This window comes from Ranitomeya variabilis, chromosome 2 (genome assembly GCF_051348905.1).
Source record: "Ranitomeya variabilis isolate aRanVar5 chromosome 2, aRanVar5.hap1, whole genome shotgun sequence".
Classification (NCBI taxonomy): domain Eukaryota; kingdom Metazoa; phylum Chordata; class Amphibia; order Anura; family Dendrobatidae; genus Ranitomeya; species Ranitomeya variabilis.
Genome location: NC_135233.1, coordinates 244,641,657 through 244,785,835, shown reverse-complemented (window position 1 = coordinate 244,785,835; position 144,179 = coordinate 244,641,657). Strand labels below are relative to the sequence as shown.

The window sequence follows — 144,179 nt, the reverse complement described above, 5'->3', positions numbered from 1 at the left end:
GGGGGTGATGAGGAGACATTGCCCCTGTGCTGTGTGAGCAGAGCTGAGGATGATGAGCAGCCATGTTCCCCTGTGCTGTGTGAGCAGAGCTGAGGATGATGAGCAGCCATGTTCCCCTGTGCTGTGTGAGAAGTGCTGGGGGTGATGAGGAGACATTGCCCCTGTGCAGGAGGATGATGAGAGTGATGAGGAGCCATGTTCCCCTGTGAGGTGTGAGCAGAGCTAGGGGTGATGAGGAGCCATGTTCCCCTGTGCTGTGTGAGAAGAGCTGAGGATGATGAGCCATGTTCCCCTGTGCTGTGTGAGCAGAGCTGGGGGTGATGAGGAGCCATGTTCCCCTGTGCTGGGGATGTGGGGATGATGAGGAGCCATGTTCCCCTGTGCTTGGGATGATGAGGAGCCATGTTCCCCTGTGCTGTGTGAGCAGAGCTGGGGGTGATGAGGAGCCATGTTCCCCTGTGCTGGGGATGATGAGGAGCCATGTTCCCCTGTGCTTGGGATGATGAGGAGCCATGTTCCCCTGTGCTTGGGATGATGAGGAGCCATGTTCCCCTGTGCTGGGGGTGATAAGGAGCCATGTTCCCCTGAGCTGTGTGAGAAGAGCTGAGGATGATGAGGAGCCATGTTCCCCTGTGCTGTGTGAGCAGAGCTGGGGGTGATGAGGAGCCATGTTCCCCTGTGCTTGGGATGATGAGGAGCCATGTTCCCCTGTGCTGGGGGTGATAAGGAGCCATGTTCCCTTGAGCTGTGTGAGAAGAGCTGGGGGTGATGAGGAGCCATGTTCCCCTGTGCTTGGGATGACGAGGAGCCATGTTCCCCTGTGCTGTGTGAGCAGAGCTGGGGGTGATGAGGAGCCATGTTCCCCTGTGCTGGGGATGTGGGGATGATGAGGAGCCATGTTCCCCTGTGCTTGGGATGATGAGGAGCCATGTTCCCCTGTGCTGTGTGAGCAGAGCTGGGGGTGATGAGGAGCCATGTTCCCCTGTGCTGGGGATGATGAGGAGCCATGTTCCCCTGTGCTTGGGATGATGAGGAGCCATGTTCCCCTGTGCTTGGGATGATGAGGAGCCATGTTCCCCTGTGCTGGGGGTGATAAGGAGCCATGTTCCCCTGAGCTGTGTGAGAAGAGCTGAGGATGATGAGGAGCCATGTTCCCCTGTGCTGTGTGAGCAGAGCTGGGGGTGATGAGGAGCCATGTTCCCCGGTGCTTGGGATGACGAGGAGCCATGTTCCCCTGTGCTGTGTGAGCAGAGCTGGGGGTGATGAGGAGCCATGTTCCCCTGTGCTTGGGATGATGAGGAGCCATGTTCCCCTGTGCTGGGGGTGATAAGGAGCCATGTTCCCTTGAGCTGTGTGAGAAGAGCTGGGGGTGATGAGGAGCCATGTTCCCCTGTGCTTGGGATGACGAGGAGCCATGTTCCCCTGTGCTGTGTGAGCAGAGCTGGGGGTGATGAGGAGCCATGTTCCCCTGTGCTGCGGATGATGAGGAGCCATGTTCCTCTGTGCTTGGGATGATGAGGAGCCATGTTCCCCTGTGCTGGGGATGATGAGGAGCCATGTTCCCCTGTGCTTGGGATGATGAGGAGCCATGTTCCCCTGTGCTTGGGATGATGAGGAGCCATGTTCCCCTGTGCTTGGGATGATGAGGAGCCATGTTCCCCTGTGCTTGGGATGATGAGGAGCCATGTTCCCCTGTGCTTGGGATGATGAGGAGCCATGTTCCCCTGTGCTTGGGATGATGAGGAGCCATGTTCCCCTGTGCTTGGGATGATGAGGAGCCATGTTCCCCTGTGCTTGGGATGATGAGGAGCCATGTTCCCCTGTGCTTGGGATGATGAGGAGCCATGTTCCCCTGTGCTTGGGATGATGAGGAGCCATGTCCCCCTGTGCTGGGGGTGATGAGGAGCCATGTCCCCCTGTGCTTGGGATGATGAGGAGCCATGTTCCCCTGTGCTTGGGATGATGAGGAGCCATGTTCCCCTGTGCTTGGGATGATGAGGAGCCATGTTCCCCTGTGCTTTGGATGATGAGGAGCCATGTTCCCCTGTGCTGGGGGTGATGAGGAGCCATGTTCCCCTGTGCTGGGGGTGATGAGGGTGATGAGGAGCCATGTTCCCCTGTGATGGGGGTGATGAGGATGATGAGGAGCCATGTTCCCCTGTGCTGGGGGTGATGAGGAGCCATGTTCCCCTGTGCTGGGGGTGATGAGGAGCCATGTTCCCCTGTGCTGGGGGTGATGATGAGGATGATGAGGAGCCATGTTCCCCTGTGCTGGGGGTGATGAGGCTGATGAGGAGCCATGTTCCCCTGTGCTGGGGGTGATGAGGATGATGAGGAGCCATGTTCCCCTGTGCTGGGGGTGATGAGGATGATGAGGAGCCATGTTCCCCTGTGCTGGGGGTGATGAGGAGCCATGTTCCCCTGTGCTGGGGGTGATGAGGAGCCATGTTCCCCTGTGCTGGGGGTGATGAGGATGATGAGGAGCCATGTTCCCCTGTGCTGGGGGTGATGAGGATGATGAGGAGCCATGTTCCCCTGTGCTGGGGGTGATGAGGCTGATGAGGAGCCATGTTCCCCTGTGCTGGGGGTGATGAGGAGCCATGTTCCCCTGTGCTGGGGGTGATGAGGATGATGAGGAGCCATGTTCCCCTGTGCTGGGGGTGATGAGGATGATGAGGAGCCATGTTCCCCTGTGCTGGGGGTGATGAGGAGCCATGTTCCCCTGTGCTGGGGGTGATGAGGATGATGAGGAGCCATGTTCCCCTGTGCTGGGGGTGATGAGGATGATGAGGAGCCATGTTCCCCTGTGCAGGAGGATGCAGCAGCAGCAGCAGCAGCGCCGCCGGGTTCCTGTTTCCTGCTCTGTCTTCTGCCCTCCCCCCGTATCCCAGAAGCCAACGGAAGTCAACATGTCGAGTCTGCACAAGAGCAAGTAAGAGCTGCCGAAGAGGGGAGTCTTGGGCAGATCATGGGGGGCTGCAGGTGGGAGAGGAGGGGTGCATGCAAGGCTCGGGGCCGCCTGCCAGCAGGGGTGACTGGGGGCAGCTGCTGTCTCTGTGTGGGGGGATAGGAGGGCTCCATGCCTGTGCACCTGTATAGAAAGCTCCTGCTTTGTATCATGCATTGTGTGCTTCTAGAACAGATACAGGCTGGATGCATCTAGTGCTGCATGTGTGATCTCTGGGGGTGCGGAGACCCCATTTCAGTGTGACAGCTCTTTTCCTGTAGAGGGGTCATAATTGCTCTTCATGGGCCAACCCCTTTAAAAGGGAACTTCCTGGATGTTTTTGCTTTTTTTTTCTTTTAAATATGGAAGCAGTGGTGTAAATGTGTTAGGCTACGTTCACATTTGCGGTAGGCGCCGCAGCGTCGCCGCATGCGTCATGCGCCCCTATATTTAACATGGGGGCGCATGGACATGCGTCGCACTTGCGTTGTGCGTCCCTGCGGCGCCCGCGTCCTGCAGCAAGTTGCATTTTTGCTGCGTCCAAAATCAATGAAAAAAAGGACGCATGCGGCGCAAAACGCAGCGTTGTGCATGCGTTTTGCTGCATTTTTGTTTGCGTTGTGCGTTGCGGCGCCGACGCTGCGGCGCACAACGCAAATGTGAACGTAGCCTTAGTGCTTGTCCCCCCCATAAAAAGATGAGACGTTATTTGTAATGATCCAGTGTGCCAATCTTCAGGAATCTTGCATAGAAACCATATGCAAATAATGCAAAAAGTGCACTGTGGGCGTGTCAATGCTCTTAAAAGACAATACTGCTGCAGTGACACACCCCCAGTGCACGTCCAGCCCGATTTGCATGTGACGTCTATACTAGATTTCTCAATATTGGTCCGTTGGATTGCTATACAGAAGGTGTATTGTTATTGGGGACAAAAAGCTCCTCCACAGCAATATTCCTCCTGCCAGGTGTAAAGACGCCCTGACGGGCCCCTTTAAGCATTTCACCTTGTCATCCAGTCACTGGGGATAGGTTTCTCTTTTTTAAGCAGTGATCAGACCCCAACTGGAAAATCCATAGTGCTTTTATGTTACAGTGGGTGAATTTGCTGTTTTAGTACACAGTCTTAAAGGGGTTGTCCAAGATTAGGAAAACATGACTGCTTTACTCCAAAAACAGAGTCATCCCTGTCTACAGGGGCATTGCAAAGGCGGCGCCATTACAGTGATCAGGACAGGGCTGCAATCCCATACACAGCCTGTAGACAGGTGTGGCGCTGGTTTTGGAGTAAAGGAGCCATATGTTTCTAATCTTGGACAGATCCCTTTAAATGAAGGGATAATGTATGGGGAGATGTGTCATGTTATTAACCTTTGCCAGTATCTCCTTGTTCTGTGAGCGTGTGCCAGGCAGGACGGACGGTGCGTGATCAGCTGATGTTTTTCTGTTTGCAGAATTGCGGAGTTCCAGAGCCTTGTCAGTGAGCCCCGCATTAACCTGTCTGTGCTGCGGGAGCTGTGCTTCAACGGTAAGACGTCCCCCGTCACCCATCCTCCTGCCCGCACTTAGTGGACTTTGTTTTCTGCTTTCTTTTCTCTTTTTTTTTTTTTCCACCAACATCAGACTTGGAAGATAATTAACTATTTCCTTAAAACTAGAAGCACTAACATTTTTCTATTACCCCTTTCTAGAAAATTTGGGTGATTAAAGGGACCCTGACTCCTCTTACTTGTAAATGTGGAGGCGAGAGGCACTGGTTCCCTCCAGGATGTGTGTACGTCCTTGGCCTGGCGATGCAACGTCATCAGCGCCTCTTACCCCCTGAAATCAGAGGACCCCTTTGGCAATATGGCTGCCGTTACAACTTTTTAGACTGTGTGATTTTGCAGAATTTCTGCTTCCACCCTATAACATTATGCAGGCAGGTGTAAATCTGCGTGACAATGGTGGCCGTATTGGCTATTAACTGGAACCTAAAGCTTCATTTTAAAGGGGGTTATCCAGGGTTGCAATTTTTTTTTTTTTTTAAATAGCGCCTCTCTTGTCCTTGGACTGTGTCTGGTATTGCAACTTTGCCCTATTTCAGTGAATGAGACCAATGGGCAATACCAGACACGTCCAAGAGTCAAGAGAGGTGCTGTTTCTAGTGGAACAAAAAATACAGACCCTTTAATGTAACATTGGACATCTCCTTTAAATAGTCAAAATGATGGCCCATATTTATCGTTTTAAAGGGGTTGTCTCATAAACTCTCCAAAGTCAGACATACTTTTTTTGGTAGAGGAGGATGCGAGTCCTCGATCATTGGGGCCAGCGCTGTTTAATAGTAAGGCAAGCGTCATGGGCTCCATATGTGAGATCTGTCCATAGAGAAATTCCCCTATAAACAGTCGGGACGGATGTGCTGACTTCCATCATCTAATGCTTCTTCTCCTCTTTGACAGGCATACCATTTGAAGGAGGGATTCGGTGCCTCTGCTGGAAAGTATGTACCCCCCACCCCTCAATAGAATGAAATGCTATCTGCACACTGATTTTTTTTTTTAAGGCGTTCAAAAACAATGCATTATCTAGTGGTAACCGCTTCAGGAAACTCTCTTCTCCTTTGGGAAGTTTTTGGAGGAGTTTTTCACTTCCTAAATAGGTTTTGAAGATTTATTTAAAGGGCCACTGTCACCCCCTCCAGCCGTTCTAAACTAAAAGAGCCACCTTGTGCAGCAGTAATGCTGCAGTCTAACAAGGTGGCTCTTTTAGTTTTTGATTCAGTTATTACCTCAATAAAGCGTTTTAAAAATTGGCCACAAATACCAGATTTTGTACCTGGAGGCGGTCCGAATCGTCCTCTATGAATCTCCCAACCGCCGTCACTCTTCTCTTCTGCGGCGCTGGTCGCTTCCCCCTGAGCGCTGTTTCTTCTTAAATCCGGCGCCTGCGCTGTGCGTGCCTGCCTGGGGCCTGCGCAGTCTTCATTGTCAGTCACAGGTCAGATGCAGGGTGCCTGACTGCGCAGGTGCGGGCAGTGCGGCCACCCTGTTCCTGAATCCCCGCCCCGCACTGTGTTATTCATTATGCACAGTGCGGGGCTGGGGTTCCTGGGCATGCGCACTGTGCTGTTTAGACGCTCCCCCAGCTCAGACGCTCCCCCAGCTCAGACGCTCCCCCAGCTCAGACGCTCCCCCAGCTCAGACGCTCCCCCAGCTCAGATGCTCCCCAGCTCAGACGCTCCCCCAGCTCCCCCGCCTTCCCAGGAACCCCAGCCCCGCACTGTGCATAATGAATAACACAGTGCGGGGCGGGGATTCAGCAACAGGGTGGCCGCAGGACGTCCCTCTGATCGGCTTCCCCTTACAGCCGTCTATATTTGTGGGATGCACATCACATGACGTCATACGGCGGATTTCCGCCCGCTGTGCATCCCACAATGACGGCCTTCAGGTACTGCCGATGTGGGCCGCCACTGCGCATGCGCCGTCTTGCCGATCACACTTCCGGTGTGCGGCAGTCATAAGCACAGGAGACGGAGTAAAGGGTCTACCCTGTTGAGAAAGCCACTCCGCGAAACGCGCGTCCAGGGCCGCCGGGTGAAGGGCAGACTGCTCCCCTATACATGTTATAATGGGTAAGTGTGCAATTTACATTATGCATATGCATATGCTGTGAGGATGGGCTGTGGACTTAGCGCTTGATAGGAGTTGTGGTTATTGTATATTATACATAGATTATTATAGCGTCCCAGCTCACTTATACCTTGCTTGTATTAATTGCACCCACGCCCTTATATGGGATGTACTTTGCAGTGTGCACCTGACCCGGCTACCTTCAGATCTCCCTTCTAAATCCTTTGCGATATTATGCATTTGATATGTTAAATGATAAACTTGATGTGAATTTGTTAATGGTTTAATAAAGGTTAAATTTTGGTTTTAAAATAATGATTTGGACTTATTTACTCCTTGTTCTTTGTACTATATTTATCTGGAGTTGTCCTGTACATTGGACCTATTTGAAGTGTCCAGGGAGGGTTCTTTTCCCTCAGCGACAAGTGTATTGTGTGGCTTATGGTTACATTTATATAGGGTGGCCGCACTGCCCGCACAGGCGCAGTCAGGCACCCGGCATCTGAGCTGTGACTGACAATGAAGACTGCGCAGGCCCCAGGCAGGCACGCACAGCGCAGGCGCCGGATTTAAGAAGAAACAGCGCTCAGGGGGCGGCGACCAGCGCCGCAGAAGAGAAGAGTAACGGCAGTTGGGAGATTCATAGAGGACGATTCGGACCGCCTCCAGGTACAAAATCTGGTATTTGTGGCCAATTTTTAAAACGCTTTATTGAGGTAATAATTGAATCAAAAACTAAAAGAGCCACCTTGTTAGACTGCAGCATTACTGCTGCACAAGGTGGCTCTTTTAGTTTAGAACGGCTGGAGGGGGTGACAGTGGCCCTTTAAAGGGAACCTGCATGTATAGGGTTAATCTGCAGGTTTAACTGCGGCTGCTGGGAGAAAATGAACTTACTTTCTCCTGGGTGCTGACGACTTTCAGTCATAGGGGCGTGCACAAAGCGGCTGCAGTCACTGCTCAGTATCCGGTGCACAGCGGCTGTATGCATGCCCGCCACTGATCGACAGCCAGCTTTACAGTATATCTGTGTAGCTGCTCCGTGCACATCCCTATGACTGAAAGCCGGCGGCTACTGGGAAGAAATTAGTTCCATTTTCTCCTGGCAGCCATACTTTCAGTACTGCATCCTGCAGATTAACCCCATATCTGAAGGTACATATGATTTACCAAGGTGACAGGTTCCCTTTATGGGTTTTTTGCAGCCTTTGATTGGACAGTGTCTAATTTGGAGCAGGTTCCATCAGGAGACCCTTTCTACAAGTGTCAGGCACTTTCTTTTCTTCCACTGGACTTTTTTTGCAAACCTGAAGCGGAAAAAAATTGCTGAAAAGACTGAATATATGAACAACAAAGTGGAAAGTAAAATACAGTCTTTCAAGCGATTTTCAGTTGTTTTTTTCGGCGTATTTCAGAATAGATTCACCCCAATAGATTTTGTAGAAAAGAACTCCCGGTATATTCACACAGCAACACATGGGCGGATCTGCGCCAAATCCACGTTAAAACTCACTTAAATGTTCTTTGTCATGGATTTTGGAGTGGCTCCGCATCAAAACCATTGACAATAAACTCTGAGTGAACGTAGCCCAAGATTGATGACACAAGTTGCTTAAACAATGTCTCCTAACGGTTCTTGTTTCAGATCTTACTCAACTATCTCCCAACGGATCGGCTGTCATGGGATTCAGTGCTACAGAAACAAAGGTCAGGAGGCGTCTTCTGTGTTATTTGCCACACCCAATATGGTCCACCACCTCTGTCCGACTATGTGAGACTATTAGGCTGCGGTCACACTATCAGTATTTGGTCAGTATTTTACCTCAGTATTTGTAAGCCAAAACCAGGAGAGGAACAAATAGAGGAAAAGCTATAATAGAAACATATGCACCACATCTGCATTTATCACCCACTCCTGGTTTTGGCTTACAAATACTGATGTAAAATACTGACCAAATACTGCTAGTGTGACGGCAGCCTTAAAGGAAAAGTTGGGGTTATTTTTTCATGACTGGTTCAAAAGAAAAACGGTGTGTAGAAAATAATCAGATTCACACTCTGCTTTAGAGAACATCTTAATCCCTTCCTGATGTGTGATGTACAAGGACATGGCACATTGGGTGTTGGAAAATGGAGCGGGCTCAAGACATGCGCCCGCTCTGTGCACAATGGATGCTGCCTGTGCTATACAGCTGGCACCTCCCTCTTAATGGCAGTGACCAGAGCGATCCAAAAGCAGCATGCAAGAGGAGTGATCACGTGACGTGATTGTCCCAGCGCCCTTCACGAACCCCTGCGATCCGATTGCGCAGCTGAAGGGTCGCAAGGGCAGCCAGGATCTACTAAAGGTCCCTGTTGCCACCATCTTTGTACTCTCATCAAGCATAGCCACAGGTTTCATTGCAGGTTCATTACCCCCTCGAGGACTTTGGGGGGGGGGGAATGTTTTTAAAAACATAAAAGTTTGAATAGCTGCACTTTACAAAAAAAAAAAAAAAATGTGTTATCAATAACGGAATTGATTCTTTTTTTTTAATATATATATTTTCTTCTAATTTTTCAGAACATTGTATAGTAAAATTAATTCTATCACGCGAAATTAAAACTAGTCTCGGGGGAAAAAAAAACAAGCCCCCATATCACTGTCTCCTGGAAAAAGTAATGACTCTTGGATGAAAGGGGGGGAAATAACGATAACGTTGATATTGAAAAAAAAAAAACCTAATCAATCATATTAAGGGTCTGCTATATATCACCTATCTGTCTTCTAGGGATACGTACGCCCACTTCTTAAAGGAAATGATCATTCAACCAGGAATAGCCAAAGCCAAACTCGGACTGTCCAGAGAAGATGTCACTTTGGAAGACCACGTAAGTTGTCAATGATTTAAAGTGGATGTCTGGATTGAAAAACACATTTTACAATTCCACATGAAAACCTTTTTATTTGAGATCTCCATAATCGAGAGCAGCAACAAAGATGGACTCTCTCTCTCTCTCTCTCTCTCTCTCTCTCTCTCTGGAAGATCTGACACCCCCATCCATGACATAGATCTCTACTAAAAACCTGTAATACATTATTTCTCCTATGGGGGCGCTGCAGGGAAATTGAACACTTGCTGCCAGGTTATTCTGCAACTGATGTCTTGGGGTTCCAGCTGCTAGAAAATACATCTTATGGCCGGGGGGGACCTACTAATCAAAAGGAATTGTTGGAGAAGTGAACTTTTCTAAAATATATGTAATCTGGCAAATTCCTGTTATATACTTACCCTAAATATTATTTTATTTTTTTATAGCCCCTTAACCCAAATCCAGATAGTCGGTGGAACACTTACTTCAAAGATAACGAGGTGCTGCTGCAGATAGACAAGGATGTGAGGTAAGCAACATGGCCTCTGCTTTCCTGCGAAAAACAGCGCGCAGGTTGTGTGTGCAATTACAACTCATTCATTTTCACTTCAATGGAGCTGCAATACCAGACATGACCTATATGAAGTGAGGGCACTATTTTTTTTTTGTTTTTTTTTGTTTTTTCTTATGGTATAAAGCAGGCATGTATTTTTTTCCCGTTTTATTTTCTGTAGCTATACAGGGCTTATATTTGAGCACTACATTATCTGTTTCAGGCGGCTGTGCCCGGACTTCTCATTTTTCCTGAATCCCACGGAGTACCCCTGCCAGCTAATAATGGATCCAGAGAACGAGTACGAGACCCTGAGGAAGAGGGTAGAACAGACCACCCTAAAGTCCCAGACTGTAGCGAAGAACAGGAGTGGCCTGACTAATGTAAGGAGCGATCCCGTCTATCCGACCAGTCAGTCTCCATTGTGATCGGCGCCTTGCACCCTGCGTTTGGTGAAGTTACAATGTATACATAACTATCTACCCTACAGTGTAGCTTCATTAACCCCTTCCTGATATAGGATGCACTATTAAAATCTTTGTTGGGTCCGTTTGGTGCGGACTCAGGATCTGAGCCTGCACCATATGTGGGAGACGCCGGCTGTCTAACAGCAGAGACCTGACTGAGCTAGTTCCGAATGCTTACAGTATAATCAGAGCACTATAAAAAGAGCTGCAAAAAAGCTCTAAAAACAAAAATTGAATAAAAAGTCCAAATTTTTGCACACATCATGGCTCTGATGCATCCGTTTAACCATTTAAATGCTGCTGTCAATTTCTTAACACCGACATTTAAATGGACTGGCTGTCGTTTTGCGTTCTTGTATCAGCTCCCATCGGCCACCTGCAATGGAGAGCATCCCTTTCCCTGTATACTGCAACAGTGTAGTATTTCACTGTATACTGTAAGAGATCAAACAATTGTAGGGTCAGGGGCCCCTAGGGGCGACTAAAAAAATGTAAAAGTTTAAAGGGAAAGAAATAAAACTAGAAGTATTTCGTATCGCCGCGTTTCTAAAAGTTCAGTCTATGGATGAATACTGTAAGGAAAAAACAAACGAAACACCAAATTTGCCCTTATTAATCGCTTCAACTCCCCCCAAAATAAATAAATGAAAAATGTATAAAAATGTTGTAAGTCACCCAAAATTAGATTGGAAAAAAACAGCAGCTTTCCATGTAAAAAAAAGAAAAAAAGAACTCTCACTCCTCTCCGTTAATGTAAAAATAAAAACATTACGAGTGTCAGAAAATGTTGACAAAAAGAGTATTTTTTTTCCAAAATTGCCCAATTTCTTTTTTTTTACTACTTAAAGGAAGCAAAGCAAACAACAAACATAGATGCAAGTTTGTCTCACTGTAATGGAAAAATAAAAAAAGGTTATGGCTCTTGGAAGAAAGGGAGGAATAAAGTGAAAGCATAAAACACAATTTGACTGTCAGAAGGGTATAAAAACGAACTAAATCTACTGGGATGGTTGTATAGGTCCTAATACAACGATGAAAATAACTCCTATCTTGTAGTAATCGGTTGTGCCAGTGCTGAGAAATCAAGCTGTAAAGCCACATGGAAATTAAACAGGAAGTGCACTGATACCTGGACACACCCCCCCCAAGTTCACTTCCTGGCTAATTTGCATGTGGCTTTAAAGCTTGATTTCTCAGTTCTGGTACATCCGATTACTACAACACAGATGTCATTTTTATTGTTGTATTAAGACGTATACACCCATACCATTTATTTCAGTACAAAAATTGTCATAACAGATCCCCTTTAAAACAGCATCTACACTGGCAGTGCACACACTATGGCAGGCCACTGAATGGTTCTGTGTCAAGCCTGTGATGATGGGCCTATTGGTCTACGCTGAATATTGCTCACACTCTGTATACTCAGAAGGTTTTTTTGTCTTGCACCAGGTGAGTTCTCCACTGAAAGCATCAGCTTCTCATTCGCTGAGTGACATCGAGCCTTTACCCAGTGGCTGTGAGGCACATTGGGAGGTGGTGGAGCGAATCCTATTCATTTATGCCAAGCTGAATCCTGGCATAGCCTATGTACAAGGCATGAACGAAATAGTCGGACCCATCTATTACACATTTGCCACAAACCCTAACGGTGCCTGGAGAGGTGAGGCCAGAGCTAAAGTCACCCCGCCCTATTAATCTTGTAAGGTGCCCAATTTGGGGGTTGGTTCCAGGGCCAAGGGTCACGATGTAATGCTTGCTGTCATGTACTCCCGTAACCAGAGCATGCCGAAGCTGACACCTTCTTCTGCTTCACTAATCTGATGGCTGAAATTCGGGACAATTTCATCAAGAGTCTAGATGATTCCCAGTGTGGAATAACAGCAAAGATGGAGCGTGTTTATTCCACCCTGAAGGAGGAGGATGTAGAGCTCTACCTCAGGCTGGTGAGTAGATCACAGAATTTTCTCACCTTCGATCCTTCATGATCACCTGTGCTCTGTGGGAAAACTTGGCAGCAGGTGTTCAATTTTCCTGTAGTGCCTCCACAGGTTCACCGAAGCATTACACCATTCCTATTGAACTTAATGTTTTGTCTGTAGTAAATGGATATGCTAGGGCACCAAGAGCAAAAGAGGCTTTTTAATAAATCCCTTAGACTCTGGGGGTCCTAAATTGGATACTGACAGTGGCTTAGCGTGGAGTTGCAAGGAGGGCACAGAGTCGGTTGCCACGGGTAAAAAAAAATCTTCCAAACACAACGCCCTGTCTCTCTCTTTTATGGGCTATGCCTAAAAGACGTAAGCATCCTGGCGCCTTTAGGGGCCATCATTACTTTTTAAATTGGGCCCTAATGGGGCATTAATGTTTTTATAAAAGGGGCACTCAAGAGACATTATTTGTTTCAAGGGGGCAGTCAGAGGCCGTTATTACTGGGCTCAGGGGAACAATACTTACCTTGCTGCGGGCGCTGACAGCTTGTTCTGCGCCACTGCCAACTGCCAAATCTTGTTGTAATTCAGCTGATGGGACCTGCATCGCTCCAGATTCTTTTAGAAGCAATTCCAGTAATCCTATTAGAAAATTCCTGACAAAGCCATTCTTTGATATCTGTGAAGTGGTTCCTTAACGCTTTCTTTCACTATGCCATTTGCATGTGCACTATACTGAGGCCAGCTAACTGGGGTTCGGAAAACATGGCTTGTTATTTCCTAAAACGGCGCCACACCTGTGAAGAGGTTGTGTTTAGTATTGCTGCCTAGCGTTATTGAAGTGACTGGGTCTCAGCTGTAATACCAGACATAACCTGTGAACAGGTGTGGTGCTGCTGTGCCTTGATGAAATCATATACCTCTTTGTTTTTGGGTCACCTATCGCCATTATCTACTTACAGCAAGAACAGAACATCAAGCCTCAGTTCTTCGCCTTCCGCTGGTTGACATTACTCCTATCCCAGGAATTTGTGCTGCCCGATGTCATACGGATTTGGGATTCGCTTTTTGCAGATGAGAACAGATTTGACTTCCTCCTCAAGGTCTCATGTGCGATGCTGATGTAAGTAGTGTGACCCCACTGATGTAAGTATTGTGACCCCACTCCTTTCTAGTGGGGATGAAAAGGCCCCGTTCTGACAGATGGATTCATGCCAATCTAAAAATAATCACCCATCTTATGAAAAGGGAATATCTTATTCCAACTGGATGCCCCCTTTAATGGGCATTTTCTACCCACATGATAGCGTCTCTCCCCTTACTCCATCTTCGTTCATTAAGGGGTGGGGGGGTTCCCATTATCTTGTTCATGTCAACCCTGTCTTGGGTAATCGAGTCACCCTAGCAAAGTTGTAGAGCCTAGTCAGAAGTTTCTTTTATGACATAGCCCATGTATGGTCGAACAAATCCTGTACATTATATTTAGAAATAATTGTAATTAATTAAATTAATGAACAAAAAATGATGCCTTAGTGCAAAAATTAAAAGAAAAAAGCCATTCAAAATACCAAATAAATAAGTTGAGTGGTAACATATAGTTACCCACAAGTGTCTCTTAAAAATTTTTAAAAAAAAGTGACTAGGTATGTAGCTGTCATTAGCTGGGACCACCCCCAATCCTGAGAAAGGGGCTCTGAAGGACCCATTGCATGACCTCCACTTTGTTCATTCTCTGTGGGATTGCTGGAGATAGATCTTATACTACTGCTCTCAACTATCTAAAGAAGCCCTCTCAGGAATACTTGAGAGCCCCAATCTGAGGATCAGTGTGTTCCCCAACTGATCTGCAAGTTATCATTGAATAATTGACATTCATTGATCTGCATACCGTTTTAAGGCCAAAAATGACTCAAAAAGCCAACCTCTGCGTAACCCTCCAGAATCTGGCTCCAAGAACGTGTAGTTCCTCTCCTGGGAGTTATCCTTCTGATGGCTCTTTCATCTGACTTGTACTTTAATTCTGCTGCAGATTAATCCGTGACCAGTTATTAGAAGGAGACTTCACCGTAAATATGAGGCTGCTCCAGGTGAGATCATCACATAAGGGAACGGTAAATTAAAATTAAAATGCAAAATATCATAAGGGTCGTATGAGATCTTATCCATGTTTGTTCACATCAACCTAGGATTACCCGCTCTCAGATGGGGATGTTCTTCCTATCTTGAAGAAAGCCAAGGAACTTCAAGACTCCAAATAAGACCCTGCATTACAGTGACTGTTCTCTTGGATCCTTCCAGCATGCCCACCTTCTGGACAAGAGCTGATGCTAGAGGTCCGCCACTTTCTTCCCGTGTTACATGGACATGAGTCTTGCCGTGTACACTCCTACCTGGAGCCGTGTGGACATTGATAACACAACGAGCATTATGCCGGGATTTCCTGGCGCTCATTCGTGCCTATGTTGTGGCCTCCTGGTGACCAATTGATGCACTAAAGACGTATATGACACTGACGGAGCTTTCCGCATACCTGTATCAGTATTTGTCAGGTGATGGAAGACTGTTATTGAGGACGCTAGTAGCACCAGCCTAACCAGGGAAGCCCGCAGTGTGACAGAGCTGCCTCTCGGCTTAGGCCCTGGTGCCTGAGACACCCAATAGTTACACAAGTGTTTAGTAATGTCATATTGCCGAGAAATGAAACTGATTTTATATTTTGTTTGCCAATCAATTAGTTTTTGTTTTTGGGAGTTTTATTATTTTTTATTTTTGTCCTCCAATCTCATTTTTATTTCAAAGCTTTTTCCATTTCAAGAGAGCCTTTTTTTTTTTTTTTTTTTTTACTTGGAGTAAACGCCGCTGTTCTCCTGAATCCGGCGCTATTTTTCTTTTGATCCTGCTCCTCCATTTCTGAGATACAGCCTCTTCTTCCCTTTATATAACTCTAGTCTTGTTTTCCAAGTGGGGTCGGTCCTCACGCTCACGTATAAAAGTTATAGACCACACCCACTTGTGTAAAAAGGCTAGAGTTACACTCTGTGAAGAGGGGGGCCATATCTTAGGAACGAAAAGTCGCAGAAACAAATGAAAAACAGTGCTGGATTCAGGAGAATATCAGCATTTAGCCAGGGTAAAAAAAATAAATATCTATGACGAGGAACATCCTTATGAATGTCTTAGCATGGCCATTGATGGACTTTCCTAGTAATATGCTCCCAATGTCCTATTATTGGGTGTTACATCCCTTTGATCTCCTTTCTTAGAATACAAGGGAAGCTCCATGCCTCTTCTCTCTCCTTCAGCTCTATTGTTTACTCACGACAGAGGGCTGTTTGGCAACCATCATGGCTACCATTACTAGCCTAACCTATTGAGGCTCCTAAATGACCCTGAATCACTTTTATATCATATTGCCTTTGTTGTAACCATTTGCCATGCAGGAGTCCAGAAAGCTGAGTGGTAAAGATGATGTTTCTGAGGGGAGGGGGGGGGGGGGGGGTCCGTCATCTGAAACACCCAGCGATCAGCAGAAGGCTGTGCTCTTAAATATTGCACTGACCACTGGACGCAACATTTAATATTACATGCCTCCATTCTGGGTAGTGCATAGTGTGGAGCAGGACCACTGATCGCTCCAGGGTGGGATCCTGACTCGTAAGCCGCCTCTTTGATGTCCGCCTAAGGGGCAATTTGCTCAGGTTTGGAGACACATCAGTCAGGGCGGGTATTGCGATAAGAGCGTGGTCCGTTTTTCACGGATTTGTGAAACAAGACTTGTTTGGTTTTGTTTTATGGGAACAATTAAGTGTGATATTACAAAAACCTATATTAGTGGGTACAAATTTCACTGGAGGACTAGTGCGTCCTGTTTTGTAATGGAAACCATGGCGTAGATGTGCGCAGAACCTTCGCCAGTCAGCAGCTATAAAATGGATCTGGAAACCACCACCTCTGAACTTTGGTTATGCTGCCTTCTTGTCTCATGCTGGAAAATAGAGGCATAATTTTCCTTCTTCTGTCTCTATAAATGAGGTAGGCACAGATAGTACTATCTTCCCCTTGTAAATGAGGTACACAAATATTTGTCTCCCCCCTATAAATTTAAGCAGGCACGGATAGTCCTGTTTTCCTTGGTAAATTAGCTAGATGCGAATACTTGTGCCTCCCCCTATAAACTAAGGATGCACCAATCCACACCAAAAATTGTCTCCCACCTCTAAATGCATTAGGCACAGATAGTACTGTCTTCCTCTGTTAGGGTACTGTCACACAGTACCATTTTGATCGCTACGACGGCACGATCCGTGACGTCGCAGCGATCGTATGATTATCGCTCCAGCGTCGTAGACTGCGGTCACACGTTGCAATCACGGCGCTGGAGCGATGCCGAAGTCCCCGGTAACCAGGGTAAACATCGGGTAACTAAGCGCAGGGCCGCGCTTAGTAATCCGATGTTTACCGTGGTTACCAGCGTAAACGTAAAAAAAACAAACAGTACATACTTACATTCCGGTGTCTGTCCCCGGCGTTCTGCTTCTCTCCACTGTGTAAGCGCCATAGCCGGAAAGCACAGCGGTGACGTCACCGCGTCACCGCTGTGCTCGCTTTCCGGCCGGCAGACGCTCACAGAGTGGAGAGAAGCTGAGACGCTGGAGGACAGACACCGGAATGTAAGTATGTACTGTTTGTTTTTTTACGTTTACGCTGGTAACCACGGTAAACATCGGGTTACTAAGCGCGGCCCTGCGCTTAGTTACCCGATGTTTACCCTGGTTACAAGCGCGAACACATCGCTGGATCGCTGTCACACACAACGATCCAGCGATGTCAGCGGGTGATCAAGCGACGAAAGAAAGTTCCACACGATCTGCTACGACGTACGATTCTCAGCAGGATCCCTGATCGCTGCTGCGTGTCAGACACTGCGATATCGTAACGATATCGCTAGAACGTCACGAATCGTACCGTCGTAGCGATCAAAATGGTACTGTGTGACAGTACCCTAAGTGAGGAACACAAATATTTGTGAATTCCTTCCTAAATGTGGCAGTCAGATAGTGCTTTCTACCTCTACAAATGAGGTTCACACAGATTCTTTTCAACAGAAAGTATTTTTTTTTGTGTTAGTTTCCTAATGGCTGACCATGCATGATCCCAATGGGTATCCAGTAGTGATGAGCAAACGTGCGTAGATAAGGCGTTATACGAGAACGCTCGTGTGCTAACGGAGTGTGTTCGGTGTGCTCAAAAACTATGTTAGTCTCCACGGCTGTTCGACAGCCACAACACATGCAGGGATTGCCTATCAGCCGCGGGGACATATGTTTCGAGCACATTGAAGACACTCGGTCAGCACCCGAGCATGCTCAGATAACACCTTATCCGAGCATGTTCGCTCATCATTAGAACCCAGTGATACTAGTACTCCAGCCAACGTAGTGGAGCACTATTGACCTACTGGGTAAAAGTGACATTCATTTGCAGTTTTCATGCCCGTTTTGCCATTCTTTGCTCATCAATAAATTAGAATATCAGGGTAGAGGCATCTATGTTACATGAGTTGTTAGGCCATTAAATATCGGCACCACAATCAAGCACATAACTGATTAATGTAGATTGAGGACTACGACTCCTGCCCTCTTCTGGAATTCATAAGGAAATCTGTGCTATGGGACCTTTATTTATATCTGGAATTATGTTTTGATTTGATTTTTTTTATATATTAATATTTGTCTCTGTGATTTTTGTCCTTATTCTGTGTATATATTTGGTCCATGGCGTGGACTGTGGTGCCGAGACATAAAATGTACGATGTGATGATGGGCGCCAATAAATTTATTTCTGTTCTCTCGTCTATGTTATTTTTGCTGCCGAAAATAATGATTCTGTCTTCACGTTCTGCTTGTTCGTCGGCTGATCACTGCCATGTTTACGTGGAGATGGAAAAGACAAATGTAGGGAGAAAAAGTGACACTAATGGAGAAGTTATAATAATAAGACCACGAGTAGAGGTTGTTGTTTTATGGCCATTGTGTGACTGAAAACTGCCTTAGTATACAGATATGCCAAGAATTGTCACCATTTATCAATACTACCAAAAAACAGGCCTGGTTCCCCATAGCAACCAAGAGCTGACACCATTTATCAACACTGTCGAACAGAAAAACAGGCCTCGTTCCCCATAGCAACCAAGAACTGACACCATTCATCAACACTGTCGAACAGAAAAACAGGCCTGGTTCCCCATAACAACCAAGAGCTGACACTATTTATCAACACTGTCGAACAGAAAAACAGGCCTGGTTCCCCATAACAACCAAGAGCTGACACTATTTATCAACACTGTCCAACAACAAAAAACAGGCCTCGTTCCCCATAGCAACCCAGAGCTGATATTATCAACACTGTCCAACAGAAAAACAGGCCCCGTTCCCCATAGCAACCAAGAACTGGCACCATTTATCAACAGTGTCCAACAAAAAAAAACAGGCCTCGTTCCCCATAGCAACCAAGAACTGGCACCATTTATCAACACCATCGAACAGAAAAACAGGCCTCATTCCCCATAGCAACCAAGAATTAACACCATTTATCAACACCATCGAACAGAAAAACAGGCCTCGTTCCCCATAACAACCAAGAACTGATGCCATTTATCAACAATGTCAAACAGAAAAACAGGCCTCGTTCCCATAGCAACCAAGAACTGATGCCATTTATCAACAATGTCGAACAGAAAAACAGGCCTCGTTCCCATAGCAACCAAGAACTGACGCCATTTATCAACACCATCGAACAAAAAAAGGGCCTCGTTACCCATAGCAAACAAAAACTGATGCCATTTATCAACACTGTCGAACAGAAAATCAGGCCTTGTTCCCCATAGCAACCAAGAGCTAACACCATTTATCAACACCTGTCCAACAGAAAAACAGGCCTCGTTCCCCATAGCAACCAAGAGCTGCCGCCATTTATCAACACTAATAGCTAGGCCTTGCGACCCATATCAACCAATCACAGCTCAGCTTTATTTCTGAAACTGCTCTGGAAAATGTAAGCTGCGTTGTGATAGGATGTTATGGGCAACAACACTTCTAGTCTTCATACACTATATACATTATATGTTAAAATGAATAATGTTCTATAAAATTACAACTCATCACCTCATACAGTTATGTTGATGGAAAAATAAAATTATTCCTCATGGAATGGATTGGGGATAATAAATGAAAAATCATCTGGACATGTAGGAGTTAAAAGGAATCCTAACTACAAGACACTTTGTATCTGATTGTTAGAAGTTTCCATGTGTTGGGTGTAAGGTAACAATTTGGCAGTAGGAGCTGCTACTCTGTCTCCCTCTTCTGCTCTCATTTGATTAATGCAGTTGTAAAAAAAAACTACAAGTCCCATCGTGCCCTGGGGTTTATCCGGTTAGTGGGGAGGGGGGATCCGGTCACAGGGCTGCGGGCTGCCTCGTCTTCCTGCCTGTCCTTGGGCCGCTGCTGGTGGGGATGCTCCATGTTCGTGCAGGAGGAGAAGATCTTCGCGGGCCGGGTGCTCAGGCTCCATGTCTGCACCATGGAGGGGGCCGAGTGGCTGGAGGAGGTGACGGAGGACATGACACTGGAGAGGCTGAAGGAGAGGTGCCTGAAACATGTAAGGATGGAGGGGCTGCCATATACAGGGGGCAGCACTGATCATCTGTATGAGGGGCTGTCATATACAGAGGGCAGCACTGATCATCTGTATGAGGGGCTGCCATATACAGGGGGCAGCACTGATCATCTGTATGAGGGGCTGTCATATACAGGGGGCAGCACTGATCATCTGTATGAGGGGCTGCCATATACAGGGGGCAGCACTGATCATCTGTATGAGGGGCTGCCATATACAGAGGGCAGCACTGATCATCTGTATGAGGGGCTGTCATATACAGGGGCAGCACTGATCATCTGTATGATGGGGCTGTCATATACAGGGGCAGCACTGATCATCTGTATGAGGGGCTGCCATATACAGGGGGCAGCACTGATCATCTGTATGAGGGGCTGTCATACAGGGGCAGCACTGATCATCTGTATGAGGGGCTGCCATATACAGGGGGCAGCACTGATCATCTGTATGAGGGGCTGTCATATACAGAGGGCAGCACTGATCATCTGTATGAGGGGCTGCCATATACAGGGGGCAGCACTGATCATCTGTATGAGGGGCTGTCATATACAGGGGGCAGCACTGATCATGTGTATGAGGGGCTGTCATATACAGGGGGCAGCACTGATCATCTGTATGAGGGGCTGTCATATACAGGGGGCAGCACTGATCATCTGTATGAGGGGCTGTCATATACAGGGGGCAGCACTGATCATCTGTATGAGGGGCTGTCATATACAGGGGGCAGCACTGATCATCTGTATGAGGGGCTGTCATATACAGGGGGCAGCACTGATCATCTGTATGAGGGGCTGTCATATACAGGGGCAGCACTGATCATCTGTATGAGGGGCTGTCATATACAGGGGGCAGCACTGATCATCTGTATGAGGGGCTGTCATATACAGAGGGCAGCACTGATCATCTGTATGAGGGGCTGTCATATACAGGGGGCAGCACTGATCATCTGTATGAGGGGCTGTCATATACGGGGCAGCACTGATCATCTGTATGAGGGGCTGTCATACGGGGCAGCACTGATCATCTGTATGAGGGGCTGTCATATACAGGGGGCAGCACTGATCATCTGTATGAGGGGCTGTCATATACAGGGGGCAGCACTGATCATCTGTATGAGGGGCTGTCATATACAGAGGGCAGCACTGATCATCTGTATGAGGGGCTGTCATATACAGGGGCAGCACTGATCATCTGTATGAGGGGCTGTCATATACAGGGGGCAGCACTGATCATCTGTATGAGGGGCTGTCATATACAGGGGGCAGCACTGATCATCTGTATGAGGGGCTGTCATATACAGGGGGCAGCACTGATCATCTGTATGAGGGGCTGTCATATACAGGGGGCAGCACTGATCATCTGTATGAGGGTCTGTCATATACAGGGGGCAGCACTGATCATCTGTATGAGGGGCTGCCATATACAGGGGGCAGCACTGATCATCTGTATGAGGGGCTGTCATATACAGGGGGCAGCACTGATCATCTGTATGAGGGGCTGTCATATACAGGGGGCAGCACTGATCATCTGTATGAGGGGCTGTCATATACAGGGGGCAGCACTGATCATCTTTATGAGGGGCTGCCATATACAGGGGGCAGCACTGATCATCTGTATGAGGGGCTGCCATATACAGGGGGCAGCACTGATCATCTGTATGAGGGGCTGTCATATACAGGGGGCAGCACTGATCATCTGTATGAGGGGCTGTCATATACAGGGGCAGCACTGATCATCTGTATGAGGGGCTGTCATATACGGGGCAGCACTGATCATCTGTATGAGGGGCTGTCATATACAGGGGGCAGCACTGATCATCTGTATGAGGGGCTGTCATATACAGGGGGCAGCACTGATCATCTGTATGAGGGGCTGTCATATACAGGGGGCAGCACTGATCATCTGTATGAGGGGCTGTCATATACAGGGGGCAGCACTGATCATCTGTATACTGTATGAGGGGCTGCCATATACAGGGGGCAGCACTGATCATCTGTATGAGGGGCTGTCATATACAGGGGGCAGCACTGATCATCTGTATGCTGTATGAGGGGCTGTCATACAGGGGGCAGCACTGATCATTTGTATACTGTATGTGGGGCCCTATATTATGCATATGCTCAGTGCTACGGAAGCTGGGAGAGGTCACTTCTTAGAGGACCGATTGCTAACACTTGGTTATCAGTGATTTTTTTAGTCGCTGATTTGATTTTGATGCCATTCATCAGTTTTTTTTGGTCACGGTGAAGTATAAATCCCCTTTTGGATCGTGTGTGTTCCCAGTGTTAGCGGGAGGGGGTTGTGTTACTACAAGTATGAAATATGCATGCGGATACATTAACCAGATGCATCTACAGAAACTGCTGTGCCTGGGATACATGAACCGAGCCTTTTAATTTGTCCCTATGGATTTTCAGATTTGGATTGGGTGGGGTTTTATTTTATTTGATACTTTCTGACACCTCAATGACTTGTCCTAGGGGTTAGTACATGGGCATGTATGATTTTTGGACCTATCACCTTTGGTTTCGGGGTCCTCTAATTAGAACCCCATTGATCAGACTTATATGGCAAATGCTTTGAGATTCATGATGGGGGGGGGAACCTTTTTAGTGATTATTCCTATTAATTTTCCAGTGTATTTTACAGATGCCTCTTGGTTTCCAAGATCTCTGCTTGCTGTCTTTCATTGGGAACCTTCAGTGGTTATGTGGATTACAATCTGTCCCGGTCACGCGATGGACGTACGGGTTCCCGGCACGTGACGACACTCCTGTCTGACAACTGGACGGATGGTCAATCTAGCAGAAGTTCGCAGTGAAACTCTATGAATGACTGACAGCAAGCGGAGTTACTGAAAATAGTAAAGAATGAATATAGAAAGTACACGGGAGGCTGTGTCTTTAATCTGGCATCATAATTTATTTTTTTTAAGGGTCCTATGACTAATATGGCAGCATTACTATGCACATCATGTGGTGCCAGAACCCTGTAATTTGGGTGAATTTCCAGTTTTCTTTTTACTTGTAGTTTTTCTTTAAATTAACTAAATTCTGAAAAGTGCAAAAAAAAAAAAAAAACAGTGGTATGCACAGCATGGAGCCCTGAGATGTGTGTGTGGCCCCTTTATTAACCCTTTATATTACCCGGCCCTGGGCTTCCTCTAATGTTGGATCTGCTGAGCAGCTCCTAATAATAAACCATGTTATTCATAGAGCCGGAGCTGCCCATTCGTGCTGACCCCTGCCAGCCATCACTTCTCCTCTGGTTACTCACTACGTGGTCTGTAGGCCGCATCTCTTATCATATGCATGTAGCATGGGACCCTACCGTAATGTCATTTAAAGGGACGTTTCTATATGGGAAAGTCATGACTTATAACTGAGCTGTGCTACTACTTGATAGGTGGTCCTCTTCTGGTACCCTCACTCATCCTGAGGATTAAGCCCTGGTCTTGCTCTTTGTCCTGCTCCGCCATGCTGTATTACCCTGCATAGTTGGTGGCTGTTTGGGATTGTTGCAGACCCCTATGGAACCCTCAGTGATCCAGAAATGGAGTGGAGCGGATGTAAGAAGGCTCAACCACCACTCTATTTATTGCCTATAGGTCTGCCGAGTCCTGCGCTGTTTTTTCCAGAAGGCCCATGGACAATGAATGGAGTGGAGGTGGAGCATGCGCAGCCCCGCTCCATTCCTGCCCCTTCTTGAGATCACCAGAGGTCCTTGCGATAAGTCAGTGATGGATCTGTCTGGTATCCAAGGACGTATAGGGGGCAATCCTCGATGGACAGGGTCCGGCCTGACCCCCTTATATCCAGGATCGGACTAAGCAGCAGTTTAGTGATACAGGCAGTAATCAGTGGTAGCTGTGGGAGCTGATGTCATGTTTGGCACCAGGAGGAGCGATGTGAGTAACAGACTGCGGCTGTACTGTATAAAGCCTCCCCGCAGCAAGAGATAACCAGGGGACTAATAGGGGGTCCTAAAAATACAAGTCTATGAGCTGACCTCTACTGTCAGGCTGATGAAATGACACCTCGCTCAGTCTGCCATTACGTCCTCAGTGTCTGAGGTCGGAATACCCTTGTATATATTATTTGGTATTCATACCAGTTGGTGTCTCCTCTTTATGCCCGCAGTGTGCCCATGGCAGCCTGGAAGACCCCAAGAGCCTCACCCATCACAAGCTGGTGCACGCCTCTTCCGAGAGAGTTCTGTCTGATACCAAGACGGTGGCAGAGGAGAATATCCAGGACAGAGGTGTCTCAGGGCCGCGGGGGGCACTGCGGAGGGCTGGGGGTGTCCCTGCTGTGGTCAGTAGTGTACTCATATATGCTTTCTCCCACCAGATGTCTTGTTGTTAGTCAAAAAGAGGGCCCCTCCCCCACCACCAAAGATGTCCGACGTATCGGCGGAGGAGAAGGTGGGTGAGAACTGCACGAACCGACTGTTTTAGCCAAATCCTAAAGGAGCACGCTTGCCTAAAGTTTACCCTAGGATGGAAAACCCCTTTAATAAATGTGTATGCATTGAGCGCCCCCTACTGGTAGCAGCTAGAAATTATTTTCTTAAACTGCACTTTTAGGAATCTTTTGACATCCTACATTTTTATTGTAGGGGTCCAGGTATTGAGTCCCCTTTCCTTTGATCGGTGCTCTCATTTGAGACTGAAGACTGGCTCAATAGAAAGTCTATGAGTTTGTCTCCTGTCTTGGAGGAAGGCAGCGTTGAGCCAAGTAATTTTGCTCCGGTGATCAGTGGGGCTCAGACATCCATCGATCAAACGTTCTCATGTGTCAAAAGTTTAGTGAACGTGCAGTCACCGCTTACCCTCAGAGAACCTGGAGCATCGTAAAGCTGGACCTCGAATGTTACCATGTGGATGGAGATAGACGTTATATGGGTGTTCAGGGATTGGGAAAAGTAAGGCAGAAAATAAGAAGTCGCATCTGCAGCACTGTCTGTTTACTTCTTTGCAGCTGTCACCTGTCATCTACTTGCATGACCGCTGCAGCCAATCACTGGTCTCTCTGGCCCTGTGCCATACATTGCTGGGGCCAGTGATGGCCTGTGCTGCCACAGGTATGTAAATGAAGGGCCGGTGGTTTCTGCATGGAAGTAAATGGAGACCAGCTATTTACTTACTACCTCTATACTTATTTTTTGATGGCCAATCCTGGAACGCCCCCATTAAAGGGTTTTCCAGGATATATTAATGATTGATCTGAGTGGATTTGTAGTCGCCTAGAGCTTCCCCTACATAGCTGTGGTGTACTATTTACGTCCAGGGGCTGTGGCACCAGATATCAGCTGATTGGTTTGTGTCAGACCCCCAACTTACTGATGATGACCTAATTCATATCAGTCTTTAGAGACTCCCCTTTAAGTAGAAAACTAAATAAATGTATATCTCTGATGCCAACTGACTTGTACTTTGCAGCGTAAGCAGGATCAAAAGGCTCCAGACAAGGAGGCCATTCTCAAGGCCACTGCTGGCCTACCAGCCCGGACTGCAGACCGGACCGTGGCTCATCACAACATGAGAGATGTGAGTACCGTTCGCCTCCAGGGGATTGGAAGACCGGCCCTCCCACTTATGGGGGTGTACTCACACCATGGTAAATCTTCCCGCACACTTTGGAAATCTCCGTAAGCTCCGGTAGAGGAGTGCGTTTTGCTGAGCGACTCTCTTTTCATTCTCCGTCCTACCTAATAAGGGTCCGGGTCTGCATGTTATCCCCCTCCTCATCTTCCCCGCAGACTTTTCACATTCGCTTTTTCTCCTACAGTTTCAGACGGAGCTTCGGAAGATTCTGGTGTCTCTTATTGAAGTTGCACAGAAGTTGCTAGCACTGAACCCTGATGCAGTCGAGCTCTTTAAAAAGGCAAATGGCAAGTATGGGTTAACACTAGAGAGGGTGGGAATAGTTTTGCAGGACCCTGTCGAGCAGCCGCACCAGTAGTCTGTGGCCCTGAACGAACCGCCTCCTACCAGTCGGCATCTACGGCGCTTCTTTAGATCAGCTGGTGTCACATGTTCTTCCCGCTGAAACAATGACGTCACACCAGGCCAACTGATCAAAACATGAGTGGGGGGTGCCATCAGGTAAGTGGTGGTCCGCAGGGCTCCTGTCCAGCAGCCACAGATTGATGACCTGGCTGCCAGACCGGGCCCTGCAAATCGATTTTTACCATCTGTAGGTGACATTGGGGAACCGTTTCTTGGATTGACGTATTTTCCTGCAGCTGCCCTGATACATTATTCTGCAGGCCTGCCTGACCTCCGCTGTGCTTTTCTTTGACTTCAGCCATGCTAGATGAGGATGAGGAGGATCGAGTGGATGAGATGGCATTACGGCAGCTCACAGAGATGGGATTCCCTGAGAGCCGAGCAGTGAAGGCCCTCCGGTTAAATCAGTAGGTACTTCTGCAATCGAGTCTTGTCGCCCTTGGAAAATGCGGCTGCAGAGGAAGTTTCTGTGACAGCCATAAAAATCTATATCTGTACCGCTATCTTTTTCCCAGTATATTAATGTTACCTGTGATGCTTTAATCTTGCAGCATGTCGGTCACGCAGGCCATGGAGTGGTTGATTGAACACGCCGATGATCCATCGGCAGATACACCGCTCCCCAATGAGAACGTGTCGGACGTGGCCGGGGCTTCAGCATCAACGGATTCAAGGTCAAGCGAAGGAGCCACCGCAGAGGACCCTAAAGATGAACTTACAGAAATCTTTAAGAAAATCCGGAGGAAAAGAGAATTTCGCCCTGACCCCCGTGTAAGTGGAATGCAGAATTTTGCAGGTGTGAGCAGAGTGCGCCCAATGTTTCCCCTTGGTTATATTCACTGTCCTTATTAAGTCCGGAGTTTTCCCAGTACATACACTAAATATAAGACACCTGTGCAGCACAAGCCGTATGGACCGTGACATATGGGCGGGGGTCTCGGGGGACTGGTCTCTGGATACCCGCAGCCAGTTCACGTATGGACTGTATTTTCATGGCAGTCTCAATTCCATCTTAAAGGGGCTTTTTTTTGTTTCAAAAGAAAAACTCTCCGGCTGTAGTCTGCAGTTTGTTCCCCACTCCCCGTCCGCAGGCCCGGTGCTGAGTTTCTGCTGTCGCTCTTGGTGTCTGCAGCACTAATGCCAAGTCGACAGCACTGCAGCTCAGAGCCACTGAGCTCAACGATTGGCTGCAGCGCTGCAAACAATTCCTGTGAGGGAGCCGTCAGTGTGCCGTCAACTTGGGCAGAGTCACTGAGCTCACGGATTAGTTGCAGTGCTGTTGATGTGATGCCAGAGCTGCAGTCCATGACGGACATAGGGAGCAGTGGTGGAGACTCAGCGCTGGACCTGGGGAGGGTGAGTAAATAACTTTGTTGGTTTGTGTTTTGTTTTTTGTTTTTTTTTAAAGCCTTTTCCAAAACCAGAAATCCACTTTAATGTAATGTGAAGAGGACTTTACATTACACTTTACAGAGCCTTAAGTTTAACTTTTTTTTTTTTTAATTGACTTTTTTTTTTCCCCATTCATGCAATTCTTATCTAACCTCCAACAATGCACCACTCTCCGTTCACGCAGAATTTGGCTCCAGAGTGTTGAGAAAATGTTCATGTACAGCGTAGCTCTCGGATGATCCCAGTTGGAGTAACTTAACTTTTGCATTCTAGGCTGTTATAGCTTTGATGGAAATGGGCTTTGATGAGAAAGAAGTGATTGATGCCCTACGAGTGAACAACAATCAGCAGGACGCAGCGGTGAGTATCACGACTGCCACCCCCAGAGGTGCCCCTGCGAGTTTATTATAAGGCGGTGTACAACCTTCGGGAATTCCCTCCACTCATTAGCTAACTCTATATATTGACACCCCCAAGTGACAACTGTCCAGTCAGTTCTTGTCAATCTGACATGAGACTATTTTTGTGTCCAGATTATCGGGATTTCTGGACCATAATAAGCACCAGATTAAAGGATTTGGTCAGTGATCGTAACGTGATTGTGATTATGGTCACTGTGTAAAGTATGAGAAGCCTCGTAGAATGGATATGTGCTGGAATCCTGAACACCATGATCACCCAGCCGCTTCTTATTTCAGTGCGAGTGGCTGCTGGGAGACAAGAAACCTTCACCAGAGGATTTGGACAAAGGAATCGACACCTCCAGTCCTTTATTCCAAGCCATCCTTGACAACCCTGTCGTACAACTAGGTCTAACCAACCCTAAAACTCTACTAGGTAAGTGCTTTAGATGTCCAGACAATGGACTGATTTTCTCTAAGAGGCCCCTGTGATCATCTGTGGTTAGGGGAGAGGAGTGACTGCTTATTGCACCTGCAGCGCCCCCTCAGGAGGAAAGAAGAATTACTCTCTCACCTAGCCATCCGTGCAGAAAAAAAGAATTCCAAAACAGCTGACTATAGATAGATGTCTCTTCCAGGAGACTCCCAGTTTCAGTAATATGCTTAGTCATGTTGTAATGGTGGCTACAGTTAGATTCAGAAATATTTGGACATTGACATGTTTTGGAATTTTAGCTTTTTACCAAAATACATGCAAGATACAGTTATATAATCAATATAAACTGCAGACTCTCTGCTTTAATTTCAGGGTATTCACATTCTAATTGGAGTAAGGGTTTAGGAATTACAGCTCTTTAACATGTGGCAGCCTCTTTTTAATGGAACCAAGTAATTGGACAATTATCGCAAAAGCTCTTTAATGAACTGCATGGGCTATTCCCTCATTAATCCATCTTCAATTAAGCAGGTAAAAGGTGTGGAGCTGATTCAACGTGTCATTTGCATTTGGAATCTGTTGCTGTGAACCCACAACATGCGGTCAAAGGAAGAGAAACAGACCATCATTATTAGGCTGAAAAAAAAAACACAAACCCATCGGAGGGAGCAGAAATGTTATGAGTGACCAAGTCAACAGTTTGGTACATTGTGCAAAAAAAAAAAAAAAAAGAGTTCCCAGGTGAGCTTGGGAACTCAAAAAGGCCTGGACATCCACAAAATACAACAGTGGTGGATGATCGCAGAATCCTTTTCATGGTAAAGAAAAACCTCTTCCCAATATCCACCCAAGTGAAGAACACTCTCCAGGGAGTCGGTGTTTCAGTATCTACATCTACCATAACGAAGACTTCTACATGAGAGCAAATACAGAGGGTTCACCACAAGGTGCAAACCATTAATCAGCCATAAAAATAGAAAGGCCAGATTAGACTTTGCCAGAAAATATCTAACGTTGTCGCCCAGTTCTGGAAAGCAAAACGAAGATCAACCTGTACCAGAAAGATAAGGAGAAAGTATGGAGAAGGCTAGGAACGACGCATGATCCTCAGCACACCCTCTGTAACACATGGTGGAGGCGGTGTGATGGCGCGGGCATGCATGGCTCCCAATGGCATCTGGTCACTGGTATTTATTGATGATTTGACTGAAGACAGAAGCAGCCGGATGAATCCTGTGTGTACAGTGCGATACTTTCTGCTCAGATTCTACCAATTGCAGTAAGGACGATTGGACGACGCTTCACAGGACAGATGGACAATGACCCAAACACCGCGAAAGCAAAGAAGTGGAATATTCACCAGATTTCAGCCCCATCGAGCTGCATTTCACAGGCTGAAGACAAAAAGGGGTATTCCCGTCTCCAAGATCCTCTCCCAATTTGTAGTACATGTAATAGTAATATTAGCAAATACCTCCAATTAGAGAATAAAAAAACTATACTAGATTTCTATGTCTTTCCTCATGTGCAGGGCAATGCAGGACCTTAGGTATCCATGCTCACAAGCAATTGGATAACTGTCACTTCATCAGTGGAAGTAACCATGGATACCTAAGGTCCTACCACATGAGGAAAAAGCAATAGCGAATGAAAAAACAAACTATACAACATTTCTAATTGGAGATACTTGCTAATATTACTATAACACCTGCTACATAGTGGGAGAGGATCTTGGAGATGGGAATACCCCTTTAAGGCAGAAAGACCCACAAACAAGCAACAGCTGAAGTCACTGCAGTAAAGGCGGCAAAGCATCAAGAAAGGAGGAAACCCAGCGTCTGGTGACGTCCATGGCTTCCAGACTTCAGGCCATCATTACCTGCAAAGGATTCTCTATAAAGTATTAAAAGTGAACATTTTATTTATGGGAAAGTTAATTTGTCCAATTACTTTTGAGCCCCTGAAAAGAGGAGGGTTTGTAGGAAAATGGCTGCAATTCCTAAATGTTTCACATCTCAGTTGTTTCATTTAATATCCAAAATAGCGGCCTGCAGAGCTGAAATCACGAAGCTTCATCACTGGCCAAATGTTTGTGGACTGAACTGTACGTCTAATAGTTGGCACTTGAGAGGCTGGTTTCTTTTTCCTGGAGAAACGCCAAGAAATGGGGCTGGTGCGAGTCGATTTGCACGTAGTTCATCCGAGAACCGATAGCATCTGCGGCTCTTCTATTGATTAGCTGGCCTGGCACAATGTTACCATTGTGGAGTGATGCATATCACAGGCCGGCTAATCAAAAGCAGAGCCGCGGGTGTCGTCAGGTAAGACGTGGATCTCACGCCCGGCTAGATGCCACAGATTGCTGTTGTGGCCGACAGACGACGTGTGAATCGATTTGCGCCAACTCTAGTAATAACGTTTTCCCAGAAGTAAACCTAAATGGCGGCTCGAAATGCCAACTAGTTCTGTGTGAAATGTATCTATACGTGATAGTGGGGTTTGTCGCTGACATAGCTGGTGTCACTGGTAATCCCAGCCCAGGTCCTGTTACAGGGATGTGTCATTAGAGCCGTACAGTGCCAGGCCTCAGCTGACAGATATAGTACAGGCCCGTGCCAGAGCCAAAATAGCAACACTCTAAATACTTTGCCCTTGTTTGAGTTCACGGTCTCGTCAGTCGGGTCATACATGGCCAGCTCTCTCTACAGGACAGTCCTATTGCGATTTTTTTTTTTTTTTTTTTTTTTTTTTTTTTTTTTTTTAAATAGTGCTGTTTCATTTTCCAGTGTAGGAATTAAAGGGTTTGTTCACAATATGTCATCTACAGGAGCACCGCTCCCCCTGCTTCCTGCCTTGCTCATGGCGGTGCGCACTTGACAGTCCGGACCAGCAGCATGGTTGCCTCACTGATCCGTACTGAGCGCTCTCCCAGGCTGCCCACAAAGACACCTTTGGCTCCTGCGGCACGGGAGATGAACAGGGGCAATGAGGCTGGTCTCGTCCAGCTCCCAGCAGGCTCTAAAGCAGCACTTTATCCCCTGAGACTGCATGGTCATTTTACCCTATAAAATTACACATTCTGGAGAAGCCAGAGCAGTCTTAACCAGATCCAACATTGGGCTTTGGCAAAACCCTTCTCCATGCTGGGTGGGACAGATGTGGAAGCAACCCTTAGACATCTGGTAGGCATTATTTGGACACCTGCGTGATACCTCCTCATCCTGCAGGTAGCTCCAAGAAATGTGGAGTATCCGTACCCAATGTCAGATTGTTGCTGCACAGCTCCATTAAGTGGAAGATCTCCACCTGAGGAAGCTTTGGCAGCGCCAAGACCAGATTCATACATCCGCGTTTCGCAGTCCAAGTACTGGCCACCACTAGGCGCCATAAAGTGCATTTCTGATCATGCAGCATAGTCTGGATATTTTGATCTGCCCAATTTTTTTTTGCCTTATACTTCCAAATTATTATTTTATTTTTTACTATTTTGCCCATTCCTTCACTAAATGATCCTCTCTCCTTTTCCAGCGTTTGAAGATATGCTTGAAAACCCATTGAACAGCACGCAGTGGATGAACGACCCAGAGACCGGCCCCGTAATGTTACAGATATCTAGGATTTTCCAAACCTTAAACCGCACGTAGGAGAGGCTGCCCTCCCTGAAGAGGATCCCCTCCCCCCATCCTCCCCATTTACTGCGTCCCTGGACCTGGTGGGGAAGGGAAAGTGCAAAAACCAAAACCTCACTGAGAGTTGTTTTATTTTTTTTCTTTTTAAAGCTACTCTGGGCCTGTGTCATTTCTTTTGCTCAGGAGCGTGTGAGTGTGCGCTGCTTCATTAATCTGCTCATGCAACCTACTTATAATTGTGATGTGATTGCGGTTGGTTTGGGGTTAGACCGGGCAGATGAACAGGGGTGATTCTGTGCTTTCCGGTTATGGTCTGATGTTGTCATGTGCTTTCCTACTTTGTAAACGGGAAAACCAACTTTTAAAAGGGGATGACCACCATGATGCCTTCTGCCATCCAGCAAGCTCCTTCTGACAACCGTGGTAAAGTTACCTTTAATTTATTGCCTAAGTGTAAAGTTGCTTTAGTCTGGCAGAAAAAAGGGGCCTGATCAAACTTAGGGGTAGATCAGACTGTCCTACAGAAAACCCTAATCTAAGATTGCTCCTAGCACGTTTTATTGGGATCCACTGGTTTAGACTTCCCCTTTATACAAGGGCTTTCTCCGATTCAACGACACAAATGTCCCAGCCTGTCGTGGCACTACATGGGGCGTACAAGGGTTAGAATATCCAAGGCTGCTGGTACTGGGACTCCGACATTCAGCCATGGAGTGGAAAAAGCGGGACAATCCCTTTAATCAGAGGAATCCAGTCAATTTTTCTCAGCATGGGATTATAATGGTGGGTGAGAGTCCAGATTATTTTATCTCTGTGTGAGAATCGTGTATCGTACATCGTACTATCAGAAGATTTGGACTAAAGAATCATGTATTTTATAGCACTCAGATTATAGCATGAGGACACTGATGGTTGGCCATTGGAGGGATAAGGAGAAAGTGGACAGCGAAATCCTGGGGACTGCTGGAGGCTTTACTGTAAGGGCTTAAGGGGAAGCAGAAAATGGTGCTGTAAAAGCCTCCGGGGTGGTGTGGATGGTTGTACAGAGCAAGGACTGGATGGAAGCAGAAAGCTGCGGCGTGCGAGGCCAGTGGCGGAGCGGAAAGCTGCGGCGTGCGAGGCTAGTGGCGGAACGGAAAGCTGCGGCGTGCGAGGCCAGTGGCGGAACGGAAAGCTGCCGCGTGCGAGGCCAGTGGCGGAGCGGAAAGCTGCCGCGTGCGAGGCCAGTGGCGGAGCGGAAAGCTGCGGCGTGCGAGGCTAGTGGCGGAGCGGAAAGCTGCGGCGTGCGAAGCCCGGCGCGGAGCGGAAAGCTGCGGCGTGCGAGGTCAGTGGCGGAGCGGAAAGCTGCGGCGTGCGAGGCTAGTGGCGGAACGGAAAGCTTCGGCGTGCGAGGCCAGTGGCGGAACGGAAAGCTGCGGCATGGCAAGGCCAGTGGCAGAGCGGAAGGCTGCATTATTCAAAACCTGGGGTGGATTGGTTAGAAAGCTGTGTCATGAAAGGTTTGGAGGGGTGTAGACAACTGCAGCATGAAAGACCCGGGGTGGCGCAGACGGCTGTGTCGTGGTTTGGTCTGGGGTGAGCGGTTGGCTGCGTCATGGACCGGGTAGGAGGGAGTGAGCACAGACACCTTGGACTGGTGAAACCTTATTTCTGACATAATTAATACCGCATGTGGGTGCAAATCCTCTTAAAACCCCCTCAAGCATGCTACCTGCGATTGAATGTATGAATCCAGAGCACGACAGTCCTTGTCTCTCCAGTCACTATTGGCCACCAGGGCATGCTGTCACTTGTAGTTCACCAATAGCCTATTTACAGAGTATCGGGCAGCCTGGACATTGTAGTTCTACAGCTTATCCACTATGACATGAAGCTGATGTGACATATACAAAATAAATACCTCTGAGCTGCTGCAAGATTCCCCCCCACCTGCTGTGAGCACCAGGGTCAGTGAAGGCTTCTGTAATCACCAGATTGGTGGGTGCGCTTTAATTTATTTTTCTTGAGCTTTTTGTTCCTCTGTGTTAGTGTGTGTGCTCGCACCAGATCATGGACTCTCTCTGGTTGTTTTGTATTTTTTAATTTTTGGAAAAATATATTTAAATGAACCAATATGCCTGGTATGAATGTTTAATGAGCGGCAACCAATATGGCGACTCATCCACCACTTCTAGATCGCTGCTTAATGGGGTCAGAGGGGGAAATATCCAACTCGATGGTCTATCCTCAGGATATCAGATCAGTGGGAGTCTAAGGGTACCGTCACACAGTGCCATTTTCATCGTTACGACGGCACGATTCGTGACGTTGCAGCGTCGTATAAGTATCGCTCCAGCATCGTATACTGCGGTCACACGTTGCAATACACGGCGCTGGAGCGATAATTTCATGACGTATTTGCGATGTAGAAGCCGTTGGTTACTGTGCGCACATCGTATACAACCTGTGTCACACAATGCAATCATGCCGCCACAGCGGGACACTAGACGACGAAAGAAAGTTTCAAACGATCTGCTACGACGTACGATTCTCAGCGGGGATCCGGATCGCAGTAGCGTGTCAGACACTGCGATATCGTAAATGCATCGCTGGAACGTCACGAATCGTGCCGTCGTAGCGATCAAAATTGCACTGTGTGACGGTACCCTTACTCTTCATCCTGGTAAAGGGGCCATGGCGCTCGCTTTTCTCTATCAGACATAGTGCCATACCTATGGCGGTGGATGTGTCTGGTATTGCAGCTTTGTCCCATTCAGCCTCATTTACTTTGGAAACTTTCTAATATACTCTGTTTCCATGCCTTGTCGTTTACAATTTGTTCTTGCTGGCAGTGAATGGAAACATTCAGAGGCTGAAATCCTGTTTAGACCCATTATCGAGGGGGTGCTACAATGCTATCCAGGGCAGACCACCCCAGACTGATGCACTGCAGCAAACTATAAGGACAGGAACAAAATGATCTGCTGCTGATGCATCTCACAGAGAATTGCTTAGGTCGTATAAAAAAATAAAAGCTTAATTCACTGAAAGCAATAAGTGATCGTGCAAAAAAATGCAGAATGGAAACTAAATATATTAGAAAGTTGGAGAAATGTTAATTACCCAGTAAGTAATATGCAGATAAGTGATACTTGCTGATCGCTGGAGGCCCCATTGCTCCAGGGAGTAGGCCTGGTGTGGCACACGTGGCACCGCTCTAGTCATTGCCTATGGGATAGGGCACAGCCACTGCTTCATTCTGGCGCAGCATTTCAGATCCCTGCTCTGGGGATCGGTAGGGGGTCTCAGTGGTCATTATCCCCCCTGCGATCAGCAATTTCATCACCTATCCAATGGCCGTCTCCACAGGCTTTACCTATGTGACGGCAGCTGACTGGCACTGGGATGAGTGTGACTCCACATTATGTTCCTTCACCCTTTATAAAGGGGCACATGCTGTGTACACCATGTATATTTATCATACCTTGTATGCCGTCTTATTAAAGTGATTTTGAAGGACCTTACTTTGCCCATAACAGATTTTTTGGTTCTAGACAATGAGCTAAGATAAGGGAAGGATTTTCCTACCTCGATTACACCCCTTCCTGACTTCTTCTGCTTTTTAAAAAATATTGGTAGAGATGGTTGTAAAAAAGCCAAAATTCTCCCAATCTTTGTCCCCCAGAATAATCTGTTGGGGGATGAGTCCCCCATAGACGTTAAATGTCCACCCAATTGCACTAAAATCTATATTTTCATCTGACTAATGTGGATGGCAGCCTTAAAGGGCGTCTGTCACCCCCAAAATGCATTTTAAACGAGCTATACCGTGAAGTAGGGGACTTAATCATACTAGCACTGCACCTGTCACTGGTACGCTGCCTGAGAAAATAGCTTAGTTTGTGAATGAGGGGCTTCAGTGCACCCTTCGTGTGACCAAGCGTTCATAGCACCATTTACGCCCCCTAAATTTGCATGTTTGAAGCTTCCCCTGCTTCTTATTGGCATCACTGATGAGCACCGAGCTTAGGGGATCGTGTCGTCTACATTGGCAGAGACGCTGATCTCAATCATTGGCTGCAGCAGTGACGTTAGCGGTCGTCGTGATGTCACCATTGCATCCAAAATGCAGAGATCAGGGGTGGGCAAGTACCCACTTTATTTCAAGATCCATTCCACAGAATGTTTTTTTGTTTTTGTTTGTTTTTTTTTTCAATAAAATTTTTTATTAGCAGAATTCAAATTAACAGACAAATTCAATTTTTGTCAAAATAGACATGTTTACATATTTCAAGCTACCCTTTTACTCCTCCCTCCCCCTTCCTCCTTATTGCATATATGAACAGCAAAAGAACAGTATGAGTTCAGCTTTGGACATTGCCATAACATGTGTAGGATCCTTGCCCCTTCTGCCTGACACCTAGGACATTCAGAGGTCTGTCTCAGCCCGGCTCTATACAGCCTATCTGCAGTCCTATATACTCTATTGAGCACGTATATCTGCGAGAGTCTGCCCGGCTCCCTTAATGATAATTGGGGAATATACTCAATGATTGCTTCCCATTTATCCTCCTCTATCCTTCCCAGCTCTTCCTCCCATTTTTCTTTTGCTTTAATCGGGTATCTGTTTAGAAAGGTATACAACAAATCTTTGTAAATATCTGAAAGCTCCCCTTGTGTTCCCCCCTTCGCACAGACATAGTCCACCAGAATATCTTTATGAATCTCCATATTAACAGTATTATTCTGTGTTATGTAGGCATGCCTCAGCTGTCTATATTGAAACCTACAGACCTCCGGTAACTGATAGCTCTCTTACAGCGTCTCAAAAGATGTCAATCCTTGCGCATCCTGTATTTGGGCCATATATTGTAGTCCCAATATTTTCCAATTTTTGAATTCCCCCGTTTTAATAAACTCTGGCAATATTTCGTTTTGCCATATTAGAGGAAAAATTGGTCAGATGTTCCACTCCCCTAGTCTTTTTAATTGCCTCCCATACCTTTTGCAGTAGTGTCAAAATGGGATAACCTATTCCAAACTTCCTAAAACTACCTGCCTCCAAGCCCTGAACTAATGAATCCCTTCCCAACAGCTGAACCTGAATTCTTTGTACTGAACCCATACCATTTTTGCACAGAAGGTTTGCTGTACCACAAGCATTAGGGGAAGATGAATAATATCCAGCATTGCTGTTAAAAGCCATATTTTATTCATACAAAAAAAATGTATTTTTTGTTATAAAATTGTTTGGAGTCAACTTTTTTTTAACCTGGAAAAACTGTATACATATACCATACAAGTGGATTGGTAAGTGTGTAATATAAGAGGAAAGTATCACAGGATCACCCATGTACAATCTGTGATGTCACAGCTCACCTCCTCCTCCACAATAACTGATAACACCTATATACAGTAGATAACACAGGATCCATTATTCACAATACGTGATGTCACAGCTCACCTCCTCCTCCTGTACAATGACTGATAACACCTCTATATACAGCAGATAACACAGGATCCATTATTCACAATAGGTGATGTCACAACTCACCTCCTCATGTAGAATGACTGATAACACCTCTATATACAGTAGATAACACAAGATCCACCATCCACAATAGGTGATGTCACAGCTCACCTCCTCCTGTACAATGACTGATAACACCTCTATATACAGTAGATAACACAGGATCCACCATTCACAATAGATGATGTCACAGCTCACCACCTCCTCCTCCTCCTGTACAATGACTGATAACACCTCTATATACAGTAGATAACACAGGATCCATTATTCACAATAGGTGATGTCACAGCTCACCTCCTCCTCCTGTACAATGACTGATAACACCTCTATATACAGCAGATAACACAGGATCCATTATTCACAATAGGTGATGTCACAACTCACCTCCTCATGTAGAATGACTGATAACACCTCTATATACAGTAGATAACACAAGATCCACCATCCACAATAGGTGATGTCACAGCTCACCTCCTCCTGTACAATGACTGATAACACCTCTATATACAGTAGATAACACAGGATCCATTATTCACAATAGGTGATGTCACAGCTCACCTCCTCCTCCTGTACAATGACTGATAACACTTCTATATACAGCAGATAACACAGGATCCACCATTCACAATAGGTGATGTCACAGCTCACCTCCTCCTCCTGTACAATGACTGGTAACACCTCTATATACAGTAGATAACACAGGACCAACCATTCACAATAGGTGATGTCACAGCTCACCTCCTCCTCCTGTACAATGACTGATAGCACCTCTATATACAGTAGATAACACAGGATCCACCATTCACAATAGATGATGTCACAGCTCACCACCTCCTCCTCCTCCTGTACAATGACTGATAACACCTCTATATACAGTAGATAACACAGGATCCATTATTCACAATAGGTGATGTCACAGCTCACCTCCTCCTCCTGTACAATGACTGATAACACCTCTATATACAGCAGATAACACAGGATCCATTATTCACAATAGGTGATGTCACAACTCACCTCCTCATGTAGAATGACTGATAACACCTCTATATACAGTAGATAACACAAGATCCACCATCCACAATAGGTGATGTCACAGCTCACCTCCTCCTGTACAATGACTGATAACACCTCTATATACAGTAGATAACACAGGATCCATTATTCACAATAGGTGATGTCACAGCTCACCTCCTCCTCCTGTACAATGACTGGTAACACCTCTATATACAGTAGATAACACAGGACCAACCATTCACAATAGGTGATGTCACAGCTCACCTCCTCCTCCTGTACAATGACTGATAGCACCTCTATATACAGTAGATAACACAGGATCCACCATTCACAATAGGTGATGTCACAGCTCACCTCCTCCTCCTGTACAATGACTGGTAACACCTCTATATACATCAGATATCACAGGATCCACCATTCACAATAGGTGATATCACAACTCACCTCCTCCCCCTTCCTTTAGAATGACCTTTGCTCAAATCAGAGCATGCCGAGAAAATATTTTCTTACAAATCAATAGTCAGCAACAGACTGGTTCTGACCCTGTGTCCATCTGGCTGCTGAAAAGAAAAGGAAGCCTGAATCTAAATTAGGCCAGGAAGTGGCCAGAGTGGAAATTGCTAGATTGATATATACAGTAGGTATTGTAGACAGGCAGCTGAGTCCTGGATAGGAGGCGCTGATAGGGCCAATATATGGGTCCGGGTTTGTTAGGAATGATTAGATGAGATGGGGGAACCAGTTATTCCCCCCCCCCCCCCCCCACTAATCCAGGAGTGGAAGTGCAGACACCTCTGGTATTTGGCTCTGTGGATCCAGGTGGAGGACTTGTGTAAGAGGCCGAGTATTGAACAGCTGAACCTCTCTGTGTCTCACACTGTGGTACGGACTCTTTGTTTTTATTAGTTTATGCTGAAAGTTAAAAAAACAAAAAACTGCGTGCCTGTGTGAACACCGCCAACGTACAGAGAGCTAATTCCCTACAAGATAAATAGAGAACAATATTCGTGTAAGTTACATATAACCCAATAGGTAATTTTCTGCTTATTCCCTTTCAACCTGTGTGAATTTCTCCGGCGATTCATTTCCCTGCAGGCCAGAACCCATTGGGTAGCGGAGACACCAGCACAGGATAAGGTTACAGCAGGTTATCGTGTGCGGCTCCGTGCTAGAAACCCGATCAGCTGCCATGACCGCATGGGGCATAATGATAACATGTAGCCTGCACTGCCTCCACTGCCCCTCCAGCGTCTGCGGACTCGTAAGTACAGGAGAAGGAGGTTGGCACTGCAGCGTTTGTACCTGTACCTGTGGAATAAAGCACAGAGACGCCGGACAGAGGCTCCCGAGTCCTGACTCTCCCCCGACAGTCCTGACCATCTGTTACTGTTCAGTCCTGGTGTGCAGCTACAGATGACTATTCTGTACTATTAATATTACATGTATTATGATACTTTGGGACTAGGGCTGGTAGCGCCATGCACCTTTTCTCCTTTGCCACATTGGGGGACACAGACCATGGGTGTATGCTGCTGCCAGTAGGAGGCTGACACTAAGTGAATAATAAGTAAGATAATACCAGTTCATGCTTAGTGTCCATAGGAGGCACACTGGGGTCTGCTATTCAGACCATACCTTTTTTATTTTATTTATTTTATATTTTTATTTTTATATTTTTTAAACCTTTTAAGGGGCAGATCTCCCCCAAACAACAACAGGCGAGCACGGCAAGTGTCGCCTCCCTGTACCCTCTCCTGCGACGTGGGATGCCAGGCCTGAGCTATTTTAGGGGCGACGGTTCCCTTCAGGGCGCCGATCTCCCCGCACCATCAACGGGAACACAGAGTGTCACCTCCATGTACCCCCTTCTGAGCCAGTTGTACAAACTATCATTTGGCTGACAGCTATATCTCCCAACTTCCCTGTACTTGGCTAGGCCTAGCTGATGCTAGTTTTGCAATGGTGGCTGGACATGCACAGCTTGTATGTGCTGATCTAAAGCAGGCCAGATCACAGGAAGGAACTCATGCCACCATACTCCTTCAATACTGCAGAAGTAAAATTGCCTCTGCTTGCAACCAGAACTATCCATCTTCAAGACCACACTGCCCTACAGCAAGCAGGAGACGGAGGAGTGGTGCAAAGATGAAACAAGGCAAAACACCTTTAATGCAAAAAAAACCCCAAAAAGCAGATTGCAAATTATGCTGTACAAGGAATTCCAAATTCCTTATAATTAATGTGGGTGGTTGTTACAGCAGTGCCAGTGCCCATGCATGGGTGCTCTTCCTTCCCCCTGTAGGGACGCCGGCATACTAACTCACCTATCTGCGCTCCTCCGGTGTCTTTTTCCTCCCAGGACCTGCGCATGACACGCAGGTTTCCCGAGAGTGTGCTTAGGGCACGTGCTCCGTACCGCATACCTCTAGGCTCTCCCTGGATCTTGGCACAGTGGTTCCACAACCACGTGTATAACAGTAGTGATGGTAGGGACATCATAGAAGAAGGCTCAATATAATGAGGTCGTCTATATAACTAAAGTTATAATTGCATGATTCATTGTGCATCCACTGAAACTCAACCACCTGGTGGCACCAAGGGCTACGACTAATTGGCACTGCGGTACCTCAATCCACAATACAATATCATGCCAATTCATCAAGATGGACGCGGCATACAGCTGGAATGATGAAGTGTGTTGCAGCAAGATGCACCAACCTAGAGACGCACGAGTGAATTTGTCATAGATTTCAGCTCCTGTATTATTATTATTATTATTATCATTATTTATTTATATAGCACCATTGATTCCATGGTGCTGTACATGAGAAGGGGTTACATACAGAGTTATAGATATCACTTACAGCAAACTAACAATGACAGACTGATACAGAGGGGCGAGGACCCTGCCCTTGCGGCTTACATTCTGCAGGATGGTGGGGATGGAGACAATAGGTTGATGGTTGCAGCAGCTCCCGTGTTGGTGAGGCGGTAGCTCCGGTAGTGGTGAGGAGGCAGCGGGGTCAGTGCAGGCTGTAGGCTTTCCTGAAGAGCTGGGTTTTCAGGTTCCGTCTGAAGGATCCAAATGTGGTTGATAGTCGGACGTTTTGGGGCAAAGGATTCCAGACGATGGGGGATATTTGGGAGAAGTCTTGGAGACGGTTGTGTGAGGAGCGGATAAGTGTGGAGGAATGTCTTGGGAGGACCGATGTAATAATTATAGGGGATAACTCAGGAGACTCTTTGCGTGGAACAAGACAACTACAGGACACAGTTTTATAAGTGGTAAAGTCTATATTATCACACGTTGATTCAAACAGGTGCAGAGAGAAACTCAAATCCACAACACTTGGTGTAAATATTAAACGCAGCTTAGCAGCCTGTAGGGAACTTCAGAGGAAAATGCAATCACGCAGAAAGTCTATGAAGCACAGTTATTCTTGAGGATACTTGACACGAATAAGTCCTTGTTAGTCCAAACACAGATAGATATGCTTATAAGGCAGTTCAAGCAATGTCTTATCTGTTGTGAATTAGACTTTTTGGCTCCCTCTTGTGGTCACTAGTGGTATGACTCTGGGATTGTCTTTTTTCTGTTTGGCACTCACCTGGGTCGTTAGTCCAGGGGTGTCGCTATATTAACTTCCTGGATCCTTAGTCCAGTGCCTGGCATCGTTGTAATCAGATCCTTCTGTTGCTCCTGTCTGCTGGTCCTGGCTCTTGCAAAATTAAGCTAAGTCTTGCTTCTTTGTTTTTTGAGTTACTTGCTTTGCTACTATTTTTGTCCAGCTTGTACTAAATGTGATTTCTGACCTTGCTGGAAGCTCTAGGGGGCTGGTGTTCTCCCCCCGGCCGTTAGACGGTTCGGGGGTTCTTGAATATCCAGTGTGGATATTTTAATAGGGTTTTTGCTGACCATATAAGTTATCTTACTATATTCTGCTATTAGCTAGTGGGCCTCTCTTTGCTAAATACCTAGCTCATTCTTATGTTTGTCTTTTCCTCTTACCTCACCGTTATTATTTGTTGGGGGCTTGTATCCAACTTTTGGGGTCTTTTCTCTGGAGGCAAGAAAGGTCTTTCTTTTTCCCTTCTAGGGTTAGTTAGTTCTCCGGCTGGCGCGAGACGTCTAGAACCAACGTAGGCACGTTCCCCGGCTACTTCTATTTGTGGTGCTAGGATTAGATATATGGTCAGCCCAGTTACCACTGCCCTATGAGCTGTTTTTTTGTGTTTGCAGACTTGGTATTGATTCCTGAGACCCTCTGCCATTGGGGTCATAACACTTATCTCAACCAGGAAGGCCTGGGTGATAATCTCAGGTTTAAGCAGAGCAGCAACAGCTTACATGTCCAGCAAATGCAGATGGAAGTAAACACGAGCAGCAGATGAAGGAGGATTACTAGAAACTGGTGTATGCAGCAGGAACTCAGAGCAGAGTAGCAGGATCACCATACAGGTTCACAGGAGCAGGTATATAGCCAGGGAGTCACCAGAGTCAGGAGCTGGATGCAAGGCAGAATACTCTAGCACAGACTGAAGGCTGGGGTGGAGTTTTATAGCAGGAAGACACAGTGCACATGAGACCAAAGACGCCATCTTGGAAAAGGGCAGTAATGCACAAAAGGTAATAAAAATGTTCAGAGTCCTGACATTACTCCCTCCTTAGAAGCGGCCTCAGGACGATCCTGGACCTGGTTTCTCAGGGAATCTCTGATGAAAACGAGAAATCTTCTGTTGGGCATTGATGTTTTCCACAGGTTCCCAAGAGTCTTCCTCAGGGGGATATCCCTGCCATCTTATCAGATATTGGAGCCGATTCCTGCGAATCCTGGAATCAATAATTTCCTCCACCACAAATTGTTCTTGCCCATCAATCACCACAGGCTGCGGAGGTGGCACAACACGTCCCTGGAAGGTATTAGGAGATACAGGCTTTAGTAAAGATACATGAAAAACTGGGTGTACCTTCATTGTCCTAGGCAGCTTCAGCCGGCAGGCCACAGAGCTCACAATACCATTGATCTTGAAAGGGCCATTTAATTTCTGTCCAAGTTTTTGTGAAGGAACGTTTAACTTCAGATTCTTAGTTGCTAACCACACGGAATCTCCTACCTTGAACATGGGTGCAGATTTACGGAATCTATCAGCCAATCTCTTATAAAGTTCTTGAGCTGTGGTGAGGGATTCCTTCAGAACCTCCAGATTTTGCCTCATCGCAGTCAGCCTTTCCTCCACTGCAGGAACCGGAGAATTAATCGGAGACCTATGTAAGATACACGGATGATAACCCAGATTGGCAAAAAAAAGTGTAAATTTAGTGGAGGCGCTCTGAGAATTGTTATCTGAAAATTCGGCTAACGGCAGCAACTCCAACCAATCATCCTGGAGATGGCTGACATAGCATCTTAGATATTGTTCCAGCGTCTGGTTGGTCCACTCAGTCTGACCATTTGTCTGGGGATGGTAAGCGGAAGAGAGACAGACATTAATATTGAGTGCAGAGCAAAACCCCTTCCAGAATCTTGAAGTGAACTGTACTCCACAGTCAGAGATGATCTCATCCGGCACCCCATGCAACCGAAAGACATTCTGTATAACCAAGTTCACTGTATCTTTAGCTGAGGGGAGGCCGGTGCACAGAACAAAATGAGCAACTTTAGTCAGGCGATCAACTACCACCATGATTGTATTCATGCCCCCGATGTAGGCAGCTCCACAATAAAGTCTATTGATATAGACCCCCAAGGGCGGGATGGAACAGGTAATGGTTGTAGAAGACCTGTAGGTGCCACATGAGGAGTGTTGTAACGAGCACATACCTCGCAAGAGAGAACATAGTCCTTGGTATCCTTCAGGCAAGTTGGCCACCAGAAGAATCTGCTCAGGAACTCTTGTGTCTTCTGTACCCCCCCCTGTGACTAGCCAACTTGGAGTCATGTACCAACTTGAGGATCTGCAGACGGACGACCTCAGGGACGTAGATACATCAATCTCTGAACCACATGCCACCCTTAAAGACAAGATTAATTTCCACAGGTGGGTTGGCCAGAAATACATCACCGTCATAAGCCTCCCTGCACTCCTTCCACAAGTCCTGATCGTGGATAACTCCGATGAAATTGGCATCAGATAGAATGGTCTTGGACGGGGCTCCAGGTACGGAATCCGCAGCATGGATTCGGGATAAAGCATCAGCCTTCCCATTACGAGAACCTGGGCGGTACGAGATAACAAGGTTAAATTGATTTAAAAATAAGTTCCAACGAGCCTGATGAGGAGAAAGACATCTAGCGGATCTAAGGAACTCTAAATTGCGATGGACAGTTAGCACTATGATCTGTTGTGCAGCTCCTTGCAGATGATGCCTCCATTCTTTGAAAGCCGCAATAATAGCCAGCAATTCCTTGTCTCCCACGTTGTAATTCTTCTCTGCTGAGGTTAGTCTATGGGAAAAGAAAGCACAAGGATGTAGCAGACCCTTCTCTCCAGTTCTATGGGAGAGAATAACCCCTAAAGCATTATCAGAAGCGTCCACCTCCACAATGAAAGGATGTGTTGTATCTAGGTGTATCAACAGCGGTGCTGATGTGAAACAGATCTTAAGCCGATCAAAAGCTTCTTGAGCCTGTGATGACCACCTAAAGGGCTTTTCCTTCTTTGTCAAGGAAGTAATGGGACGGACAATATCAGAAAAATTTTGAATGAAGCGTCTGTAGACATTTGCAAAACCAATAAAACGTTAGACCTCCTTAATGTTCTTGGGTACCGGCCAGTCAAGGATAGCCTGAATCTTACCAGATTCCATGTTCAGCCCCTGGGGAGAGATGATATAACCTAAGAACTGTTTCTCAGAACGATGGAACTCGCATTTCTCCGGTTTAATATACAGATGGTTCTCTTTCAGACGTCTTAAAATAGTTTTGACATGTTCTTCATGTTCCTGTAGAGAGTCCAAATAGATCACTACAAACTGGTCCAACAAATCTCTGAAAATGTCATTAGCAAGGTGTTGAAACGTTGCAGGGGCGTTACAAAGCCCGAAGGGCATCACAAGAGATTCAAAGTGTCCATACCGGCATCTGAATGCTGTCTTCCACTCATCCCCTGGACGAATACGCACCAAATTATAAGCCCCACGAAGATCCAGTTTAGAGAACACCTTAGCATGGCGGACTCTTTCCAGTAATTCGGGAATCAGAGGCAAAGGGTAACGGTTTCGTACGGTTACCTTATTGAGTTCCCGATCGTCAACACAGGGTCTCAGGGTCCCATCCTTCTTCTTTACAAAAAAGATAGGTGCCCCTGCTGGTGACGAAGAAGGACGTATGAAGCCTTTGGCCAGATTTTCATCAATATACTCCTTTAAGGCTTGAATCTCAGGTGCTGCCAAAGGGTATACGTTACCAAAAGGAATAGCTGCCCCAGGAAGCAGCTCAATGGGACAGTCATAATGCCTGTGTGGAGGAAGCTGATCTGCATTCTTCTTGTCACAGATGTCAGAGAACTCTTTATATGCTGGAGGTAAAGAAAATACCTGTACATGTGGTTCCGTAGCCGTGGACTCAGGGACAGCTTCTGTTAACGCTGAGTTGCTCCTTGTTGGAAAGATAATCTCCTTGATCTCCCAGTTGATAATTGGGTTCTGAGAACGTAACCAAGGAATGCCTAAAATCACAGGAAAATGAGGAGAAGAAATTAGCAAGAAAGAAAGTTGCTCCTGATGATTAGGCTCCAACAAAATTTCAAGGGGTACAGTCTCCTGATCCACAGGCCCAGAGATTAAAGGTGACCCAACCACTGTTTCCATGGTAATTGGAGAGGCTCTTTGCTGAATTTCAATACCATGTTCCTTGGCAAATGTGATATCCATGAAATTGCCACCTGCACCAGAGTCAATCATAGCTACACTGGAAATCCACTGTCCTGAACACAGGATCTTAATAGGGAGAGAACAGTGAGAGTTCTTTTCCTTCAGCTCCTTGGGGGATGAAGTCATAGAAAGTGAATGGAATACAGCGTTTAAAGGCAGGCTACATTCAGAGATGTCAGATTCATCATCATAGTTGTCATACTCCCCTATTGCTGCTAGCACCTTGTTAGTCCGTCTAGGACACTTAGGACAATTGATCAAGAAGTGGTCAGACTGGCCGCAGTTGAAACATAGACTTTCACGAAGGCGATGCTCCCGGCGCTCATTGATCTCGCGCCTCTGAATGTAATCAATTTGCATGGGCACCTCCTCCACTTCCCGAGAGGTTTTACCTGCAGGCTCTTTGGAAGGAAGGGAAAAGTTAGAAACACGGTTATATGCAGCAAATTTCTCCTGCCTGCGCTCAGTAAGGCGAATGTCAATGCGCACACAATGCTGTATAAATGTCTCTAGCTCTTGTGGTGACTCAGAGCGGGCTAGTTCATCTTTTACAATACTAGAGAGACCCCTTTTAAAAATAGGCAATAGTGCATAACTGTCCCAATTGGTATCTACCGCTAATCTCCTGAATTCAGTGGCATACTCAATAACAGAACGTTTAGCCTGGCGTAAAGACAACAAAGCAGATTCAGCGGTTGCACGGCGATTAGGGTCATCAAACATTAATGCCATAGCGGCCAAGAAATCATCCAAGTCATTTAACCATGGGTCACGAGACTCAATCATCGGATTCTCCCAGGCGAGTGATCGTGAGGTCAGTAGCATTATTACACACAATACTTTGGATCTATCAGTAGGAAAACGGTCAGCATGCACATCAAAATATAGCATACATTGATTCACAAAGCCACGAAATTTGTCACGATCACCATTAAATCTGAATGGGGGAAGCTTAGGTGGGCTAGCTGGTGGCGGTTGCCCAGAGGGTAAAGTCACTTGTGCAGCTATTTGCGTGCTTATGTTCTGAAAAGCCCGTCCATACTGGGACTCTATGCCAGCAAGTTTGTTTTCCTGGGTTGCCATGCGGTTGCTTAAGTCCTGAAAAGTTTGTCCAAACACTTGTTGATTGTGTTCAAAGCTTCCAAACTTCTTTTGCAGACCTTCCACATCTTTCTGCAGTGATCTAATTATGGACAACACCTGCTCTAATCTGCTTTCTGCAGTCATTGTTCCAGCAGTCTCCTTTTTTTATGGCTAGGGTATCCTGTAATAATTATAGGGGATAACTCAGGAGACTCTTTGCGTGGAACAAGACAACTACAGGACACAGTTTTATAAGTGGTAAAGTCTATATTATCACACGGTGATTCAAACAGGTGGAGAGAGAAACTCAAGTCCACAACACTTGGTGCAAATAATAAACGCAGCTTAGCAGTCTATAGGAAACTTCAGAGGAAAATGCAATCAAGCAGAAAGTCTATGAAGCACAGTTATTCTTGAGGATACTTGACACAAATAAATCCTTGTCTTAGTCCAAACACAGATAGATATGCTTATAAGGCAGTTCAAATCATATCTTTAGCTCAACCAGGGAGGCCTGGGTAATAGTCTCAGGTTATTGCAGAGAAGCACAGCTTACATGTCCAGAAAATGCAGATGAAGTAAACACGAGCAGCAGATGAAGGAGGATTACTGGAAACTTGTGTATGCAGCAGGAACTCAGAGCAGAGTAGCAGGATCACCACACAGGTTCACAGGAGCAGGTGTATAGCCAGTGAGTAATCAGAGGTCAGGAGCTGGATGCAAGGCAGAATACTCTAGCACAGACTGAAGGCTGGGGTGGAGTTTTACAGCAGGAAGACACAGTGCACATGAGACCAAAGACGCCATCTTGGAAAAGGGCAGTAATGCACAAAAGGTAATAAAAATGTTCAGAGTCCTGACAAAGGCCGACCCTTGATAACAATCCCATAGCGTTATCCTCCTCCACCATCTGTACAGCGGGCACAGTGCAATCAGGGAATAACATTCTCCTTCACCAAACCCAGACTCGTCCATCAGACGCCGGATAGAGAAGTGTGATCCATCACTGCACAAAACACGTCTTCCCCAGAGTCCAGTGGTGGCGGCTCCATCACTCCATCCGATGCTCGGCATTGTGCTTGGTGATGTAAGGCTGCATGTAGCTATTCGGCCATGAAGTTCCCGGCGGGGGCGCTGTGTTGGTGCTGATATCACACCAGAGGAGGTCCGGACTCTGCAGTTATAGAGTCAGCAGAGTGTTGGTGACTTTTCTGCCCTCTGCTCCTCAGCACTCGGTGACCCCCGCTCTGTAACATTATGGGGCCTCCACTTCGTGGCTGAATTACTGCGGTTCCTTCCACTTCTCAATAATATCACTCACAGGTGATGGGGAAGATTCAAAAGAGAAAAAGAAATGCCATGAGCGGACTTGTTACCCCAATGGCTCCAATTACAGGACCGCGCTGCGCTGGTATCATTGATCTCTGCACCACCGGCCGCTCTGTCACATGTTAGTAAAGGCAGACGGCATGGTGGGGGGCCGAAGGTTATACACCAGGGGCAATGGAACTGAAAGAAAAAAAACAGAATTCAATGATTAAGATGCGGGGTCCTATACTATTAACCATGTAATGTATCCTCCCCATCCTCTGTAGACTGTGAGCCGTCGCGGGCAGGGTCCTCCCTCCTTATGTACCTGTTAGTGCCTTGTTTATTGTACTTGTCTATACTTGATCCCTTTTCACATGTTAAGCCCCATGGAATAAATGGCGCTATAAAAATGTATAATAATGATAATAAAATAATAATAATAATGTGTATGTAAGTGATTTGTGAACATCTTCAGAAATCACCTTTTTATTTTACTTACCTATCAGAAAAGTTTGTTTTGAATTAAAAAAAGATAATAATCCCAGATTCTTGGAAAGCTGGGTAACGACCAACATGAGCTCCATCATCGCTCCATGAGTTATTGCCATTTCCTATATCTCTGAAGAAATAGATTTGCCAATCACAAATCTGGGGAAGTTGGGTAGATTGCGGTGCTTACATTGGTAGTCACCCAGCTTTCTGAGAGAGAGACATACCGGGGAGATGCGAGCACACAAGCCGTCACCGAGAACGCCCGTTACTCACATACCAGACTGTATCAGTGCTCCGAAAAGACGCACGAGGCCCACAGACGCGGTAAATAATTAATGAAATGCAGTTTAGGCCTGACCAATAAGCCGATCATCAGTATACTGCATTGTATGGTGCTTTGGTCACACACAGGCGACACAGGGCCACGTTTTGTACAATTTCTCAACCGATGAGATGCCATATTAGGCCGGGGACACACACAAGGTATAAAAAAACGGTCCGTTTTTCACGGACGAGAATTGCACAAATGTTTCCAAAACAGTGATCTGTGTGCAGTGCGAGGATGCGATTTCCTCACATCAAATGATCCTTTTGACATCCGTATGGCATCCGTACTGTGATATTTTCTCACAGGCTTGCAAAACCGACATCTAATGGATTTATGTGCTCAAATGTTCGTTAAAACATATATACAGTATATATATATATATATATATATATATATATATATATATATATAATATATATATATATATATATATATCTGTCATTGAGACACACACACATATATATATACACTCACCGGCCACTTTATTAGGTACACCTGTCCAACTTCTTGTTAACACTTAATTTCTAATCAGCCAATCACATGGCGGCAACTCAGTGCATTTAGGCATGTAGACATGGTCAAGACAATCTCCTGCAGTTCAAACCGAGCATCAGTATGGGGAAGAAAGGTGATTTGAGTGCCTTTGAACGTGGCATGGTTGTTGGTGCCAGAAGGGCTGGTCTGAGTATTTCAGAAACTGCTGATCTACTGGGATTTTCACGCACAACCATCTCTAGGGTTTACAGAGAATGGTCCGAAAAAGAAAAAAAATTCAGTGAGCGGCAGTTCTGTGGGCGGAAATGCCTTGTTGATGCCAGAGGTCAGAGGAGAATGGGCAGACTGGTTCGAGCTGATAGAAAGGCAACAGTGACTCAAATCGCCACCCGTTACAACCAAGGTAGGCCTAAGAGCATCTCTGAACGCACAGTGCGTCGAACTTTGAGGCAGATGGGCTACAGCAGCAGAAGACCACACCGGGTACCACTCCTTTCAGCTAAGAACAGGAAACTGAGGCTACAATTTGTACAAGCTCATCGAAATTGGACAGTAGAAGATTGGAAAAACGTTGCTTGGTCTGATGAGTCTCGATTTCTGCTGCGACATTCGGATGGTAGGGTCAGAATTTGGCGTAAACAACATGAAAGCATGGATCCATCCTGCCTTGTATGGAGCATCTTTGGGATGTGCAGCCGACAAATCTGCGGCAACTGTGTGATGCCATCATGTCAATATGGACCAAAATCTCTGAGGAATGCTTCCAGCACCTTGTTGAATCTATGCCACGAAGAACTGAGGCAGTTCTGAAGGCAAAAGGGGGTCCAACCCGTTACTAGCATGGTGTACCTAATAAAGTGGCCGGTGAGTGTATATATATATATATATATATATATATATATATATATATATATATATATATATATATATATATATATATATATATACTGTATTTATATTTAATTCAGCGCGAGATATGTGAAAAGCCGGTAATTCAATTGCCGGCTTTTAATTTCTCCTTCCGAAACCCGACATTATATGAGACATGGTTTACATACATTTTTTTTTATTCACATGAAGTTGCTCACAATTATATAGAAATACCCTTGCCATATATGGGTAAAGTACCTATACATATATAACTCACAACCAGTGCGACCAGATAATAAATTGATCACCACTATGGTACTAGATAAAAACAACAATTTTATTGATAATCAATGTTAAAACATACAAAATGCATATTGCTTCATGTTACTAAGGGTACAAAAAATCCACAAAAGAGGGACTATATTGCCTTGGGTACACTTCCTATCCAGACAAGCATGTGCACATATGCACCAATTGCCACCCACCAAAACATCCTAAAGCGTCTCCATGTTTGGAGCTATATGTCTTATAGCCTCATAGCAGTATATCAGTGAGCTAGGCCCATATATAGCGCTCCAATGTTTGGATACAATGCTAGTGTTTTAAAATGGTGGAAAATAAAAGCACAAGCAACCAGCTAAATACCTGCTGACAAGTCTGGAAGGGTGTCCCGACGTCCCTCTGCCCCGACGCGCGTTTCGCGTTAGCTTCTTCTGGAGGCGTACATACAGTAAACCATCTCATATCCCTTTTTTTTTGCATATTCCACACTACTAATGTTAGTAGTGTGTATGTGCAAAATTTGGGCGCTGTAGCTTGTAAAATAAAGGGTTAAATGGTGGAAAAAATTGGCGTGGGCTCCCGCGCAATTTTCTCCCCCAGAGTGGTAAAGCCAGTGACTGAGGGCAGATATTAATAGCCTAGAGAGGGTCCATGGTTATTGGCCCCCCCTGGCTACAAACATCTGCCCCCAGCCACCCCCGGAAAAGGCACATCTGGAAGATTGAATGAATGGAAAGCAGGGTGACCTGTAGTTACCTTGAGTTGCGGTGATGCGCCCTCTGCTGGATGTCCTCATGAACTGGAGCCTTGGAATTTTTCCCACGCTCGAGTTCATATGAGGACATCCAGCAGGGGGCGCATCACCACGACTCAAGGTAACTACTGGTCATTCCCCTGCACTCCATTAATTCCCGTGATTTTTACAGGCACGAGCACTGCTTTAGCAGAGCTCCTGGCTGTAAAATGATTTAACCCCTTCAGATGGATTTACTTCGTGGGACTTGACCTGAGCAACGGAAGGTATGAGATATTGTTGTTTTTTTATTTTTCCTTTGTTACAGAACGAGGGTCTTCAGGTGGATTAAGAGTCTAATAAAATATTACAACAACCTGTTTATTTAATTAAAATACTTTGTAATAATGCGTGTGTGTTTTATTAACCATTTCGTACTATTAGATTAATAATGGATAGGTGTCATAATTGACACCTCTCCATTATTAATCTGGCTTAATGTCACCTTACAATAGCAAGGTGACATTAACCCTTCATTACCCCATATCCCACCGCTACACGGGAGTGGGAAGAGAGAGGCCAAGTGCCAGAATAGGCGCATCTTCCAGATGTGCCTTTTCTGGGGTGGCTGGGGGCAGATGTTTGTAGCCAGGGGGGGCCAATAACCATGGTCCCTCTCTAGGCTAGTAATATCTGCCCTCAGTCACTGGCTTTACCGCTCTGGCGGAGAAAATTGCACGAGAGCCCACGCCAATTTTTTCCGCCATTTAACCCTTTATTTTACAAGCTACAGCGCCCAAATTTTGCACATACACACTACTAACATTAGTAGTGTGGAATATGCAAAAAAAAGGGGATATGAGATGGTTTACTGTATGTAAACCATGTCTCATATCATGTCGGGTTTCGGAAGGAGAAATGAAAAGCCGGCAATTGAATTACCGGCTTTTCTCTAACACCGGTGCGTATTTCTCGCAATGCACACGCATGGTCCGTGTGTAATCCGATTTTTTCTCGCACCCATAGACTTGCATTGGCGAGTCTCGTCCGAGATGCGCTGACAATCGCAGCATGCTGCGATTTTACTCGGATCCTGAATACGGCGGAGAAAATATCAGATGATGGGAGCTGCACCATAGATTAACATTGGGCCGAGTGCTATGCGATTTTTTATTGCATAGCACTCGTCCGTATTAGGGTGAGTGTCCACGGTAAGTAAACGCTGCGTGATTGATGCTGCAGCGTCAATCACGCAGCGTCCAGATGTTCCAGCATAGTGGAGGGGATTTTGTGAAATCCCGTGTCCACTATGCGTGGAAACCCGCACGCGGCGGCCCTGCGACTCCGGACATGCTGAACGTCTTTTCAGATCGCAGCATGTCCGTGCTACCTGCGGCGACGCTGCGTCGCCGCAGGTAATATCACAGGGCCCTATGGCGAGGGGTGCGATGATCCCGGATGTGTACTGTACACATCCGGCATGATCGCGTCCCAGAAAGGGGGCGGGGCTTAGCGCCGAGCGGCTTGCCGCTGCGGCGATACCGCCGGCCATCCTGAGCGTGGACACGCAGCCTTACGGTCTAGTGTGACCCCGGCCTTACAAGGTGATACGAAAGCAATGCTTCACCTGCACAGACTCAGGCTGGAATCACACAGGCAGAAGTGTATCCAGCAGGAAGGAGAAGTAGTAATCATCCCTTTATCTTTCCTAGTCTAATTCCAGCCTTAAAGGGGCAGTACAGTATTAGTAGAACATGGTGCGTCCTTCGTCAGATGCAGGTGTATGGAGTGGGCTCAGGAGCTGTGCAGCACTGATCACTGCTGTTCAACCATTTAAATGCCACCCATAATCTCTGACAGTGGCATTTAAATGGCGCAATTACCTTAGCCCTATGGAGAACCGTCCTCTTCTTCTATAGCAGTATATATAGAACAAGAAATAAGAACAGCAGTATAAGGAACAATCAATAAGCGCAGGTTCCAAGTCCTCTATTATAAATAATTTAAATATACGGGTTCAAATCACTCACTTTAACCCAGTTTCAAAATTAAGAAGAAAAAAAAATAAAAAATCGCCACATCTGTAAAAGTCCGATCTATCAAAATATTAAAAGAATTAACCCATGCTGTATATGCTGTAAAGAGAAAAAAAATTGAGATTCCAGAATAGCGAAATGCAATGAAGAGAGATTGAAATGTTGTATGTATCCCAAAATGGCATCAATAAAAAAGTAAATCTTACCATGCCAAAAAAAACTAACTCCTAAACAGGAACATTTTTTAATGAATTACGGATCTCAAAAATAGGAATACAAACCAATTTTTATATACAAAATTGACTCTTTTTTTTTACGCATGAAAAGAAACCTCCAAAAATCTATAAACTATATAAAAAAAAGATTCAAATTTGGAAACGCCTTAATCATATTGATATGGAGAATTATGTTTTAACATTTCTACTGGTTAGTGAGCACCATGAAAACAAAACCATTAAAAAAATAACAGAATCTTAGTTTTTTTACCATTTCCCTGCACTTGGATATTTCCCCCTCATTTTTACATATAATGGTATCTTTCAAAAGTACAACTCATCTTACAAAGTAAGTGTAATTAATATATATATATATATATATATATATATATATATATATATATATATATATATATATATATATATATATATATATATATAATGTGTGTTATGGTTCTGGGAAGAAGGGGTGGAATTAAATTCAGCAATGGCTCGCTAATGAGTTACAATTAGGCTGCATGTTTTGCGGCAATCTTCTTAAGATTATGACCCAGTGCTATGGTCTTGTTTGTGTTTTTTTAAATGCAGCCTGATCACACCATGAATAAGCCCTAAACTTTGCTCAGCTTAGTGGCAACTATTAATTACTGTGTAGTTTCAGTGAATAGCCTCTAGATGGCGATCTTGTAAGTGTTTTTAGCTAAGCCCCCTCCCAGCAATTGGGTTTGTTTCCATATATTACACAGGCCAGGCTGAGCAGGTGAGTGGCATAATGATTGAGAAGGATAAGGAAACTTTCTGCAATAAGGTATTAAATCATTTTACCAATATAAAACAAAAAAAACACTGTCCAGAAGGGAGAAAAATGCAAAAATATATTTTTTTTTAGGGCATGCACAGATTCTGTGTAGCAGGACAGGTGCCTATAGTAATGTATTACCACCCTATAGGTAAGATTTGTGCTGCCGTATGGTTCCTCTATAAATATGGCAGGTGCTTTTGTCAAAAAGTTGGAGGCGCACAGGCAATGCAGTATGACGGATCCGTACAATAGGGCTAGTTCTACACAAAATTGTGCGGGCTTGGTCTGTGCCTTGCTCTTGCCTTATAGTCGCATGCCTTCTTTTAGGTCAGCAACTTGGCATGTGACTTACCCTGAACTCTACGTGGGCGATTCATCATTGCGTTTGCGCCTTTTTCCTGGGAAAAAAAATCAATGTTTATTAATTTACTTTTTTAATTTTGCATTACGGACATAGTTTTTATTATCTAGGTATTTTGGCCTAACCCATCATTTTTTACTTCTGCTAAATTGTATTCCAGTGCCCAAATGGAGTACAAAATCTGCACAATTTTATTTTCTGTGCCGTTGAAGACTTACGTGCAACATTTTAAAGCTTATGGATAAAAATGCTGCAACTTAAAAAAAAAAAAAAAATTGTTTGAATCTGGCTCTAAATAAAAAGGAAAAAAAGTTTACAAAAGTGATAAATTTGGGCCTATGTTGGAAAAATTTCTTATGAGACCGTACCCTTAGCCCTCCTACTGCTGTTCCCTTTTTTCAGACCCCTGCAGCCATTGCGGCTATATACCTCTCTTCTTATTTTTGGATCACATCCGATATTTGGCTTCAAAAATTAGTAAATAAATTAAAAAAATAAATTTTTGGTTGTCAAACCCCCATGCTGCATGGCCGAGTGTGCACCAGGCCTCACATACTATTTTAATTACAGTGCCTGGAGTGGGTTAATTAAGTGGGTTGGGGGCAGACTATTAGCAGCTCAGGTGACTAGAAGTTTGGGATCTGAGCATTTTACTACAGGACGGTGGTCTTTGCTTAGCGGGGGTACGGCTGTGCACCCGAATACTTTAAAAGAAGAGACCTGACGCTCAGGTCTGACAAGAATATTACTTTTGGGGAGTCCTGCCTACTTGCTGACTGTTTCTTGGTTGTTATTATAGTGTATATAATGCAATAAATGTCATGAAAATATTAGTTGTTTGTGCTGAGCTTTTCTCTAGTAAGAGCGCCGCTTTTATCAATGTCTGGTATTGCAACATATAGGTAAAATGGTGTGTACTGCAGTACCAGCGGTGGCCTACGGAGAAGAGTAGTGCTGCTAGAAGTGTGAAAACATAGAGGGAGACTTATGAAACTGAAAAAAAATGGTGATGCCTATATCAACCAATCACAGCGCAGATTTCATGTCTTATAGTGCTCTTGAAAAATCAAAGCTGCTTGGTGATTGGTTATTAAGACCAACAACCTGTTTCGTAAATCTGACAACAGGTTGTTGGGGCGAAAGGGGCAAAGTTCTCCAACTTGTCAAAACTGTCTTTACGGCCTACAGCAACCAATCGGCACTCAACTTTTATTTTTCAACCGCACTGGTAAAATGAAAGCTGCGCTCTGATTGGCAGCAGGTTTTCCTTTAGAACGTGTCATTAATCTGCCAGCGGCTTTAGTAAAATTGTCGTATTTGTAGTTTAACTCCGGCAGTTCATTCTTTTGGCTTTTTTTTTTTTCTTTGGGTGTGTCGATTTTGTTATTTTTAGTTGCATTTTTTTAAACTGCGTTTCTGACATAATAAATCACGATTCTAAAAGGAATGATGTGATCTCGAAAATCCAAAAAATGCAGGTACTAAAAATACATTAATTAAAAAAATAAAAAAAGAAAAAGATGAAAACATGGCATAGAGTAAACTGTGAAAAAAATGATTTTTCCCCCCCACATCTATTTTGTCTACAGCTGTTTCTGTAAAATACCGTGTCAAGCGTCTCCTCTATATCTCTGCAATGGGAGCGAGTTCATTACTTAAGTCAACAATGGGAGTGATGTTTGCACTGAGGTGAAGGGCGGCCATTCCTCTGAACTGAGGCGTTACTCGGTTACTCCAGACAAAGTGGCGCCAGATACACAAATACATACAAATTCCTCCAGATAAAGGATTGCGGCCTAGTCACAATGTCGGCGTTGCCCCTAGCAACCAATCAAACAAAATCAAAACAACACTGACCAGTTGCTACAGACAACGCAGTGATCCCGAGAGACGACACCACCATTGAGGGGAGGACTTGGGTGTTGGCGTATGATTGGCACGCGTACAAGTGATTGCCTGACGTTGTCACTTTCTTTCTCCTTGGAGCGATGACTGACAGCATCATAGCGATGGGATTAGGAGTGTTTATTAGGCGGCCGGATACGCCCGTGCCTTCAGGCGTACAGTCAGCCCAGGAACTTGGCTTTGCACTTGATTACACAGAAATGGCTTCCGGTTTTCTTATCAAAACAAACAGAACCGGTTAATAAAGGAGTTGTTCCATGAACTTCATTAATCACCCATCCACAACATGAGTGATAAATGTATGGTGTCTGCCTGTGGAGACGTCCACTGATCTAGACAACGAAGGGCCCAGAATGGAGCGGTATTGGGCACGTGTGACCACCACTCCTACACAGGCACATGGGACCCCCATTCTCAGGATCAGTGGGAGTGTTTAGGCATGTGTGGACAGATGATTGTTTTTTATAGAACAACCCGTTTAGGCTGGGTTCACACATTGCATAATTGGTGCAAATTTCACACTCAGACTTCTAAAATGAAAACTGCAGCTAAAATTTGCCATTGTGCAATGGAAACGCATCAAACCAATGGCAGGTCAACGATATAGGCTACGTCCCCATGATGAGATTTTGGTGAGATTTTGATTTTGCAGAATTTCAACACCATTAAGAACATTTGGTTATGTGCATTTTTTTTTTCATTGCAATTTTTAGTTAGTTTTTAGTGATGATGAGCGAATATACTCGTTACTTGAGATTTCCCAAGCACGCTCGGGTGTGCTCCGAGTATTTTTTAGTGCTCGGAGATTTCGTTTTCATCGCCTCAGCTTAATGATTTACAGCTATTAGCCAGCAAAAGTACATGTGGGGATTCCCTAGCAACCAGGTAACCCCCACATGTACTTATGCTGGCTAACAGAAGTAAATCATTGAGCTGCCGTGATGACAACTAAATCTCCGAGCACTAAAAAATACTCGGAGGACCCCCGAGCATGCTTGGGAAATCTCGAGTAACGAGTATATTCACTCATCACTATTAGGCCACCGTCACACTGGCAGTATTTGGTCAGTATTTTACATCAGTATTTGTAAGCCAAAACCAGGAGTGGAACAAATAGAGGAAAAGTATAACCGAAACATATGCACCACTTCTGCATTTATCACCCACTCCTGGTTTTGGCTTACAAATACTGATGTAAAATACTGACCAAATACTGCTAGTGTGATGGCAGCCTTAGTTTGTGTTTTTTTTTTCCATTCATTTTGATTGTGTCAGTGGCGTATCCAAGGGGGGGCAGCCGGGGCATGTGCCCCGGGCGCAGCCGACAAGGGGACGCCAGCGGGCCACCTGATGATGCGGCGGTCCAAGGAGGCTCCTTGTCGAGTCATACCCAGGGGTCAGCAGGGGAGGGGGAGCGGGGGCTGTCTAATTATGCTCACCTGCTCCCAGCGCGGTCCCTGCAGGTCCCTGGCTCCCCGGCGCCCCAGCTTCTTCCTGTGCTGAGCGGTCATATGGTACCACTCATTACAGTAATGAATATGCGGCTCCACCTCCCATAGGGGTGGAGCCGCATATTCATTACTGTAATGAGCGGTAACGGTGACCGATCAGTACAGGAAGAAGAAGCTGCCGGCGCCTGGGAAGCAGGGACTGCACCGCGCCAGGAGCAGGTGAGTATAATGGGGAGGGGGAGCGCAGCGCTGCGCGATATTCACCTGCTCCTCGTTCCGGCGCCGCTCCGTCTTCAGCAGTGACGCTGAGGTCAAAGGGCGCGGTGACGTGGTTAGTGCGCGCCCTCTGCCTGAACGTCAGTGCAGAAGACGCTGAAGATGTAGCGGCGGCTGGAACGAGGAGCAGTGAATATTGAAAGTGCCGGGGGCCGGAGCGGTGAGTATGTGATTTTTTTTTTTTTTTTATCGCAGCAACAGCAAATGGGGCAAGTGTCTGTATGGATCATCCTATGGGGCCATAACGTTTGTGCAGCACTATAATGGGGCAAGTGTCTGTATGGGGCCATAATCAACGTTGTGCAGTACTATATGGGGCAAGTGTCTGTATGGAGCATCTTATGGGGCCATAACGTTTGTGCAGCACTATATGGGGCAAGTGTCTGTATGGAGCATCTTATGGGGCTATAACATTTGTGCAGCACTATATGGGGCAAGTGTCTGTATGGGGCCATAATCAACGTTTGTGCAGCACTATATGGAGCAAGTGTCTGTATGGAGCATCTCATGGGGCCATAACGCTTGTGCAGCACTATATGGGGCAAGTGTCTGTATGGAGCATCTTATGGGGCCATAATTAACGTTTTGCAGCACTAAATGGGGCAAGTGTCTGTATGGAGCATCTTATGGGGCCATAATTAATGTTTTGCAGCACTATATGGGGCAAGTGTCTGTATGGAGCATCTTATGGGGCCATAATTAACGTTTTGCAGCACTATATGGGGCAAGTGTCTGTATGGAGCATCTTATGGGGCCATAATTAACGTTTGTGCAGCACTATATGGGGCAAGTGTCTATATGGAGCATCTTATGGGGCCATAATCAACGTTTCTGCAGCACTATATGGGGCAAATATCTATATGGAGCATCTTATGGGGCCATAATCAACGTTTCTGCAGCACTAAATGGCTCAAATATCTTTATGGAGCATCTTATGGGGCCATAAGCAACGTTTCTGCAGCACTATATTGGGCAAATGTGTCTATGGATCATCTTATGGGGCCATTATTAACCTTTATGCAGGATTATATGGGGCTCCTGATTCAATATGGATATTCAAAAACACTTAACCTACTGATGTCTCAATTAATTTTACTTTTATTGGTATCTATTTTAACACTGTGGGGATTCAGGAATGTACCTTGGCTTGGTCACACAGCTTCAATAGAGTTAAGGTTCAAATGGGGGAGGTTGGGGGGGGAGGGGGCGCCAAACTGATCCTTTGCCCCGGGTGCAGGAAAGGCACACCTCTGGATTGTGTATTTGATGCTGCTTTCTTTTTGGGCATCATGATTTAAATAGAGCTGCTCTGCTTTTGATACTTCTTGGTGCGGATTTTAGTGCATTTTAGCAAGTAATTGCACGTTGTTTTTTTTTTATTCACCTACAGATTTTTTTGTATCTAATGCAATTCTATGGGAAAAATCTCTGCACATAAAACTCCGTATACCTGTAATTGACATGGTGGAGATTTGAAACGTGTAATGCTGGATAATTTGTGCTGTTTTTTAAAAAAAATAAAAATTAAAAAATATATTTTTTTTTATTTTTGCACCTTACAGTTCCAGCAAAGTAGATGGGATTTATAGCAATTTCATGACCACTGTGGAGTGTTTTTTGTTTTGTTTTTTTAAACAGCGCAAACTGCCCAGCATTACGCGTTTCAAATCTGCGCCATGTCAATTACAGGTATACTGAATTTTATCTGACAACATAAGTGCATTATAAAATTAAATTGCTTTTTTTTTTCTCTAGGCTCTCCATAGATGTTTATAGGTACAATACTGAAACAAAAATTGCATAGTTCATCAACGTCTTTGAATGCACAGTGGGCAGGAGTTTTTGCAAAATCATACCCACTTTACTTGGACAGGGAAATACTACATATTTTCTGTGCAAAAACCCAGAATATTTATGGAGCGCCCCCACACCGCCGCAGGGCCGAGGGGTACCCGGAGCCGGGCCTCTGAGTTATCAGTTCTGGGGTTGTCACGGTGGCTAGACCCGGTCCGTGGCCCTGTCTGTCAGTGGGGGACGTCCGGTGCAATAAGTGGTGTTGTAACGGTGCAGTTGTGGGGTGCAGGTCGCGGTAAATAACGAGGACACCAGGTTGCAGTCTCTTTACCTCTTTACTGAAGATCTCTGGGTCCTCAGTCCAGAATACGGTTCACCAGGCTGCGCAAGTCCGGCCGGTCCAATGGCACCTCCAGAGTTCTCTTCCCAGGTGGAAATCGGTGCCTTCCTTCTTAGCGCTATGTGTTGTAGTCCTTCCCTGCTATGCTTACGGAAAGTACCCCACAACTGTTGTGTCTGTTTCTTAAGTTCCCTCACAACAACTCGATTAACTGATCTTCTGCTAATCATCCGTCCCGTCCTGATGTCACAGTTAGAACGGCACCCGTTTGTCGGGTAGGCCTGGAGTTCTTCCGGGACCCTAGAGTCGCCCCTCTCCCGCAATTGCCTCCCAAGACTTCATAGGTGATTTAGGTGAGACAGCCCGCCTGAGACTGACTGCCCTGCCGCTGTTTGGAGTATTGCTTGAAGCTGAATGTTATTCCACTCCCTCGGCGTTCCGGCCACCGGTAATGTGCCTCAGTAGGGTGTTGCTTCGGTCTTACAGCACGACCCCTACTGGTATTCTCCTATTGCTTGATCTCGTTTCTCACTCAGCACAATCTATCTCGCTTCTAGTCCTTCCTTGGGTGCCGCCGCTTCCCAGAGCTGGCGCAGACCCGTTACGTTCTTTTCAATGCCAAGCCTCTGTCAGGATCCCACCCCTGACAGAGACCCTACTGTCTCTTCCTCCACAACACCCTCTGCCACCAGGTGTTGCTTCGTCCAATCCAGTCAGCTTTCTGATCTAACTTCCTGCCTGACCCCCAGTTTACCCACTATGGTGGGGAGTGGCCTAATGAATAGCACCCTTAGCTCCCCCCGGAGGCCCGGCTGTGAAATGTATTGGTGTCTGTGATACCTGATCAGATGAACTCCTTCAGTGCCATCGGACGCACCATAGCTCCCCATAGTGGCGGAGCCACAGTACTGCAACGACCAGGACTCTGGGGCGCTGCACTCCCCCCTGGTTAAACACAGTACTCCGGGACTGGGAAGAAAACAACAATACAAGTTTAGCAAAAAGACATACAATTTTTGTTGAGTGCAAATAACAATACGTATACTTGAACAAGCTTCCCTTTATGGGAGGTGAGGACACTTGAACGTTACAAACATGGTTAACATTATAAATTACAGGCTATAAATAACTCCTGTTACCCAACCGGGTATTCTACTAAGTGCAACATTGTTGGACAATAATTTAACATCGCCTTTAAGGACATACACTCTTAGTCCACTAAAGACCTTCCTATAATCACATTATAAGGTATTTTAACTTTTTCATTCTCCTTCTTTAAATCTGCAGGACCGCCTGTCCTATCGGCACCAGACCTACTGCCTCTCCTTTCAGTTACAGGACCGCCCCGTTCAGCCAGGGCCTACTGCCTTTTCAACTACTATACACAGTATAGAACATAACATTGCTTTCAGTTTAAGAGCACTGAGTCATCTCTACTTGACTCCTATCAGGACTCAGGGTTTACCTTCTATCCTAACTTTCTATCAGCATTATCAAAACATTTTCTATCAAACATTAAGCCTTCTCATTATCTTTCTTCCTTTCATGCATGCTGGACACCACGTCTATCCCTACGGGTCCACTGCATCCTTCTTCTATCTTTCACCTTTTACTTCTCAGAGCACATCATCAGTATTTCTTCACATTTAACTAATTAAACACATATAACTGTCTCGTATAAACATTATCATCACTTTTCTCTCATCAACATTATTGCTACTTGTCTTAAGCAATATCGGCAAATGAACATCCCCTTTAAGAGGGGACCAAGTCTCTGCGGGGTAGCGTATCTTCTCAAGCTACCAGTCCATTCTCAGCAAAGGTTCCAGTACGGTATCTTCGCAAAGAGTCTTTCTTTAAGTAAAACCAGTAGGGAGCGCCTTTAATAAGGTGCAAACTATGTACAAGAAGTTCGGATCATGCACTGTTCATGATTTCAGCAGTTCTGTAAACTTTGTGCAAAAACTTGGAAAACAAACAAGAAAACAAAACAATAGGGATCCCAGGTCCATAGAAGGATCCCCTTAAAAGTTAACCCTGAACGGGTTTTGGCAGCAACATAAAAGCAATAAAACAGTAACTATTTACAAGTGAGAAAGTACAGTAAAATCTTACTGTGGTGGTCTCCGATCTGGCCTCACCAGGCCAACGGATCGCACTGGTGAGCCAGGAAGCGGTTCCGGTCCCAGCAGCGATAAAATCCCTCGCCGGGAGGCCCTTCTCACTGGCAGGTGCACACGTTCCTCCGGGGCACGGCGAGGCCGGGCTTCTCGAGGTTCCGCAGGGCCGGGTTCTGCTGCTTTCCCCACGGGATCATCTTCTTCCGGTGTTCCGGCAGCAGCCTGGAGGGCAATGCATCGCTGCACGCCTCGCGCCATCCAGCCAGCCTCTCCCGTAGCCCTCCTCCATCTGGTGTAAGTCACCGCATCACCTGGCTCCAGGTCGCGGGGAAATCTTCCGCTGCAGGGCTCCACCTCCTCCCGATCCACGTGGATTTGTAGCGGCTCCCCGATCTCCTGGATAACCCCACGTCCATATCGGGGGTTGAAGGAGACCACTACACCCCAGTGGGACAGCGGGATCTCCGGAGCTCTGACCAAGTCAATCGGCGCTGCAGGCTGGGGCCGGCTCCGCCATGCCGCCATCAGACGCCGTAGATGTTCGGCGTCTGGCAAGATCTTCAGGTCCGGCGTCTGTAGCGTACCTCCAGCCGCGGCCAGGCGGGAGGGAACAGGGGACACTGGGGACAAACGGATCTCCGTGGGCTGGCCTAACCGAGTAAGCACGCGGGCATCGGCCTCCAGCCGGCGGGCTAGCTGTCGGGCCTCGGCTGCAGCCACACATTCTTCAGACAGCGGCAAAGGGGGTCGGCCCACTGGTGGCTCTGTAGGGGTCAGACCCCGCAGCGTTGGTGCTTCTGGGACTGTGTCGGGTTGCGCAGCCTCAGGCCGGATCGGGTCAGTCCCGCGCGGGGTTCCTGGTGTCGCCATCTTTGCCTTCTCTCTAATGTCCTCTTCCCGCGGTCTCTTTCGTGGGCGGCCCCGTCTCCATGGTCTCCACCCTCCAAACAGGATCAGGAGGCGGACCTCAGCTGTTGACGGACACGTCCTCAGGACACAGAAATATTTGGACTGGGCGGCCATTGCTGTTCGCGCTCTCCAGCTTGTCTTCGCCCACTTCACGCCCCCTTTTCACTTCCTGCGCTCTCCTCAGCGCTGCAATGGCGGCGGATTTTGGCGGCAAATGGCGCAGCACACAGTCTTTGCAATAAAGTACAGTCCAAGCACAGTAAATCACAGTTCCAAGGCACACATGACCTGATTCTTCAGGCTTAAGTAGATCCTGTTCGTGACGCCAAGTTGGAGCGCCCCCACACCGCCGCAGGGCCGAGGGGTACCCGGAGCCGGGCCTCTGAGTTATCAGTTCTGGGGTTGTCACGGTGGCTAGACCCGGTCCGTGGCCCTGTCTGTCAGTGGGGGACGTCCGGTGCAATAAGTGGTGTTGTAACGGTGCAGTTGTGGGGTGCAGGTCGCGGTAAATAAAGAGGACACCAGGTTGCAGTCTCTTTACCTCTTTACTGAAGATCTCTGGGTCCTCAGTCCAGAATACGGTTCACCAGGCTGCGCAAGTCCGGCCGGTCCAATGGCACCTCCAGAGTTCTCTTCCCAGGTGGAAATCGGTGCCTTCCTTCTTAGCGCTATGTGTTGTAGTCCTTCCCTGCTATGCTTACGGAAAGTACCCCACAACTGTTGTGTCTGTTTCTTAAGTTCCCTCACAACAACTCGATTAACTGATCTTCTGCTAATCATCCGTCCCGTCCTGATGTCACAGTTAGAACGGCACCCGTTTGTCGGGTAGGCCTGGAGTTCTTCCGGGACCCTAGAGTCGCCCCTCTCCCGCAATTGCCTCCCAAGACTTCATAGGTGATTTAGGTGAGACAGCCCGCCTGAGACTGACTGCCCTGCCGCTGTTTGGAGTATTGCTTGAAGCTGAATGTTATTCCACTCCCTCGGCGTTCCGGCCACCGGTAATGCGCCTCAGTAGGGTGTTGCTCCGGTCTTACAGCATGACCCCTACTGGTATTCTCCTATTGCTTGATCTCGTTTCTCACTCAGCACAATCTATCTAGCTTCTAGTCCTTTCTTGGGTCCCGCCGCTTCCCGGAGCTGGCGCGGACCCGTTACGTTCTTTTCAATGCCAAGCCTCTGTCAGGATCCCACCCCTGACAGAGACCCTACTGTCTCTTCCTCCACAACACCCTCTGCCACCAGGTGTTGCTTCGTCCAATCCAGTCAGCTTTCTGATCTAACTTCCTGCCTGACCCCCAGTTTACCCACTATGGTGGGGAGTGGCCTAATGAATAGCACCCTTAGCTCCCCCCGGAGGCCCGGCTGTGAAATGTATTGGTGTCTGTGATACCTGATCAGATGAACTCCTTCAGTGCCATCGGACGCACCATAGCTCCCCATAGTGGCGGAGCCACAGTACTGCAACGACCAGGACTCTGGGGCGCTGCACTTACACTATGTGGGAACATGGCCTAAAAGTTGTTTTTCTGATGCAGAAAAGGTGCCGTTTTCCTGCACATTTCTATCTGCAAAACTTGACATTTTTTTCAGTTTTTCAGAAAGGGAGTGAGGGAGTATGTGGTAATCTCTCTCTTGGCTTGATAGTTTGCTAGAATGTATCAGTGGAAGTAAAATGAATTCCTGTTTTATAAATTGTATCCGGTTTAAGCAATTGTACCAAACTTTCTATCCTTAGACATGTTAGGTGAGGTGTGATCAGGGTTCCAGCCTCTGGATCTAAGCAGTGTTCCCATTCACTGACAGCAAGTGGAGGATTACTATTGTGTCAAGTGTTCTGCATTTTATGGCATTCTTGAAACACCGCATCATGACTATCATACATGAAATGGCAATAATTGGTGCAAATCTAGGGGTTATCAAAATTCTCTGACCGGTGCATCGGGATGTGAGAGGAGCTGCATTGATGGCTGCCTGCCAGGTATTGGCAGGTCTTGTGCACGCCCGTCAGGTCATGCACCTGTCATATTACCTGCCATCCATGTACCTGTCTTGGAAGGGACCTGTCTGAAGTCAGGCTGGCCATGCACATGATAGGGGCCATCTCTGCTGACTCCATCATACACTTGAATACAAGCAGCGGGTTTTCACACCTTAAAACAAAAGCATGGGCTGTTGAAATTCCAGATGACCCATCTTTCTCTTCCCTAATGTCATCTGTCTGGGTGGGGGGTCTGGAGACCCCTATACACATCAGGTCGCTGGTCCTGTTGAAATCAGTGGGTTTGGCCGACTTTCATTTAATGTGTATAAGAGGCGCCAGACAACCCCCATAATTTGTCATTATATTTTAGATATTTATCTCCACCCTAGATAATGAGAATTCCATCTGGGTTATATAGGATAATAGGGCTAGTTCTAAGCACATCTATAAACAGAGAATAGAGACTCTCTGGTGGAATCCTAATCTATGCATCAATGGAAAATTGCAAAAATAGGACAGAGGTTAGACCCCCTCCCCTATCTAATCCATCTATCCACCCCAGGGCCATTGTCTCATCTCCTCCCTGTATTGTAAAGTATTGCTGACTCCTCATATATTGACATCCTACGGCACATATGTCCGTCCCTATGGGCTTTGTGATTGAGTCCCTATTACATTGCACCCAATCCAATAATCAGTCCTAAATCTCATCTGACAAACAAGCTCTATCCATGAGCTCAGACTCTGCTGATACTGTGGGCAGACAGCCCGGATGGAAAACTGCACAGTCACGGCCCGGCTCCCACGTGGAACAATGAGCGAGAATGCAAATTAAAGAAGCCCCCCTATAGATTGAAATGTCAGAAACCACATGTGAGGATTTAAATGTCTCAATTCATCCTGGGCCTCCTGGTTCATGAGTACAATGCAATAACTACTGTGCCATTAAAAGAAGCATATGCCTAACTTTAGTATGCTGGTCTATGAAAGCGGAATAGCACTAAAATGTGGACGGTATAATGGCTGTCACCCATCTGTCCCTCTATGGATGAAAGTAAAACTTGAATCCGGGCTGGTCTTATGTTGGATCGTGCCCCCTCTATCTAAATAATGCCCAATAAATCAATAAACTCTATAATGGGCCGCTACCTTTACATAGGTTTGGACCTAAAGTCTGAGCCTGTTCCTTCTAAAGGGGTATTCATGCAATTGACATTAGTCATAAGTGATACATGTATACTTGTAGGGGTAAAACGTCTGAGACTAGTCCTGAGAATGGGGGTCCTGTGTCCCCCTGTGTAAATGGAGCTCCAGTGACAGAATGTATGTATGACCACTGCTTCCATACTCGGGAGCGCACTATCTGGGATCACTGGACTCGCGTTCTTGTGATCGCTGGGGGGTCCTGGCAGTTGACCCCTCATGACCATATAATTATGACTTATTTTGTGGCTGGTGATCCCCTGCCAGGGGCACAATATAAGTGATAAAGGGGTTACATGTGTTCCCAGGCCCTGGTCCCTAGGAGCCATAGTTTAGGTTTTGCATTGGGGAACAGAAACTTTATAATAATTATAACAATATATTTTTTTTTTCCTACAGCACCAATATATTCTGTAGCACTTTACAATCCAGAGGAGAAAACTTTAAGTTACACCTATGCCAACTATCACGTGTCATCCGTAGCACTACTACAGAGGGGTCTTCAGTAATATAATTTTGAGGTGCAGCACTTTTCGGCATTAATCCTCAGATCCTAATGTGCTGATCCTCTTTCTGTCACCCATTGTGTGACCAGATCTGGAATGATTTATCTGATCCCCGCCCTGGAGAACAAGCTGTCAGATGGTTTATACTTGCCCACAACAGATGGCTGCTTGTGCTGATCAGAGAGCACAGTGTAATATTGCTGTGCCTCCAGTGATGTGTGATGCCAGCGCTGCCATCATTAGTACAGCTGAGCGGAGCTGGTAAACACCGACCTCTGAGTGGCACCTGCACAGATAAGCTGACAGCGTGCAGCTGGCATCCCCCTGAAGATGCATGATTTTATCCCAGGGGAAGCCTGGCCGAGCCGGGCATAGATTTCCCATAAATTTAGCTGTGCAGTGGTTCACATAATTATATGAACATGGAGGCTGCAAAGCACTAATCGCACATATACAGAACCTGTGGTGCAATGCTGATTTAATTAGGACTGATGATACATGGGCCCAGGCGCGGACTGGCCCATAGGAGAACAGGGGAATCCCCCGGTGGGCCGCTGTGCAGACTCGGGGCCCCCAACCCTACGATATGGGTAGTGCTTGGCATAATTCGTATGACTTGCTCTGTACAGAAAAAACAGCATCTCGTCATTCATTAACCAAACTCCCTAGTTTATTATTATATAGATATATAGGTACATTTGTGAACGAGGGCAGTGTAATATTTACATGCAGGTGAAAAGTGGGTCCCCCCCAAAGTCATTGTTACTGGTGGGCTCTTGGCACCCAAGTCCGACACTGCATGGGCCTTTCTGTTAATTAATATTTTGGGCAAAATGGAGACCCCCAAGCCCTAACCACCACATACACTAGTGTGATCCCAACCTAACTAGTATTTAATATATGGACCACTATTCTAAGACTGCCTGTGGGTCTCCCAACATTTCAGTTCTTATAAGTTCTGGTTGAGAGACCCACGGTCAGTCTCGGCATTGTAGACACTTTAGGCATCTTCCATTTCCTTTTTTTTTTGTTCAAGTTGCATGGATTTGCACTGCACCTATTTATTTGTTTACATGCTTTTCTTTTTTTTCATATTTTACAAATATTATTATTTTTTATTTTTGCAATATCAAATATCTAAATATTTCATAGTGAATACAAAAAATATGTAACTGTTTTGCTCGGCTCATCCCAGGTGAGGAAATAATAAAGGAATTATTTTTTTTAATTACTAGGGACATTCTTTCTGCTTTGGCAGTGCTTTTTATTACCTAGGTACCGTAATTGCTTTTTTTTTTTTAACACATTTTCTGATCTGTCTCAACTTGGCTGTATTGTCTTCCATTTGCTGACACATTACCCATCCAGCTCCAATCCTGAAACATGGTTTCTTCAGTGAAAAAAAGAAAAATATATAATCTGTATAATGTGCATCATCTTAAAGGGATCTTTTATCACGTCACAATAAATACTCTAAATATTAGACCCTATGTTCCTGGGTGACTTGTTTTGAAAATCCGGGTCAAAATGTCAACATTCTTTTTTTTACCTATATTAAAATTAGCATTTTTTTGGGCTCTTCATTATATTAGGATCCTGTCGTGAATCTTCAAAGTAAGTACACATGACCCATCAGGTGTGAGATTTATATAATCAATGCAGTTTGTCTTGTAAAATCAGTGTCAGATCCGTTTTCATAGCTTGGACTAAAAAATATACATATATATCGTTCTGAGACTAATCTGCTCATGACATTGAGGTATTGTTGAACTGGTGGGTGGTTTATTATGTGGACTATCTTTATGGCAATAATTTTTGTCAATTTGGCTACTGGAATTTGGATAAAAAGTGGTTCAGTCTAGTATTTCCTGGTTATGCGTTGTTGGTGGGGCCTGCAAAGTGGGGAGCTCCCAATAATACGTTTGGTTTGGGAGCTGCTCGTCAAGTCCTTAGTAGGCCAGAGCTCTCTGGCTCGTCCTGCTCATCTATGGTGATGTCCAGCTACCCTGTCCCTACGAGGGCAGGTGGCATGTAGTGATGCATTGTATGTGTATCTCCAATCTGTGGAGGGCTCTGTCTCTGTGGCTCCACTGGTAAAGTGCACACTAGTTTGTGGTGGGCCAGTGGTTACATTTTTTTTTGTGTAACTAGCATCTTTTCCCAGGAAATCAGGATTTCTTCCAAACTGTTGTGCCAACATGCACCCTCCGAATGACTCCCCAAACCAATTTCGAACCTATATCCATTAACTATTCTACAGTGACCACCAAATTTGTCCCTAGTTAATAATTTGGGCATTTGGCAACTCCACCGAAGTCCTAAATATTGCCTGTTTAGCCATGTGGAACAGAGTTGGGAGAAATGGCTATGGAAATTGGTGGGTGGTCATGTCTATTGCCATCTAAGACCAGATTCACACATCCATGTTTTGTGGTCCGAGTATGGACTGTGATGCACTGATCAGCCATGGGTCTCCTGATCTGGCCATGCATGGTTCGTGCATTGTGATCAATACACTTTTTGGATTTGCATTTGTGTTTCGTGGTCCAAGCCTTACACAATCCTGTAGATTAATAGCCCAGAAATTTGTGTCTGAGATAACAATACACACGTTTTATTACTTTCTTGTTTGTGCATAGTTCTTCCTATAAGTCACCGGGTAGGTAGCAGAGCTCTTAGGTAATTGCTTATGTCATGACTGGGGATTTGGCGATGACTCAAACACTGGATTCTTAAGCAGCCGGCCGCATAGACTTGTCTGGATAGGGATCTGTTGTGCAGATGAATGTGAGGTCTCCATGTTTCCTGCCATTAGGCCTAACTACATTATAGTAATGTCTTCTAAATTCCATTCCAAGTATTGTTCCTGGTACCAGGCCTGTAAAATTATTGAATCTCTCTCTTCCCGCTTAAAAGTGAAACTTAGTGGTTGTCCAGGACTTTGATATTGACTGCCAGTTCTAAGGCCGGGAGCAGACACCCTGCTCCCCCACGATCAGCTGTTGAAATGTTCCTCGTGTATGTAGCATACGGTAAGGTCTCGAGTACTGCAGCTCTGCTCCTGTTCACTACAATAGGAGCTCTGCTGCACTATACAAGGTTGGTCCAAGGAGTGATGGACAACTTTCTATTGGCGCTTCTTTGCTTAGTATTTTCATTACATGTACATGCAGCGCCCCAGAGTCCTGGTCGTTGCAGTACTGATGCTCTGCCGCTAAGGGGGGCTATGGTACGTCCGATGGCACTGAAGGAGTTCACCTGACCAGGTATCACAGACACCAATACACTTCACAGTCTGGCCTCCAGGGGGAGCTAAGGGTGCTATGTATTAGGCCACTCCTCACAATCTGGTAAAACTGGGGGTTGGATATGAAGTTAGGGAGAAGCTGACTGGGTTGGAACCAGGCAACATCCTGTGGCAGAGGGTGTTGCAGGGGAAGATTCAGGGGGGTCCCTGTCAGGGGTGGGATCCTGACAGAGGCCTAGCGAACAGGAAAGAACGTTACGGGACCGCGCCTGCACTTCATCGCGGCGGTACCCCAAAAAAGGACAAGAAGCGAGGTTTATTGTGCTGAGTGAGAAACGAGATCAACGCAACAAGGAGAAACACCAGTAGGAGTCGTGCTGTAAGACGAGGCAACATCCTACTGAGGCCGGTGGCCGGAACGCCGAGGAAGTATTGAGCTCCAGGCCTTACTTCAAACCTACGGCAGGACAGTCAGTTATAGGCGGGCTGTCTCACTCAAAACACCTAAGAAGACATAGGGGGCAACAGTTGGAGAGGGGCGACACTAGGGTCCCGGAAGAGCTCCGAGCCTACCCGTCATACGGGTGCGTCCTAGCCATATCATCTGGGGGAACGAAGAAGAACATCAAAATCGAGTTGTGAGGGAACTTCAGAAACAGACACAACAGTTGTGGGGACTATCCCGTAAGCACAGCAGGGGAGGACCACAACACACAAGCGCTAGAAGGTAGGCACAGATTTCCACGTGCAAAGGGAACTCTGGAGGTGCCATCGGACCGGCCGGACTCCCGCAGCCCGGTTAACCGTATTCCGGACTGAGGATCCTGAAGCCTTCAGTAAAGAGGAAAAGAGACTGCAACCTGGTGTCCTCGTTATTTACTGCGACCTGCACCGCACCATAACATCATCACCATCCACACCTTTCATTGGACGCCCCTCAGCAGGGTCACGGACCGGGTCTAGCCACCGTGACAACCCCAGAACAGAGACTCAGAGGCCCGGTACCAGGTACCCCTCGGCCCTGCGGCAGTGGGGGCGCTCCAATTTGGCGTCACGAACAGGATCTACTTAAGCCTGAAGAATCAGGTCATGTGTGCCTTGGAACTGTGATTTATTATACTTGGACTGTGACTTATTGCAAAGACTGTGTATTGCCACTTGCCGCCAAAAGTTCCCGCCAAGAACCGCTGCCATTACAGCGCTGAGGAGAGCGCCGAGGAAGAAGAAGGGCGTGTCATGGGAGGAGACTACCAAAGCGGCGCCAAAAGCAGCGACCGCCCCCTCCGACTTCTGCTGCGAGATGACGACCTGCCCTGCAGCATAGGAGAACCGCCCCCTGATTTGCAGCGGCGGGAAGAAGACACTGGAGAGGGAGCTCGACCTTGGAGAAATGGCGGAGCCAGGTGCATGCGTTGCCGCCGAATGCCGGACAGCGATGATGATCAGCAAGTGCCCGAGCGACGGCGAAGTGATCCCGGCTTACCCTCATCCGCCAGAGGCGGAACCGCATCCACCGCAGCTGAAGGATCTGAACTCCTTGGAGCCGCCGGCGGAGGATCCGAGCCCGCCTATCCCGACCACGGAGCCATGGCGGGCGGAGCCACATCGGGAGGCCGCCTTGGAGGAGCCGCTGTCCGGGCTGCAGCCGACTCCAGTGTCCTTGTCAACGGAACAGATCGACATCGGTGGAATCACATCAGGCGCAGGTATGGAAGGCGCCCCTACTCCCCCGACCGATCCTGCTCCCCCGACCGATCCTGCTCCCCTGACCGGTCCCGCTCCCGCGACCGCTCCGCACCCCAACAATAACCATTTCCTCTCGGTGGAGCGGGTGATCCTCACCCCTGACACGATGGGGAAGCTGGTACCTCCACTACCGACCAAGATGGGAGAACCCATAGACGTGAGCTCACAAGGGGTGATCCTCCAGTGGGACACCCCCTGGATCGGGCCAGATGGATCCAGGGAGGAGGGCCTCACCCTTGCTGTGCTCACTTGGGAGCAATATAAACAATGCCTGATCTTACACTGGAAAAACCGAAAAGAGACAGAACAAACTGACGCACCAAAAGTGAAACCTCCAAAGCCTGCGCACGGCAGGAAAGACGTGGTAAAGCGGGGAACTGTGCTGGCCTTTCACCCAAAGCGGGGTTGGGGCTCCATACAGGAACCGGGACTACCGACTGACGTCTTCGTTACTAGTCATGATGTGAGGACTCCTTTCCGCAACCGATATGGTGACCCACTATTGCAAAGGGGGGACCAGGTGACCTACACCCACCACCGGAGTGCACAAGGATGGTGTGCTTGGAACGTCCAACGATGTAGGCCTGAGGGGGCGTCACCTGTTGCCTCGACCATGATTGAACCAGACTTGACAGATCTTGCTACTATCGCCACCGTACGCCTTGTTGCGGCTACTGAGCTCGCAGCTAGGGTTAGCCTTCGAATCCAGACACCGGGTGACCTGATTGCACCTGAGAGACCAACCACCGATACTGACATCGCATCAGCCGGAGACCAGGGACCAAAGCCGCCACGGTCAGGAAATGTCAACTACAGGCTGATGTCTTGCAATATACTATGAAGCCCTAATGTTCGACAAGGATGTAAATAGTTAACTGTCTTTCTATGTGGTTTCTTGCTGCTACAACCCGTCTAGGGTTAACTCTTAAAGGGATCCCTTAGTTTACCCGGGATCCCTATTTTGCCTTTTTGCTTTTGTTTTTGTTTCTTGTTCATCATTGTTGAAGAGAACTGCTGGATCATGAACACTGCATGATTACAAACTTATTGTAAATAGTTTGCACCTTCTTAAAGGTGCCCTCTACTGGTTTTACAAAGAAAAGGACTCTTTGCGAAGAAGCTGTTCCTGGAAGCAGTATCTGAGTCTTTGCTGCATACGGACTTGCAGCTTGAGAAGTTGCACTACCTCATAGAGACTTGGTCCCCTCTTAAAGGGAACGTTCATCAATAGCACTTAAAGAATGATGATGCTTTAAAAGGAAGTACTAATAATGCTTACATATAAAAGTTCTATGTAGTGAGCTAGTTAATTGTGAAAAATGTTTAATGATGTTGCTAGAAGAATGAGGACAGGAAGTGAACCCGTATGGGGTTAGTCGGTGAGTCCTCCTAGGAGCCATACCGAGATGGCTCATTGATCCTGTACTGAGGGAAGGTTGATAAGTTCTATACTGTGTATAGTAGCAGAAAGGCAGTAGGCCCGGGCGGAAAGGGGCGGTTCTGCAACAGAGCGAGAGGCAGTAGGCCTGGGGCAGATACACAGGCGGTCCTGCAGATGTAAGGATGGAAAGTGAAGAAAAAGTTGATTAGCCTTATAGGCAACGTTAAATTATTGTTCAAAAATTTTCACTTAGTAGAATACCCGGTTGGGTAAGAAAAGTTATTTATAGTATGTTATTTAAAGTATTTAACCATGTTTGTAACGTTCAAGTGTCCTCACCTCCCATAAAGGGAAGCTCTGTTCAAATTTGCTTATTGTTATTGCATTTCAAAATTGTATGTCTTTTTGCTGACATGTATTGTTGTTTTCTTCCCAGTCCAGGAGTACTGGATTTAGCCGGGGAGGGAGTGCAGCGCCCCAGAGTCCTGGTCGTTGCAGTACTGATGCTCCGCCGCTAAGGGGGGCTATGGTACGTCCGATGGCACTGAAGGCGTTCACCTGACCAGGTATCACAGACACCAATACACTTCACAGTCTGGCCTCCAGGGGGAGCTAAGGGCGCTATGTATTAGGCCACTCCTCACAATCTGGTAAAACTGGGGGTTGGATAGGAAGTTAAGGAGAAGCTGACTGGGTTGGAACCAGGCAACATCCTGTGGCAGAGGGTGTTGCAGGGGAAGATTCAGGGGGGTCCCTGTCAGGGGTGGGATCCTGACAGAGGCCTGGCGAACAGGAAAGAACGTTACGGGACCGCGCCTGCACTTCATCACGGCGGTACCCCAAGAAAGGACAAGAAGCGAGGTTTATTGTGCTGAGTGAAAAACGAGATCAACGCAACAAGGAGAAACACCAGTAGGAGTCGTGCTGTAAGACGAGGCAACATCCTACTGAGGCGCGTAGCCGGTGGCCGGAACGCCGAGGAAGTATTAAGCTCCAGGCCTTACTTCAAACCTACGGCAGGACAGTCAGTTATAGGCGGGCTGTCTCACTCAAAACACCTAAGAAGGCATAGGGGGCAACAGTTGGAGAGGGGCGACACTAGGGTCCCGGAAGAGCTCCGAGCCTACCCGTCATACGGGTGCGTCCTAGCCATATCATCTGGGGGGACGAAGAAGAACATCAAAATCGAGTTGTGAGGGAACTTCAGAAACAGACACAACAGTTGTGGGGACTATCCCGTAAGCACAGCAGGGGAGGACCACAACACACAAGCGCTAGAAGGTAGGCACAGATTTCCACCTGCAAAGGGAACTCTGGAGGTGCCATCGGACCGGCCGGACTCCCGCAGCCCGGTTAACCGTATTCCAGACTGAGGATCCTGAAGCCTTCAGTAAAGAGGTAAAGAGACTGCAACCTGGTGTCCTCGTTATTTACTGCGACCTGCACTGCACCATAACATCATCACCATCCACACCTTTCATTGGACGCCCCTCAGCAGGGTCACGGACCGGGTCTAGCCACCGTGACAACCCCAGAACAGAGACTCAGAGGCCCGGTACCAGCTATCCCTCGGCCCTGCGGCAGTGGGGGCGCTCCATACATTTTGCTAGTATGATGAATATACTGTTATATTGTGATGTACATCATGGTTTCATGATGCGGTGAGCCGGTCTACGCAGTGGTAACATCATGAGCAGCAGGAATATTCGTGGCATTGGTATTGTGATGCTGGAACGCCATACATGCCAACTGTCCCAAATATGCTAGGACTGATCAGATGTTTCGGAAACAGTCCCAGCAAATATGTAACGTCATGGGCCAAAAAAGTGGCATAACTTACCACAAAGGGTGTTTCCAGTAAGGAAAGGGGTGGTCCTACAGCATTCGCACATAGTTGGCAATGGTGAATATGGACCCTTGCCCACAACCCCAACAGGAGAACTTAAAGGAGCTGATATAAGGGAGCAGTTCTGTGCCAAGTTACGGCGGATAGTTGGCATGTGTCACCTGGAAGACCTGTGGTTGGGCTAGATGATAGCTGGATCCGGGCTAGTCATAGTGGTGTCGGTGAGCTGGAGGCTCAAGTGATTGACAAGGAGACTGTGGAGATGCCGCATAGAGGGTTACCTGGTGTGCCAAAGATACCAACGAGATGTTGCCTATAAAAGCCTGGATAATATTACTGAGGAGCAGCCAAGGAACCCTCCAATGCCAACCTTACAAGCTGAGATCTGAAGAGCTGAATGGCGGCTCGGAGCCAAATCTCCTGGTCCCATACAGATATCTTCTACTTCTGCAATCCTCCATCAGGTAACCCATTATCCACATATGGTGGGTGCGGTGCAAAAATCAAATACCGTAATCTTCTTGAGGTTTCTGTTAGAATTAAATGAAGGGGAAAAGATGACCTTTAGGGCAGTTGTCTAACCTTACGGACTTTTTTTTTTTTTTTTAAATACCGTACATATAAAAATGTATGTGTGCATTTGGGTGGATAGAAATATTTTTTGCAATTATGACTCATTATAAATTCTGTCCCATTTGGCTTTTACAGGATATTTGATTTTCTGCAAATTCAACTTTGCTGTGGTCATGAATCTTCATAAACACTCCGGTTACCGTCAGGACGGATAAAACCACTCCTGCTTAAAATGACTTCTAGATCTCAGCTTCCTGGTATACTCCGTACTACTGGCGGATACAGACAGGAGAGGCCCCTGTACATGAACAGTATGTGGGCCCTTTGCAGCCCAGTAGTTCCCCATAGTGCACAAACCCACCTGCTTTGGAGATGGCAGTGGTCCCCCTGAGCCCTTATGTGGCTGCCCAGGTTGCACCAATGATATGTCAGCCCCTGCAGGGTACAATAAGGACCACCGGCATCCAGTTCATTGCCGCTACCTTTTGATTATAATTGGGCTAATTCAGCCAAAAAAACACAAATTTGTAACATGAGGCAATCATGTGTCCAGTGTTTTGCCCTTTTGCAGGACTTCGCATCTTTCTCCTGCGCCTTTTGTTTGTTTTTTTGGGCAGGCCCATGTGATGGAGATGCACGCACCCTGCACAGGCTGGGTACCACACACAGAGCTGACAGTGTGAGGCAGGCCCATGTGGTGGAGATGCACGCTCCCTGCACAGGCTGGGTACCACACACAGAGCTGACAGTGTGAGGCAGGCCCATGTGGTGGAGATGCACGCTCCCTGCACAGGCTGGGTACCACACACACAGCTGACAGTGTGGGGCAGGCCCATGTGATGGAGATGCACGCTCCCTGCACAGGCTGGGTACCACACACAGAGCTGACAGTGTGGGGCAGGCCCATGTGATGGTGATGCACGCTCCCTGCACAGGCTGGGTACTACACACACAGAGCTGACAGTGTGGGGCAGGCCCATGTGATGGAGATGCACACTCCCTGCACAGGCTGGGTACCACACACACAGCTGACAGTGTGGGGCAGGCCCATGTGATGGTGATGCACGCTCCCTGCACAGGCTGGGTACCACACACAGAGCTGACAGTGTGAGGCAGGCCCATGTGATGGAGATGCACGCTCCCTGCACAGGCTGGGTACCACACACTGAGCTGACAGTGTGGGGCAGGCCCATGTGATGGAGATGCACGCTCCCTGCACAGGCTGGGTACCACACACTGAGCTGACAGTGTGGGGCAGGCCCATGTGATGGAGATGCACGCTCCCTGCACAGGCTGGGTACCACACACAGAGCTGACAGTGTGAGGCAGGCCCATGTGATGGAGATGCACGCTCCCTGCACAGGCTGGGTACCACACGCACAGAGCTGACAGTGTGGGGCAGGCCCATGTGATGGAGATGCACGCACCCTGCACAGGCTGGGTACCACACACTGAGCTGACAGTGTGGGGCAGGCCCATGTGATGGAGATGCACGCTCCCTGCACAGGCTGGGTACCACACACTGAGCTGACAGTGTGGGGCAGGCCCATGTGATGGAGATGCACGCTCCCTGCACAGGCTGGGTACCACACACTGAGCTGACAGTGTGGGGCAGGCCCATGTGATGGAGATGCACGCTCCCTGCACAGGCTGGGTACCACACACTGAGCTGACAGTGTGGGGCAGGCCCATGTGATGGAGATGCACGCTCCCTGCACAGGCTGGGTACCACACGCACAGAGCTGACAGTGTGGGGCAGGCCCATGTGATGGAGATGCACGCACCCTGCACAGGCTGGGTACCACACACTGAGCTGAAAGTGTGAGGCAGGCCCATGTGATGGAGATGCACGCTCCCTGCACAGGCTGGGTACCACACACAGAGCTGACAGTGTGGGGCAGGCCCATGTGATGGAGATGCACGCTCCCTGCACAGGCTGGGTACCACACACACAGCTGACAGTGTGAGGCAGGCCCATGTGATGGTGATGCACGCTCCCTGCACAGGCTGGGTACCACACACAGAGCTGACAGTGTGAGGCAGGCCCATGTGATGGAGATGCACGCTCCCTGCACAAGCTGGGTACCACACACAGAGCTGACAGTGTGGGGCAGGCCCATGTGATGGAGATGCACGCTCCCTGCACAGGCTGGGTACCACACACAGAGCTGACAGTGTGGGGCAGGCCCATGTGATGGAGATGCACGCTCCCTGCACAGGCTGGGTACCACACACAGAGCTGACAGTGTGAGGCAGGCCCATGTGATGGAGATGCACGCTCCCTGCACAGGCTTGGTACCACACACACAGCTGACAGTGTGAGGCAGGCCCATGTGGTGGTGATGCACGCTCCCTGCACAGGCTGGGTACCACACACAGAGCTGACAGTTTGGGGGCGTGGCCTATGCCTTAGAAGGCACAATAGAGACTAAAAAGGGCTGAATGGAGCAACGCATGCGCATAACCAGCTTTGCTTTCCTAGGCGTTTCGCTAGCAACTCGTCACGCCTGCGCAGCAAGGCCAGCAGCGCTCTTCGCGCATGCGTGCTTGCGCCGTCGCTTGTTCCTCAGGTTGAGCGCTAGCAACCAGGTGCGCATGCGCATTCTCATCCCCGGGTAACCAACGGATCCCTGTCAGTGTCTGCGGCACCGAGCGGCCCCCGGGAGGGCGGGAGGCGGCTGTGACTAAAGAAGACAGGGGACAGGACTCGGCTGTGCGGTGGCGGGAGGGGTCTCCTCAGTGAGTGAGCCCCCGGCCCCGGTGACATGTAGGCCTCGCGGTGAGGTGAAAGGGGGATGTTCGGTGCCCGGAGCACATAGAGGTAAGAAGCTGCTGGCGGCCATTGTGGCAGGTGTCCCCTTCGTTGTAATAGTGGGGCTGGATAATCGTATATGAGGGGCTTTCATTTAGGGAGGGGGGTACAGGTGCACTGTTGGAAAGAATCACACTACTGCTTTCTGTCATGCACTGTAATGTAGCAGTGGGGCCCTATATCTGGGGGTCTCCATATGTCACCAGCCCCCTAGTGGGCGGCACCGAGGTGCGATGACATCAGCTAAGTGCGCAGTGATGTCATCACAGCGGGGCGGAGCCTGAAGTGTGCGGATAGATAGGGGGTCGTTCATTGTGGGCGCAGTTTGGGGTCTTAGGCAGGAGCTTGTCTTTCTCCCTGGTACGGGGGCAGCGATCCCGCCGTCACTTGCTGTAAACGGGCGAGGTGCGGCCTCTGGCGAGGGCATCACTGCCGGGGTCAAAAAATCCTGCCTACGACACGTAGGTCACAGGTGTCGATGCCGCACATGTAGCGTTACCTGGGTCGTCTACTTCTAGAACAATGGGGCTGCTTTTTGCAACCCCCCCCAATAAAAAGGCGCCTCACCTGATCACAACTCTGCTCCATTCACTTCTATAACAGCAGTGCCGTGCTATATATACATATTTGTGGGTATAACTAGCAGGAGGGGGTGCCATCTCTTGGTTCTCAGTGCTCATTGGTATAGAATATCTCTGACTGTAGGTTCGGTACGTGGGATCCATGAACGGCCCATGGACCATTAGTGGTCAGTGGCACAAATTCACATGAGTGGTTTTCCACATGGATGGAGGACGGCAGCATGCGTGATCTGACACCCGATCTGCAGGCAAGAGGTAGAACTGGGATTAATGGCACAACCCGACTGCAAATCTGGATGTGACAGATAATAAAGTTACGCGGTTACTTGAATTTTTGGCCTAGAGTATTAATCTCCAGCTTCTTCAAAACTACAACTCCCAGCATACTGGAGGGCTCCAGTTTAGATAGAAATGAATTCAGTCTAGCACTGGGTACATTCACACGTTGAAGTCAAATTGCCATTGCTGAAAATATTGTTCCAAAATTTAGTGATAGTTGCTGCAAAATAATAATAATAATAATAATACGATTTGACTGTAATGTGTGAATTCGCCCTTAGGCCGGCTTCACACATCTAGCATCCATGGTCTGAGTGTGGGCTCACCTGAACTCTATAGCCTTATATACGCCTAGGAAACCGTTGGGTTCTGGTAAGGAGACCCGCGGCCAGTCTGTACTTAGACCACGAATGTCAGATGGGTGAAGCCGACCTTACACAGCTTTCTGCTTCCCCTCTTTAGATAAATGATAAATCCTTCATATTGTAGCAATGTATACAGAATGGAGATATTTCCGGTAATGGAAACCTAGAGGAACAGCCATGTGCACCAGCTTGGGCGGTGTGATGCCACGGTGGGAATGAATGATGGGTGTGCTCGTGAAGGGGGATAGGAGCGGTGGGAGGGCGTGCGGCTTGTGCCGGGGAGCAGAGGAGAGGTGTTAGCCCTAATTGGTTAAGCATTGTGGGGAGGGGAAGACTACAGACTCGGTATGGTCTGTGATGTATACAAACCGTGTGTTAGTAAATTGCATTTGATGTCACAGGACATGACGGGATAATAATGTATGAGGGTTATTGTCATGCACTGGATCAGGACTGATGATTAAGGTGGGGCCTGGACACCAGCCTATACGTCCCTGCAAGTGTAAGAGGTGCTGCGCTGTCTGTTGTGCACGGGGTGGGAATTGTCTGTTTTGGCCCTGTCAGCAGCTGCCTTTGTATTCTTGACATCTGTAAAAAAAAAAAAAAATCTGCTCCCAAAACATACAATTACCTCACCCCACGTGTCCCACAAATCCCCCTTTATACAATGCATCAGTCGTCCGGTGCCTGCAGTTGTGCATCTGAACCTGGAGCTCATGCAACAAAGAGTCCAAGCCTTGAGCGATTAGACACTTCCTTCTTTGTGTCCATGCCTAATCGGATGCGCAGAGAAAGTTTAATTAGGATGTCCTATGTGGTCCCTCATTGCTAATATGTAATATTATATGATGAGCCTTATTTTAGTGAAATCTGCAGCTATCTAGAAGTGTACTGTGCATTTCCATTTTTGGCATTGCTGCAAAGTAATCAAATGCTTGAAAAGAACAAAACCTGATCATGAAAGTCGTTATTTTGTGTTAAATGTTCTATTCTTCTTTTTTTTCTCAATTTTATTTATTTATTAAAGTCATTGTTTATGTAATAATTAGAATGGTTCTTTATTTTTTTTTTTCTTTAAAGGAAACCTGCCATTACGGTTTACCCATAGAAGGAATTGTGGGAAATGAAGGCTAATGGATATGTGCAAATCAGGCTGGAAGTGCATCGGGATGTGTCTGTGCAACTTGGAGGATGCAGAACAAGTGCATTGACACGCCCACAGTACACTTCTAGCTGATTTGCATGTAGCTTCTGCTAGATTTTCCAATGATGCATCAAATTTTTACAAAAAAGTACCTTTTTCTTATATTTATTTTTTTCTTATTTTGTGGGTTGGAGGGACAAGCACCTATTTAGCCATGACACCATTTTCATATATAAAACAATGTGCTGACTGGTTCCCTGTAAATAAAGGTGGCTGAACAGTAAGCTCAGTGCGATCCCCAGTTTTGAGCAGTGTTCTGGGGGGAGAAATTGAAGCACCTGCTCCATATCCATACAATGCCCCAGGAGATGTGTGGCATATGGGTGACGATCCAGAGCACCATTTATTTATTTATTTATTTATTTTATTTGCTAGTTTACAAAAAATGGTCTCACCATCAAACAACCTTTACTGTTTCCTGTTGGCCCGTGGATGGCTAGAAGCGGTCACAAGCTTTACAATCGTGGCAGAATCATATTTGTTTCACTTTTTTTTTGTGAGCATCCATATTGTACCGATGTAGAGAATTATCACCTGGTGGGTCAGTGCCAAACTTGTTTTATATGTAGGGCCAGCATTAGTCCTGTGTGAAAATTGGGTAATTTTGGCAGCCACTGCTGCCTCCTTTGGATTGTATTCCAGCTTTCCTGCCTGGCAGTGGCACCATGGTATAACTGTGGGACAGTCCTATTAGCAGTAATGTCACATACTGCCATGCATTGCTGGTTCCATAATTTGTGCACGTTTCTTCAGAAGTGGTTTTAGTTCCATTTGGTTCCATATGTTGTGCATAAATATGTGATTCTTCAGAATTTGTATTAGTCTATGCCTGATGAAGAGACCGGAGTAGTCTCGAAAGCTTGCAATTTGTTACTATCTTTTCAGTTAGCCATTAAAAGGTATCAACCACTGAGGACTCTCAATTCTAAACATTTTTCCATGCATTGCTGGGTCATTCCATATCAAGTGATCCAAATATGAATATTTTTTTTACCTCACGTCTTTAGATTTTTTTTATTTTTTGTTTTTATGAAGTACAACTTTAGTTAATTACAAATTAAAAGTTTTGAATTTTTTTTCTTCATCATTTAATTTTTTACAGATTTCTAAAGTTTTGAAAAGGCGCGGATTTTGGCCTGGTATGGCTTTACATTTGTTATCATATCTCGGGCTAGAATTAAGATAAAGAGGTGGGAGAGGCATCATTTTTCTCAGAACGGTAACGGCTTTCATTTGATATGTCACAAGACTATGTTTCTTCATATTTTGTTTTGGAGAAATCAAATTCAAAGTTTTGATGCGCAATTGTGAAAAAAAGTATGTTTTAAAATTGTGAAAACATGCACGTGTGATACTTGTGTTCTTGTTTATATTTGTACAGGGATTCAACTTGGGACCTATCAAACATTAAAAAAAATTTTAAGCCTTGAATCATGTGATTTTATGTTTGTGAGTTTCTTCCCTTTTTCTTTTCAAATTACAACTTAATGAATTCAACATTTATATGCAACAATAAAGAAACACAAAAAACAAATACCGAAGTGCCAGAATAAATACATCTTAGGCTATGTGCTCTCGTAGAATGGTCCTCTGCGGATTTTTCCGCAGCGGATTTGATAAATCCGCAGGGCAAAAACGCTGCGTTTTTCCTGCGGATTTATCTCAGATTTACTGCGGTTTTTGTGCGGATTCCACTGCGGTTTTACACCTGCGGTTTTCTATATGGAGCAGGTGTAAAACCGCTGCGTTTTCCGCACAAAGAATTGACACGCTGCGGAATGTAAACCGCTGTTTCCGTGCGGTTTTTTTTTTTTCGCAGCATGTGCACTGCGGATTGCGTTTTCCATAGGTTTACATTGTACTGTAAACTCAGGGGAAACTGCTGCGGACCCGCAGCTGCAGATCCGCTGTGGATCCGCACCGTGTGCACATAGCCTTAATCATCATAACACAACTTGCTCTGCATTTTCAACCTGAATGCATTGAACAAACCAAAAGAAAAAAGGTGATCATATCCTCAAGTGTGATTTTCTAAGTACAGTCTCGTCCTAATTATGTTACAAACAAGATTAATAGAACCAATATTTTACCACCTATTTATACATGTAACAATTTTTTTCTACTATATCACTAAACATGTCATTTCAATAGTACAGTAGTTAAATCCTCGTTCTATAAAATATCAACTAAGCAAACAATTAATAGTAGGTTTTTACACTGGCCTTTTATCATCAATGTGTCCCTTCTAGTGGGTGAAATGTCATCTTGTCCATAAGCGCTCACTAGCAATGGCCATTTCTTTTTGTGTCAGAGTATGTGCGGCTGTCATGGTGCTCGGCTCCACCTGAGTTAATATCTGATTTTTGTAACTTTTACAATGTCTGGTATTCTTGGACACACAAAGGACGGCGCTGGACCAGAAGGTGCAGAAAAGTCACTTCTACGTCTTCATTTTCACAATCTATGGAGAGTCCAGTAGCCGCCAGCAGCGCCATTCATATTCACAGGTCACATCACCAGTTATGTCATCCATTGCCAATCTTGTGCCGCCTTCTACCACTTCATGGACGTCACTGTCTTTGCTGAATGAAGAAATCCTTGTTTTTATTTCTGTTTCCCTACATGGGATGACAGTGCGGTATTGCTAAGTCCCTGTGATGGGTTCTGCTTCCTGTAACCGAGGTTTTCACAAACTCTCCTCCTCTTTGTAGTCCTAGTTTGTACAATACATGAAGTGGATGTTAAGAATATTTTTCTCCCTCCATTTGAGGAGTTTCCTGGGTGTTAAGATTTGGTGTGCATATGGCCTCCGAAGGTCTGAGCTGCTGGCCTGTCATCTGCTCTGCATTCACTGTCTACCCCAGCTCATTCTCAGCCCTAACAAAGCTTTCTCCTCTGTCCTCTCCAGTAATATCTAAAAATCCTGGATTATTTGGTAAATATGGACCCCACACTTCTGCACCACAGGCTGAACAGATCTGAATTCAAGATTTTCAAAATGACACTGTAATAGTTTTATTTTTTATAAATATGATCCCATCACGATCCCAACTTGTATTTTGGTACAGATGTGGCTAGGAGCATAGCAGGCACATGTGCAGTTTTTGAAATTTTGAAATGAAACGTTTTTTTCTGAAACGTGGTTTAAAATTTTGCACTTGCGTTCGCATGGGTAAAATATTATTAAAGATACTCTTGTGACATATCTGGTGAAAGCCTGTACAGTTCTGAGTATAATGCTGTTTATTTTGTTTCTCTATCTTTTTTCGAGCCTGAGTTATGAGGAGAAATGTAAAGGCAGGCAACACCGAAATTCACACTTTTTCCGAACTTTGAAAATTAATAAAAAAAAAAAAGAAAATATCTAGATTTTTTTTTTTCTTCACATTTTGCATTGTCTGACACACTATTACCAAATAACAAAATCTCAAAAGAATTAAAAATATAGATGTAAAAATCATTGGTTCACTTGACATGGAATGACCCTGCTTAGAATCGCCATCCAGAATATGAGAATCAGTCACTGAAGTTGAGCGCACGTGATTTTTCTTCTCATGATTCCGGACTTTCTTCTCATTATGTGTCTTTCTGTTCTGTCTCATCCAGATGGTGGATATTGGCGTTTGTGCTTCTGGAGTCAGCACTAGAAGAAAAATGGATTCTTTTGCAGACTGTCCAGTGGAGGTTGTCCCTCCTGACATGTACGATTCCTTCAGGGCAAAAATTGCTGCAAATTTACAGTGGATTTGTGCTAAAGCCTATGGCATAGGTAAGTTGTAATTTGTATCAGGCAATTGCGTTATGCATAGTGATATCTCCTTTACTAACCTCCTGGGTTAGGGACGGGATCGTCGGGTCTCTTCCTTCAGTCTACAAATCTTCCTGGTAGGAGAGCGGGTCTTCAAGGAAGATGACAAGTTATCTGTATTGGGGCTGTTCTTGACCATGGGCTGTGACTGGTATTCAGATCAATCAATAATTGCATCACTGATGGCTTTAAAGTTTATGCACAATCAATATTTAGTCTAATTTTTTATGACCAAATTCATTAAGGTAGGTTCTCCAAATGACTTTTTAATACTTTTCTTTAAGGGTTTCTCCCACTATTAATTAGTTTATTCAGTCAGTCAACGTGCTGTTCGTGGGGTCTGGCCACGAGGACCCTCACCGATCGGCAGAAGGAGAATTTTTTTATTGCCTTTTGTTCCCATTAGAGAACTAAGTGGCTGGTCGGGGCCTGACCACCTCTCCATTTATTCTCTATAGGGCTGTCAGTGGGGTGGAAACTGAGCATAGTGCTTTGCAGCCCCCATAGGGAATGGGTGCGGTGGTCGAGCAGGTGCACTACTTCTCCATTCTAAAAGGGATATGTGTGCCCCTTTGTGCTGATGGGTGCAGGGCAGCACCCCCGCCCCTCTACAAGGTGTCACCTATCCTGTGAATAGCTGATAACTTGGTTTGACTGGACAGCCCTTTTAAATGTGGGTCATATCATGAGATGTCTGACATATGCAGGTCCCAACTCTGGGACCCTTCTTGAGCTGTTGGAAAAGGGTAAAATATTGCTCAGCATGCTTGTATTGGTGGGGGTCCTATTTCTGGGAAACCCGCCAGTCCTGACAACTGAGGTACCAAAGTCCCATGTGAATGTAGTTATTCATGTAAACTGCAACTCCATTTACACTGTGGGAATATGCGACCACCATGCTCAAACTTATTAGAGGTCTGACTGCGGAGCCATGCGTGTGTCATAAATGTAAATCTATCCTAAATGTCTGTGCGAACGCTCTTTTGAAACACCAGTGACTATTCATCTCCATCACTTTGTATTTATGGGAAGGATATTGGCTGTGTAGTTACAAGCCTGCACTATGGATGTAAATCTGGTACTGCGGTCAGTGATTTTCCTGGTATTTGTGACAACTGACGTCTGGTAGACAAAGCGGAGTCTGTCAGATTTATGGTCTGTCACCCGCTACGTCACACTTTTGGTTTGACATCTGTGATTTTCAGTATTTTGCCCATCCCATCTCTAAGTGTAGATATGTTTTGTATTGAGCTTCTTTGTATTCTCGAGTCGTCCTTTTGTTAGGCTGGGGCTACGTGGCAACTTTGGGTCACACTGCCAACAATTTCAATGTTATGCTGCTTGATGGCATTTTCCTGCCGTGAAGCAGCGCCACAGTGATTGTTGGCAGCATGGTGAATGGGGTCACATGGCCACCTCCTAGGGTACTGCAACAGGCAAGTTAGATTTTTGTGAATTTCTGTCACTGTTGCGCTTCCTTTGGGGTTCACAATTTGACCCTGTTCAGCCTCAATGATCTTTTGCTACGGATCAATGTCGCTGCCAAAGTTGCCAAATTGGTAAAAAAAAAAAAAAATCTGTTCTCTTAGTTTATAATTAAAAAACAATAAGTGAAAACCAATATCTGTGTGTTGTCAGAAGTCCCTGCAGTTGTCACCCTGCTGTCCTACAACCCAAATGTCCCCATTTCTCCAGTAGTCAGTGTCTGTCTGGGGCAGTATGGTGCCAGAACTGGGCAGGGTTTATCTTTTTTCCTACTCCATTTTCTCCATTTTAATTTTAATTGCCCAAAAATAGAATAGTTGTTCTGTTCTGCAGCGTCACGGCCGGACGGGCTTCGTATTACCCACCCTTCCCTTTATACTGCAGCCCGGATTGTGGTCCGCTCTGATTCCTCACTGCTTGGCTGTGTGACCTTATGTTGTGGGGCCCATTCTTTTCTGCCTGATAATGGCTGGCTGACGCTCTTTATGCATTTTTTCCTGTTTTTCTCTTCATTAACCAAAATAGTCAGAAAATTACTCTTTTTTTTTTTTTTTTTTCCTTTTCAAATCTTTAAAGAACGTGTGTAACTATGCTGTCACGTCCATGTTTGGCCGGGCACTTCTTTCTTTTGGATGTCCTCCTGTTCTGGCTCCTGTGTACTGAGCACTAGGTATCATGCGGTGGATACTGTTGTGTAGTCGTCGTTGGAGTCTGTGTTGTGCTGCCATGTTTATGTTCCTCAAATTATAGCTTTTGCAGTTTTCTCTTTAATTTTCGGTTTCTTGTGTTTTGTTTTTGTTTTTTTTTTACTTTTCTTGGTTGTCTTGTGTGAAGAGGAGTTGCCTATTAGTAACACAAATCTGTTTTGTATCAAGATCCTGGTAATGAGGTTAAAATTGGAGAACCCCTTTAACCCCTTAGTGACCGAGCCAATTTTGACCTTAAGACCAAAGCAAATTTTACAATTCTGACCACTGTCACTTTATTAGGTTATAACTGTGGAACGCTTAGGGTATGTTCACACGTTCCTGATTTCCCTCCTTTTTTTCAGGACTAAAAACCGCAGCTCTTGGCAGAAAACGCAGGTGCGGTTTTTGGTGCGTTTTTGGTGCGGTTTTTGGTGCGTTTTTAGTGCGTTTTTTTATGCAGTTTTCTCTGCAGATTGTCTGTGTTTGACACAAATAAAGCTTTAACTGCAGTGGGGGAAAAAAAAAAAAGAAATGATGTCATTTCCTTGTCCAACCCTTTTCTTCTTCCATCCTCCATTTTGGGACTAAACACCAAAATGAGTGGACGTGTTTTGAATGACAGCGCTCCGCAGAGTGCTGAGCGTAGGCCAGATCACAGCCCGCGGATCCAGCTCTATCCAGCTATTTAAGTCTACGTTCACATTTGCGGTCTGCGCCGCAGCGTCGCCGCATGCGTCATGCGCCCCTATATTTAACATGGGGGCGCATGGACATGCGTCGCACTTGCGTTTTGCGCCGCATGCGTCACTGCAGCGCACGCATCCGGGCGCAGAGGACGCAGCAAGTTGCATTTTTGCCGCGTCCAAAATCAATAAAAAAAAGGACGCATGCGGCGCAAAACGCAGCGTTGTGCATGCGTTTTGCTGCGTTTTTGTTTGCGTTGTGTGTTGCGGCGCCGACGCTGCGGCGCACAACGCAAATGTGAACATAGCCTAAGTACCACGTATTTCAGTGCCACGTATTTCAGTGCCACGTATTTCAGTGCCACGTATTTCAGTGCCACGTATTTCAGTGCCACGTATTTCAGTGCCACGTATCACTTATTTAAGTGCCACGTATGTAACTGCCACGTATTTAAGTGCCACGTATCACGTATTTAAGTGCCACGTATTTAAGTGCCACGTATCACGTATTTCAGTGCCACGTATGTAACTGCCACGTATTTAAGTGCCACGTATCACGTATTTAAGTGCCACGTATCACGTATTTAAGTGCCACGTATTTAAGTGCCACGTATCACGTATTTAAGTGCCACGTATCACGTATTTCAGTGCCACGTATCACACATATATATAACGTATAACACACTGACAGGAGCCATAGTTCCTGTCGGTGTGTCACTGCGCATGCGCGAGCGAGTTTACCGGCGGTCATTGACCCCGGCACTCTCGCTTAACGGCAGTGCTGCGTGGGAAAGTTCAACGCAGCTGTACTGCCGTTAACCGAGACGCCGGAGCCATTGAACTCCGGAACAGTGCGCGATACACTGCTAGGAGCTTCGCTCCTGGCAGTGTATCGCCGGAGAGCAGCCGATCGGCGTGGGACACTCGTTTAATGGATTCTGCGGACAGGGAGTATGAATTTGATTTTTTATTTTGGGATTTTTTCTAGGGGATCGAGGGCTTCGCCTACCAGTGTGCTGTTGGTGAGTATATACTCTGTGTTATATGTTGTATGTACTGTGTGTCATGTATGTGTATTGTGTGTGTTTTGTGTAACTTTACAACTGTGCTAAGTCGCCGGACACAGGAACAACTCTCCCATCCTAATACCGGATGGGAGTAGTAGTCCCACACGGCGACTTAGCACAATGGTGGCACTAGCGTCGCATGGGGACACACACACACACACACACACACACACACACACACACCAAATCAATCAAACGGCCGACACGATCCCCATGCGACGGTATGCCTCCATGTCTCTCCGCCCAAGCACTTCCGCCCACGCACTTCCGGCCGCTTCGCCGCACTTCCTGCTGCAGCGGTTCTGCACCACAAACCGCAATAAAACCCGCAGATATATTTTTGATCTGCGGGTTTTACTGCGGTTTTGACCTCACAATGGAGGTCTATGGGTGCAGAACCGCTGCTGTTTCGGACAAAGAAGTGACATGCAGCTATTCAGCGCGGCTTTTTTTTTAAATTCAGGATCATGTGCACAGTGGTTCCTGTTTTCCATAGGGTACATTGTACTGTACCCTGCATGGAAAAAAGCTGCGGAACCGCAGCGGCAAAACCGCGTGAACATGGCCTTAAACGTGTCCCACTGATTTTTGGGATTTTTTCATGACATATTGTACTTCATGATATTGGTATCATTTCTTTGATATGACTTGCGTTTATTTGTAAAACAAAAAGGGATATTTGACGAAAATTTCACAGTTTTCAAACTTTTTTTTTTAATTTTTACGTCCTTAAATCAGTCATAATAGTTAATAAATAACATTTCCCGCATGTCTACTTTACCTAAGCACAATTTATTTTTTTTTTTAAACATAATTTTTTTTTGTTAGGAAGTTAGAAGTTGACCAACGATTTCTAATTTTTCCAAATTTACAAAGGGGAACCACATTACATTTGAAGTCCCTTTGAGGGGCGTATATGACAGAAAATACCCAAAAGTGACACCATTCTAAAAACTGCACCCCTCAAGGTGCTCAAAACCACATTCAAGAAGTTTATTCACTCTTCAGGTACTTCACAGGAACTGAAGCAATGAGGAAGGAAAAAATGAACATTTTAATTTTTTTTTCACAAAAAAATTACTTTAGACCCAGACCTTTTTATTTTCACAAGAGTATCAGGAGAAAATGGATCCCAAAATTTTGTTGTAAAATTTCTCCTGAATACGCTGATACCTTATTTGTGGGGGAGATCTACCGTTTGGGGGCAGTGCTCGGAAGGTAAGGAGCGCCATTTGACTTTTTCATAGTAAAATTTGCTGAAATAATTAGCGGACGCCATATTGCATTAGGAGACCCCCTGATGTGCCTAAACAGTGGAAACCCCTCACAAGTGACACCAGCCACACCCCTCAGGGATTTTATCTAGCGGTATAGTGAGCATTTTGAACCCACAGGTACTACACAGAATTTGATAACGTTAGGTTGTCATATTGAATATGTCGTCATTAGTGTTGAACGCAAGTGCTCGCGACTCCAGTTTGCATCGGGTGCTCAGGTATGCACCGAATATCGCGGGTGCTCTTGTGTCATGCTCAAGTCCCTTCCCTACATGTTTCGTGGCTGTTAGACACCGCAAAAATAAATGCGATACTCTGTGCTCAACACTAGTTGCCATATCGTCATTTTTTTTATTTTTTTTTTCCCAACCCGAACCCTAAGCCCAACTGGAGAGAATGGAATATATTCTTAATATATAGTTACCTTGTATTGTCTTCACATCCTGTTTTATCCATATGTGTCCGGATCCCAGAATTGCAAGCAGCGGAAGTTCACCGACCTCCTTATTGGGACACCCAAGTGATGGTTGTCTCAATATGGAAACTTTTGGTGGTACCAGCCTCTTGTGCGGTACCACCAGCGGAACACTGTCGCAGCGCACGCACACACACACACACACACTCACTCTCTCACACACCGTACCGCCAGCGGAACACCGTCGCGAACACTCCGCCGCCGGGATCAGCCGAATGATTTGCTGACTGCCCCATCTTTGTACAGGAGGAGCGCACAGCACATGGGGTAGACAGGTCAAAGAAGAGAGCACAAACGGGAGAAGTCAGCACATGGGGAAAGAGAGAGTGGATAGGTGGGTGAGCACATGGAGGGGGGGAGAAAGATTCTCAACGCTGCAAAGCCTGCCCCTATCGTGACATTACCGCCCTCCCGATGCATACGCAGCATCAATAGTAAAAAGTTGGTCACATAGGGTTAATAGCTGTGTTAACGGAGTGCGTTACACCGCGGCATAACGCGGTCTGTTAACGCTGCCATTAACCATGTGTGAGGGCTGACTGGAGGGGATTATGGAGCGGGCACTGACTGCGGGGAGGAAGGAGCGGCCATTTTGCCGCTGGACTGTGCCCGTCGCTGATTGGTCGTGGCTGTTTTTCCGCGACCAAAGGGGGATTTGATTTACTTTTTTTTTTTTTTAAGCTGAAACCTAGGATATTTTTTTTTTTTTTTTTTACTCCGGGGGGGCGCTACAGCCTTATTCCCGATCACCGTTTTTAAAACAGCAATGATGGAATAAGTACCCTTAGTGGCCACCGTTTTAGCGCTAAGGGGTTAAGTCAAAATCATTATGTTAAGCAGGTTCTCTTGACATCTATAAATTACTGTATTTTTCTAACCATAAGACGCACTTTTTTTCCTCCAAATTTGGGAGGAAAGTGTGGGTGCGTCTTATGGTAGGGATGTAACGTGGGGAGGAGGCAGCAGCGAGTGGGATTGCACTGGGAGGCAGGAGGCAGAAAAATGTCCCTGCCAGGGGCTTCAGGATACAGCCCTGGGGAAACCACATGGTCCCGATCATTAAAGTGCAGTGAATATTCATTAGCTGCTTCCCCGCCCACCTGTCAGCTGAGCAGGGAGCAGCACATGAATACTCCTTCACAGGGACACACATAGTTTCCCCAGCGCTGGATTCCTGCAGCAGCTGGGGGAGATCTATGTGTCTGGTGGAGGAGGCAGCAGGGGCCAGAGGGGAGACACGAGATCGCAGCATACCTGCCTGCTTGCCGGGGCTGTGCTGGGTACTGAGTGCTCCAGCACAAGGACCTGTGTGATGTCATGAAGAGGGCGGGCTGGAGCATCACATGGCAGCACGGAGCCCTCCCTCTTCTGATGTCATCACAGGTCCTGCAGACACCACACCACAATCTGCAAGCTTCCTCCTGTGCTGTGGAGAGGCAACAAAGAGGGAGCTCTCTGTGGTGTCATGGGATGGGATGCTCCAGCATTTTACCTCACTACAGCTGGCTGGCTGCCACAATTAAAAGGTTAGTCACTACAACACACATTAAAGCACTCTGCCACTCATGTGGTGAACTATAACTCCCAGCATTCCATAGGATCTGCAGGACATGCTGGGAGTTATAGTTCTCCCATGGGTTCTTAAAGCAGCACTCCAGTGTTATTTTTCAGTGCTGGTGTGGTGCTTTAAATATAAGCCCTGTGCCCCCATTCTTATACTCACCCTCCAGCGTCTTCATATAGTACTTTACAGCCACCACACTGGTCCCGTAGCTTCCAACATAATAACATACTATTATATATAATAACAACACATATAATAGTATGTTTATGTTATTAAATATTTTACCACCTTTTTTGCTTCAAATATTTTTCCACCTCTAAACCTGGGTGCGTCTTATAGTCCGGTGCGTCTTATAGTCCGAAAAATACGGGTAATTTATTTGAAGCACGGTATGTACTAGGTTATAGGGCAGTATATAATGAATTTCTCAGTAGGGCATTTCTGAGCCCTGTTTTGGGGTTTTGTGGGGATCCCAGATCCTGTGTCTTAAGCCGTTGGCGGAGGTCTGTGTTATATTGTAGTGTAGATTTCTTTATATCTACTGCTTGTAATGTTGAAATCCGTGGAACTTGTAATCTGTTGGTGTCTTGGTTCATGGGCTTCCTAATGTAGTATCTGACAATGCACCTCAAGGATGCATGATGATAGATCCCGGTTCGTTTTGCCTTGGAGTATAGAGCCGACACCATTCCTCTGACTATATACTAAAGTCCATATAGCTTGCCTTGTGCAAATTGCCATTACTGTGTAATGATTTACTCACAGATGCAGTATTTCTGCACGTGTGCGTTCTTTACACAATGACCTATGTGGACACAAGGCATTATGGGTAAATTCACCGTACAGGGGATGTTTGCCTATTTTCTCTGTGACCTTGTTACTTTCACCTCTGTTTGCTTGTTTGTACAAAATTGTGGTTTACAGACCATCAGTCCACAAGACGAAAGGAGACCTGTCTAGTTTTGATCCCATGGGAAGAAACCACCAGGAACCGGCCTCTTGGACTAGTCACCCAAGTGACCGGATCCCCAGACTTTAAAGGGAATCTGTCACCCCATTTTTCGCCTATAAGCTAAGGCCACCGCCCCCCCCCGATATAACCTGAAAGATTAGAAAAACAAGATAGATTATACTCACCCAGGGTTGGTCCGGGTCCGGCGCCTCCCATCTTCATGCGATGACGTCCTCTTCTTTTCTTCCCTATGGGGCTGCAAAGCACTATGCTCAGTTTCCACCCCACCTGACAGCCCTATAGAGAATAAATGGAGAAGTGGTCAGGTCCCGACCAGCCACTTAGTTCTCTAATGTGAAATAAGGCAATAAATTGCCAATCAGTGAGGGTCCTCGTGGCCAGACCCGCAATCAGCACGTTCACTGACTGAATAAACCAGTTAAAGGGAATCTGTCACCCCAAAATTCGAGAATGAACTGCAGCCACCGGCATCAGGGGCTTATCTACAGCATTCTGTAATGCTGTAGATAAGCCCCAGATGTATCCTGAGCAGGCGTACTTTATCTGTCCTGTTGAGGGCAGAGCAAAGTACTGCAGTGCGCAGGCGCTGGGCCTCTCTGACCTTTCCCGCTGCCTGCGCACTGCAGTACTTTGCTCTGCCCTCACCAGGACAGATAAAGTACGCCTGCGCATCAGCCGCTGCAGGAAGAAAAGAAGAGGACGTCATCGTATGAAGATGGGAGGCGCCGGACCAAGACACCCATCGGACCCGGACTGCCCCTAGGTGAGTATATTCTAACCTGTTTTTCTTATCTTTCTAAATATTATATAATTATTTTTTTTAACAAACTTTTTCACTTCTTTTCACCACATAAAATATAATGTATTCTGGTTTGGTATCGCCATAATCGTGCTGACCTGGAGAAATCATGCCTCCTGCTTATTTAAACCACAGTGACTGCTGTAAAAACAACCCCCCCCCCCAAAAAAAAATAAAAATAAATAAATAAATAAATTAAAAAAAAGGCAGAATTAAAATTCTCTTTTTCACCATTTCACAGCACTTTTTAGTTTTTTCTTCACATTTTTCAGTACATTTGATGGCAAAGTAGATGGGGTAATTGAAAGTTGCAGCTGGGTTCTCCCTCCCTCCAAAAAAAAAGGCATATGACTAGGTTGATGAAAAATGAAATTATGGCTTTTGGACCATGGGGCAATCCCCCACAAACTCTGATTTCTTTTTTCTTTGCAAATGCAGAGAAAAGAAGGTAATGGGCATTAAAGTAACTTTGCGGTGGATTCCCAGATATTGATGTTTGATAATTCACACCACAGGTCACTTATTCCGATGCAAATATTCCACATCATGTGCCGGAGTTCTGTAGAATCCCATCCACTTATTTGCTACTATAATTTGGCGTGGAATCTACCAGCACAAATCTGCAGGTACCTTGCACGGCTTCTCTGACCCTGGTACCCTACGCCATTCTTTGCCGCGCAGCTGACTCGCAATGTGTTTCCTCGGACGATTTCTTTGACGCACGTGCCCCGTTGTTCTTTCTCAGTATAGACCACTGGGGTCCTTGAAGTTTTGGGATGGTTTTGCAGTGGTTGCACGCACCAATGGTTCAATATGATGCAAGAGATTGATCAGACTTTGACTTTGGACAGCCATTTATTCCTTTGCAGATGATGTAAAATAAAAGTTCAGGGTCATCCTCCTAATTAGGGGCCGTACTGGGTATTGCACAGGGATGCTGTGGCTGTGACGCCATAGCCTGTAGATCTCATATCTTTGTCCATGTGGGAGAGCTCAGGCTGCCTTTAGAATTTCAGGCCATGTCAGTTTTGCTTTATTAAAAAGCCAATAAGTTTTTTTTTTTTTTTTCTTGTGTTCAGGGTGGGCCATTTATATGGATAAACCTAAATAAAATGGTGATATCAACTTATTGTTTGTGGCACATTAGTATATGGGAGGGGGATGGGTGGTAACCATGGAGGCCATTTTGAAGTCGGCCATTTTGAAGTCGGCCATTTTAAATCCAACTTTATAAATGGCCCACCCAGGTGTATCCATATAAATGGCCCACCCTGTATGAGCCTATTTTCAGTCTCCTGACTCCTGATGACATACAGGGGAGAGAAGAGTGAGAAAATGAAGGGGTGGTAAATTCTGAAGACAATGGGTACAGGTGACACTAAGTACATCTAGTGGATTGAAAGAAAGCAGGTGACTCTCCTCCACCACAGTCATCCTTATGAGAGAAAGATGGCACCCGGTGAGTAGAAGAGGGCAGTGTTTTGGTCCGGAGAATGCCAGGTCTGCTCCGGAGGTTGGCATTGGGGTTGTGGGATCCACACCAGTAAAGCTGACTGTATAGGGGATATAGGAGGTGAGAAGACCCCCTACAAGGCTGGAGTGAGGCAGTTTGCCCTGGCCACACAGGACCTAAACGCAGGTCATCATCTGTAGGTTTCTTACATAGTTTTTCCAAGTGGTTTTACTGAGGATGATTTTTTTTCCCCTGGGTACAGGAGCCATTGTGGCTCAGACCTCGGTCATAAAGGTTTACAATGACATTCATGAAACTGGAACAACAAGGACTCCCATATGCCATATGTGGTACATGTGGGAGAACACAAAGAGATAATAATAATCTTTATTTTTATATAGCGCAAGCATATTCCACAGCGCTTTACAGTTTGCACACATCATCATCACTGTCCCCGATGGGGCTCACAATCTAGATTCCCTTTGCAATGTGGGAGGAAACGAGAGAATGCGGAGGAAACCCACACAAACACTGGGAGAAGATACAAACTCCTTGCAGATGTTGTCCTTGGTGGGATATGAACCCAGGACCCCAGCACTGCAAGGTTGCAGTGCTAACCACTGAGCCACCGTGCTGCCCGATGCAATCCAATGCACATACTATTAAAAATGAACTTTATTAAATATATAATATTAAAAAAACGGAAGAAGCTGGCAGAGAAATGCGCGTCTGGGTGGGGGGACTACGAGCAGACCACTATGGCTGGCATTTACCGGTAATGTAGCTTTTATCATTATATGTACAACTTGTTTAGCTCCTAGTATACAGTCTGATTACAGCTATTATAGCATTATCATTACATGTTGTACCGGTCTCTGGCTGTGCCCTCAATTGAGGGGGTGATTATATAGAGGTGTTGTTGATATTAAGTCTTATTTCTGAGCATATTTTGCTACTCTATAGGGGGAGCCATCACATGTGCATTTACCCCCATTGTCATTACCGTTATTAATATTTATGTGCAATATTCCCCTCATCTTCTGCTTGGTGTCCCTTGATGTCATTTTGCTTTTTTATACCTTGGTGTTTTTTTTTTAATATACATTTAATAAAGTTTATTTTTAATAGTATCTGCAATGGATCTTGGATTCGTGTTCTCCCACATGTACCACATATATGGGAGTCCTTGCTGTTGAACTTTGTTGAAGTGCATTCCTTATTTTGGGCGATTTTGATTTATTCATAAAAGTGGGATTACTCGAAGGGTCTTCACAGAAGGTTTCTCTATTCTTTACCCTTATGACAAGCAAATAAGGCCGTTTTATGAGTCACGGCTCAATGGAAACACATCTGCACGCCTGATAGTTCGTTATTTATTTCCACTTTGTCCCTAAAAGTTCCATTTTTTTTTTATTTTTTTTTTTACCAGGATCACAATTTATTTGCAGTTCTAAGGACTCCTTAGAATCGGGCAGTATGTCATTTTTTGTTTTGCTTTATTGTCCAGTCATACAGGGAATGCAGATAAGTTTCATAGGGGACATCCAGGCCTGTACGGCACATTGCCACTTATGATTTGGGTAAGGCGGATGCAGCAGGTAAATGTCAGGTGTTCACAGGACCATCCACTATTGTAAAGCTTGAAGTGATTGTGGAGGGTCCGGGCCCCTCCTGTTGCTGCCTCTGCTTCATGGATGTCTCCCCGTTTTGCTGGGTGCCAGAATGTGCGGTGACGACAGTAAGTTTCTCATTTGCTGCAGTTACTTGTAACCTGTAAAACTTGTTTGTATGATCCGGAGTCTTGTGTCTTTACTGGTCTGGTGGAATCAGCCCTTCAATAAGCTGTTTACACCCTCTGTGCGCCAAATCCTGCTCCGTTGGCCACTATGGGCTCTCTTCTATTCTGACAGCCAAGTATACTATTAAACTGCTATAAACATTTCCTCCCTCATGCTTTACACTGCAGCTCAGAAATGAGAGAATTTGCCGTGAAGATGAGCCTTGCTGGCCCTACGTGGCAGCTTTCTAATGAGGCGATGTTCCTGTGTTGGTCGTGGTAGTCTGTTCACCTTGTTCCTTCTCTGAGACTCCACAGAAAGGCTTCCTCCTGTATGAATAGACCGCTCTCGTGGGGGTTCCTCGTTATGAGAAGCTCATCAATCTCCTTTGTGTTCTGCCAATTTGTCGCCATCCGCAGCTTTGTTTATTTCCCTGAGTTCTTCATGGTGGATTTATTAAAAAAAAGAAATAAAAAGTAAAAATAATAGTGTCACTTGGTGGGTGATGGCTAATTGAATATCTACCATGGGGTAATCTGGTTTGTGTTTGATCAGATGATTAGACGGTCTTTATTAATCTGCCTTGTGTTGGCTTTGTTTCAGACAATGTTCCTGAGGAGCTGAAGGACCCGTTCTACATAGACCAGTATGAGCAGGAGCACATCAAGCCGCCCGTCATCAAGCTGCTGCTCTCCAGCGAGCTGTACTGCCGCGCCTGCAGCCTCATTCTCAAGGGGGACCAGGTGGCAGCGTTGCAGGGGCACCAGCCCGTCATCGAGGCTTTGTCACAGAAGGGGATTTATGTCATGGAGAGCGAAGACGTGCCCGTGTCTGAAGGCGACCTCAGCTGTGCCCCAATCAAAATGGTCAGTGTGAGAAGATAGGATAAAACTTTCCAACGTGTATTGTGAGCAGACCTGTCAATACGGTGGTGGATTTTTATAACGTACAGGCGAGAAGCCATCCTAAATTCAAAGTGAAGATTCTTTTTGTGTGTGTATGAACAGAGACAATAACTGGTTGCCAAATTTCCCCACCCAGCACCATGTAATGTGTACAGGGGTATCTAGGTTTTCCCTGACTGCAGATGTTGGGGTGGGGTAAGGAAGGATCTGCTGCGCTGTATTTATACCTGCTCCCTATGCTTTGCACTCATGCCTGCTTGTTTATCTCTCCCATGTACATCTATACGGTAGACTGGGAGGTATAGTTCTTGGTTGAACACCATCTATAAAGTGTATGGTAGTCCTCAGGTTATCGCATGACTGTTGTTATGTAGGCAGACCTTTATACACATTAGATAGCTGTTTGCCCCATCAGTGATCGTTCCAGACTCCGCTGTATACAGGCCCCCTCAGCTCGGCGGAGCGCTCCTGTGCTCTCTATGAGAGAGCCATTGCCAGACTCCATTGGGGCAAAATACAAAAGGATCAGCGAATGGTAATCCAGCAGATCGGCTAATCCCGCCACCCTCCATAGACCTCATCTGTTGGGGGAGAGTCTGGAGGCCCCCATCCACATTACAATTTGCCTATCCTGCTGGGTTCAGCCGACTTCAGTGTAATGTGTATGGGGGTCTTACGTTCTCCTTATCCCTGGATTGGTGCAGTTGTTTACTACAAAGCTGGGAAATGACACAGACCCCCGGCATAGTATGTGCCCTCAGCAGAATGACGCTTCTGTTCCATTCCTGACACGTACAGATGGGTGACACACCTGATCGGTATGGGCCTCAGGCAGTGTCATGTCATGATCTGCAGCTCACATGGCCTAAAGGGAAAAACCTGTGTCACATTTTGCATTAAGGTAAAAAATAATCTGAGCTGCTATTAGGGGCAGACTGAACACTGGTGCATGGTTTGGCGTAAGAACCAGGTTGTATCGGGCATGGATTACAGGTGCCTCTCACAAAATCAGAATATCATCAAAAAGTTAATTTATTTCTGTTCTTCAATACAAAAAGTGAAATTCCTACATTATATAGAGTAATTACAAACAGAGTGATAATTTTCAGGTGTTTATTTCTGTTAATGTTGATGATTATGGCTTACAGCCAATGAAAACCCAAAAGTCATTATCTCAGTAAATTAGAATACTTTATAACACCAGCTTGAAAAATGATTTTAATATCCGAAATGTTGTCCTTCCGAAATGTATGCTCAGTAAATGCACTCAGTACTTGGTCGGGGTTCTTTTTGCATCAATTACTACATCAATGCGGCGTGGCATGGAGACGATCAGCCTGCGGCACTGCTGAGGGGTTATGGAAGCCCAGGTTGCTTTGATAGCAGCCTTCAACTCGTCTGCATTGTTGGGTCTGGTGTCTCTCATCTTTTTCTTGACAATACTCCATAGATTCTCTATGGGGTTAAGGTCAGGCGAGTTTGCTGCCAATCAAGCACAGCGATACTGTTGTTTGTAAACAAGGAATTGGTACTTTTGGCAGTGTGGACAGGTGCCAAGTTCTGCTGGAGAATGAAATTTCCATCTCCAAAAAGCTTGTCGGCAGAGGGAAGCATGAAGTGCTCTAAAATTTCCTGGTAGACGGCTGCGCTGACTTTGGCCTTGATAAAACACAGTGGACCTACACCAGCAGATGACATGGCTCCCCAAACCAACATTGATTGTGGAAACTTCACACTAGACCTCCAGCAGCTTGGATTGTGGCCTCTCCACTCTTCCTCCAGACTCTGGGACCTTGATTTCCATATGAAAAGCAAAATTTTCTTTCATCTGAAAACAACTCCTTGGACCACTGAGTAAAGGCCCCGTCACACATAGCGATTTACCAACGATCACGACCAGCGATACGACCTGGCCGTGATCGTTGGTAAGTCGTTGTGTGGTCGCTGGGGAGCTGTCACACAGACCGCTCTCTCCAGCGACCAACGATCAGGGGAACGACTTCGGCATCGTTGAAACTGTCTTAAACGATGCCGAAGTCCCCCTGCAGCACCCCGGGTAACCAGGGTAAACATCGGGTTACTAAGCGCAGGGCCGCGCTTAGTAACCCGATGTTTACCCTGGTTACCAAAAAAAACAAACAGTACATACTCACCATCTGATGTCCGTCAGGTCCCTTGCCGTCTGCTTCCTGCTCTGAGTGCCGCCGTACAGTGAGAGCAGAGCACAGCGGTGACGTCACTGCTGTGCTGTGCTCTCACTGTACGGCGGCACTCAGTCAGAGCGGGAAGCAGACGGCAAGGGACCTGACGGACATCAGATGGTGAGTATGTACTGTTTGTTTTTTTTGGTAACCAGGGTAAACATCGGGTTACTAAGCGCGCCCTGCGCTTAGTAACCCGATGTTTACCCTGGTTACCAGTGAAGACATCGCTGGATCGGTGTCACACACACCGATTCAGCGATGTCAGCGGGACCTAAACGACAAAAAAAACGTCCAGGCCATTCCGACACGACCAGCGATCTCGCAGCAGGGGCCGGGTCGCTGGTACGTGTCACACATAGCGAGATCGCTACTGAGGTCGCTGTTGCGTCACAAAACTTGTGACTCAGCAGCGATCTCGCTAGCGATCTCGCTATGTGTGACGGGGCCTTAACAGTCCAGTTCTTTTTCTCCTTGGCCCAGGTAAGACGCTTCTGGCGTTGTCTATTGGTCATGAGTGGCTTGACACAAGGAATGCGACACTTGTAGCCCATGTTCTGGATACGTCTGTGTGTGGTGGCTCTTGAAGCAATGACTCCAGCAGCAGTCCACTCCTTGTGAATCTCCCCCCACATTTTTGAATGGCCTTTTCTTAACAATCCTTTCCAGGCTGCAGTTATCCCGGTTGCTTGTGCACTTTTTTTCTACCACACTTTTTCCTTCCACTAATATGCTTGAATACAGCACTCTGTGAAAAGCCAGCTTCTTTAGCAATGACCTTTTGTGGCTTACCCTCCTTGTGGAGTGTGTCAATGACTGCCTTCTGGACATTTGTCAAGTCAGCAGTCTTCCCCATGATTGCGGAGCCTATTGAAACAGACTAAGGGACCTTTTTAAATGCTTGGGAAGCCTTTGCAGGTGTTTTTTGTTAATTATTTTAATTTACTGAGATAATGACTTGGGTTTTCGTTGGCTGTAAGCCATAATCATTAACATTAACAGAAATAAACACTTGAAATAGATCACTCTGTTTGCAATGACTTTATATAATATGAGTTTCACTTTTTGTATTGAAGAACTGAAATAAATTAACTTTTTGATGATATTCTAATTTTGTGAGAAGCAGCTGTTCGTTCATTCTCCATTGACTGTATAGACTGTGGAAGAGATGCAGTAAGATAACAAAGGGGGCACCTGAAGGGGACTCTTTCTTTACGGAAAGCTTCTTTTGATGTCAGATCCCCCTTTACAGAATGGCTCTCTCGTCTGTCCCCCTCCTCTGACTAATGTACTGTGAGCTGCTAGGAGTGCAGGAAGACGTTCTCACACAGGAGGTCACTTTCGCGCCATGCATCTGCTGGTTGGGAATACTTTAAGTATTGTTACCATCCTGATGCTAACTTAGAGGAGTAAGAAATGTTAACAAAGCTGCGAAAGATTGTAGGATCTTGAAAGGGGTTGTTTCAGGCTGAGACGTTCTTCCCAGTCCACACTCTGCGTTCTCCGGCAGTCCTATACAGATTGAATGGAGCGGAGATGCCTCATGCAGACGGGGCTCTCCTGAGCTCCGATTTCTGGAGCACTGGGGTCTGAGGATACCTTATAAACATTGTGCAATCCCCCTTAAGTATGACTCTGCTTTCCATGGAACCACTGAACCAGTTCATCAGCTTTATAAAAGTGTCCCCGTGCTGATGACATGTGGGGGTATTCTGCTCTCCATAAGTGATCAGTCCTGCCCTGATAAAGCCGGTTTATGTATTGCCACATCCCGATGTCGGGTTCCTCCTCTTGTCCCTACAATGTGTTACATCCAGTCCTATGTCCTGATTCTTCTGTGTCACGGACAGTGCTCGTGGTTACAGCTTTTCCACTTAGTAATCATGCAGGGGCTATATGGTTACTTTAGATATTGGTACGCCGTGCTCCTGCTGTACGGTTTGCCTTGCCACGTTTTATGTAAAATCAAGGTTAAGTACATGACTTTGTTACTCACCTGGACTTCCTCCAAATCTCAGTAAACAGGGGTGGGGGGGCGGGGGTGGAAAGGGGTTTTCCACATTCAGTAAATAGGAAGCCAAACATTTTACTATCTACTATATAATTGTCTAAGGGTACCTCCGTCTGTCTGTCCTTCTGTTTGTCTGTCGGTCTGTCGCGGTTATTCGTACGCTGATTGGTCTCGCCAGCTGCCTGTCATGGCTGCCGAGACCAATCAGCGACGCGCACAGTCCGGAAAAAAATGTCCGCTCCTTACTCCCCGCACTCACTGCCCGGCGCCCACATACACCCCTCCGGTCACCGCTCACACAGGGTTAATGCCGGCGGTAACGGACCGCGTTATGCCGCGGGTAACGCACTCCGTTACCGCTGCTATTAACCCTGTGTGTCCCCAACTTTGTACTAATGACGCTGCCTATGCGGCATCAATAGTACAAAATGTAATGTTAAAAATAATAAATAATGAAAAAAAACCTGCTATACTCACCCTCTGTAGTCCGCTGAGCCACTCGTGCCGCCCGTCATCTTCCGTTGCAGGTTGCGGTGGCAAAGATGGTATGGCAGAAGGACCTGCCATGACGTCACGGTCATGTGACCGCGACGTCATCACAAGTCTTGCGCGGAAAGGACCTGACGTGACGTCACGGTCATGTGACCGCTACACGGTCATGTGACCGCGACGTCATCACAGGTCCTGCGCTCAGACCAACCCTGGGACCGGAAGATGCCGTGGACTACAAGGGGCCCTCGGAAAGGTGAGTATATGTTTATTTTTTAACCTGTGACAAACGTGGCTGGGCAATATACTACGTGACTGGCCAATATACTACGTGGCTCTGTGCTGTATACTACTTCGCTGTGCAATATACTACGTGGCTCTGTGCTGTATACTACTTCGCTGTGCAATATACTACGTGGCTCTGTGCTGTATACTACTTCGCTGTGCAATATACTACGTGGCTCTGTGCTGTATACTACGTCACTGGGCAATATACTACGTAACTGGGCAATATACTACGGCACTGAGCAATATACTACATCGCTGGGCAATATACTAGAGACACCATACAGGGGATAGATTTTAAAAAATTGCCTTTATTAAGTTTGTATGACAATATGAGTATATAAAAACAAACAATGGTGCGCATAATAGGACTTGGGATCAACCCATATAATTGCTCAAATGCCTCATAGTGGCAGACCCTTCCATATATATATATATATATATATATATATATATATATATATATATATATATATATATCTATATATATATATATATCTATATATATATATCAGGTTTGCTCAGGATATATAAAAAACATGTGAAGTAAAAAGAAAGTGCAACAGTGCAGAAAAATATATTATTTTAAAACACCTGAAAGGCACATACCATGTGCTATGCATATATATCTATATAGATGGCAAAAAAAAAAAGCCAAGTCTTTATATCAAAATAATCCGATGTATCAACACCCTTTATGTAACAACACAGCAGATCAAAATTAAGGTGCACAGTGCAAAGGGAAAAATAACAATGAACAATGATAATAATCCTGAGTATTACCTTAAAGAAGGGGAAGGGTCGCCACGTCCTATATTCTGCACCCCTACGCATTTTTCGGACTTATGTCCTTCATCGGGGGGGTAGCTAATCTATCAATTAGGGGTCCTTTTATATGGATCAGCCACCTAGTAGCGCGGCCCGGGCGTCTGTGGCGCGTGTACAGCCAGGAGGATCCGGAAGTCCCGGCGCCCGCACCATGTGACCGGTCGTACGGGGACTGAGTATCTGATTTATTAGATAATTTGAGTGGTCCTGTGGCTCTAACTAGTAGTAAAATAATAGAGCAGGTAGTCGTCCTTCTCGGATCCAGTCCCAGCTTCCCGCTGTTGCTGGAGTCTCAGTATTTGGCTGCAGCGTTGATGTCACATGACCACTGCAGCTAATCACTGAGCTCATGTAGTGATTAGCTATAGTGATGGTGTTCACTGTAGTTGTGACATCAAAGCTGCAGTCAAAACACTGATGTGAGCCATGTCAGAGAGCAGACGCTGGACATGGGGAGGATGGCGAATACCTGTTAGTTTTTTTATTTATTTTTTTTAAATCACGTTTGAGGTCCACTCTCCTAAAAGTGGAAACCCCCTTTAATGTGTGGTTTCATAGCCCCAGCAAGTGTGATGGCGGATCCACAATGTATGACGGGATTAATTGATGTTAGTCCTCAGCCCCTACAGGATGGGTTGGCGGACCCCTGCTCTGGAGATGGATGGGGTCACTCCTGTTGTAGCCGGTAACCTCTAGAAGTAGTGGGGTGTTCCTCTTATAGGCAACGCTTCTGTGATCCAGGTTAAGCACACGTAGGTGCCCCAATCATTACTGTTATCGGTTTCTCTTTTGAGGGGTCCAGACCAGTATTTACTTCCCACGTAGAGGTGAAATCTCAGCGGTCTTCAGTCTGAATTCCAGGATCATAGAGAAGAGCACTTTTTTTCTTTTTTTAAAGTCCATGTAACGTTTTGCGTCTGCTTCTTGTTCTTCCCAGAGTGCACACATGTCGATGATCGATGCACTAATGATGGCCTATACCGTGGAGATGATAAGCATCGAGAAGGTTGTGTCAAGTGTCAAGCGCTTCTCTACATTTAGTGCCTCCAAAGAGCTGCCGTACGATCTGGAGGATGCCATGGTTTTCTGGATCAATAAGGTAGGGAGCAGTGATGTACTGAACAAAGGTGGTGTGGTTGGGTTATCATCTTCTCATGTCGCTGTAGGATTCTGTAAACATGTGGGGTGATGTGCGCTGTTACAATGTATCGCTGAGACCGCCCTATGTCAAAATGATTCATATTGTATTACATTTCAGGTCAACATGAAAATGAGGGAGATTCTGGAGAAGGAGCACAGGATAAAACAGCAAATCATTGAGAGCCCAAGTCATCAGAAGGTATTAATACTAATTTATTATACAAGGATAAATCTGTTAAATAGAATTGTGGAAAAGGATTTGCAGGACTCTGGTTCATTGTCCTTGTTGGGTCTCCGTTGCAGTTGGACCTGTTCAGTGTGAATTTCCTCGGCTGGCAGTGGGATGCCTGCATCCTGGATGTCTATACTGATTGCTAGGCCCTCGCCTTGTCACGGCATTGTGCGAAGCCTAGTAATCACAGGAGACGTTCAGTGTCGGCATTTGTGTGCCAACCGAGCAAAACCAACGTGGACACTAGACTACAATCCAGCAAATGTTTTTCCTCAAATCTACAGAAATGAAAGAAGACACTCATGCCAGTCAGTGTGGTGTTGTGTAAATGTATGGCTCAAGTGTAGAGTGCTGCCCCCTAGTTGATAATCCATGTACTGTAGACTAGGAATAATATCACCGCACTGGTGTTTACTCTCGAACTACACCCCTAGTCTACAATCTGTAGCTGAGAGTTGTAGTTTCCTGACCACTGCAGAGCCGTAGCTTAAAGATGAAGCAGGTTCAGTTTGTTTTATGGCCTAAAGGACAATTAAGATCAGGGTGTAACTTTCTGATTTATCCCCACCCGCTAAATCCTAGGCAGTGGGGATACGGTTGCAAGAGTGTGAACCCTGTACACAGAAGGGCTTGTCCCGCAGCAGTATAGACAGTCGCTCGCCAGCAATTGTCAGTCTTCAGCTTCCAGCTCATTGATCCTCGATGGCTTCATGTCTCAGTTATTGATGATAACCGTATAAATCGGATTTGCCCAGTAAGCCTTAGCTCTTCCAATCACGTCTACTCAGTTTGTAAAATATAAGAAGCCTTTATAATGTATGATGCAGCCTATGAACTGTTGCTTGTCATGTCCTCTGCACTCACCAACAATTATGTCCTTTTAACTAAAGAGTAATTGCAATGTACTAATCTGGGTTTGCGCTTGTGCTTTATTTTTCCTCTTTAATCTGCTAATTTGACTTAATGTGGACTTTGCTTTATATGGATATGATGGTGCTGGGTGTCTTGATCTGTCTCTGTTTCAATGAGAATATAGAACTAGGGAAAAAAGGGCTTCATACTGAGGCTGGTTTCATGTTTGCGTTCAGGAGGGCTGCGGATGGCTGCGTACTTCTCCCTTAAGCTTTGCCTACTTCTGCATGCGTCCTGCATACCTATCTTTAACATAGGGTATGCAGGAACATGCGTTGTATGCGGATGTGTGCGCATGCGGCGATTTGATGTGTACGGCGACTGCACGGAAACGCAATGAAATATTTTTTTTTTATTTTTTTTTTAATTTCCCCTCTCCTTTGTAAAGAGCTGTAATGCCAGTTAATATCTCCACACTTTTCTGCTAAATGAAATGTAACTCATTAGGTGCCAAATATTTGATTGCTAGTATCTCCAGCAAAGGAGAGGTGGAATAAAAAAACAAATAAAGCAAGTTGTGTTTTTTTGTTAGTTTTTTTTTCTGCTCTGGAGTCACTATTGCACCCTGTGTCCAGTTCAACCTGAAAAATGTGGTGACAGGTCCAAGCACAGTATGGATTGAAGTGGGGATGCTCCGAGAAGAGTCAAACTGACCGTGACCAAAATCTGCCCAGCATGAGCACTAGTCTTCTTTTTCTGAAGTATGCATCGAGGAGTGGGGTCCATTTGTCCCGGCTTCACTGGCACCTGAAATATCCTACAACTAAAAGACCATGGCGCAAGCAGTCTTACCGAGCCAGATTGGGCAAATTATGTGCATGGTCATCCTGATTCTTCAAGCGTCTCCATCTTCTTGACTGTAGAAAAGTATTTAAAGGGAACCTGTCAGTAGGATTGTGCTGAGTAACCTACAGACAGTGTCAGGTCAGCGCTGTTATACTGATTACAATAAGACCTGGTGATGAAATCCGTCTTGTGGCTGTTGTTTACATTTATGCAGATGTCAGACTCTCCCTCGCTTTATGTGGTGCTCTGATTAGGTATTCATAATGCAGACTGCTCACAGATCACTGATCCCTCACTGACCTGCCCTCTAGTCTACATAATGAATGTTATATATACAAGGGTATGTTTAAAGGGACTCTGTCACCTGAATTTGTAGGGAACAATTTTCAGCCATAGGGGCGCGGTTTTCGGGTGTTTGATTCACCCTTTCCTTACCCGCTGGCTGCATGCTGGCTGCAATATTGGATTGAAGTTCATTCTCTGTCCTCCGTAGTACATGCCTGCACAAGGCAATCTTGCCTTACGCAAAAAAATACATAGACATCCTTAATAAGAAAATGCTGCCTTCTGCTCAACACCTGTTTTCAGAGGATTATATCTTCCAGGATGATAATGCTCCTTGTCACAGAGCTAAGACAGTAACGGAATGGAAAAAAAGAACAAGGTGGCTACTATTGACTGGCCAGCTCAGTCCCCGGACCTCAATCCAATTGAAAATTTGTGGCACAAGGTATCATTAGAGATATCTAGAAAACAGCCAAGGACCAAGAGTGAGTTGATTGAGGCTCTGATACAGGCCTGGAACCACATGATCACTTGTGAACATCTGCAGAAGCTTGTTCACTCAATGCCACAGAGATGCAAGCTGGTGCTCAAGAGCAAAGGCTGGCCAATAAAGTATTAGAAGCTAAAGATGCACTCAAAAGGCCCTTTTCAGGACTCTGAATTAAATAAAAAATAATAAATCTTAAAAAGTAAAATTTAAGTCTGTGGGAACTTGCATTGGAAGTTAATGAACTTAGAAACCTGTTCACCATTCTACACACTGTACTGGTGTAGGTATGGTTATGCTGTAAAAAAAATTATCAAAAATGTGCATACCATAACAATTTATACACTTGGGACATTCAAAAATGAGTATGGCATACAATGAGGGATTACAAAAACATATATGTCCCACCAGTTTCACTGTAGAGATGCAGAAGTATGAAACATAGTTTTCTTCATGCCTATGCAGGACTTTTGAACACCATTGTACATACTGAAGAGAAAAAACCCTTCTGCAGGCAGGTGCCAGCAGAACTGCATATTTCATATAGTTGAGGTTATCCTGATGTCCTAAAAAAAAAGTTTGAAAATGGCGCCTGTGCAGTAGCAGCTATCGGTGTATATAGAGGTGATCTGATAGCTGCTACTGCACAGGCGCCAGCGATGCCATCTTGCTAGAGAAAAAAATGTTTCCTCCTCCAAGGTGGTGCCTGCACAGTAGCAGCTATCGGCGATTGCTAATAGCTGCTATTGTGCAGGCGTCGGTGCCGCCAACATGCTAGAGAAGAAAACAAATATGTCCTCCTCCAAGCTGGTGCCGCCCACGCCTGCATCGGATCACCCACAGCTGCTACTGCACAGGCGCCATTTTCAAATGGATTTTTTTTGCGGGGGGGAGGGGGGAATATCAGCATAACCTCAACCACATTATATATTGATTATACACACCATGTGTGTGTGTATATGTGTGTGTGTGTATATGTGTGTATGTGTATCTCTCTCTCTCTCTCTCTCTCTCTCTCTCTCTCTCTATATCTATATCTATATCTATATCTATATCTATATCTATATATATATATATATATATATATATCTATATGTATATATATCTATGTATCTATATATATATATATACACTCACTGGCCACTTTATTAGGTACACCATGCTAGTAACGGGTTGGACCCCCTTTTGCCTTCAGAACTGCCTCAATTCTTCGTGGCATAGATTCAACAAGGTGCTGGAAGCATTCCTCAGAGATTTTGGTCCATATTGACATGATGGCATCACACAGTTGCCGCAGATTTGTCGGCTGCACATCCCAAAGATGCTCCATACAAGGCAGGATGGATCCATGCTTTCATGTTGTTTACGCCAAATTCTGACCCTACCATCCGAATGTCGCAGCAGAAATCGAGACTCATCAGATCAAGCAACGTTTTTCCAATCTTCTACTGTCCAATTTCGATGAGCTTGTACAAATTGTAGCCTCAGTTTCCTGTTCTTAGCTGAAAGGAGTGGTACCCGGTGTGGTCTTCTGCTGCTGTAGCCCATCTGCCTCAAAGTTCGACGCACTGTGCGTTCAGAGATGCTCTTAGGCCTACCTTGGTTGTAACGGGTGGCGATTTGAGTCACTGTTGCCTTTCTATCAGCTCGAACCAGTCTGCCCATTCTCCTCTGACCTCTGGCATCAACAAGGCATTTCCGCCCACAGAACTGCCGCTCACTGGATTTTTTTTCTTTTTCGGACCATTCTCTGTAAACCCTAGAGATGGTTGTGCGTGAAAATCCCAGTAGATCAGCAGTTTCTGAAATACTCAGACCAGCCCTTCTGGCACCAACAACCATGCCACGTTCAAAGGCACTCAAATCACCTTTCTTCCCCATACTGATGCTCGGTTTGAACTGCAGGAGATTGTCTTGACCATGTCTACATGCCTAAATGCACTGAGTTGCCGCCATGTGATTGGCTGATTAGAAATTAAGTGTTAACAAGAAGTTGGACAGGTGTACCTAATAAAGTGGCCAGTGAGTGTATATCTATATGTATATAAATATAGTGAAAAAATTGGAACAGCATCAAATTACTACCTTACAAGGCATGCAGAGCTCTTCCGACGAGCAATCCAATGGTCAAAAAGTAATAAACTCAAAAAAAGGAAAAGCAGCACAAAATAATTGAAAAAAAGTGGACTTTAATGCCTGAACGGCGTGCCAACGTTTCGGGTGTGTATCTATATCTATATCGATCATGCTGCAGCGCAGGGGCCATGGCTGGCGCCCGCCGTTCATGGGGGTTTTTATTTTCGGTACGTATATATAATATTCCTTATGTAAACTAGTGGGCAGGTCAGCGAGGGATCAGTGATCTGTCAGCAGGCTGCATTATGAATACCTAATCAGAGCACTTCATGAAGACCCCCACAGCCCTGCCCCAGAGTACGGGCAGATCATTAACTCAAAACTGGAAATAAAGATTACACAACAACCACAAGACAGATTTCATCACCAGGTCTCATTGTAATCAGTATAACTGTGCCGTCCTGACACTGTCTGTATACTGTGCACTGTCCGTATACTGTGCACAATCCTGCTGACAGGGGCACTTTAACTTAAGGTACCGTCACATTTAGCGACGCTGCAGCGATATAGACAACGATGCCGATCGCTGCAGCGTCGCTGTTTCGTCGTTGTGTGGTCGCTGGAGAGCTGTCACACAGACAGCTCTCCAGCGACCAACGATGCCGAAGTCCCCGGGTAACCAGGGTAAACATCGGGTTACTAAGCGCAGGGCCGCGCTTAGTAACCCGATGTTTACCCTGGTTACCAGTGTAAATGTAAAAAACCCCAAACACTACATACTTACATTCCGGTGTCTGTCGGGTCCCCCGGCGTTCTGCTTCCCTGCACTGTAAGCGCCGGCCGTAAAGCAGTGCAGGGAAGCAGAACGCCGGGGGACCTGACAGACACCGGAATGTAAGTATGTAGTGTTTGGTTTTTTCTACATTTACACTGGTAACCAGGGTAAATATCGGGTTACTAAGCGCGGCCCTGCGCTTAGTAACCTGATGTTTACCCTGGTTACCAGTGATGACATCGCTGAATCGGCGTCACACACGCCGACTCAGCGATGTCTGCGGGAGATCCAGCGACGAAATAAGGTGCTGGCCTTCTAGCTCCGACCAGTGATGTCACAGCAGGATCCTGATCACTGCTGCGTGTCAAACACAACGATATCGCTATCCAGGACGCTGCAACGTCACGGATCGCTAGCGATATCGTTGTTAAGTTGTTCAGTGTGAAGGTACCTGTAGGGTATGTGCACACGTCAGGATTTCTTGCAGAAATTTTCTGCAAGAAATCCGCATTTTTTTTTTTTGCGTCGTTTTCCCGTTTTTCCCCCGTTTTTTTAGCATTTTGCAAGCGTAATTAGCTTGCAGAATGCTAAAGTTTTTCAAGCGATCTGTAGCATCGCTTGGAAAACTGACTGACAGGTTGGTCACACTTGTCAAATATAGTGTTTGACAAGTGTGACCAACTTTTTACTATAGATGCTGCTTATGCAGCATCTATAGTAAAAGATAGAATGTTTAAAAATAATTAAAAAAAATAAAAAAATGGTTATACTCACCCTCTGCAGACAGCCGATATCCTCAGCGGCGTCCGTTCCTATAGATGGTGTGGTTCAGAACCTTCGATGACGTCGCGGTCACGTGAGCGGTCACATGACCGGTCTCGCGACCAATCACAAGACAGCGACGTCATCGCAGGTCCTGAACCACACCATCTTTAGGAACCGAAGCGGCAGCATGCAGCGGTGAGAGGCGGGAACACTCCGGGGGCCATCGAAGGTGAGTATATGACTATTTTTTATTTTAATTCTTTTTTTTTTTGACCAATTATATGGTGCCCAGTCCGTGGAGGAGAGTCTCCTCTCCTCCACCCTGGGTACCAACCGCATATAATCTGCTTACTTCCCGCATGGTGTGCACAGCCCCGTGCGGGAAGTAAGCAGATCAATGCACTCCTAGGTGTGCGGAATCCCCGCAATTCCGCATTTTTAATGAACATGTTGCTTTTTTTTCCGTGATGCGCTTTTTTTCGCGGAAAAAAATGCAACATTTGCACAAAAAATGCGGAATACACTGTAAATAATAGGAGGCATATGTTAGCGTTTTTTTCGCGTTTTTATCACGTTTTTATAGCGAAAAAAACGCGAAAAATACTGAACGTGTGCACATGGCCTTACACATGGTGCAGGGACCTTTTGCACATGTAAACACTGTTAGAAAGCCCTGGAGCTAATCTGATGGCTATTGATGGTGGTGTGGGAACCTTGTGACCAGTTTCTGCAGACAGCGCTTTGGAGGAAGCAGCTGGATCTGAGCAGCTTTGGCTATCTGCCCTCCTCTGCTGCTGAGCTCACAGTCCGGGCCGCCAGTGCTGCTGCTCCTGTCAGTCGGGAGGACAATGTTCTTGACCAGCAGGAAGCTGTGAGGCTGGGGATACAAACCCAGGACAGGCCCTGTAATGTCCCCTGTGGGGGGCGCCTCAGGGAATTGACCCAGTGCTGCAGATTGGCATATAGGCAGATTCGTCCTGGCTCGGCTACTTTATAAAAATGGTTTCCTGCTTGTGTGACATTTTATGCATTGATCACTAGTCTGTTTTTATCTAAAAGCCATAAAGAATGGAAAGTTCTGATTTAGGGTTAAATATAGAACTAATATGTATTTTGCAACTATATATATATTTTTTTAAATAAATTGCACGACTTTCCTTTCTTCTGCCTAACTTGTTTTCCTTGTCTCCTGAAAAGTCTCCTTCAAAATGGTATTGGAAGTTAGTACCTGTAAGTGAAGCCCCTCTCTGTGACCGTCATCCATCCACCCATGGCACACTCTCATTGTAGCGTAACTGCAGTCAGCTTCTCCATACTCTCTATCTCTCCACGTCTGCCTCCGAGTAGCAGGAAACAGAACGACAAAGCTGCCCCTCCAAAAAGAAAAACGCATACTATTTAATATACCGTATATATCACCAATTACCGGGCCCTGATAATCCTGGCATTGTGTGCCGTGTATGTACGTAATATCCACACGAGGAAGAGAAACCACCCTGGCGTTGCCCACGGCTCTGTGCTTTTGTCCGTCTGTCTTTCTCTGTGACTGATCTCACATCTAACCCATCGTTTGTGCATTAACCGTTTGTTCTCTCTGTTCCATCCGTGTCTGTAAAAGCCTGGTCTAATGCATGCACTAGCGCATTGCATGCTGGAACCTGTGGAGTTTGCACGAGTGGTATAGTATTTAACCTCTTCCTACCTAGCAGATCTGACCTGTGGGAGCACGATCAGCCCTCCTCTTTTTTTTTTTTTTTCTTCTTTTTATTATCCCCTCTTTCAATCCTTCCCCCCATTCCCTCCGCCCCAATCTCCTTTATTTTTTTCTGTTTGTTTCCCCTTCCCCTGTGTGGCTAAGATGGTGTGCACTACACTCTCTCTTGCCATGTGTGGCTGAAAACTTTTTAAAGTCTGAAAATGTTTTCCTCCCATAGGACATTCTCAGTCTCTTGCTCTCCTGCCGACGCTCAGCTTACTAACGCATCATATAGGATGACGTACGGCCAGTAGGACTTTAGCCGCCTGTTTTCCCTGCGTTCCTTTTTACATTAGAGCCACACACATATTTTTATATGAATGAAGATTAAACCTTCCTAGAAGTATTTTGTGGGGTTGTGCACAAGGAGATATATATATATATATATATATATATATATATATATATATATATATATATATATATATATATATATATATATATATATATATATATATATATATATATATATATATATACCATATATATATATATATAATTATTTGCGTTTGATCTTTATTATAAATGTAATCATTTAACACCCAAACCAGAGAACCACTTTTCCTATGTTGCCTCCGATCTGATGGACATCAAAGAGGAGAGGTCCGAGCCTAGCGCAGCTGGACAGAGCGATGCCTGCCCTGGTGTCTTCTCTCCTATAAATTAGTGCTACAGTATCACCAAGCGAATAGTTGCAGACTTTGGATGGCGCTACAGGGTGATCGATTACACGCTAAGGTTGTGTGCACACGTCGCTTTTTTTTTGCGGTTTTTCGCTATAAAAACGCTATAAAACTGCGAAAAAAACGCTCACATTAAGCATCCTACTTAATAGAATGCAATCCGCATTTTTTGTGCACATGCTGCGTTGTTTTCCTGAGCGGAAGCGCTTTCCAGAAAAAAACGCAGCATGTTCATTAAATTTGCGAAATCGTGGGGACTCCGCACACCTAGGAATGCATTGATCTGCTTACTTCCCGCATGGGGCTATGCCCACCATGCGGGAAGTAAGCAGATCATGTGCTGTTGGTACCCAGGGTGGAGGAGAGGAGACTTTCCTCCACGGACTGGGCACCATATAATTCGAAAAAAAAAAAAGAATTAAAATAAAAAATAGTGATATACTCACCTTCTGATGGCCCCCGGAGTCTTCCCGCCTCTCAGCAGTGCACGCGGCCGCTTCCGTTCCCTTGGATGCTTTGTGTGAAGGACCTGCGATGACGTTGCGGTCACGTGACCGTGACATCATCGCAGGTCCTAAACACAAAGCATCTATAGGAACGGAGGCCGCCGAGTGCACCGCTGAGGAGATCGGGGGCCATCAGAAGGTGAGTATAACCATTCTTTTATTTTTTTTATTATTTTTAACATATCTTTTTACTATTGATGCTGCATAGGCAGCATCAATAGTAAAAAGTTGGTCACACTTGTCAAACACTATGTTTGACAAGTGTGACCAACCTGTCAATCAGTTTTCCAAGCGATGCTACAGATCACTTGGAAAACGCTAGCATTCTGCAAGTTAATTATGCTTGCAAAACATTCCGCATGCGATATACCCACGGCAGGAGTTGCAGAATTGCCGCGGAAATCTCCGCAGCAATTCTGCAACGTGTGCACTTAACCTAAAAGACAGCGACTGGCTAGTGACTGGCCACAATGTTAAAGGGCTGATGATGCCACTCTGACTGCACAAGTATGAGCTATGAATGCCAGAGGCCAAACTCTGCATTTGTGGCCAAGATACAGATATTTATTTGTTGTTGTTCCAAAATGCACTACTTTTTATTTTGAAGAGTTTCTCTGCTAGGAAAAGCCTTGCTTGCTAGAAGAATGCCTTGATGGTAGGCTGATTAATAAATCTAGCCGTAGGCATGAGAGCACTGTTGGCCGATCGTACGTTTGGCTGACCACTCTCTCTCTCTAGACTCCCCCCATTCACCTGAGCACGTGGCCAATCGTTCATGTGTGGTCACCAGAGAGAGAGGAGAAGGCCGCTGCCGGACCATTCTGGTGGCACCTTCTCTTGCTTGGGAACAGAAAGATCAGCCATTGAAATTCCAACTCCTGGATTCTTCTGTCCCAACGTCAATCTGTCTGCGGAGAGTCAGGAGGACCCCAGTATGCAGTAGAAAGCTGGCTGGTCTTTCCAAAAATGGTGGATTTGGCCAACTTTCATGTACTGTTATTGGCGTTGGACCACTAGTGGTCATCTGTAATCTGAAAGGAAATACTGACCTCCGTTTCCCTGCCGTTCCCCCACAGCTGCCGCTGTGTGTAATACTGGGGGGTCCTCCTCAGCCAGAGAGATGCCATATGTAACTCAACTATGATGATCCAGAACAGAAGACCTCACCCCTCACTCCTAATTCCCTGATGGGGGTAGGAAAATGGATTTTATCCACTGAACAAACCATTTAGTAAAGATCAAATATGTGTATATACGTATTTATATCTCAAAATATACACACAATATATATATATCCGCATCACCCACAAGATATTTCTGTCATTCCTGTGTAGTGGCCGGTGTCCTCCTGCCCGTTGTGTGGTTATTACTGTCTTGTCCTTACAGTGTGGATATTTGATACTTTTCCATCTCTAGCTGCGCAGTTCACCCGCTTCTCTACTTTTTTTTTTTTTTTCTTTAGTTTTGTAACATAAAATTATATATTTATCTGTTCACCTGATTGTAAGAAAGTTGTTGCTTTTTTTTTTCTCATACCCACTTGCCATTTGCCGTTTCAGGTCCGTTACCGTCGGGATCACCCATCGAATAGACAGCTGCCCTTCTTCCCACTGCTAGAAGACCTAATGAAGGATATTAGTGACGGCGCCGCCCTGCTGACTGTAATACACTTCTACTGCCCAGAGCTGATGAAGTTGGATGGTAGGAGGCGTCCCTGAAAGAACCATAGCTATAATTGTCATGAGACTCACCGGTTCTCCTTTTTTTTTCCCCCTTTTCTTTTGTAACCATTGCTTAGCTATCATATCTGGACCTGCTATTAGTTTTAGGGCTCCACTGCCTTTCAAGAGTCTGTACTATCGCATTACTCTGACATGAGTAGAAGGAAATGTTGTTAAAAAATATATATATTTGTTGAATCCGCCACCAATCTGGTCATTTTCTTCAGTCCTGCAGTGATGACGTCCTGTCCATCTTTCATGCCTCGGTGGTGATGTTTATATGTATGTTATGTGACCACTAAGGCAACTGATTGGCTGTACTGGTCACGTGACTGATGGGCAGGAAGCTGCATCGCTGTCGGAGTGGCGGGAATCAAAAGCGTGATGGAGTTAGAAGGGGTCATGCCCTGTCTTCTCTTCAGGGCTGCCTCATACAGACGGTGGCATTTCCAACGCCTCCTAGATTGGAGGATCATTAAAGGAGTTGTCGTCTTAAAGGGGTAAAAACGAGTAAAAATTTTGTTCAGCAATGTAAAAAGACAGTGGGCAGCTGCTGAGATGTTAAATAGGCTCCATGAGGACCTCAGCCATCAACAATTTCCTTCCTGATCCCTTTTCCCCTGCAGGAGATAAGCGGCTCGTTCAGCCACCAGCTATGTAGTATCTGAGCGTCATTTTTTGCGTAGGGTTAAATCTGTGCTGCGCGGTCCTCGGACACGGCTGTTCTCTCTCCCACAGACATTTGTTTAAAGGAAGTGCCGTCCATCGCTGACAGCCTGTACAACATCCAGCTCCTGAAGGAGTTCTCCAGCGAGTATCTAAATAAGTGTTTTTACCTGACCCTCGAGGACATGTTGTATGCTTCACTGGTCCTGAAGGTAAAGAGGGTTGTGGTGCTGTAAAAGAAAAAGCAATGAGGAATGCAAAGTAGGATGTGTATATTGGAATAACTGATGACGTTTGTTTCCCCAGCCAAATATAATGGTTTTTATTGCTGAGCTTTTCTGGTGGTTCGAAAATGTAAAGCCTGACTTTGTGCAGCCAAGAGACACCCAAGAGTCTAAAGAAGGTGCGTGTGATGTGACTGGTCATGTCTGCCGTACACCTCTGCCTGTGGTAACATGTATACTGTGACGCTGGGCTTCAAGATCCGTACATAAACCTGCTCCCATTCACTGGCAGCGATGCAGGGTTTTTTCCCATTTTAGATATCTTTGCAAAGTATTTGAGAACTTTTATGAAACTTGCTCACATCCAGTCATCATTCACTACACGGTGATCACGGCTGAAAGCACTCTCCGGCATTTTGATTAACAGTCTGCGCTGCACACATTCTGCTGTCAAAGTGCTGGGGATTAATTACAGCCATGATCACTGTACAGTTTAGTGGTGACCATCGCTGCTGCCTGCACCGCCCCAATGACTGGAAGCGAGCGGCTGCAGGGAGGATATAACGTTGTCTTCTCACTTCTAGTAAGCCTGGCAGGCATGATGGAAGCACTGTCTACCTGCAAACTACCACTATATCTGCTGGTTAAATAGTATTTTCTAGAGGAGACTGGTTCTCTTTAAAAGAAAAAAAAAAATACACACAAAAAAAATTCTTCATGTCTCTTAACATGTCAGAGGTTTTTTTTTTTTTTTTATCAGCTGTGGTCCAGCTGCCAAGACCACCCCAACCACGGTTAAAATGTAACTATAGAGCCGCACCTCTTAGTTTTTCATGTTTTCCACTTGACTTTCCATAAACTTCCCAAGGAAAACGAATTGGAGCACAGAGTTGTACTTTTTATTAATAAATATATAAAGCCTTTACTGTGGGGGGTTTCTGCATCCGGACCCTGGCTGATCAAAACATGTGACTATGACTTAAAGACTTTCATAATGATCATTAAACTATACATATAGATTTTATTACATATGGATATAATATTTGGGGAGAAATTACACTTCTATAAATTAATTGGTCTAATTTTCTTCGATTTTTACTTTTTTTGTAATGTTCACAGCAAAAGCAGTATTACCGCACAAAAACAGTCGTCCCCAGATTCCGATATCCAACGCAACGAAGCGGAGTTTCATGGCCAGTCCTTCGGTCTCAGGAGACCCCCATTCGTTGGCGCACAACACGTCTGAATCCGGGAGCAGAAATTTCCTGCAGCCTGAAGAAGTGGAAAAGTGAGTGATTTATATTTATTTCTTAAAATTGTGAAAAACATGGTCGTTCTGAGATCTCATCAGAAGGGAACTTTAGCAGTCAACTAATGGGGGGGGGGGGGTGAAACCAAGTAATGACTTTAAATAACAAAACAATCATTACTTACCTGTGAAAACTCCAGCTCTGCCTCTAAGATGCTGGTTTATATTGCTAAATCTGCACCACGTGACTGCTGCTGCCAATCACTGGCCTTGGCATTCTAGTGTCACCTACCTCAGTGATTGGCTGCAGCAGTCACGTAACATAGAAGGGGCATGCCGTGTTTGCAGACATTAGTGTAAACGAGCCCTCGGTGATAATTCAGTTGTTCCCATACAATAGATCTGCAGGGAAGGCAGACTGTATACATCTACTTCTGGCTCGGTTTTAATCACGGGTGAATCTGAAAGCAGAAGTTATGTATTAATTGAAGATCTGTTCTGGGTTAATGATGTTTAATTATATCTGTTCTCCTGTGATTTAATCAGTGTCTGTGGTGTGTGTTCTGCTTTCCCCCGCTTTCATGCAAGACCCGTAATTACCATTTTCTATATCATCATTCAGTGGGAAAGGAAGCGCCACCTTCAGCCCATCTCATCCACTGCTGCCTTTACGACAAAAACAACAGAAGACCGTACAGTCCGAGGATAGTCCCAGTAAGTGCGCGCTCACCACACAGTGTTATTCTGATGACCAGTTTTAAGTTTGCCTGAATTTTGAGATTTTTGACCCTGAAAACACGAGCGTTTAAGCCATTTTGAATTTCGACAGGTCGACTCCTCGGGCGGCGCTCACCCCCGTACACATTAGATACTTGACTGAATTTTCCTATTTATTTTTTTCATTAATGAGTACACTATGCTCCAATTACTCTTCCTACAGAATGTACAGTTTGTCCGAATTTCCGATTTCACAAACAATTATCTGTGTTTAATTTTTAGGTGACAGAGATCGCTCGAATTCCTTGACGCGTTCTGATGTTCCACCTCGATCATCTGTCATGGCTTGGGCAGAGAAAAAGCCAAGGTCACTATCTCTTCCAAGTTGTATTCAATGTATTAAATCTCCTTCTCTATTCTGTCTCCTTTTTTTTTTATTTAATGTAATGATTTCTGAAGCCCATGCTCTGCTGGCCTCTCCGTGGAGAGTATAAAGCACCCTTCACATGCCTCGTTCCTGATCATCGGTTTGTGCAATCCCTTATCAAGACCTTAATGAATCAAGTCTTAATGAATCTGTGGCTATGAGTTGAAGCTGCTGCATTTGTGGGGTCATATTCTTCTCTCTTAAGACCAATTTTGTAAATTTTCTGCCATTTGCAGTAATCTGGTCTATTGACCTGTCTAAAAGAAAAAAATGCCTGATAATTATCACGCTCTTCTCCTTCTACAGGCCCCTTTCCCAGCCTCCATTCGCCCTCCATTGTGCTGATGATGTTGATGCCACCTCTGGCGATAGCATTAGTCTTGCCCGGTCAATCAGTAAGGATAGCCTGGCGTCAAATATCATAAATGCCACCCCCAAGCACCACCCCACCAGCTCTTCCGCACACATCCCCTCAAGAAGCCTGCTGGGAAACGTAGATATAGAAGACGATGAAGAGGAGCTCGTCGCATTTATCAGAGCTAACGACACCTCAAGTCATGGAGACCTTGAACTGCAGAGCATCTCTTCTCGAGCTTCCAGTCATCCCGGCACCGCACGATCCACGGGAAGGATATCTGGGGATGTAGACGGAAAGCCCGAGAGTTTCTTTTTAGAGCCTTTAATGCCTGCCGTTCTCAGACCAGCAAAAGAAAAACAAAGTGTCCACAAAAGAGAGGAGTATGGTGAGGTCAAGCCCAGAGGATTTGTTTCCAGACGTCAGAACGAGGGGTCGCAGTCTTTTCCGCGAAAGAAAATAACCACTAATCACACCGGACGGGATCTGAACAGAACGTTTACCCCGGTCAGTAGTTGTGACGTGCCCCCTGCAGATTCTTCTCGGGTGGATCCCCTGCCTCTAGAAAATGGTAGCGGCACATTTAGACCACTTGCGACCAGCAGTGTCGATCCGTCAGAGCAGCTCAGCGGTGGGTTTTTCCTTCACGATTCTAAAGTAGAATCTGCAGAGGAGGAGAAAACCGCACATCTTCTGGTAGATAAAGAGCAAGATCCAGAAAGCACTTGGATTGTATTAAGGAATGACTCCGACTCTGACCATCTGGATTTGGAGGATTGCGAACAGGACCTGCCACCTTCCCTCCCGGTGTGTAAGTACATAGAGGAGTCAGAGTCCGCCAAATTGCAGGAGGATATGAAGGTAAAAGAGAATGACGATAAGGATGATGCCAGTGGGCGCTCCAGTCCATGCCTGAGCACCATATCCCAGGTTAGCAGCGTCTCCATGGCTAGTGGGAGTATCCGAATGACCAGCTTTGCGGAGAGGAAGTTTCAGAGGCTGAATAGCTACGAGACAAAATCCAGCACGAGCAGCTCACAAAAGACCACCCCAGATGGTTCAGAGTGCTGCCCGCCTCCTCTGACCACTTGGAAGCAACGGAGGGAACAAAGCCCCACCAGGCAGAACAAAGACCATGCCAACATCCTCGCTTCTGAACTTGTCCAGCTCCATATGCAGCTGGAGGAGAAGCGGCGGGCCATTGAGACCCAGAAGAAGAAAATGGAGTCACTGTCCGCAAGGCAACGCTTAAAACTCGGCAAAGCTGCCTTCTTGCACGTCGTTAAAAAAGGGAAACCTGACAGACCTCTGAAGCCAGAACAATTCCCCAAGGATTACACTAAGCAGAACCTGGAGGAGGCCCAGGCAGTGCCGCACCTCGAAAAAAATGACATAGGGCCCAAAGAATCTAAAGTTCATGAAGCATTTGAGCAGAAGCCCAAGGAGGTCGATTTAGAAGGAGACGTGTGCAATGTAATTACTCCTGATGACGCCGACTCTGAGGTAGATGTGAATGAGTGTAACCTCTCCATCGAAAAGCTAAATGAAACAATCAGCACGTTACAACAGGCCATAATGAAAATTTCCCAGCAGCAAGAGCTGCTCATGAAGGCCCCGGGCTCTGTATTACCGGATCATAAAAATGGCACCCAAGATCATAAATTAAAACCACCTGTTCAGTTCATGGAGCCCGTGTCCCCCACAGGAGCTGGGACCGGCCCTCGCAAGAGATTCGGTCAGGGACGTAACTCCAGGTTCTCGCGGACCACTGAACATAAGACCACCAAGGAAAAAACAACACGCCTGATAACACCCACCCACAGCATAGAAACTCTACCCCACTTAAAGTCTGTCCCACCTCTGAAGTCACCTTGTGCCCCCTCTGATATGGCAGAGAATGGGGCAGAGCAAGTGAAAGCCCCCCAGGATAAATCTGCCTGTAGTTTCCGGCTGCACGAAGACAATATCCAGCGGACATTTCTCCTGTCCACCTCCAAAGATGCTAATATTCTTTCAGAACAAATGCACAGAGACTCAGTGAACGGTGGACGTTTGGGGTCTTCAGAGACCTCGGACAAAGAAAACGTTTCTACGGACGACAGGCTAAAGAACAAAGGTAGCCTGATTGAGGTCGATCTCTCAGAACTGAAGGATCCCGAGGAACAGATCGGAGCGGAGCAGTCTGAGACATCCACCGACGTCATAAGTGAAGATCAGAAGTCTGGGGTTGGGTTTTTCTTTAAGGCAAGTAGCCCACATCCTTTATTGTTTTGTCTCGATTGTTTGGGGATTTTCTTACATGCATTTCCATACTATGAAGTGCAGGCTTTACATTACATAATACCCATAACTAATTGCTTCCAGGATGAGCAGAAAGCGGAGGACGAGCTGGCAAAGAAGAGAGCGGCCTTTCTCTTGAAACAGCAGAAGAAAGCTGAAGAAGCTCGGCTCAGAAAGCAGCAGCTAGAAGCTGAGGTCGAGTTAAAGAGAGATGAAGCTCGGTAACTATCAAGGCTTTGGAAAGTAATTCATAGCAGAATGCAGAGAAATGATTGCAGAAAGCTGCACATGAGCTGCCAATTTGGATGGAGTTGGTACAAATGCCGTGAGCCCAAATTCGGCTTCAAAATATTACTATGCATGGAGCCATTTACAAAGTCGCAAAGTGGAAATCTAGAGAAGCCACAACTTTGGCTCAGCAGCTTCAGAGTGTATATTCTGCATCGACTTTTAGTTATAGGAAGAAGCAAGACAGATTATATATTATATTATAATTTTTTTTATTTATTTCCACTCCAGACGCAAAGCTGAGGAAGATCGTATACGTAAGGACGAAGAAAAAGCAAGAAGGGAACTGATCAAACAGGAGTATCTGCGACGGAAGCAGCAACAGATCTTGGAAGAGCAAGGAATCGGAAGGCCCAAACCCAAGCCGAAACCTAAGAAGTCTCGGCCGAAGTCAGTCCACAGGGAGGAATCGTACAGTGACTCAGGAACAAAGTATTCATCAACGCGTACGTTTTTCTTTTAAAGGAAAAAGATGTTGCTTTGTGAAATATTTTCCACTTTGCTGGGATCTCTTGGATCTTCTTGGATTTTGTATGAAATCTGTGCATGTGGCAGTGATTTTAATGGTCGGATGGGGGGGGCCACCTAGATGAAATATTGTCCATGTGTGAATAGACACAAATCTGAGTGGCAGCATTAAGTGTAACTAAAAGAAAGCCCTTTCTACTGGAGATTGCTAGCATGTGCTATAATATGAGTTCTGTATGTTTTCTCCTGTACAGCGGATAACTTGAGCAGTGCACAGTCTGGTTCCAGTCTGTCTTTGGCATCCGGTGCAACTACAGAGGCTGAAAGTGTCCATTCTGGTGGAACGCCTTCACACAGGTACACGCTTGATATTCTTTGCACTTGGTAAAGGCAGCAGTCCTTTAATTTCTCCATTGTAAAGTAACGTGTTCTTTTCCTTCCATGGTGGCAGGGTGGACTCTGTGGAAACGTTGTCTGTGGCAAGCAGGCACCAGAGTAGAACTGCAGAGCGAGATTGGGAGAATGCGTCCACCGCCTCTTCCGTTGCATCTGTGGCAGAATATTCAGGTTCATGAAAACTTATACGTATTTCTCATCTCTCCGGTTGCAGCTCTTGCAGCTGTAGTTATTGCAGGCCATCATTTTCTGATGTGTATAGAGAAAAATATATAAGGTGCAATTAATTGCTCTCCCCCTCTTGTTTTGCTTTTCCTTCTCTCTTGCACACTTACTTGCCTTCTACCTAGCACTTGCTTACTTATTACTTCGCTTTTCCACACTTGTTTGCATACTCTCTCTTGCACTTCTTTGCTCCCTAGTTTTTGCCAATAGTCATATGATGCTTTATATATGTCTAATGGTGTAGAATCCATCCTAACCATTGGATCTAAAACGGCACATTTAATATATGAAAAATGTTGACTTTATTTTCTGTTTTCTGAAATTCTAATGGTAATGTTGACAATTATATATTAATACAATGTTATTTATTTCATTTTTTAAGGTCCAAAACTTTATAAAGAGCCCAGCAGTAAGTCAAATAAACCCATAATCCACAATGCTATCTCCCACTGCTGCCTCGCCGGGAAGGTGAACGAATCCCAGAAGAACTTAACCTTGGATGTAAGTGCAGAATATTTAACAGATCTGTTTTTTTAAGGCCATGTTCATCCTGTAAGGATTCTTCCAGTATTTAGCAGACCCCTAAGCTATACCCTGAGAGGATCTGCTGACATTCTGTAGTGAATGCAAGTTCTGAAAACAGGATTTTTGGTTGCTTACCGTAAAATCTGTTTCTCCTACGCCTCATTGGGGGACACAGGACCATGGGTGTTATGCTGCTGCCACTAGGAGGACACTAAGTAGACAGAAAGATTAACTCCTCCTCTGCAGTATACACCCCTTCACTGGATACAATTTCAACCAGTTCTTGCTTAGTGTCTGTAGGAGGCACTTGGGTCTGTTTTCAGACCCCAACTTTCTTATTTTAGTTTTTAATTTTTATTTTTCTGTAAATTTTTATTTTTTTATTTAACGGAGTGAAGGGGGCGACGGATCCTTTTTTATGGGACCCGCTCTCCCCCGAACCAGCAACAGGCGAGCACGGCGAGTATACCTCCCCGTCCCTCTCCTGCGACGTATGGCGCACGGAAAGCTTGCGCCGGGGCAACGGTTCCTATACGGTCCCGATTTAACCCCCCCCCCCCCTCCCGCCTGCAATAGAGCATTGTGCTCAGGAAAGGCAGCCGGAGTGGAAGATGTGCCGCAAACCCCTCTGATCATCGAGGATGCCTCACTCTCCATCCCCATCCAGGGTGCATGGATTGAGTTCACATGTGAGAACGGGGAGCACCGCGGCTGTAAGTACATTCCCCCCTGCTCCCCCGTGTGCGGCAGTTGTGCGGCAGTTATGCGGTCCGGGTCCCTGGGGAGAGGCGCCGGGGGTCGGCAGTGCTGGGCGGAGGTTCAGAAAGCTCCATCGCGGCCGCACATCGCCGGCAGGCCCATAAATTTAGTCCCCGGCTTCTTCAGCCGGAGTAGGCCGCAGTGGATAAATCCCTCCCGCGTCCGTAGCTCCGCCCCCTACTCCGGCGCTTCTCGCCTGGGACGAGAAGCGCCCTCCAAATCTCGGGGGCCATATTTCCAGTATCTCTGCACGGAGCCCACGCTTCTACAGTGGTCCCTTCAAGCGCTCCACCGCCATATCTCTCCCTGGGGACACAGTCTGGACCGTGGGTAAGCTGCTTCAAGAAGGCTTAACCCCTTCCCAGCGTATACTGCCCGCTCTGTTCCAAAGGCACTATGTCTCAATCCAAGGAGACTAAAAAGGGTAACAAAAAGCACACAGTGTTTTTCACTGTATGTGCCACTTGCAATACGGCTCTGCCCCGTGCCCACAGTAGCCCACTGTGTGCGGCTTGTACCTTGCCCTCTGTGCAGCCGCCTCTTGCCGCCGCTGGTACTGTCGCCGATGCCGCAGCTGTCGACCCTGTAGAGCCTAGCCCCCCTGAGTGGGCGGCTTCTCTGTCACGATCTGTGGCTTCCCTAGCCAGGGCAATTGACTCCCTCAGGGGCCCCTCTCCAGGTCGGACCGCGGCGGATTCAGATGACGGTATGGATCCGTCCACCAGCAGGGGGCGTACCCGGTCACTTTCTATTCGGGGATCTAGCAAACGCGTTCACGTTTCATCCCCTGACCATGAGCTAGCGGGCCCTTCAGTGCTTGCAAGCTCTGCTTCCCGGTCCCCTTCCCCTACCTCTGATAACTCTGAATATGAGTCCGACATTTCCTATGTTCAGGACTCCCCCTCCTCCCAAGAGTCTCTCGACTCTCTCATCGAGGCGGTCAACCAGACCCTTAAGGTGACTGAGGATTCCATATCGGAACCCGAACACGTGGTGTCTTTCAAACGGACTAAACGTGTTCAAAAGGTTTTTGTCACTCACCCTCACTTTAAGGAGATTGTACAAAAACATAGGGATCACCCTGATAAACGTTTCATGGGACAAAAGTCCATTGAGGCAAAATACCCTTTTTCTCGGGAATTAATCAAGGACTGGCTGCAGTCTCCCTCTGTGGATCCTGCTGTGTCACACCTCGCGTCCAAGACCATCCTGTCTCTTTCGGACGGTTCCTCCGTTAAGAACCCCTCCGATCGCCAGATTGAATATCTGGCTCGTTCTGCCTTGGAGGCCACAGGAGCGTCTCTCTTCCCATCCTTCGCCACCTCCTGGGTGGCGAAGGCTATGGTCGCCTGGACCGAGACTCTTTCCTCTACCATCCAAGCCAGTGACTTACTTCCAGAAGCCGGTATCCTGGTTAACCAGATAGCGCAGGCCGGAGACTTCATAGTCAACGCTCTATGGACGCAGCCAATTGCGCTGCACAGGCAGCCGCCAATGCAATCTCCATCAGGAGAGCCCTGTGGCTCAGGGATTGGCGAGCAGATTCGGCTTCCAAACGTTCTCTAACAGCCCTGCCTTTCCAGGCTGGTCGGTTATTTGGAGAACAATTGGACCAAATGATCTCGGATGCTACCGGAGGGAAAAGTAAATTTCTCCCCCAGAAAAAACCTACCCGGTCCTTTCAGTACCAGCAGCAACCTCCATTTCGGCCTTTTCGGCCCAATGCCAACTGGTCTTCTACGTCCTCTACCTCCGCATCAGGACGAGGTTCGCGCGGTGGCCGAGGCACCCAGGTCTCTTACAGACCTACTCGCAACTGGAGACCCAGGCCTAAACCACCTGGGTCTAAGGGATCCACATCCCATGGATCCTCCGCCCAATGACTCCTTGCAACAGCCGGTGGGCACCAACAAAGTAGGCGGACGCCTGCTCTTGTTCCGCCAAGCCTGGCTCTCAGTCGTCTCCGACGAGTGGGTCAGAGAACTGGTGTCCACCGGATACAAAATAGAATTTTCCTTTCCCCCCCCCCCCCCCCTACGCGCTTCTTCCAGTCTTGTCCTCAAAGGTCAAAAGCCACTGCGTTTCTCCAGGCAATACGGGCACTGCAAAGGGACGGAGTCATCATTCCGGTCCCCCTAGAACAAAGATTCAAGGGTTTCTATTCGAATCTATTCGTGGTCCCAAAGAAGGACGGATCACTACGTCCGATACTAGACCTAAAGCTACTAAACAGATTCGTAAAAATCCGGCACTTCAGGATGGAGTCCCTCCGTTCTGTAGTCGCGTCTATGGAAACAGGAGAATTCCTGGCATCCATAGACATCAAGGATGCCTACCTGCACATACCAATCTTCCCTCCGCATCAGCAGTTCCTTCGCTTCGCTTTTCGCGGGGAACACTTCCAATTTGTGGCCTTGCCCTTCGGTCTCGCCACCGCTCCCAGAGTCTTCACGAAGGTCATGGTGGCTGCCATGGCCATTCTTCATTCCAGGGGAGTGGTGGTAATTCCGTACCTGGACGACCTACTGATAAAGGGTCCTTCCTACCCAGCGTGCGAAGAGTCCGTCGTTCTCACGGTGGATACTCTTACTCGCCTGGGATGGAAGATAAACTTCGAAAAGTCTTCTCCAATTCCGGCTCAACAGATCTCCTTTCTGGGGATGATACTAGACACTTCCCGCGGTCTGGTCATACTCCCTCAAGACAAGGCTTTGGCCTTGCGGCAGGGAGCTCAGAGTCTTTCCCGTCCAGTCTCCCACTCCATTCGTACCAGCATGCGAGTTCTCGGGCAGATGGTAGCTGCCATGGAAGCGGTCCCATTTGCGCAGTTTCACCTCCGTCCCCTGCAGCATGCGCTACTGTCGGCTTGGGACGGCAACCCGTCCTCCCTCGACCGCCGATTCATCCTGCCCCCACGGGTCAGGAAAACCCTCAGGTGGTGGACGCTGAAGTCCTCCCTAACCCAGGGAAGGTCCTTTCTCCCAGTACGGTGGCTGGTGGTGACCACCGATGCCAGTCTCCTAGGATGGGGAGCGGTCTTCAACCATCACACAGCCCAGGGGCGGTGGTCCATTCAAGAATCTCGCCTTGCCATCAATATCCTCAAGATTCGAGCTATCCGACTAGCTTTGTTCCAGTTTCACCGCTTTCTGGCAGGTCACCCAGTCAGAATCCAGTCCGACAACGCCACGGCCGTGGCGTACATCAACCGTCAGGGCGGAACCCGCAGCAGGACGGCCATGCTCGAGGTGTCTCACATCCTTCATTGGGCGGAGTCAAACCAGTCGCCCATCTCGGCGATCCACATTCCAGGTGTGGAGAATTGGGAGGCGGACTTTCTCAGCCGCCAGGGCCTCGCCGCCGGGGAGTGGTCCCTTCACCCGGAGGTCTTCCAGCAGATTTGCCATCGCTGGGGGACCCCGGATGTGGATCTCATGGCTTCCGGGATGAACAACAAGGTTCCTCAGTTCTTTGCTCGGTCCCTCAACCCACGGGCCCTCGGAGTAGACGCCCTGGTCTTGCCTTGGCGCCAATTCCGCCTCCCGTACATTTTTCCTCCTCTTCCCCTGCTACCGAGGGTCATCAAAAAGATCAGGGCAGAGGGGGTGCCAGTGATTCTCGTCGCGCCAGACTGGCCGCGTCGGGCATGGTACGCCGAACTGGTTCAGCTGGTAGCCGATGTCCCCTGGCGTCTTCCAGATCGCGTGGATCTTCTTTCACAGGGCCCGATTTACCACCAGAACTCAGGGGCCCTGTCTTTGACGGCTTGGCCGTTGAGTCCTGGATCCTAGGCCAAGCGGGTTTCACTCCCGAGGTGTCCTCCACCATGATCAGAGCCAGGAAACCTCTTTCCATGCGCAGTTACCACCGTACCTGGCAAATTTTTTTCTCATGGTGTGATGCTCAGGGACGATCTCCTCTAGTATTCTCTATTCCTTCCATACTAGAGTTTCTTCAGTCTGGACTAGAGTCGGGACTTGCCCTTAGCTCCCTAAAGGGTCAGGTTTCGGCTTTGTCAGTCTTTTTCCAGAGGAAGATTGCCAATAGGTTGCCGGTGAAAACTTTTTTCCAGGGAGTTTCCCGTGTGGCGCCTCCCTACAAATCGCCCTTGGATCCGTGGGATCTTAATTTGGTTCTCGGAGCTCTTCAGGAGACTCCTTTCGAACCGCTACAGGACGTTTCCTTGACCTTCCTTTCCTGGAAGGTAGTTTTCCTTGTAGCCATTACGTCCATCAGAAGGGTTTCGGAGTTGGCTGCACTCTCCTGCCGCCCTCCCTTTCTAATTTTTCATCCGGACAAGGCGGTATTGAGGACCTCTCCCACCTTTTTGCCCAAGGTTGTCTCTTCTTTCCACCTCAATGAGGAGATTGGTTCTGCCTTCGTTCTGCCCGGCACCATCCCATCGTATCGAAAAGGCTCTCCACACTCTTGATGTGGTGAGGGCTCTTCGTCGGTACGTCTCGAGGACGGCTCCCTTCCGCACGTCGGACGTCCTGTTCGTACTTCCAGAGGGGCCCAGGAAGGGTTCCCCCGCTTCAAAGGCCACTCTGGCTAAATGGATTCGATCAGCCATTCAAGAATCCTATCGTGTCAAAGGGGTTCCTATCCCAGAGGGGATCAAGGCCCATTCTACTCGGTCGGTGGGCGCCTCGTGGGCCATTCGGCACCAGGCGTCAGCACAGCAGGTCTGCAAGGCTGCGACGTGGTCCAGTTTGCACACTTTTGCCAAGCATTACCACATTCATTCTATCTCTTCCGCAGACGCCGCCCTTGGCAGGCGCATTCTGCAAGCGGCAGTTCCTTAAGCCGTAGGCCAGTGGTACATGGGGTATTAGCATATTGCTCCCCACCCAGGGACTGCTTTTGTACGTCCCATGGTCCTGTGTCCCCCAATGAGGCGTAGGAGAAAAAGAGATTTTTGTATACTCGCCGTAAAATCTTTTTCTCCGAGACACTCATTGGGGGACACAGCACCCACCCTGTTAGCCTGTTCTTTTGGCTTGTTGTTTACTTCTTAGTTTTGACATAGTCTGTCTTTGTTCATGTTCCTACTGCTTTACTACCGAACTGGTTGAAATTGTATCCAGTGAAGGGGTGTATACTGCAGAGGAGGAGTTAATCTTTCTGTCTACTTAGTGTCCTCCTAGTGGCAGCAGCATAACACCCATGGTCCTGTGTCCCCCAATGAGTGTCTCGGAGAAAAAGATTTTACGGTGAGTATACAAAAATCTCTTTTTCTCGAAGCCTTCATTGGGGGACACAGGAAACCATGGGTGTATGCTGCTGCTACTAGGAGGCTGACACTATGCACAAAAAGTTAGCTCCTCCTCTGCAGTGTACACCCCACCGACAGGAAGTAGGATATTCCGTTAGTGAGAAAGCAGTAGGAGAAGCAACAAATATCAGAAAAATTACACAGAAACTCAAACTGTAACAGTATAATACAACAGAGCTGTTCAACCTGGGAGGGTGCTGTGTCCCCCAATGAAGGCTTCGAGAAACAGATTTTACGGTAAGCAACCAAAAATCCTGTTTTCTCCTACGCCTCATTGGGGGACACAGGACCATGGGTGCTATGCTGCTTGCCACTAGGAGGACACTAAGTAAACACAAAGAGTTAATTCCTCCTCTGCAGTATACACCCCTTGACTGGCCAGTAACGACTCAGTTCTTGCTTAGTGTCTGTAGGAGGCACTTGGGTCTGTTCAGACCCCACCATTTATTATTTTATTTTTTATTTTCTGTAATTTTTTATTTTTTATCTAACGGAGTGAAGGAGGCGACTGACTCCTTTCCAGGGTCCGCTCTCCCCCCGAACCATCAACAGGCGAGCACGGCGAGTATACCTCCCCGTTCCTCTCCTGCGACGTTTGGGGCACGCCTAACCTAAACCCAGGGCGACGGTTCCTACTCGGTCCCGATCTCCCCCATTATAGGAGGGCGAGCACATAGAGTATATCTCTCATGTGCATCTCCCGGGCTCCACCGCACTCAAGCCCCTCACCTCAGCGTCTTGTAGTCCCCACGGTAGCCGTAAGTCCCCTGCGGCAGGCACATACGACGCTCTCCATCCCCCGGCGCAGGGAGTCCCCTCCTCACGCTGCAGCGTTGGAGGATGCAGTCCGGGTCCCTGGGGAGAGGCGCCGCTGTTTGGTGCAGCGGCGATCGTTCGGCGCTACACCGCGCCCGCAGGCGCTTGCCGCCGGCAGCCTGCAAATTTAGTCCCCGGCTTTTCAGCCGGACTAGGCCGCGTTTGTAATTCCCGCCCACCGCTCAGGCGCTTCTCATTCTGAACGAGAACAGCCCTGCAAATCTCGGCCGCTATCTTGGGTCTCCTCTCCTGCGTGGGATTCTGCAGCAAACGCTTCCTCCCTGGGGACACCGACACAGGACCGTGGGTAAGCTGCCCCTTTCTATAGGAAAACGCTTAACCCCTTCTCTGCATCCACATCCCGGCTAGTGCAGTATTTGGGAGGCACAGACATACATTATGTCTCAATCTAAGGAGGCAAAAAGGGGCAACAAAAAGCACACTGTATTTTTTACCGCATGGCCCACTTGCAATTCTTCTTTGCCACGTGCCCACAATACCCCTTTGTGCCAGAACTGTGACCCGGCCTGTGCGCAGCCGCCTTCTGCCGCCACCAATGTCGCCACCGATCCCACTGAGCCTAACCCTCCTGAGTGGGCCGCGTCCCTGTCACGTTCAATGGAGTCCTTGGTCAAGGCATTGGACTCTTTCCGAGGGTCCTCCTTAAGCCAGAGCTCTCCTCCGTCGGCTGCGATGGAATCTGGCGACGGTGCGGGGCCATCTGACCACAGGGGGTGTACCGTTCTACGGGACTCTCGGGGGTCCAGGAAAAGGACCCTTCCCTCATCTCCCGTACACGCTTCAGCTTCTGCGAGCTCATCTTCTCGCTCCCCCTCCCCTGAGGGTCGCAGCGTACAGGACTCAGTATACGAGTCGGAGGAATCTTTAACCCAAGACTCCTCTATCGGTCAAGAGACACTTGACTCCCTTATTGAGGCAGTCAACAAAACATTAATGGTGAACAACGAATCTGTTTCCTCTCAGGAACACGTCGTATCTTTTAAAAAGACTAAACGCGTCCAAAAGATATTTGCTTATCACCCTGAGTTTCAGGACATTATCCAAAAACACAGGGAGCACCCGGAAAAGCGTTTTACGGCTCAAAAAGCCACGGAAGCTAAATATCCTTTCTCAAAGGATCTGGTGAAGGAGTTGCTTCTCTCTCCTTCTGTGGATCCTGCCGTATCGCGACTCGCATCTAAAACAGTCTTATCCCTGTCAGACGGTTCATCAGTCAAAAATCCTTCTGACCGTCAAATTGATTATTTGGCTCGCTCAGTCTTTGAAGTCTCAGGAGCAGCTCTCCTTCCATCTTTTGCAGCTACCTGGGTAGCTAAGGCAATGGTGGCCTGGGCAGAGGTGTTAACCTCTACCGTCCATGGCAGTAATCTTCCCCCAGAGACGGCCAGACTAGCTAACCAGATAGCTGAGGCCGGAGATTTCGTTGTTAACGCTTCCATAGATGCGGCTAATTGCGCAGCGCAAGCGGCTGGAAACGCAATTTCCATCAGGAGGGCCTTATGGCTCCGCGATTGGCGAGCAGATTCTGCTTCCAAAAAGTCGCTGACTTCTCTACCTTACCAAGCGGGCCGTTTATTTGGGGAGAAACTAGACCAGATCATTTCTGACGCTACCGGAGGGAAGAGTAAATTTCTTCACCAGCAAAAACCGGCCCGGCCTTTTCGGAATCAACAGCAGTTTCGATTCCGGTCCTTTCATAACAACTCCAGTTGGTCCTCCTCCTCCCCTGGTTCGGGACGACGGGAAAACAGAACTTCCCAGGTCTCATACAGACCAAACCGTTCCTGGAAACCCAGACCGAGACCGTCTGCCCCTAAGCCGTCCGCATCCCTTAAACCTTCTACACAATGACTCGTTGGCGTGTCCGGCGGACACCGACAAAGTAGGCGGACGCCTTCTTTCGTTCCATCAAAATTGGCTCTCGGTCGTTCACGACGAGTGGGTCAGAGAGCTTGTGTCTTCCGGATACAAAATCTCCTTTTCTTCCATCCCCCCTCCGCGCTTCTTCCAGTCTTCTCCCCCCCAAAGCAAGAGCGTCACATCTTCCTCAAGCCATACAGGCCCTTCAAAGGGACGGTGTCATCGTTCCGGTCCCTCGAGACCAAAGGTTCAAGGGGTTTTACTCCATCCTTTTCGTGGTCCCAAAGAAGGACGGGGCCTTACGGCCCATACTGGACCTCAAACTGCTAAACAAGTTTGTACAGGTCCGACACTTCAGGATGGACTCGCTCCGTTCTGTTGTCACGTCCCTGGAAAAAGGAGAGTTCCTCGCATCCATAGACATCAAGGATGCTTATCTACATATTCCAATTTTTCCCTCTCATCAGCAGTTCCTGCGCTTTGCAGTCCAAGAAGAACACTTCCAGTTTGTGGCCTTGCCCTTCGGACTTGCCACCGCCCCAGAGTCTTCACAAAGGTCATGGCGGCTGTCATGGCCATTCTTCATGCTCGGGGAGTGGTAGTCCTGCCCTATCTGGACGACCTATTAATCAAAGGTCAGTCCCAGTCTGCCTGCGAGGAGTCGGTAAGCATCACCGTAGATTCTCTTTCTCGCCTGGGTTGGAAGATCAACTTCGAGAAATCATCTCCAGTGCCGGCTCAGCAAATCTGCTTCCTGGGCATGATCTTGGACTCTTCCCGCGGGTTAGTCATTCTCCCTCCGGAGAAGGTCTTATCCTTACAACAGGGAGCGCGCAAGCTCTCCTGCCCAGTCCCTCACTCCATTCGCTTCACTATGCGCATCCTGGGAAAAATGGTTGCGGCAATGGAAGCCGTTCCATTTGCGCAGTTCCATCTCCGCCCTTTGCAACAGGCGCTCCTGATAGCCTGGGACAGGAGCCCGAATTCCCTCGACCGTTGTTTTCGCCTGCCCCCGCCAGTCAGGCAGACCCTCAGGTGGTGGACGCTACAGTCCTCCCTGAACCAAGGGAAGTCCTTTCTTCCTGTGCATTGGTTAGTGGTAACCACCGATGCCAGCCTCTTGGGCTGGGGCGCAGTTTTCAATCACCACACGGCACAGGGTCGTTGGTCCACAAGGGAGTCGTGTCTCCCAATCAATATCTTGGAAATTCGAGCGATCACTCTTGCCTTACGCAACTTTCACCACCTTCTCGCAGGCCATCCCATCAGAATACAATCCGACAACGCCACGGCCGTGGCGTACATCAACCGACAAGGGGGAACCCGCAGCAGAGCAGCCATGCTCGAAGTCTCCCACATCCTGCGCTGGGCCGAGACCAATCACTTGCTCATCTCGGCAATCCACATACCGGGCGTGGAGAATTGGGAAGCGGACTTCCTCAGTCGCCAAGGTCTTGCCTCGGGCGAGTGGTCCCTCCATCCGGAAGTCTTCCAGCAGATCTGCCTTCGCTGGGGGACGCCGGATGTGGATCTCATGGCCTCGAAGTTCAACAACCAGGTTCCCCAGTTCATTGCTCGTTCCCGCGATCCTTGCGCCGTCGGGGCAGATGCCCTGGTCCTGTCGTGGCATCGGTTCCAGCTGCCATACATATTTCCACCTCTTCCTCTGCTTCCGAGAGTCATCAAGAAGATCAGAGCAGAGGGGAGACCGGTGATTCTCGTCGCGCCCGACTGGCCGCGCCGAGCTTGGTACGCGGAACTCGTCCAAATGGTCACCGACACCCCCTGGCGCCTTTCAGATCGCGCGGACCTTCTCTCACAGGGCCCGTTTTACCACCAGAACTCCGGGGCCCTGTCTTTGATGGCGTGGCCGTTGAATCCTGGATTTTAGCCCAAGCCAGATTCTCTCCAGGGGTTTCTTCTACCATGATTCGCGCTAGGAAACCCGTATCCATGCGCATTTATCATCGCACCTGGCGCATCTTCTTTTCATGGTGCCATACCCATGGACGTTCTCCCTTGGTCTTTTCCATTCCGTCCATTCTGGAGTTTCTCCAATCCGGTCTAGACTCAGGCCTTGCCCTAAGCTCGCTCAAGGGGCAGGTGTCCGCGTTGTCCGTCCTTTTCCAACGGAAGATCGCTTCCAAACTGCCCGTTAAGACGTTCATCCAAGGAGTCTCCCGAGTGGTTCCTCCCTATAGAATGCCTTTGGCGTCATGGGATCTTAACTTGGTTCTCGGAGTTCTTCAGGAGGCCCCTTTCGAACCATTGCAGGACATTTCTCTCACCCTCCTTTCATGGAAGGTGGTCTTTCTCATGGCAATTACGTCAATCAGGAGGGTTTCTGAGTTGGCGGCTCTCTCTTGCCGATCCCCCTTCTTGATTTTTCACTCAGACAAGGTAGTTCTGAGAACCTCTCCTTCCTTCCTACCGAAGGTCGTCTCCTCCTTTCATCTAAATGAGGACATTGTCTTGCCCTCATTCTGTCCGGCACCAACCCATCATATTGAGAAGGCTCTCCATGCTCTGGATGTTGTTAGAGCCCTTCGGCGGTACATCTCTCGCACGGCTCCCTTCCGTAAGTCGGATGTCCTGTTCGTGCTTCCGGAAGGACACAGGAAAGGTCTACCTGCCTCGAAGGCCACTCTAGCCAAATGGATTCGTTCCACCATTCAGGAATCTTATCGCATCAGAAACACTCCTGTCCCAGCAGGGATTACGGCGCATTTGACTCGGTCGGTCGGCGCTTCTTGGGCCATTCGGCACCAGGCGTCTGCACAACAGCTTTGTAAAGCTGCGACTTGGTCCAGTCTGCATACTTTCACGAAGCACTATCACATCCATACCCAGGCTTCGGCAGACGCTGCCCTCGGCAGGCGTATTCTGCAGACAGCGGTACCTCAGTAAGCCAGTGGTACATGGGGTTTTTAGCAGTGCAATTGCTCCCCACCCAGGGACTGCTTTAGGACGTCCCATGGTCCTGTGTCCCCCAATGAGGCGTAGGAGAAAAGGAGATTTTTGTGTACTCACCGTAAAATCTTTTTCTCCGAGCCAATCATTGGGGGACACAGCACCCACCCTGTTAGCCTATTGGCTGGTTGTTCTTGGTTTCTTTGTTCCTTAGTTTTGGACATAGTTTACTTGTCTTGGTTTTACTCCTACTGCTTTACTACCGAACTGAGTCGTTACTGGCCAGTCAAGGGGTGTATACTGCAGAGGAGGAGTTATCTCTTTGTGTTTACTTAGTGTCCTCCTAGTGGCAAGCAGCATAACACCCATGGTCCTGTGTCCCCCAATGATTGGCTCGGAGAAAAAGATTTTACGGTGAGTACACAAAAATCTCCTTTTCTCTATCGCCTCATTGGGGGACACAGGAAACCATGGGACGTCCCAAAGCAGTCCCCAAGGGGAGGGAACAGCCGATAACTCCAATGAGGTCGGAGAACTCACCTCCGTCACCTGCAAGGTCTTTCTAGCTAAGCCGGCCTCCGCCGAAGAAAGACATGGACTCTGAAGGATTTTGCAAATCGCTCTGTCGAGGTGCAGGGCGGAATCTCTATGTGCACCACCGCCAGGAAGCGCACCCTGCCCAGGTAGAGTGTGCCCTAACCCAGAAGACGCTCTGATCTGACCTGGTAAACCTATCAATGTCGACCGGATTCAGCGAGCATTCGCTGACCTGGAGGCCAGAGGTCCTCTATACACCGAGCCCATGTTCTGAAAAAGGGAGAGGGACAGCCTTAGCCGGGCAGACGCACGTTGCCCTGGCCAGGTAGCCTGATGAAAGCGCTACAAAGGAAGAGTCCGAGCCAGGTGAAGGAAAGAATGAAAAATGATGGACGGGGCCATGGAGAACACCGGCGGGATGCGGGACGAGCACTGAAGCTGTGATCCACAGAATGTGCAAACTGCTGCCACTGCTGTGAGACTCAGTGGTTGGGAGCCCTAAAGAGAAAGCTACAAAAAGAAACAAAGGGTGCGCCCCTCGCAAAACGCAGAAATGTCTGATTCCCTGAGAGATCTAGACCCGGATAAGGGCTTCCATGGAACAAAGGAAAATTCATGCGGTTCCCAGGAAGTAATTACTGAACGATGAGATTTCATCCTGAAAAGAAAAAGATGGACCCTTCCGTTCAGCAATCTAGGATCCCCGACGAAAGACGCTGAGGAAACAAAGCCCCCTGGAGAACAACGAGGTTTAGCCAGAGGAAGGAGAGAGCTCGACCCTCCGGTGATCACCTTAATAATGTGGATCAACTTGGAGCCAAACTGATGGGAGCCCTGGACAGGCACGTCGGAAAGGACTCTTTGAGAAGTTCACCTGCCACGCTGTAAGCCAAATGGGCCTTCGGAAGGTCACGATATTGCTGGATGCCCGAGCAGCAGCATCTGGGGAAGGCGGATACTTCCCTGCCAGGGTAATTTGGTCCGCAAGGGTGGCCTCTGCGACTATAAACTTGCTACCCAGGTGGAAGCAAAGGCAGGGCACAATGCAGCGACAGACGCTTAAAGGTTGCCCTTGTCAATGACTGAGTCCACCGTTGGTATCCTCAAGGGATGCACCCTCTGGGAGAGGGAGGACCGTATGGTGGAAAGTCTGGAAACCAGAGGGACCATAGTCGGAGAATTGGTCCAATTCGCAGTAAGCTCAAAAGAGGAGATATAGGATACCGAGTTTCTACCCTCTTTGGAAGCGGCTGGACTAGGATTCTGAGAAAAGGATGAGGAAAGACCATTAAATTGAATTTACAAGGAAAGACCTGAGAGTAGGCTATTGTGAACCTGCTAAATGGCAAGACACTGAAAGGTGGTCCCTGGATCTCATCACAACGGTGAAGGCTCTATTTCAACCAACAACAAAAAACTGTTCAGAACAGGAGAACCGTCGGAAAGGACAACCGTTAGCCCATCTTATCAGGTAGAACATAAACCACTGGACGACTTGGCAGCTAAACTCAAGCGTATAGGGATGAGGATCTAGACTGGCGTTGGGAGACACAGTAAATAATGAGCTGTCAAAGGAGGAAAGTCCATGAAAAAAACATGGAGTATGCCAAAGCCATGGAAACTTGGCCCTAGTAAGGAGCACATAGACCCCAGAAGACACCTGACGAAAGGAAGATCCTTCTTGATGACATTGGAGACCCTATGTATCCTGGACTCTCTGGAACAGGGAGAGGATTGTAGTGTGTGGACCCACTTACCTAAGTGCAAGACACCACATGATCGAAGATACCAGTGGAAAGGATACGAATCTTGCTGAAGAAAGAAATGTATTATCACAAAACTCCTCATTGGATTCAGGTCTGGAGCAGCCTGGAGCACTGGTTGATGCGTGCGCCGAGTAAGGTCCTATTCTTGTCCAAGGTGGGAGACCTTGTTCACGCCACCCTTGGAAATCAAATCCCGGAGCTGCTCGAGGCATTATCCGGTGTCTGTAAGAAAGAAGAGTTCAGCACTAAGAAATAGATAGGGAGCTCTGGTATTGAGGTAGCTCAAAGGCCCCTAGGATAGAACAGTGAACAGTCATGAGAGTCATGGTATACATATGGGTGCTGACTCGGTAAAAGACAGCCAGAACGTATAAACAGTGATTGGTAAATCATCTATGATAGGAGTAACGCATTGGATAATGAAGATAGCCTGAAGACAGCACTGTAAAGTTACCTACGGATAGTTTGTAGTAGGCCCAAATAATCAGAAGATTTGGACAGGTCCCTGGAGAGCAACCTGCATACCGGGCCCGGAGCGTGGCCGAAGAAAAAACTGCGACCATCCGGTAACTGACACCAGCGTGTCTGACCTACCTGAAAGTGGACTGGCCATTTATGCTGCCGCTGAGATCCAACCTGTGGTACCGAGATCTCCCCTGTCGTACGTGGTAGATTTTCTTTAAAAACTGTTAATAGACCACAGATGTTATTGATCATGAAACGCGCAGCAGAATGTTCCTCTGACTAACCTGAAAGCAGACTGTAACTGCTGCTGCAGCCAACCAGAAGTTATGAATACTGGGCACCTCTCTCTGAGTGGTTATCCGAAGAGAGTCTAGGCAGATGTTGCAAAAAGACCCTGAGGTAGGTGAAAGAGGGCATTTCTGACTCACCTGAGTATAGGACAGAAGAGCGGAACCGATGCAGCACTCGACCTCGGCATTTCTGAACCACTGGAAAGACGGCGGATATCAACCACAAGTGTCTGGCAGATGACGCATGTAAAACCTGGATAGTGGATAGAGTACTGCTGCAATCGAACACAGGGAACATGAAGGAAAAGGCTTCTTACTCACCTGATACCGTACAGAATACCAGTACCACTGCAGCAGGCAACCCGTCCAGTCTAATGCACTGAAAATACGACAGTTTCAAAGTACCCTACTGTACCTGGTAGGTGGTGCGTCAAAAACCTGGATAATGGAAAGAGTACTACTGCGATTGTCTCTCAGTATCCTGCGACTGCTTTAGCGTGGAGGGAACCCTGGAGAACCCTCATTATATGAGCGACTGCACTGCTCCAGAGTATTTAAAACATTACACTAGTGACTGTACAGCTCCATAGCGCTTATTACACCAGCCGCAATAGGAATGATGGTGACTCCCAGTGATAACTGAGCCTGAAGATAGTGTTTCCCGTCCAAACTGTATTTTGCTGTGCCTGTCTTATACTTCGTACCGTTACCTGGATCAAGTGCTGCCTTCTGGGACCAGGTGCCGGGAGATGTTCTTCTGCCAGGCTGTAGGGCTATTAGTGCTGAAGATGTAGGTCCCGCAGGGAGAAGGTCACCGTCCAGATCCACAAGCCAGAAAAAGGGGCAACCGCAAGAAGACTGACAGGGACCGAGAGGGCAAAAGCGTGCACTGCAGAGAAGCACGCTGAAAGAGCCCGCTCTGAGGCCGGAGGGGGGGCCGAGCCAAGCGCCGGGTCCTGGCAGGAGAAACATGGCGCCGGCTCCAAGCAGAGAAATGGAGCAGAGGAGCAACGGGTGGGAGAGAAGCCCGCCTGAAATGCAGGTGAGAAGGAGGGTGGAGCTAAGCGCCGGGTCTGGGTAGGAGAAACATGGCGCCGCCTCCAATGAAGCTGAGTGAGGGGGGTTTCCAGAAGGAATCAAAAAGCAACGGGCGGGAGAAAAAGCCCGCCCGAAGTGCAGGGAAGAAGGGGGGCGGAGCCAACACCGCAACTAGGCCCGAGTGAAGCCGGGACCTAGATTACAGCTGGTAACCTCTGGAGCATGGGGGAGTGGCACGGAGGGCCATAAAAAACGGCGGAAAGAAGTTTAGTACCCCAAATACCCCCGGATTTAAGGAAAAGACCCCCTAATGCCCCACGCTGCTGCTAGGCCCGAGAAAACCCGGTACCTAGAGTACAGATGGTGACCGCCGGAATATGGGGAGCGTAGTGGAAGGCCCTGAAAACGCTGCAAAGGTACACTACAATCTTCCTATCTTCTTGGTTCCTCTTCTTTCTGTACTTGAGAGAGAGAAAAAATACCTCCTTTTCCGGGATAGATCGGACGTCTGAAAATTCTGTGGGACATCCGCGTCTCCTCCAACCGACAGGCTCTGGTGGGCGAGTGGGTGGGGGACGGAGGCAGGACCGACGATCGGATCACCTCAACACACTTCTGTGTTAAGGGCTGGGGTCCTGCCGACTAGACGTATGGGGATACGGGGTGGCAGTACACGCCGTACTCAGTCTCTTTGTGGGAGTACAGTTGTGACCGTTCACACTGTATCCCTCCGTGGCACCTGAAAAGGAACGACGCACAGAGGTAGATAAGGGTCTAATGAAAGACCCGTGTCCACCTCCTACTGACACTAAGCTAAACTGGATATCCTACTTCCTGTCGGTGGGGTGTACACTGCAGAGGAGGAGCTAAGCCTTTTTGTGCATAGTGGCAGCAGCATACACCCATGGTTTCCGGTGTCCCCCAATGAGGCGATAGAGAAATACCATATTCCCCGCAAATGGAAAAATCCACACACAAAATTCCCAGTGAGCTGCAAATATTACTTCTAACAATTCTGTATGGATTAGGCAAAGAGAGCATTCTTGGCATACACTCGGGAGCTATATTGTGATATTGGCCACAGTCTGGGACCTGTTAACATAGTCTAGCTAGATTTAAAAAAAAAAATCTGTCCTAATTTTTTATTGTATTTTGTTTTACTTTATTAAATACAGGAACTAGAAAAGTGCGATTCCAACCACTACATCATCCTGTTCCGCGACGCCGGCTGTCAGTTTCGAGCACTTTATTCTTACTACCCAGACTCTGAGGAAATCTGTAAGCTGACGGGGACGGGACCCAAAACCATCACCAAGAAAATGATTGACAAACTTTACAAATACAGCTCGGACAGAAAACAGTTTACTGTGATCCCTGCCAAAACCATGTCCGTCAGCGTCGACGCACTGACTATACATAACCACTTGTGGCAAGCCAAGCGACCCGCATTGCCAAAGAAGAACCCGCTGTACAAGTGACCCCCGGAGTGACTGCGCTGGCTTTAGAGCAACATGTTTACGCCTTTTCCTGCAGTGGATATGAACAGTGCAGCACTTTGAATGTTTTTTTTTCTTCTCTGTTCCCTCAGTTTTATTCCTTTTTTTTTTTTCCAAAAGGGAAGTTTTAATATGCGTTTTACAGACAATGAGAAAAATTTTTTTTTTTTCATTTTTTTCCATTTTATTTTGCTGCAGGTCCCAGTTTCTCCACACCCAAACCATTAAATCAGAAGATGTGCTCATTACTTTTTTTTTTTCTCTCATTTATACCATTTCTCCGTGGATGTCGTCTGCCGTGAAAAAAAAATCAGAACTGACTCCTTCAACACAAGGAACTCAATGCATGATGCTATGGGTTTTTTCTTTCCTTTTTGTTTTCTTTATTTTTACCAAGTGGATTTCCATTTACTTGAAGTGCTCCCAAACTGATAAACTATGGAAACAGGGAGGCACCTGAAAATAATAATAATTTCCAGCTGTTGTAGGGGGAGAAAAAAAGCAAAAATAAAACATTGAATGGAAGGAAATGTAAAATCTTGGAAATGTACCGTAATTGTATTTACTGCTGGATTGTTTTTTTTTTTTCTTTTGTGCTGCTGTTATTTGGGAAATGTTTTTTTTTTTTTTTCCCCTCTAAGCTGATGTTTAAGAATTATACACTCTAATATGGCTGTCCTGCAATCCACAGCGGATGAAATGATTACACACCCCAAATACGGATTTGGATGTAATATTTATTTTTTTTAATCCCCTTCCCCCAATCCCCTCCAGTGGTATTAATACATTCACAGCAAGTGATACATCCCGCAAAGTGTGTTGGCATAGATGTAGATCAGTTCCATTATGAGCACGGTACTCATGCCTGTATAGAATATATTGGTGCACTTATCAAATAGAACAAAAAAAGAAACCAGAATAGTTTTGTTTTTTTTTTTTGGTTATAAATGGTTTTATGATGTTACAATTGCTGTGTTCTAGAAGAAGCACACTATAAAAAGCAGAACGTGTGTGCAGTGATGCGTCTTTTTTTTTTTTTATTTGTAGTGACTTTTTTTTTTTTTTTTTTGCTCATTTAAAAAGAAATTAAAAATCCACTTCTCATTGAGATAATGCTGTCAAATCAAAAACGGCTGTTTTTTTTTTTTTTGTTTTTTTTTAAATCTTTCTTCCACGCTTACAATTGGACGGCTCAGACTTGGATGGAAATCGCTGTCTTCATGGTTTTATGACCTCATGCACTTTGGAAGTTTTTTTTTTTTCCCTGTACCGTTTCACGACGTGAGAGGCGCCATTGTCATTTTACTTAAAATATGACGTCGGAAATATTTAAATCTATTTTTTTTTTTAGAGTATTATATATTTTCTTCTTTTTTCGTTTTGCACTTGTCTGAAGTATTACTTGAATTACTTTGGTACAAAAGGAAGACGCTCTCGTTTTCGTACTTACACTAAAAAAAAAAAATGGCCGTCGTGGACTCTGGGTACAGATCCCAGTATGGATTTGTAGAACCCACTGGGGTGATGGCAAGACATTTAGTTTGATGTTTAAATGGTGATTTTATTGTAGGGAGGGTGGGGGAGAACAGGTCGGTTCAGCAGATGCCACCACGTTAAATGCCCCCCATCCCCAGTAATGCTCTTCTTCCATGTTACTCCAGACTGCTGCAGTTCTGTATATATTCGTTGTCGATGTTTCTGTATATAACCAAAAGCTTTATAAGTCTACAGTGCATAAAGAGGATTTGTTATCATGCTTCCCACACCCTCTGCCTGTGATCCGTATCTCCCCCACCTTCACCATGGTTATTTAACTCCTATTTATTTTATGAAAGCACTGAAATTAAATAAAATTAAAATATTGTACCTTGTTCTTCCATCTTTTTTTTTCATGTGTACGTCTAGTCTCATTTTATGTTTCATGACGTTCATTGTTTTGTTTTTTTTATTACATATATTTTTATTTTGTCTAATTATCATTCCCGTTTTCTTTTTTTTCTTTTTTTTTTTTTTTTTGTTAAAGCATACGTAGACTTTCTATTGAGCCCATTTACTTGCTCTGTGCATGCGCTCACAAAGTGATCTCAGTACCCGGACCCTCTCCGATTAACATGTAAGTTGGGATGAAAATCTAAAAAATCGTTGTTTTAGGCAAACTGAGTTTCCAGGTGCAGGAAGTACTTTCCGGCATCTGACTTGCGTATGATCCCTGGCTATGTATGTCAAAGCAAAAAGAACCCCAAAGCCCTATTACTCGCCACACCAATCACCGCTCCGACTTTCCAAAGCTGCCATCTGGTCCTTTTATCACTGTTGCATGACACATTTCCGATGTATTTATTTTTTCACTGTAGGCCAAGACTTTGAGACCTTTGCTCTCATTAAAAGTTGTTTTT

The 144,179-nt window shown here is 46.6% G+C and overlaps 3 protein-coding genes across 7 annotated transcripts; all 3 read left to right on the top strand.

Annotated features, from left to right (window-relative positions):
- Nucleotides 1-2,717: 2,717 nt before the first annotated feature.
- Nucleotides 2,718-18,218, top strand: TBC1D13 (TBC1 domain family member 13). Of its 2 annotated transcripts, none has more exons than XM_077284367.1 (13): nucleotides 2,718-2,982; nucleotides 4,402-4,475; nucleotides 5,392-5,432; nucleotides 8,210-8,271; nucleotides 9,336-9,435; nucleotides 9,864-9,946; nucleotides 10,194-10,353; nucleotides 11,890-12,100; nucleotides 12,220-12,383; nucleotides 13,331-13,491; nucleotides 14,398-14,455; nucleotides 14,555-16,627; nucleotides 17,376-18,218. In XM_077284367.1, the coding sequence occupies exons 1-12, from the start codon at nucleotides 2,756-2,758 to the stop codon at nucleotides 14,624-14,626; spliced, it is 1,413 nt and encodes a 470-aa protein (XP_077140482.1). In that variant the 5' UTR covers nucleotides 2,718-2,755; the 3' UTR covers nucleotides 14,627-16,627; nucleotides 17,376-18,218. The 2 variants fall into 2 exon arrangements, with proteins under 2 accessions (XP_077140482.1, XP_077140483.1); XM_077284368.1 differs by having other exon boundaries at nucleotides 2,722-2,932.
- Nucleotides 18,219-19,796: 1,578 nt separating this feature from the next.
- Nucleotides 19,797-32,959, top strand: UBAC1 (UBA domain containing 1). Its single transcript, XM_077284366.1, has 10 exons — nucleotides 19,797-20,027; nucleotides 24,185-24,305; nucleotides 24,395-24,468; nucleotides 25,486-25,593; nucleotides 25,835-25,937; nucleotides 26,354-26,462; nucleotides 26,607-26,826; nucleotides 27,721-27,807; nucleotides 28,146-28,284; nucleotides 31,813-32,959. The coding sequence occupies exons 1-10, from the start codon at nucleotides 19,890-19,892 to the stop codon at nucleotides 31,926-31,928; spliced, it is 1,215 nt and encodes a 404-aa protein (XP_077140481.1). The 5' UTR covers nucleotides 19,797-19,889; the 3' UTR covers nucleotides 31,929-32,959.
- Nucleotides 32,960-79,168: 46,209 nt separating this feature from the next.
- CAMSAP1 (calmodulin regulated spectrin associated protein 1) lies at nucleotides 79,169-143,654 on the top strand. Of its 4 annotated transcripts, XM_077284364.1 has the most exons (19): nucleotides 79,169-79,416; nucleotides 85,443-85,605; nucleotides 98,491-98,753; nucleotides 105,544-105,705; nucleotides 105,865-105,945; nucleotides 113,262-113,294; nucleotides 116,569-116,710; nucleotides 117,469-117,608; nucleotides 117,703-117,799; nucleotides 118,740-118,908; nucleotides 119,492-119,583; nucleotides 119,869-119,953; nucleotides 120,320-122,612; nucleotides 122,733-122,869; nucleotides 123,168-123,382; nucleotides 123,659-123,761; nucleotides 123,856-123,971; nucleotides 124,408-124,526; nucleotides 141,463-143,654. In XM_077284364.1, the coding sequence occupies exons 2-19, from the start codon at nucleotides 85,443-85,445 to the stop codon at nucleotides 141,763-141,765; spliced, it is 4,713 nt and encodes a 1,570-aa protein (XP_077140479.1). In that variant the 5' UTR covers nucleotides 79,169-79,416; the 3' UTR covers nucleotides 141,766-143,654. The 4 variants fall into 4 exon arrangements, with proteins under 4 accessions (XP_077140479.1, XP_077140476.1, XP_077140480.1 ...); XM_077284361.1 differs by having other exon boundaries at nucleotides 120,320-122,869; XM_077284365.1 differs by lacking the exon at nucleotides 113,262-113,294 and having other exon boundaries at nucleotides 79,191-79,416.
- The last annotated feature ends 525 nt before the right edge of the window (nucleotides 143,655-144,179 follow it).

Bases quoted from the DNA above. Each gene is read 5' to 3' on its own strand.
- CAMSAP1 (XM_077284361.1), top strand. From the start codon at position 85,443: ATGGTGGATATTGGCGTTTGTGCTTCTGGAGTCAGCACTAGAAGAAAA. The intron at 105,706-105,864 runs GTAGGGAGCAGT...ATTACATTTCAG, and splicing joins TGGTTTTCTGGATCAATAAG to GTCAACATGAAAATGAGGGA. The intron at 122,870-123,167 runs GTAACTATCAAG...TTTCCACTCCAG, and splicing joins TTAAAGAGAGATGAAGCTCG to ACGCAAAGCTGAGGAAGATC.
- TBC1D13 (XM_077284367.1), top strand. From the start codon at position 2,756: ATGTTCCCCTGTGCTGGGGGTGATGAGGATGATGAGGAGCCATGTTCC. The intron at 5,433-8,209 runs GTATGTACCCCC...TTCTTGTTTCAG, and splicing joins TTCGGTGCCTCTGCTGGAAA to ATCTTACTCAACTATCTCCC. The intron at 9,436-9,863 runs GTAAGTTGTCAA...ATTTTTTTATAG, and splicing joins ATGTCACTTTGGAAGACCAC to CCCCTTAACCCAAATCCAGA.
- UBAC1 (XM_077284366.1), top strand. From the start codon at position 19,890: ATGTTCGTGCAGGAGGAGAAGATCTTCGCGGGCCGGGTGCTCAGGCTC. The intron at 24,306-24,394 runs GTGTCTCAGGGC...TTCTCCCACCAG, and splicing joins GGAGAATATCCAGGACAGAG to ATGTCTTGTTGTTAGTCAAA. The intron at 24,469-25,485 runs GTGGGTGAGAAC...TGTACTTTGCAG, and splicing joins ACGTATCGGCGGAGGAGAAG to CGTAAGCAGGATCAAAAGGC.